This window comes from Acipenser ruthenus, chromosome 9 (assembly GCF_902713425.1).
Source record: "Acipenser ruthenus chromosome 9, fAciRut3.2 maternal haplotype, whole genome shotgun sequence".
Classification (NCBI taxonomy): Eukaryota; Metazoa; Chordata; class Actinopteri; order Acipenseriformes; family Acipenseridae; genus Acipenser; species Acipenser ruthenus.
The window spans coordinates 52524796-52665392 of record NC_081197.1 but is presented as its reverse complement, the minus strand read 5'-3'; the positions used below and the strand labels follow the sequence as shown (position 1 = coordinate 52665392).

Genomic DNA, 140597 nt, shown 5'->3' with positions numbered 1-140597 from the left:
TTACGTGACAGGGGCTGTAACGCCTTCAGTAAAGACGTATTTTGAAGCTGCACGCGCACTGCCCACCACAGCTAAGCTCCTATAGCTAAGCCACCACAGAGAAGCCTCTGACCTGCAGTTATACACCCTTGAGTATAGCAGGAAAATGTGAACGGAAAGTAAATGAGTATTCGTATGGGAGTGATCATTTTCCAATTTGTATTAATAGAGGAAATGGTATTACTGGTAATAGAAAAGAAGGTGTGCAAGGTGGAATTTTAAGACAGCAAATTGGGATTTGTATGCTTTTAAATGTGAGGAGGTCATTAATGATTCATTCGTTTCCAGTGATGTGTGGCAAATGAGTCAATCCCAATTATGAAACCTAGGAGTGTGGGACAGAATCCGGTGCCATGGTGGAGTGAGGAGTGTGAGGATGCAGTTAAAGAAATAGTAGGAATTTTGAAGATTATAAAAAAGAAGGCCATAGCACAGAGGGTGATTAAAAGGGCAACAAAAAAGTAGTTGGAGAAAATGGTGTGGTGAAATTAGTGACATACCATCCATGGGAGATAGGTGGAGGAGACTGCGGTTACAATGTGGTTTTAAAGAGATTCCAATACTAAAAGGGGATAAAGAGTGCAGATGATGAGGAGAAGGCGCAGGTGTTGGTGAGGCTTTTGCTGACAATTGGAGTGCGGAATTTAAGGAAAGGAGGATATATAAATATAATATAATAATATAATACATAAAATAAATAAATTTATATATATATATATATATATATATATATATATATATATATATAGTAATAATTCAATGCTAAGAAAGTAAGGTAGGGTAATATTTTTCTAATGCAGTATTGCATTGCACATGTTTATAAGCAGCATAAAAAGCACAACATGAACTTAAATGGCTTTTATTCATTAAATCAGTTAATCTACTACAATAATATGTATTAATCAATTGTCCAGCTCCCCCTGTCTCCCTATATCCATCTCTCTCTGTCTGCCTGTCCAGCTCCCTCTGTATCCTGTCCTTATGGGTTCATTTTTTTTTCAGCAGTGTTATGTTGTTCCGGGAGCTTTTTGGTGATAGAAAAAGGGTTCTGGGACGTTGCTTCTTGTTCCAGCTTTTATCCCATCCCCATTTATGGTGTAAGATAGCTGTTATCTAATCACATGTACGCATATGTTTTTTGTCTTTATCTTGGGTTTACCTCTGTTCTTAAGTAACTTGATAAGTGTTAACCTTATGTAATACTTGCATATAATTCTGTTTAGGTAAAGCAGTAAGGACCTCTTTGTTACTCCTCCGAGCAATTTGAAGAACACGGTATTGCACTAATAATTTCAAAGCCATTTTTGAAGACCAGGAGCCGTGGTACACCAAATTTACAACTTTGCAGTAATTTTGAAGGAACAAGAACAGTGGTACATCTTAATAACTTGGCAGTCATCTTGAAGGAACACATTTGAGTAATCTATTATTTATTTATTTATTTATTTATTTATTTATTTATGTATGTATGTATTTATTTGGCAAACACCTTTAAAAGCAATGTCTATTTTGTGTGGTCTTGTGAAAAAAAAAAAAAGAGTAAAATAAATAAACACTGTCCACCTTTCTAATATGGTGGAGCCACAATGACCAGGCAGGATAAAAGTGATTTGACATTGTTAAAAAAATAAAAATAAAAAAAAAAATGGCTGATTTGCTTTTTTTTCAGCAACATGTTGACTGTATAAATGCTGTAGGACTAAATAAATTACCAGTTTGAAAATGAAGGTTTAGTTTTCAAAAGACTGTTTCAAGCTGTTTGCAATGTGGTTATACAACCTTTTGTAGTTACATAAGCGTCACAGATACTAAACCAATGAGTCTGTGTCGATAGTATCACGTGCTTTAATACTACAGCCACTGGGAGCTTTTGAAAGGATTTGCATTTTCCAGCAACAGCAATGCACGTTTACAAAGAGATGCAACTAATGATGGACATTTCACAAAATTGAAGAGACCAATTTGTAAAAGAAAATACTTTTTTGTTTGTTTAATGGGATAATGAAGATAAGAATGTTCATTTTTTTTCTTAAAGAAAACATGAAATAGTCGCTTTCTTAATCCTGCCTGTGAAACAGAGAGGTAGAATGAATTTACAGTAGCAGGTTGGTGGAATGACGAGGTGTTGCTAGGCTGTACTCACAGGAACGCCTTGTTTTCAATACAGATTGGACAACTAAAATGAGTCTAGTTAATGATACACTGTAGAATGAGCCGCTTAACAAAATAAGTATATTAACCATCAGTTTATTAATAGGGAAAGTTCACTTCATTTATTTTTTGTAACTCAAGTTAACAACACGTGGAGATATTTGACACAACTGCTGAGGATTGTCAGACTGCAGACTGTAAACACTTCCAGATTGACGCAAGACAACACAGTGGTGGCCATTCTTTATTTCTTATATGCAAATAAAATTGTTTCTTCCAATTAATATGACAGCGAGAATAATCCGTGACTATATGCTGGACGCCACGGATTTACATAGGCCTATTGCGATGTGTGGTGATGCATGTTTTGGTAGCCAAAAGGTGATTGACATTAACAGTATTCAGTACGTTTAACACTTTCCGTATTTACTACGGGAGTTAAAAGTTATCGAGTGTGACAGTTTTTTTTACATTACGACAATGGAGACAGGAACTCAAAAGCACTCTCAAAACTACCTCTGCGACTTCACGAACCCCAGCGCCCCCGGAATCTGCCCGGAGATGCTAGAGGTAGCCCAAAAGGCATTCCGGGCCGGCGATTACTCTCTAGCAGCCGACATTTACGGCTCACAACTGGCTGATCTGCAACATCCCGATCGGGGTCTGTGTCTCCGAAAAGGAGACGCCTTGGCTCGGGCTGGCCGGATCGGAGAAGCCCTTGACTTGTACTGCACCGCCGCCAATCTTGGCAAACTGCGGCCAGAGGAACTCCAGTTGCTGGTGGAGAGCATTGCTGACAGTCTCCGGGAAAAAGAACTGAAATTGTCGAGCCTGGAGCGGAAGACAAGCTACGGAAACCAAAACAATGGGAAAAGTGGCGAAACAAGCGATTATGTTAACAAAAGTAAATGTTCTGTAGACGACGACATCGAAAAGTTTGGAGATATGGACGAAAATGAAGAATCTCTGGACCTGTTTTCGTGTCGGGTGTGTACCTGCTTACTGTCAGACCCCACAACGCTACAGTGTGGACACACATTCTGCAAACGGTGCCTGGAAAACGACGCTGTCACAGAATGCAAAAGCTGCAAATACAAACTGAATAAAAAGAACGGTCAACTTTACCCCATTGGATTTAGAGTGAATGTAATTCTTGGAAGTTTGTTGGATAAATGGTACGAGACCGAGAGCAAGGCCAGAAGATTATATTTGGAAGGCGAGTGCCTCTGTAAAAAGCAAGAATTTGGGGCTGCTTTAGAGAAGTATAATACTGCTATAGAACTGGGTAAGTCTTTTTAGTAGTGTGTGTGTGATTATATATATATATATATATATATATATATATATATATATATATATATATATATATATATATATATATAATTAGTTGAGCAGGGGAAGGATAGACTATATGTATGACCTACTTCAATATTTCAAAACGAGGAGCAAACTCACCAGCAACTTTATTACAGACTGGAGCAGAAGTTAATATCAAAAGGATGTATAAAAGCAAAACATAATTAAATACACTAGATTATTCTGTACAATTCTGTTGTTGTGTTTGAGTGATTGATTTTGGCAATTATTTTACAGAATCGAATGGGTTGGAGACTTACCAGCTCCCACGCCCTATACAGGGTTGGATTATCCAATTAGGTTTTGTTGAAGTTTTTTTTATTTATTTATTATTATTTTATTATTATTGGCTGTGTGCGGGGATACTAGTGTATACTTAAAACGTGTAATTTAACACATTGGATAATCATTTTGTATTATTATTTCAGTATTACATGCTAATTGATTTGTTTTGACATATGTTATGTGTCCTTGGTGTTATGTACATATTGCAGTGCGTTTTGAATAATGGTGGCTTTGTAACACTTCAGCGCTAATTACACAATCTCCAGATTGTATGTCAGGTACTCCCAGGGCCAGATAATCTAGATTTGCAACTTGGCAGTTGAAGCCAGTAGAGCATGAAAAAAAAGAAACATACTGTTCCTTGGCACACACGTTTTAACCCTATTTGTACTCGGAAGCCATGCAGTCTTGAGTCTGACTGGTCAACATGTACATTGTGGTGAGGTTGCATGGCTCCTGTGTTGTGTCATTAGCCCCTTTCAGACTGGCACTCCTACCCGGGTCTGGACGCAGGTTCCAGCTACCCGGGTCAGTAGAGTTAAACCACGTATCAAGGTTGTATCTGGGTTGACACGCTTTGACCCGGGTTGAGCGAGACAAAATGCATGACAGCAGTTCGTGAGCCGATGAAATAACAAACAGCCAGCCTGCGTGAAGGTTTCACTTCCGCAAGGAACATTTCTGTTTATTCTGTTTAGCCATGTTTTTGTTGATTGAGACACAGCATGAGCCAGATTGCAGCAGGAATGTAGAAACATTTGCCTTAATCAATATTTGGGCCGACGGTTCAATCCAGAGAAGCTGCTTCCAGGGCATCGATACACACATTGTCCACTTGCGTCTGTCACCCAGGCCAGCCCTGCGTTATCAAAAGCAGTGTGAAATCACATGGCCGACCCACTGGGTTATATACACTGCCCTCCAATGATTAGTCAATAATACATGACTCAGGCATTTGTCATGCCAGCATATTTGGTAAGCTTTTAAATGTACTGTTTGTATTTTTACAACAAATATGGTATCTTTCCTGTTAAATGAGATGTGCCCAAAGGCTGAATTTTGGACCCTTATGTTTTCGGTGATAATTGGCACGTGTTTTTACTTGTAAATACAACCCCTATAAGAATCATATTGAATTCAGAAGGGATTGGCTGAATTATTTGCTGTACTTCCTTCATTGATGTCAGTGGGCTTGTTTTTAATTTTGCAAAGAAATGTGCTACAGTAAGTTAGACCTGTATGTTTTTGTTGACTAATCAATTGTCTGCAGCAAGAAGTACAAAACATCTTGGTAAGGGTCCTGCTGATCCTTTTTATCTTTATATGACTGCCAGAAATCAGATTATTAATGATAATGTGATTGTCAATCAAACATTGTCAGTATAAATCAAGACTAAATAAATTGTCAATAATGTTATTGTTCCAACCCGAGACACTGTTCTGATCTACTGTAAGTACCTAATCTTCCATTTGTTCTGCCAGTTACCTGGATACTGCAGATGTAGCTTACTGTGACCTAATTACTATATTTACAGAACTCAAATAAGACTGTCTTGTTTTTCTTGTTTTCTTACTTATTTTTTCATGTCCTGGCTGTAGGTTAATTTGAACTTGGCCCCAATACCTTTTAATGTGTAATTCCCTGGCAGCAGTATGTAGCCTATTTAAAACGAATATGGTGGCATGTTACGTAAACTAACCTTTGGATAAAGGGGTTCTGTTGTTACACAGCACAGCAATTGATACGTAGATTACCTACTGATATCTTATGTAGTACTGGTATGATTTACTTCAGTATCCAAAATATTTCTCCAGGATTTAATATGTGGTTCTTTCTGTATGTCCAAAGTGTAGTCTACTGTAATGGTATGATTTTGAGCTTGGGCAGCTTACCGTAGTTTACATTAGAAAAATATTTAGATTTTACAGTTGCAGGATCCTACTGCAGGCAGGCCAATTGCCGTTAATCCCACTGTTCAATTTTCTCATGGCCTTAATTCTTTTCTTGTCCTAATCCTTTTTGCCTTTATAGTTCCACATGCTCTCATTCTTTTCAGATCACAACATTTTCTAGTTCATTAATTAATTAATGTTTAAACAACAGAACATCAGTTGAAATACCAGAACAAAGCAGATTTACAGTAAATTAGATGTCATTTAAAGAATATTTAAAGAACATAGTTTTCCAAATAACCCCAAGGTTATGTGCCTCAGCCCGAACTATTCAAAAAAAAAAGTATTGTGCATTTTTAGTTGTGCAAAATTGTCTGGAAGGTGAAAATCTGGGCTTGGTGAAATATTTCCCTCTGCGCACCTTCTCCAGTTACAGTACCTGGAGTAAGTACTCTTTGTGCTTTTACTATCAATCTTCTGTCTGTCAAGATTTGTAAATGTATTATTGAATCTGAAATTGTATATTAAGGCTTAATATGGAGACTTGCAGAACATATCCTAAATAGTAGTTAACTTAAAAAAAAACAAAAAAAAAAACGTCAGAAAGTGGAGTTGTTTTTATTAAAAATGATATTTGATCTGAAAGCAAATTTGTTCTAGTTGGCACACATCCTGTATGGATTACACAGCAAATAAGGAACTGTAGTGCATGAAAATAACAGACTCTGAGGCACTGCTGTGAAAGCAGCTGATGTATGAGCTGCAATCAGGTGTGGTAAACACATGACGCCTCAGCCCTTCGAAGATTCCAGTAGGTTCTCTGTCAGGGTTGAAGCAATTTAACAAGGTGGCTGTGTTTTAGGATTCGTCAGTTTCACTTTTTTCATGTTGTGTTGAGGAAATAGTAAGAAGTGCTTACTTATGTCGTTCCTATAAGGTTGTGGACAGACAGCTTTTTTATGATTTGCTGATGTTAGTGATCTTACATAATAAACGCTGAGTCTCAAATAGTCGCCGGTCTCCAATAGGCACCTGGGCTACGGGCAAATATTGTAAATAAACGCCAGGGCGTTTATTTAAAGTTTTACGGTAGATAGAGTTTATTTGCTGATCCAACGGTATTGGCAATTTCTGTGTAAACAACGATAGTTTACAATAATGGACTTTTCTTTTGATGAAGTACTATAACTTTATTTAAATGAATAATATAACTTTATCGGTAACTAGATAAATGGATTTGTGTAAACTGATCAGTGACTGAAATCTGATGTTCACTTATGATTTTTTTGTTTTGGAAAAATAAATTCAACACAAAATAGAAAAGCATCCCTTGGACTACACATGTTATTATATAATTGTGTGCATCGCTAGCCTGCTTTTTGTACGTTTTCTGAAAAGTGGGTTTACATGACATAAATTGTTAGTTTTTTTAAATACTTTTGTTATTCTAGGTGGTGCTTTCTGAAAACTCACTTTATATAGGAATAAAAATATTAATTCAGAAAATATCAGAATTCTTAGTCGCATCTTTTTTTCTCATTATATTGTTCAGCTACTCAAAAACAATATTTATTCAGTGATGTGTTTTCATATGTGAATCAAAGGGCTATTACTGTAAATGGACTTTGTGAAGCTGATCATTTATTATGAAATGCCTTTTTATAGTGGATTGACTTTTATGTTGGCAGATAATAGTACAGTAGTAAACTTGAAATCCCAATTCAATATTATGGGTTTTCTTTGGGCACCACATGCTCTCTACACTTGTCAGCTGAACTGTCTGGCGGCTTATTCTAGCTGTTTATGTTGCCTAATGGAGTATGTGCATAATTGTGCTATCAGTCGTAATAATTCCTGTTCTCTATGACTGTACCCAGTCAGTAAACCGCAGCCCAACCACTTTAATTTCTATGCATGCGCACCGATGAAGCGATCTCTTTTCCGTGTGGAAATCAAGATAGTCTTTCTGTACCATGCCATTGAATAAGCATTAGGAACCAAAAAAAAATCAGTCCCGATTCCCTACGTGCCACTACTGATGGTACACGAATCAGTCTCTGTCTCCGATACACATTGCGTATTTTAAATATTTGCAGGTTCAAGTCACATGTAAAGAATACATTGTCTAGGCCTTACTTTACCCCAGTGAATTAACTACAAAACAAAGGATGCAAAATAGCAGTTCAAGTTAAACGTTGTTTTGTTTATTCCCGAAATAAATAGTACATAAAGTTTACATTGCATTATTTTTTCATTCCTTGCCATTGCTCTTACTTCACAGTAAAGTGGCAATCCACATTCCCTCTAAGCTTTTTAGATACTGAGAAACTTGGCTGAGAAAGGGTCAATTACCAGTGAGAAACCTTTACCACGCATTAACCCTTTTAATATATTATTTTTGTTGCATTACACGATTTTGAAACAATATTCCAACACAAGTATCTCAACAATTTTACAATTTTCTTTACATTTTTTATTTTTATGAAGCGTATATTTAGCTTTATGAAGCCTGTCTGAGATCTTATCATTACTGCAGCCCTGTCAGTTGTTATCATAGATATAGACTGGTGCCCTGCATAGAATTGCTTTATACTCCTGTATAAAACACTGGCATCTGCACTGCCTTTAATTGAAACCATAGGGCTACTGATTTTTCCATTTTTGGGAATAGCAAATTTTGTTTTTCAAAAATGGCCAGTTTTTTCCCCCTACTTTTTATCAGTGTATTAATCATTAAACGTGGCATTTGAACATAAATATAATTAATGTTGATAGTTAAAAGATGTAAATGAATAAGTATTACCACAGTTCTTTATTTTTTATTAAAGCCAAGAGTTTTTTGATAAGACTCTTGTTGCTGTAATAGTAAGTAAAGCACCTGAAGACACTTCAAACCTGTCATAATGTTTATAGACATCACTTGGCTCATTGCTGGCATTAAAATAAGCAGGAAAACCTAAGATTTATATCACAACAGTTTAGAAAACCAAATGTCCAGCACTGTGGTGAGAATCATATTTACAGTCTTCCACAACACTGTAGTTCAGTCTACAAGTGAAGGTGTTTTATCTTATTGCTGGCATTACAATAACACAGTAAAACATTTGAAACAGTTCAGTAACAGTCCAGCAATGTCATGTCAGAGTAACCCTGTGTACAGTACTCTACACATTAAGTTTATTGCTGACATTACAATAACCAGGATAAAATGTGAAACAAGGCGTGTTTCTCTAAACAGAATCAGTGCTGTGTATCACCCTAGTGCAGTTAAAATAGCACCTCTTTTAATGTAAACGCCTAATTAATCCTCCCAATTGTTTCTTTGCTGATTCTGCCTTGTTATTTGCTAAATTTAATAAGAGGTGTGTCTCCGAACAGAATGTCTTTATGAAACCAGCGGTGTGTAGTGTAGTGACTACATCCTGTACACAGTAAAGTGATCCATTTCCTTTAAGGAATGTATAGCTAGAAAAATTTCTTTTTAGCTTGTTTTTCTTCATCGTCGGATAATATAATTTAAATCAGAAACGGCCATGGTTTAATATTGCTAATTTATAGCTTTATAAATAATTAAACAACAATTCAACACGCATTACAGTACCTTAGTTTTTCAGCATAGAATGCAGTGCTTTGCCATTGCTGCCATCTTATTTGCTTCTTTCTTCGTTTCTACGTGTTTACGACCAGCATTATGATCTTTCAATGGTCTTTTACTGAAACATCGCATTTCTTTTTCACTTGAGTGAAGTCGCATGGTGAATAAACTCAACTTCCAAAAAAAATGCACATGGTATGTTTTCAATTACTATACACGTTAAATGTGTATTTTCGACTAAACTAATATTTATTATTACATTTTTACCAGTTTCAAAACGCTTGATGATATTTCTGGAATGTTTTTTTCAAAGTATTGTGATTTTTAATTGTTTACCGGAGTATTTATATTTCTCATTACTGCAGAAAGATTGTGCTTCACTGATTAGTATTCAATTATACGACGAGTTCAAAACTGCAAAGTCCATGAGCAGCACCGAGCGAGCTCTGCACAAATGTGACCTGCATTTTAACAGAGAATCAGCTGCAAGATGCAAATATGCTTATGTTAACGCTTTGCAAGAATGCTCTCAAAATGATAGGTTTACCTCGATGTTGGAGTCTTGATTTAAGGTTGATATTTATGATAATAACTTGCAAAAGTAAATGGAGTGTGAAGGTTGTTGCTACTTATTGCGAAAAATGTGCGCATTTTAGCCTTCGAGGGAACGCTGGTGGCAATAGACACATTTTCATAAAGTAATAACGTGAAGTTTACGTGTGCCTTTTTGTAGCTGAACAAGCAAAAGACAGTATTCACCCGCAAGATGCTTTCAAAACAAGACAAATCTGGCTGGAAAACTGCCAATGTGGCAGCACTGACTGGGGGAGTAGCCTCACATGCATTACCTAGCCTAGTAAATGTTACCTCAAGCGCAATTAATAAATAAAACACGAATTTCTATCATTTTTATCATTATTTTATTGGCGTTCCTGTACTTTCAGATTTAGGACATAGGACCACTGGACATAGGTGCTTGGGATTTTTCTTACAAAGTTGGCATCTCTGGTATTGTGTAAGCATGCTTTGTTGTAATGTTTGCCAACTGACTCTGATAACCTGCCAACTATTGAGCTTTAGCATATCCCTGTGTGTTACTAAATATTAACTGTCCTATTTTACAGCTCCTTTTGATTACATCCTGATGGGAGAACGTGCCAAACTCCACACAGCTATGAACAATTACACCCAAGCTGTTCAAGATGGGGACAGCGCTTGCCGGTTAAAACCTCTATGGCCCAAGGTAAAATACCATATAGTTTTGAATATCATTGCACGACTGGGTAGGATAAGCAGTAAGTAAAGGGATCCCACCAATAGACTCTTTCCATCCTACCGGATGACCGCAAGCTACCAGCCCCTGGAGGACATAGGCCAGAGGGCCCTGTGAAATTTTCCAGTGGGATGTCGGCCTCCTCACACACTGCAACAAAATCTTCAACAAATTCCTGTCTGCTGTCGTGGTTTGTAGTGCTTGGGAGCCTCGCTGATGCTCTTCATACTTGATGTGATTCTTTAGATGGATTTTTGACATTAAATGATCTTTGCAGGCATCTTTTCGGGTCGAGTCAATTGAATGCTGACAGCATTTGCAGACCATCATACCACCTGATTCGTAGAAGTCACTGGGGAACTGACTTACCATACTCTCAACTTTTGGTGTTAGTTTTTCATTTCTAAGGTTTTTCCAGTTGTAAAAAGCCTTCTGAAAAGCTATTACTAATGAGGTAACTTCACCTTCAGTGTAGTGAGAAAAAACCCGCTCTACGCTGCGTCTTTGCGTCTCAGCAACGACCAGCATGGTAGATGCCTGCCCTGTACTGTACAAAATGCGTGCACATTTCCAAAGCTTCACAATTTCCCTTCAAATATGTAATTTCAAGCTTAATGCTCTACTTCCAAATGCATTTTTCTTTCAGTTGTTTCAGGCAGTTTTATCCATTCCAAGTTTTAGTGTGAGCTTACAGTATGTATGTTGAGGTTCTTCAAGCTGCTGATTCATTTTAACAGACAGTTCCTTCTTTTCTTGTACAGGCACACTATTTGAAGGCTATTGCACTGACCAAGGTTGGCAGAAAGGAGGAGGCATTGAAAGAGTTTCTTTTCTGTGCAGCTTTAAGGCCTGAATGGAGCTCAGTGAAACTGGAAGCACAAAAGGTAATGCCCACTGAGCACTCTGTTTCTCAATTATAGCCAGGTAGCCACAATCTCTTTTGTGTCCATTTCAAGTGGCAGAATTTGCAATGTGTACATTTTCTGTTTCAGCAGTCTATTGCTACCAGGGAAATGCATGTGTAACAGCAGTGCGAGAAGTGTGTTTGCTACAAGTGCTGTTGGAATCATGGGAAATGGTGCACTGAAAGTAGCACACATGTCGTTCTAAATGTGGTTGTAATATGTATAACTGGAAACCACCCACCCCTCCTACCATTAGTGTTATGTGTTCTGTATTTAAAGAGTAAGTTGCTACAACTGTTTAAATAAAGTACTTGCAATTTTTCTTTTTATTTACCATACTGACAACATTTTACACTTACAACTTTAAAGCCTGTTTCAAAGAACCACAGACAAGAGGAGGGGGGGCACGCCCCAAAAAGATTGAGAACCACTGCTCTAAATCACTGCAGGAAGAGCGATTTAAAATCAAAACAACAAAAAAAAAACATAACAAGTGCTCTGGCTTTTCTGTTCCATACCTTGTTATTGCTGTGTTACCTTTTTGACAATGTGGGCAATAATCCTTACACTATCACTGCACTGGAGCAGACGTTTTGAAAAGACCTTTGAAACAGTCTTTAAAGTTGTACGTTAAGTTATCAGGATGTTAACAAAGAAAAGAAAAATTACAGGTCCTTTATTTAAACAGTTGTAGCAACACGTGGGGACATGTAATGCTGTCTTTTTCGGAACCCCGCTACTTACTCTTTAATGGATAGTAATTCCCATTGTCAGTTAAGCTTCTGATGTGCTTTGCAATTTGTTTTTGTGTTAGGCTTCATTATGACTCCAGTTAGAATAACATTTTTAAATATAAAACCTATAGGGAGGATTTCCATAGAAAGCTATATATTTCCAACTATCATTTTTGGTCCAGGTTTGTGGTCTGTGAGGACGTGCAAAAAAAAGTCTAAATGTAAACAAAATTAAAAGTAAAATTAGCGTAACAAATTCACTTGAAGATCTAGTATTTTTTGTTTTATTAATAACTCAATGTTGTGGTGAATGATTGAGTATGTTTGACCAAAGAAAAAAAAAAAAGAGTGAAAACCCAGGAAAGTGTAAAACTCACCACCAGTGTGTCTGTTCAAGCACTACAGTACATGTCTTAAACAACCTGTGAATGTGTTACGATAATGAACTTTGATGGTTTTCTGAATAATTGTGTGGCCATGCACAGGAGGTTTGACAGTGTGTTTTAAATGATGGTTCCTGATGGCTCCAAACAGTGCCTGCTCAAGCGGTGTTTTGCACACGTTAACAGGGCAAGTCCATTCTGGAAATCTCTATCTTTTGTACGGGTTGAACAATAATTGCTCCCAGAGGCTGTAGGAAAAAGGTGCTGTGTGCTGGTGATAACCCCTATTGCAGAGCTCTGCTTACATGCGTTCTGCACAGTCACCCTAATTCTTCTTCCTGCTGTCTCGACCCACAGATCCTGTGTGAGACGTTTTCGTCGGTGTTTGAGAACGACAGCTTTCCAGCTCCTCTACGACCCCAGCCATCATACGCACAGCTCAAACCCTCCCTTAACTCCATCAGCTCGCCGCTTACAGATGAGAGGCTAAGTGATGGGTGTTCAAAAGTAATGTCACGTTTTGTGAACTTTATCTTTAGGAGAGAACTGATTCTACACTGTCTACTGTAATTCTAACTAATCAGAAAACATAAATAATGGAATACCTTGCTCCTTCTTTACATTTTTAATTCACTCACAATCCTTGGCCTCCCTTAAAGATATCACTTGGTCCAAACTATTCTTGGGGGGGGGGGTCTACTGCCTCATCCAGTGGGTTTGAGGCAATTGTTCTATGCTTTTTTGTCACATAATCATCAACAACAATAAATCAAACTGCTCAAATGTATGAGTTGTTGGGGTTTGTCCTGAATTATTGAAATCGTGTTGTTGTGGCTTGGAAGGGATTTTGAATAGGCACATGTCACTTGGTGGCCAAATGTATTTTATTATTTTTCTTAAATTTTAAAGAGTTACCAGTAGTTTTAATTAAAAGTGAATTTGTTTTCTGTTACTTTATGAACTGAAGTACAACTGACATTTCATCCTCCAAAACATGATAAAATTAAAATACACTATAAACAAAAACTAAAAACCTGGAACCCCTACAACTGGAATTAGTTTTAAATCATTAATGCATTTTTTACTTTTTCATTGGTTTGTTGCTTGTACAGTATAAAAAGAACAGCATTTTTTTTTTTTTTTTTTTTTTTTAGGACTCCCTATTCAAAGTATCCAAAATGGCACCTTGCGACAGTAGTGTGTTTACCACTGTTGAGTCTGTGAAGACTCCACACTCTTTGAATAAACTTGACTTACCCTTTGAGGACACAAAGACTCTGGGGTCAGTGCTGTCCAGTCTTCCAGGCTCGAGCCTCAAGAGGAGATGCCCCAGCGACTCTGGGCCATCTCAGGGCTTTGAACTCCCCTACAAAATTCTTAAACAAGGTTTGTATTTTATCATATCCCAAGAGAGTTGTTTTTTTCAGGATTCTCTCTGAATAGTACAGTGAGAAGTGCATTATATCTTGCTGTGTATGGGTATAGTTTTTATCAGTGTTGGTGTTTATTTCATTATTTCATTTGTGCTGTAGATGGTATGCCACCAGAGGGCTTAACTTGTATTGTAACGCTTGAAATGTTTTTGCTTACGATTGTAAGTCGCCCTGGATAAGGGCGTCTGCTAAGAAATAAATAATAATAATAATAATAATTCAAATAATTAGTGTAGAAAAAAGGGTTTAGGAAAATTCATGAAATGAACAGATTGCATGTGTTTTTATTTTTATTACTTCACTTTTTCTTGGTGTTTTTATTGTTGTGAAAAAAACGTTTTTCACAGCTAAAAGTTAATTGAATTGGGTTGCATAGATTCGGTTTAAATATATTTAATTTCCTGCAGATTTCTCAAATTACATACTGGAGAAGCAGTGATAATTTGAATCTGTAGAAAAATCTAATCTGTGGAAAACAAATTATGTGTCACATGTTAATTTTACAATACAATAAGCATGGAGTGGCAAACAGAGGCCACCTACAAACAAACTGGCAACACAGAGGATCAGTGTTCTTAATGCATTATTATAAATCCATGTATTCAGAGGCACGTGCAGTAATGTTGCTATTAAAAAAATGCTGGCTTTGAATTGGGAAAACTGAGGTATCAAGATTGCACAAGAGTTCAGATTAAATAATCCTGTTGCAGGACATACCTAATGTTGCATAAGGAGTGCTGTTCATAATGAAGTAAAAAATGCTTGGATGATTGCATTCCTGTATTCTTGTTTTCACAGATGGGGAGTGTTTACCTCAGAAAACTGCAGTCCATAAAGGGTCACGGGAAGTCCCCATTCATCTGGTGGACTCCTCTGATCTGGAGTGCTCTCTCTGCATGAGGTACTCTGCAGTAATACTGTTGAGCTGTGAAGACACCTGTGTGACCCACATTCAACTACAAGCTGGGATCTGAACAGTCTCAGAGCCCAAACTTTGGCTGCATAGGATTTTAATGTAAAACATGTGTTGGTTAAAGATGAAGTGCTGATTTTGAACACTCGGTCATAAATGAGTTAAAACTATAACTCCTAGTTGACACATTTGCCTTCATCAGAGTTATGTTATGTTATGACAGAGATGAAGGCATTAGCCGAAATGTTTGCTTGACTTCTTGTAGTTTGACCTCGCCATAAGAAAGTTTTCAATAACAAGTTGACATAATTACTAGTGCATAAATAGTATTTTAATCATAAACCAATTATAAATAATATATTATATATATATATATATATATATATATATATATATATATATATATATATATATATATATATTAGAAATCTTAAATTTCTATTTCTGCTTTTGGATTGAATGTAAAGAAATTATTATTTTTTTTATATATATACAGTATATAGATATATCTGCCTATGCCCTCTATGACTGGCTATCCATCTTAATCTTTGAATTCTCTCTGACAATCCACAGGTTGTTTTATGAACCAGTCACCACTCCATGCGGACACACCTTCTGTCTGAAATGTCTTGAGCGATGCCTTGACCACAACCCCAGCTGTCCACTCTGTAAAGAGGACCTTTCATTGGTGAGGAAATTAGCTTGTTTACTTCTTTTAATAAATGAACACATTAAATGAACCAAACCACACATTCTGTTTGTTATTCTGGATGAAACTTTGGTTGGAGCATGAGGAAATGTTATACAAAACTAAACAAAGGGATCAACTACAGTATATAAAGCCACATGTAGTTTGTTGGTCAGTTGGCCATGAAATTTGTAGAAGCAAAGATTTAGCAGAGTTTGAAAGCTGCCTAAGAGTGCATGTCTGAATAGTCATTCTTTCCAGACACGTGGTCCTGGACTCATCCCATAGGATAGTGGTGTGTGCGGTCATGGTGACTGGTGTCTGATGGAAAAATTTGTCTTCAGAATACTGTGGCATACGGGACACTCTTGTACTATATAGCCTTCCAAATTTGGGGCAATATAAGCCACATTCATCATTTGTTTTAGTGTCTTAAATCTCCAGAAGTGGCCACTTATGGAATTGTCGTGGTAGGCCGCTAAAACTAGTCCATGTATAAGTTGAGGAATGTAGATTTGATTGTAGCATCCCTGCGTTTCCTATTCTTTATCTATAACATTCACTTGGACCCCGTTCACACTACTGTGCTGGCCCAGGGCCACCCCAGGACCCCCGCATATTTTGGTCTGCAACCCATTCACAGCTGTAAATATTCATTTTCATAATGGATACTTCACTCAGATTGCAAATGACTAACAGGTTGTACATACAAGGAGTGACATTCACAAGACAAGCTCACGACTGACCACCTAATACTACTGCTCCCTCCTAAGGAAAGACACGGCATTAAATAATAATTAATTAATTATTCAATAATCGATTACACCTGGAATTATTTTATATAAAAATAAACTATTTCACTCATTCCATTACAATAAACATTTATATATTTTACATTACACATGTTTTTTCTCATTTACATGTATTTGTTCAAACTGCGTGAATACCGTCTTTATTTACAAACTAAATACAGCAATACACCGTCATATCAAATGCACTTTGCTTAACAGCATGCACGAGACATAATAAAATACTGCTCTATCGGCAGCAGAATAACATTAACAATAAGAATCACAATAACAGGCACTGAAATATTACAGTGAAAATACAAATTGTTACTCATTCAAATTCTAAGCAAGTTACAAGCTTACCAGTGCCATTAATCAATAAAACAAATAAACTTAAGTTTTTTTAGCTTTTATTTTTATTTATTTATTTACTTCAAATAGTACAAAACAGCACATTACCATTGATGTGAAATTCGTCCTTGCCAAACTCGTTGATCCAATCTTTAGGGGTGATTGTTACTGTTTTCGGCATCTTTGAACAGCTCTGGACACTGATTGAAGTAAACTGAAGCCCCATTCAAAACTGAACTTGAATACCGGAAGCAGTTTTATTAGACAGGCATGTTTATGTAAATTTAAAGCAAAGTTGCCTGCGTTAATGTTTATATATGGTACGTGTATTGATTTGGTTATTATCAAACAAACAAAAAAAAGCCTTGCATGTTTTTTCCCCCTCTTCAAATGTAAAACAAAAAAATCTCTGACATCATAGAAAATCTGCGTTTTTCTGTGTTACCATAGAAAATCCATGTTTTTCCCTGATATTCCACAGCAAATGGATTCCTAGGATCCCTGCTACTGAGCTACATAATCAAATTGGTAATGTGAAAAGGCGGCCCTAAGTCTGCTTTGCGTTCATATATATGTAAAGGCCGGCCCTGGTCCTGGATTGCAAAGGTGGCCTAAATCTAGGCCGACCCCGAGCTGCCTTTTCTTTTCTGGAGCGTTCACATATGAGAAAAGGCGGCCCTGAGGCGCCCTTGGGCCGCCTTAAATCGAAGCTGTGAATGGGGTCTAAGATGCAGACACATTTCCCCTCTGAAATTTTTGTAACCTTGGATCACATTTCTCCTCTCAGACCCAGCAGCGGGTATCATATGACAAAGTGCCAAACAAAACTTTCAGCAACAGAAACGAGTGAGCTAGCTGTATATAGTAAGCAAGTAGTTCTGCAGTATGGATTGGGGTCCTATTACCCAGGTTTGACCTTTGCTCCTACAGTTAACATTTGGGTAAATGATCCTTTGCACTCTGTGTTGAGTCTTTGACTTCTCTCCCTTTTTTAGTATCTGGCCACCAAAATGTACAACAAGACTTTTGTAACAGAAGAAGTGATCAATCGCTACCTATCAGAAGAGCTGGCTGAAAGGAAAACATTCTATGAGGAGGAGATGAAGGAACTGTCCAAGTAAGAGCTCCTTTTAATATCAGAGCAGGGGTCTCCAGTCCTGGTCCTGGGGGGCCATTGTCCCTCCTGGTTTTTGTTCCAACTGTACCATAAATTACTTATTAGAAGCTTAATTGGTCCAATTAAGTAATTTAGGGTACAGTTGGAACAAAAACCAGGAGGGACACCGGCCCTCTAGGACCAGGATTGGAGACCCCTGAGTTAGAGGGATCACATCGTAAGCTGAGCGGTGTATCTCCCAAATAGCTCACCAAGAAGACTAGCAAATTGTTTTTAAGTAGTAAAATATTGCCCTGCTTGTTAATAATACAGTGAGGGAAAACCATATTTAGGTATCCTATGTATGTCTACCTTTTGAGTTGTACAGTATATGTAGTGAACCATTTATTCAATAGTGATCAAAGTTGGTTGGTACTTTCACTAGCACAGGAGTATCAAAATCTGGAGATATAAGGAAGCGTCTACACACATCCGTATGTCACTTTTTTTGTTTTTACTTGCACACACTGGATGTAGGTTACGGTGGCCTACTTTTTCACCGTAGTGATGGCTCTAACTTTGTATTTAGAACCGTCGGTGGTGGGGGATGATTGGAATTGACCTAATGCTCAGAATAGAATTTAAGGGCCATATACATAAAGTATGTTTATCTCTTAGACGTGTGTAAATTTAGCTGCACTTAAGTCCTGTAGTTATTTTGAGTTGCTTATTCATAAAGCATGTTTATCTCTGCACGCGCTTTAGTCTGGTCTACAGTTTAGATGCGGTTACTTAGAACACAATAGAATTTGTCAAACAAGGGTAGGGCTTGTGAAGTATTGTTTTAAGCTTTTTTGGGTTACATTTATGCAAAAACCAGTACTCTTTCTTTCATTTTTTATTTATTTAAATAATCACATCAAATGTACTATTATAGAACAATTACTGGTATTTTGCCTTCCATTGCTATGACCTGTGAAAAACAAAACTTATTTTCAGTTGTTATATAGTTAGATATTTTATACATTGCATTTTTTTCCTTTTTGTGTTTGACCCCTGTTTTCAGTAATTGCGTACTACGTGGATATATGCCTACTTACCAAATCACATCATTTTAAACTGATGGCGCTACTATAAAGGGGTGTACAAGGCTTAACTTTTAACCTAAGGGTTATTAATGTGCAAATTGGAGTTAAGTGCATCTGGTTAATGGGCTACTTTTTCATTATGAGCCGCCTGCTTCCATTGCTGCATTGCTTCATTTCAGTTAAAATAAAATGTTTTATTAGGCTACTTGACTTTAAAAACAAATAAATAAATAAATAATAATAGTAATAATTTAAGTACTTTAAAAAAAAGCCCTTTTTGTTATCAACTCAATAAATACACAAATTGCCTTAAATTCAAATCTGCTGCAGGACAAAATCTCTGTAAAGGAATATTGAACTGTGAATTATCCACAAAGACAAAATAGTTTACTTGTATCTGCATGAACATAGCTATGCCTTGCCTATCTTCACATTGAGACGCACATGGCTAAAACAAAACGTGGCTCTTTATGAATACAACCCTAAGTGATCACCACTAGTTCGATGTCAATGACTTACCAGTGTAGCAAGTCATGGAATGATTTCTGTGCAATGTAGCACAGCCTTTGCTTGAATGTGAATTACAGATACATTCTTATGGTACTGTTCTATATTTAAAAAACTGTCCATGGTACAGCATTTAATATGGCATCCTGTTTTGCAGCTTGAATAAGGAAGTGCCCATTTTTGTATGTACCATGGCGTTTCCGACTATCTCGTGCCCTCTACATGTTTTTGAACCACGTTACCGCCTCATGATCCGAAGATGTATGGAAACTGGCACCAAGCAGTTTGGGATGTGCATAGCGGATGAGCGCAATAGGTAAGGCATCTAAACAGTACAAGCATGTGGTGTGTGTTTCAAAGAAACCACAAAGTGCAAATCAATATCATATGAAATCCTAAGTCTGACCATTTTACACAACACCAGTTGATGGAAATGTATTTCTTTTAGTGGAACTGAAATACACATCGACTGAGTTTGTAGTTTGAATAGATTCACTTTCAAATCTAGAATAAGCAAATACTGCCCCCAAAGATCATCAGGAAGCTTCGATTTTAAAATGCATCACTCTTAAAAGCCTTGAGTTTGAGGGATTTTTTAAGGGCAAAGTTTGATATTGAATCCAAAACTGTTGGCTGCATGAGGTCAGGAATTGTTATGTAGCTGAGCACACTTGCTTTGTATTTCAGGTTTGCTGACTATGGTTGTATGCTGGAAGTTCGAGATGTCAAGTTCTTTCCAGATGGCCGGTCAGTTGTGGACACTATTGGAGTGGCCCGGTTTAAAGTCCTTAGCCATAGCCAAAGAGATGGGTATAACACTGCCAACATAGAATACCTGGAAGACAAAAAGGTAAACCCTGCACCTCTACAATTGCCCTTGTAAAGAGCCAGTATCACATACATGGATGTAAGATGAATTGGACCTTGCTGTGCTGTTCCCTATCTTCCCAGAAAGCCTGTTGGTTTTAGACATGTTTTATTTTAGCATTTTTAGACACCATTAAAACGTAGAACACCTACTGCAATGGTAATTGCATGCAGTAAATCATACCAAGACCGTTCTGGTTGTGAGCTGAGGTCAGAACCAGTGTTCGGTTTTCATCTTGATCACTGTTCTTAATCAGAAGCTTAGTCATTCCCAGCTGTCATCCTGGCATTTTGCCTAGGCTTTTAACTCATTCATTCATTCATTCATTCATTCATTCATTCATTAATGTCACGTTAGGTTACTGTAGTAATAGAAAAAAAATACTTGCAAACAAATGTTTGAATTATTAAAATATCAACCAACTCTGAAATGTCACTACAAGTATATTTCTGTATATTGTGGCAGCAAGAAATGAAACGGAACAGCATTTCACTTTTTTCTTGCTTAGAATGTGTATTGTTAATGTTGTTATTAGGGCTACAGCATTGTAATAACTGTCGCTTTGACTTACTACCTGTTCATTGAATGGAGCTGGATCTTCCTTTTATAAAGACACTTTGGCTGAAGAGCAGCTCCTGAAATTAAGTCAAGGGAAATTTAAACCACTTAATTGCAAACATAATAAAACAAGATAGGGGGGCTGTGATTCCAAGCTACTGTACTGCTTAAGTGTTAACAGGGTTTCATGACACTTAGGGGTAGATGTACTAAGATGGTCCAGTCACAGCGCAAACATAACGCAATTTGCATTTTCATTACAACAATTCGCAAAGTATACATTTTGTCATATGTACTAACAGAAAATATGTTAATGAAAAGAGCTGCCATACACTAATTTAAATATTTGTTGTGTCTTTTTAGCAAGAGTTGCTAGATTCATGCGACATTGTTCAAATAAATAACAGGAGTTGAGTTGTGGTTTGCTGCAGCAGAGGGTGCTCGAAGGATAACGTCTATACATGCAACGGTGCAAGAATCAAAATAACATTGTTTTTGTTAAATGTAAACATCATCTATAAAATGCATTTTGTTCTGTATTCATTTTACCTATATTAATGCTGTTATATATATATATATATATATATATATATATATATATATATATATATATATATATATATATATATAATATATAACATCAGATTCTATAGTGGGGCCCAACCTTCACCCTCAAAAAGTTTTTCATAATCCTACAGTAGCCCCTCGCTAAACCGGACATGTTTGTTCGACATAAGGAGGTGTCAGGTTTAACAACAATACAATAAAATGTAGCACACTTTTTTTGTATTTTAGCCTACTGGTAACACAAAATAAATCCTGCTGCTGCATTATACACATTGGTGTACAATGCGAATAAAAGATTATTTTAAATTGAAACTAAATGATTTTAGTTTTTTTATTATTATTTATTTTATTTTAATTATTATTATTTATAACTTGCCCTAGTAGCCTAGACAATTACCACACAATAGATCATGGTCCATACATATGTTCAGAATGAGCTGGAGGGGTTAGTGGCACATGTGTGCAGTCTATTGCTCCCAACACGCTGGGAAAACCAGAAATGTCATAGAAATTTGTTTTCAAGGCTTGTAAGTACACCCCGACTTTAGTGAAAATGAGGTACTCAAAAATGTATTGAGCGCAACTGGCAATGCATGAGAAAAAGCGGACTGGGAAATGCAGTTGCAACTGTTTAAAACGTGCTTTCAAATGTTCTGAACAAATTGATGCAATTGTAAGGGTCGCTATTGTCTGCAGCTTTAGTACATCCCATTATAATATTTGTGAACTCTCATTTACATATTCATCTAAGGTTGAACCACAAAGAAAAACTGCTGCTGCAAAGCATTCCCTAAAAGTCGCTAACAGCATTGCGCTTGTTTAGTACATTTCACCCTAGACTTCCGACTCATTTGCGACTTTTGCGACAGGCACAACACTTCAGTACATGTACCCCATAGTGTTAGCTTTATCTTGAACTCTTTGTTTAATATAGACAGAGGGAGAGGAGTATGCTGAGCTGGTGCGACTTCACAACTCTGTGTATGATCAGGCTGTTTCATGGTTTACATCTCTGAAGGACAACATGAAGAGTCAGATTCTCAGCCACTTCGGATCAATGCCTGGAAAGGAGTCAGACCCTCAAGTAAGTGATTTTACAACATATGAGAATCCAAATGTGTCCAGTACACACCTAACTGCAGCTAGGCAAATATAGTTAGCCCTGTGCTTCAATTTGCATTAAAAATAAGCTCAAGGGTGTGTATCATAAGCTCATCAGAAATCTACATAAAGTGGTGTGGGATGAATATGTACACTACTATGGAGATTTCACTGTGCCTGTTTTCAGTTCTAGATAGACTAAGACAGAGCAATTGGGTGCACAAGGGGTACTTTATAGTTAAGTATATCGACATTGTGAAAGTAAAACCGAAAGAGATTAGTATGAAAGTAAAGAGGCCAACAGGTTTTGGTTTATGGATAAGGAAATCCAAATCAGCCAGGAACATTAGGCACCTATTTAGAACACCACAGCAGATCACGCAGATGGAGACTTAAACCCACAGCTGTGGGCAGAAACCAGTGATGGCACCCCAGACACACTCCTAGATACCAGAACAGCTGCTCTTTGTGAAATCACAGCATGTCTCTGCAAATTTAAGTGCAGTTCCACATCAAACCACTTCTGCCATTGACCAATTCAATTTCATAGGATTTGTAGAGACCTTAGAGGCACAGAGGATGTTCAGCTTTTTTTTTTAAAATAAATGTATGCAAGTTGTGAGTAAATGTTATACAGTACAATAATACATGCCATCCATGATCATCATCACTTTCCTAATTGTTGCATTGGTATGTTGTTGCTAGGCAGGCTTCTTGCTATGGGAAGTGTCTATATAGTCTCAGTGGCACCATTAACTTTTTATTGTGCACTTTCCCAAGGTGCCATGCTTCACTTCACCACCTTGTTTTCTCTATTGGGAAAACATATATGCTCTGTTGTACTTTAGGAAATTATTTTACTTTTAAACATTATAACTATAAAATTGTATCTGCATTGTGTTATATAAGCTGGTCTATTTTAACCATTTTGGGGTGCTGCATTTAATTAAATGAATGTTTTACGTTGATTTTGTATATGAACATTTCAAATATGTAGAAATCAAATTTACAGATTTAAAAATATGCCGAATTACTGGACTGTGATATACAATAGGTAGTAAGCACTGCCCATCAAATCGACCATCTAGTGAGCAGGGTGTGTGTGTGTGTGTGTGTCAGAAAAGATACACGTTTAAAGGGCTGGTTCCTCTTAAGAAAACTAAATTCACTCTTTTCTTGTTTCTCTAGGCCAGTCCCAATGGACCTGCTTGGTGCTGGTGGTTACTAGCAGTACTTCCATTAGAGAACCGAGCCCAGCTGACCATACTTGCCATGACATGCCTGAAAGAACGACTGATTGCCATAAGACGTGTGTTAATTTTTGTCACCCGCAAAAGATCTTCATGACGATGATGCACACTGAAGTTCAGATAGTTGGAATATGAACTAGTAGCTTTATTTCTTGGCATTCATAGTTCAGCTTGTGCCTGACCACCTTAACAGATCCGAGTCCATTGTCCTATTTATTTATAATTCAGAAGAAGAGGAAAAATGGTTTAATTGCGTGATCCTTTGCCTAGGATTCAGACTTGAAGCACTAGAGCACCTTAAGTAATCTTGGAGTACAGAAGTTTGTTTGTGTGTGTGTGTGTGTGCTGCTCATGGGTGTTGTGTACCTGTAAAAAAGTTAGAAGTTTAACACTGAAGAACAATACAAAGTAGAGGATGTCCACCTTTCTTTCAGAAGCTGCTGTTTTTGTCTGTCATCTCAGAAGATTTGTGTCCTTAAAAATCATTACCAATTTATTGTGAAACATCTCATACAACAGAACAATATTCATATGAAACTGCTAATTTATAGATTTTAATGGCTTGCTCTCAGTCTTCTGGATAGCACAAAGCTAGTTTCATTAACATCTATACTGAGGGGTTTTGTCTGTATTTAAAACATAGTGCCATTGTACTGTGTATAACTCTATTGCTCCAGTATGCTAATGTTCAATGACACCTTTCCGAAATAAGATACAAGCTTAATCTATATGTGTCATCGCTCTATTCTGGTGTTCTGAAGTATTGTGATTGCTGTATTTAGATTGTTTATTTTTAAAATGTGAATTCTGGAGGTGCAGTGTGTCAAGTTTCCATGTGTGGTTCTTTACACGTGAAGAACAGCACAGGTTTGTGGCTGAAAATAACGTCCACAGAAAGGGATAGGGTCAATCTCATTTACTCATGAACATGACGTAAAACACAGGAAATCTTGTTCTATGTCCTTTAAACCGATGGTTTTCAGCCATGGTGGTCTGCAATAGCTGCACAGTTTCATTATATACCTCTCGGTTAAATTATTATTTTTTTCTTTAATTAATAAGTCGTGTGATAAATTAGTTGAAATAGTATTCCCTACTAACGATATGCCACCCCACCAATAGGCATGTGAAAAACAATTTTGGCAAGAGCAGTAAAACACATTATTAAACAACCAGGCACAAGGCATTTACAAATCACAGTTTATTACATCATCTTAACACTGTGCTTTAAGGAGGCTGTGTAGTCCAGAGCTTAAAGAAAAGGGCATTGTTCAAATCCCGGCTCACTTAACCTCCTTATGCTCTGTCTTTCGGGTGAGACGTTGTTTTAAGTGACTCTGCAGCTGCTGCATAGTTCACACACCCTAGTCTCTAAGTTGCCTTGGATAAAGGCGTATGCTAAATAAATAATAAACAGTTTCACTCAAACAAGGCGTCACCTCACAACCATGGATTTCCAGGTGAGATTATCTCCTGTACCGGTTCTCTGTGCATGGAAACCACATTTTCCCAAGCTGTCTGCAGAAACAGCACGGCTAATTTGAATGTCGACCTCCTTTCCCCTTCATTTGCATGACGTCAGTTGAAAAGAGGGTCTTTGAGTAAAATAAACTGAGCCAATGGAAACCTGAAATGTATAGGGTCATTTTTCATTTGGCTGAAGCACAGTGGCTCGAGTAAAATTAGAACACTCATGGAAACTCCCCCATTGATGTGACTTTAATCAGGCTGCATGTACAACCCCCCCCCCCCCCCCCCCCCCTTAATTACAGGTCCAATTATATATTATTAAAATACTGAAATTAATATACGGTATGTTACAGGCAATCTGCCATAAGACAGTCATTTAATGAATTCGGACACTTTAACTCAGCAAAGCTTCTCAGGGTCTGTGAAATCAGCTTTTAAGTATTATTTTCCTATCAAATAATGAAACTACTGGAGATTGGTATAGCATTTTTTCAAATGCTTCTTTGTCAGTTGCCTGTAAAATGACTATGCAAACAATTTCTTTGTCTACATACCGTAGCAACAAGTTGACAAGGTTTAAATGTCTCTGAGGACCATTCAGTTATTCTATAAGAATTAAGAACAACACTGTTACTTATGCTGACTTGTATTCTTAAAAGATGAAAAGTATCAAATAAAGGGGCACTGCTCTTCCATTATTTAGAAATGTGTTAAATTACAATTCCCCTCAACTTGTTCTTACTTACTTGTTGTGTTTTTTGGGATTTAAAGGTGTAGTGTATCATATTACGTGTTTAAGCCTGTATTGAAAATATCTGCTTTATAGGTGTTATATTTTTAATATTGTCAGTATAACAAAAAAAACCCCCAAAAAATCAAATAGCCACCTTCTGTTGCTAGTAATTGGAAATGTAAACAAACTGGACTATTAGCAAGGTCTGCTTTTTAGCAAAAAAGTAAAATTGACTGTCGGTGAAATTACACTGTAGAAGTGTCTAGTAAACCCAACACCATTTGTAAGTTGTTGTACATGTGTTGGCAACAAAAATATAACAGCTTTTTGGATTTCCCAATATGATGATTTGAACCTGTAACTACAAAAAAAAGTTCACCCTTTTATTTTGTAAAACAAGTTGATCTAAGAGAAGTGTAGCATGAACTTTTTGGGTGCTATTGATGATTCCTTTTTTGTTTTATGATGTTCTGTTTGATGTAACTAACTTCACACTAACAGTATTGTTATTGTTTTGTTAGCTTCAGGGATCTATATGCAGAAACAGTGTACTATTGAGGCCTTAAAGCTTTTCTGTAAGAGTTCATAGTCTCTGAGCATCTACTTGTTGTGCTGTAGTTGTCTTTCATGGTGTCCAGAATAAGGCTGGATAGTTCTTGTTTGGGGTCATCACAAAATGCTGCATTTATCACTTCATGTATATTTGTATTATAAAGAGAAGTATATTTGACATCTGTTGTATTTAAAATAAAAAAAGAAAACAAAAAGGTGTACATTTTTAGGTACAGATAAATACTGCAGAAGAGATGTTTCAAACTTTTTTTGGTTGAAAGCCATGTCGATTACCAGAAATGAAATAAAAAGACTAAAACCTTTGTTAGCTAAAATTTTAACAAGCCAAGTAAAAAGCTGCAAAGACCAATACAAAAGATAAGGTTAGCTCTCAAAAGAGGCATATTCAACAAGACTTATAGTATGGCTAACGAGCCATCGGTTGAACATACCTGCTGTATAGGGAAAAAGTTTTGTATGAGAAATACTGTGGGCAGAATTTGGATTACAAGCTGCTAATGTTCATAGAGCCCATAGAAGTAAAAAAAACAATTATAACCTGCATTGATTTTAATTAGGGGTGAGTCCGAATATTGGAGTAATCGAGTATTCTAAATAAAATTACTACTTGAATACTTTGAGCAAGTTTCAAATGCTTGTTGATTTCTAAAACAAATGGAAAAATGTGCAAATATGGCACTGTATTTGAGAGGAGGAAGTTAAAAAGTGATCAGCCACTAGAATTGTCACCTCGCTGATAATTGATAATTGCTATTGGATAAGGGAGTACATGAGCAATGAAAATGGCATCTTAAAAAAAAGCAACGCGTGGACGTACAGTATTTTGAAAAATGTTAAACAAGACCACCGTGCAATGTATCTCTGCAGCACAAGTATTTCGTTTGAGTTCTGCTGTTACTGGCCTACTGATATCGTCTTGATTCCAGATTCAGATGTTTCTTCGCTGTTGCTGTTGATGTATTTATCTGTGCATCCCGATGCGTGGTTGCTGCAGTACGTTCTAAGGACCTGCCACCAGAGGGCGAGTATTCAGGTATTCAAAACTTTTATTCTTGGTATATTTGAATATCTTATTTGAAATTCCCACCCCTAATTTTAATATTAAGAGAAAATTAGTTCCCAACACTCTTAGGTGAAATGTAAAAAAAAAAAAAAAAGTCAATACCTGTCATACAGAGAGAGAAATAAGTTGCCAAAGTAAGGTAAAAATGTCCTCTCTTCCTTTTTCTCCCAATGTTTTTTGCAGACCGCAGGGAGTTTTATCCATGCATATGTATATTACAGGACAGGACTGTAGTATATTTCCATGTTTTGTCAACGTTGTCGACTCTGTAATTGGATACAATAAAAATGTAGAGATGTACAGAACTTGTTAGGAAATGTACTCTGAATCGACGAGGAAAGGTAACAAAATCTTCCTACATGTTTTTGGTAGTTCATGTACTATTTTTCATATAGGCAAGTCTTGAAGCTGTATACTATATATTGTCCAAAATATTTCACATGTACAAAAAGTGTCAAGTTAGACCAAGAGGGACCATTGAAAGGTGTGATATCTACAAAAGGGGCCAGGTTTGTAAAGATGTAATGTACAAATAAGACGCTATTGGGGCAAGCTTGCAGCCTTATTTTTTTATGGCAGTATGAACTAGTAGCAACATGAATAAAAAAAAAAAAAGTGGGGGCCAAGTCTTTACAGAACTGGTGCAGTAGTATTTTGGACTTAATGGTAGGCTTCAAATGACATACAGGTAAATGTGTAAGATCTTGTCAAAGCCACTAGATGGCGATCAAACATTGACAAGTGCTAGCAGCACTGTTGAGCACTGATTCAACATAATGCTAACAGGACAGAATTTTTTACATTGAAAGACATAACAATGTACATCACGAGTGCTGTTTAAAAAGAGAAATGACAGCTGTCCTATTTAATTAATTATTACCCGGTTTGCTAGTTTAAAATGTGTGTTATGTTTTGGCTGAAGAAAATTGAACTCCTGAATGAGTAGAAAAAGTCACTGGCTTTGTGTTGTGCGTTGGTGCATCATGCAGGCTCACTCAAGATTAAGAATTCACTACTGTAATAAACATAACAAGACACATTGTAATGATACACAACCAGTATACCTAAATATAAAAAAGTATTTTGGACAAAGTAACGTTTAAGTAGAACTGCAGATGTTGCAGTAATACTGTAGTTTGTGTCTGAGGTGGGGAAAATATATATTGATACAAAACAAACTTTAGAATTTATGGGCTGGATAAAATGATGTGTTCAAGTTACAGTTCAGGTTCTCAGCTCCATTATAAAATGTGTGCTGGGGCACTGACAAAGTATGGAATAGGAGGATCTGTGGAGTGAGACGATGGGAAGGGATTTTTTTTTTCCCTTAGTTGACAAACCCAAAGCAAAACCAATAAATGAAAGTGTTAATAAATAAACCAAGAAACAAAAGGAATCAAAACAATTTCAATATGCCAAGCAGGTGCTAAGACGTTTTCAACATTGTAGTGAAAGTAATACAAAAAAGTACAAAGACAGAGGACATCAAATATATCCAGAGTTTGAATGACCCTGTATGTGACCTTTGACAACAAAATCTGGTGTGACGCACCATATGAAAAACTGCTATTGAAAACACCATTGCTGGCATACAGTGTATCTTTACAATAAAGGAGCGAGTGTAGTTTTGCCGTACAGAATACCATACTTTTGAATACTTTTTGAGTACTGTCTTTTGAGTTTCCCACAAAGAACAGTTGTGTTTTCTGTTTCTCACATGTAATATAAAATGTACCTATGATGATAGATTTAATTGAGTAATGTATTTTTGTTTTACAGATTAAACCCACCCTTGCTGTGGGGAGCTCTGAATTCAATGCTTGTCAGAGCCACTATTGTGATGTTACAGCTGGTCACTGAAATATGAGAAATAAATATGCATGCGTAATACAGTACAATATTACAAAACACTTACCTTAAAATGAGCAAGTGGGCCTACGTAGGGTTTGATACACATGGGAAAAATAAGAATGAGGCAAAAGTACATTTGCAAATATACCCGTGGCAGTTCCATTATACCTTATATTTGGATGTCACTTGAAGGCGATATTCCTTTTACTTATTTATTGAGCGTTTACAGTAATATAATATATCTGACAAGAGCTGCATCCCAAGGACAATACAGATGCAAATGTTTCAACTAGAACAAAATAACATATTGTTTGTTAAAATGTTTTGTGAATATATGTTAATGTAACACAATTATTCCTAACACTTTAATAACATTAGCTGCTTTGTTTTCTATTAAAAAAAAAAAATGTGTAAGCCTAATAAAGTTAAATGAACTTTGAAACAAAGTACAGCAAATCCTTTATGAGAATCCACATTAAGAATAAGTATTTATGTTTTTTCACTTCAAATTCCCTTAACTGCTTGGGATCTGAATCACAGTAGTTTTTTTCTTTTCTTTCACTGATGGCTGAACAATATGGGATACGTGCTCTGGATAACTGTAAACCCATTCAATCTCTGTGCTTTACTAGGAAGTGGCAGCAACAGCAGGCTGGCCAGGCACGGCTGGATTCTGTCATTTGATTTCAGTGCTTTGCCAGGCACCCCCCTTTCACCCTCTTCCCCAGCCCTTGAGTGTCCTACACCACAGCAGAGACAAAGCCCCAGGTGTGGAACCAGATATTAAAAAAATGAAGGCTAGCCACTTGAACTGTGAGAATTAAAATATCCACATTTAGAAAGCTGTTGTAACAAGGCATCTTGGATTGTATCCGTGTGTGTGTCTGTGTGTGAGAGCTGCAAATGAGGCCTGCAAGCTGCACGGGCCTCCCTCCCTCCCTCCCTCCTTCCCTCCCTCTCTCCTTCCCTCCCTCTATATGTGCACTCCACAATCAAAGAGGACATGAAACATGCTACCGGCTCAAGTTTCATCTCAGCCACTCTGAAAAACCGGGTGTAAGACTACTTTTAACTGCATGTAGGTCACAGTATGGCTTCATCGCTGTCAGGGTAAGTTCAGTGCTTGCCGTTTAAAGCGTTTTAAATGTTCTGTTATGGCTTGTGAGGTCACAATACTCTAGTAACTGTAGGAATGTGTGAGGCTTTTCAGTTTCCAAGTGCAAGTGTTTTAGCCAGTCAGGATGAGAGTAGCAGTGACACTGTTATTTACTTCAGGTTTCTATAATTGGATCCATGAAGTAGTTAAGAAGAGAGACCGGAGAGGAGAGTGACAGGTAGTGTTACTGGATATGATTAGAGTGACGTGTATGGAGGAGAGTAGTGTCTCTTCAAAGCTTTATATAAAGGGAACAACTCAGGTCCTTATCTGAACTAAAATTACCTTTGGCGACTACAGCAATGAGGCTACTGTCAGATTCAATTGATGTAATGCCATGTAACCTGCCCCTTTTAAGCCCTGGCTAGTGGTAAATGTTATGTAACATTTGTGTTGCTTTAACTCCTGTGGAGAGGTTTAAAAGATCAACATCAAATCTGAATTTGTATGGTTTTGTATTGTAGTGTATTTATTTATGTATTTATTTATTGAAAATAATTAATACAGGAAGGAACATTGAGATGAAATGGCAGATAATGGCAGAAGAATAGAAAAAAAAACATTATACTTAAAATCAATGAACACAACTAAATTACTTTAAAAAAACCATTTACAAACATTTCTAAATGCAGAGACACAAATCATGCAGGTGCCAAGTTATTCCAGGTGTAGTATTAAAGCACTATGAGAGGGTATGGTGAGAACTGAATTCACAAGGTAGAAAAAATCTATGTCTTGGTCAGTAATGTGTCAATAATCAAGCAGAGAAAGACTAATTTGTTTCACTATATATACTGTTTGTTTTTAAGTCATAAGCAGTAGAGGCGATTATCTTTTTTTTTTTTTTTAGAAACTAAATTACATTACTCATATTTCAAAAATAGAAATAAACACATCTAGTGTTTATTTAAAACTGTTTATTTTTCATTTTGTAACTTGACTAGGCCTGTATTTTCCACTGTTGGCAAACTACAGACAAACTGCATAGTATGCAGCAGGCAATTTGCCCATGGTGTAAAATGTCTTGAAATCTTACTGTAGCCCAGTGTATTAACTTTATAATTGGGTACTCATTCTGTCATCTCTCCTTAAACATCATTAGGCTTCCAAGCCTAATAATGAAGGTCTTAGGTCACATGGTGTGGTGGCCATATTGGATTTTCCAAGAGAATTTTTGACAATTTAACAAAATCATCTTCTTATTCAAACGTCTTCTTCTCTGAAACCGTTATGCCGATTAAAGCCAGACTTTGCATACATAGCCTTGCCAAGGTTGTCTATCAAGTTTGTGCAAAGCAACTCTCTACATAAAAAAAACATGGCCGCCATGAGCCAATCAAATTTCAGCTATGGTGAAACTGCACATATTTACACATATGACCTTGCTAATGCAAAACTTGTTTAGAACTCCTTTGGGAGTTTAGACAGTGTCATAGTTACTATATAATACACACATGAACCCATATATACTCTATTAAAAAAATAACTTGACTGTGACCTTTGACCTGTCCTAAAGGTCAAATCAAAAACGTATAACTCCTTACAGAGTGCAGATAGGGTAATGGTTACTATGGAACACATATAGGAACCCATAAATGCTCTATTGAAAAATTGCCTTGACCATGACCTCTGACCTTTCCATAAAGGTCAAATGTAAAAGTTGCTTATAACTCCTTACACAGTGCAGATAAGGTCATGGTTACTATGGAACACATATAGGAAACTACATATGTGCTATCAAAATATGTATTTGCCTGTGACCTGTGACCTCTGACCTTTCCTTAAAGGTGAAATGAAATACTGGCTTATAACTCCTTAGACAGTGCATGTAGGGTCATGATTACTATGGAACACAGATAGGAACAAGAATGCCTTGGAAGCCGTCAAGTTGCTTACAACTTCTAGTTTATATTTGATCTTTTAGCTGGATTTGTGCATAGTACATTATGTCATGCTGAAGCCAAGGATGTTAAGAAGCTAGTAAATTCAAAAGTTTCTCTAACCTCTGTTTTCTCATTTGTTAACCAGTTTCATGTCTAAATCTCTGTGGTTTATTAAAAAAACAGACCTCCCACCCAAAAACAAACTTTAAACTTTACACATATAAGATGAGGTTAAAAGCTCTAAAAACCACAAATGCAGAGGAGCCCGGCTGTTTTACAAAGTGGTCAAGACGCTCGCGTGAGGTGTGAGGGGTCAATGGTTCTTGCATTGCTGTCATTTTTTAAAACCAGAACAACTGTACTGTATGTCTAAAGATATGATGCCATGAGATGTTTGCTTCTCTTTATGAAAACACATCTGAAGCACTTCTAATATAAATGTGTTCCCTATCAGGGAATATTTCAAATTCTAAACAGAGCCTTTTGTTTTCATTCAACACCATTCTATTCCCATTCTAAAACCCTCCAACTCGAAATGCTGCTACTGAGCTGCATTTGATGTGTGAAAATCATAGTTTTTGTTTAAAAAGTCAAATTTGAGACTTGTGTGAAAGCAGTCAGATCTGGAATTACATCAACGGCATGCAGCCAAGACATTTCCTGTTCAAAAGCAGCATATTCTTGATACACAGTTGTGCTTTGTGCTGCATGTTATTTGGTAGGCCTGAATCTGTAGTTTTGCATATGGGGCTGAAAGGTAGGGAATGCTGCGGTGGTGAATGTGGTACCAGCTTTGGAAGTCACAAATGCAGAAACACGTTTTTTTGAATAAAATGAGTAACACTCAGTTGATCTGCATTGATAGATAATTAATAAAAACAGGACAGGTTTTTTTCATGTTTTGGTAGATAGAGTAGTACCCTAACTAAAGCAGAACCATTGAATCGGCAAAGCAATGGCAGCACAAGAGATTTGAACACAATTACTGTAGGAGTATGATTCATATTCAATTAAGAACTCCCTTCACTGAAAAGTATGTATAGCAGCTGTGATACATTATTGAAAGTACTCTTAACTCCATAATGAGACTTAAGGAGTTAAGGCTATGTACAGTCTGGTCTACAGGAATGCATATTTTGCTAGCTCCCTGGTGAACTCTGTTGAAAGGAATATTAAAAGACTACTCTGAAATGCTGAATTTCTGAGCTGTGCCCACAAGGGGATGTCATCTCTGCCCTCTTCAGCTCTGGACAGGAATGTAAAATCTCTCTATACAGCATCTCATTCACAGAGAGGACAGCTGCTCATTCAGGGTGATTTTTTTTCTGGTTTTCTCAGAAGCAGACCCAGAGGTTAAAAAGGGAAAGGTTCTTGATGAAATAGTTTAGATTGAAGCAGAAAAAAGATAGAAAATGATAGAGAACACACATTATGGGATATACAGTAGCTAATATGAGCACTTATAGGCTTTGTGTTATGGTTGAGAGTTATGGATAAAATGCAGCATTTTCCTAGGGAAATACAGCACTCTTTGACAGATGGCACCCCACATGTGACTATGTAGTTAAGTGGACACTTTGTGCTGCTGTTGTGTGAGAGTAATGCACTGCAGAGAAATGACACATGGCAAGTGTTCAAACAGGATAGTAGTAGGGAGCACTGAGAGCACTAGGCTGTGTGCGATATCCCTGCACTGGGTGCATCTTCATTTTGTTTAATCATTTTGTTTGTTGAATTGTTTAATAAAAGTGTGTCTAATAAGCATTAAACTGAAATCGGGTAGGTTTGTCACTGTCATTATTAACTATCATCCTTGTCCTTGTTGCTAAGGGAATGTGTTGTAAAAGATTATACTGTAGTGTATTGGAAAAGAAAGAGACAAACTGGCTTGGAACTTATTCAGACAGGTTTAGCATTTGCTGATGCTGTAAACTACCAGATAGCAAAAGGTCACTTTCTGTACATATGATTTCCCCCTCCCTTGATAATTAAGCTGAGGGTGACATGTACCTTGAAAAATATCTTAAAGAAATGCAAAACATACACAGTGCATTTATTTGAGAGTATTAATCAAAAAAATACATGATCTAATTAATCCATATTCTGTTGAAGATTGATGATCTCCAGGTGGATTTTTTTTTTCTTCCAACAATTTTGCTCAAATTTGCAGTTTTATTGTCTTCTTCTTTTACAAAGTAAATATTTATTCACAGACAACCCACAGTTTATTATTGGGGCAGCAGTGTGGGGTAGTGGTTAGGGCTCTGGACTCTTGACCGGTAAGGACACCGCTGCTGTACCCTTGAGCAAGCTACTTTACCTAGATTGCTCCGTTAAAAAAAAACCCAACTGTATAAATGGGTAATTGTATGTAAAAATAATGTGATATCTTGTAACAATTGTAAGTCACCCTGGATAAGGGCATCAGCTAAGAAATAAATAATAATAATAATTATTGTCAATTCATTTAAAAATGTATTTTACTTGTAAATCTTCTGGTTTGAAAGTCCAAATATATACTACACAAAACAAACCAAAGGAAAATAGCCTGCACATTAAATCTAAGAAAAATACATGACAATAACTATGAAACAGAAGTTGTTGAATTTTTACAGGACTTGGTGGTGCAGTAGTCTTTTTCTTTAGCTTATCATGCCTGGGGTTTTGAATGAAACAGGATTGGTAGACACCTAGCCCGCAGTGGAAATAAGTGCTGTATTTTCATCTGACTCTGATGAAATCATATTTGTTCATTTCCATCAGCATTTAATCAAATCAGTTTCAATTGGGACTCTGTAGGTCACACACAAAGACTGTGAGTATATTATAGTGATCCTGCAGATAGGACTGCGTTATCTGTATGCTTGGGCTCACACCCAGTTGGTCCATTACCCAGTTCCAGTCACTAGGTGGCAGTAGATGCGGTTGGAGTGTATTGTAGATGAACTTGTCTGGACCTGAGCTGGGTATAGGCCCAAAAGAGTTTTATTCCACAGTGAATTTTCCTCCAGCTTGTTGTACATTTTCAATAGGGAAATCATCACATTTATGTCAGTTAGGAGCCAGTTTCAGAAAGAGCCTTAGTTTTGAGCTGATTGCACCCCAATTATAGAAAAGGTCTGTCAACTATTTCTGAAACTATGATGGGTGACGATCATTTTTAGCTTGGGTGTTGCTCTGTATTCAATCGTCAAATGTTATTTTTCAGCACCCTTGTAAGGGGAACATGTATATATTGGTAAATCAGCTGCTGAGGTCGTTTCTTCAACAGCTCATAAAATATAAACAATTTGTGATGCAGTCTTTGTCTTTGTGATGCTGTATTTTTACTGTTTATTATACTCCTTTTGGAAAATCTAACATTATCTTTCACGTTGACCTGTAACCTAATATAACTTCCATATTGGGGCCATGTGACTTTTTGTTTGTGGATAGCGAAAGACCTAACACTGAGACATTGGATTCATAGTCAGTAAATATCTTTATTTTATAATTCCCAAGCTCAAATAATATTGTGGATGTCGCTCAAGAAACATTATTTATGTCTTTGCTTATGCTTAAAATAGCAAGAAAGACAGACACACTTCAATTAACCATGAGCTGGGAAAAATATTTATACATTTTTTAAATTCATGCAACTGACCATGCAAAGGTGGAGCCATTTTAATTTCGATTAGTGCAATTTCAAATGCAGTGGTTTAGAATCTAAATGTTGCCTTAGGGTGATTTGCTGGGTGCAAAACCCCCATAATGCTGCTGTAAATCGTGTTGAGCAGCCGTAAAGTCTGATTTTACCGGTCCCTAAAAAGGCGGTGTATGTAAAGAATGGTGTTCATCTGGCGTTATGCACCCGCTATCAAATTTGCACTTTGCTGTCATTAATCCATTACAATTACATTGAAATGCATTCAAATGAAGTAGAGAGCATGGAATTGGGCAGGATCTGGATACAAAGCAGGCGCAAACATTATAATGTGATGTAAGAATTTTGCCTTGCACTTAGGCAATTGCTGACCCTCCAAAAACTTTACACCTCTTCTTACAAGGTGCAAACCATTGTACAAGCGAGTAACTAAGAGCTGTATAAAAGCACACACCTGCAGAGACCTGTCATTGGCTTCAGGATGGCTGCTGTGGTGCACTTCCTGATGCGACGACACTTGGCTCTTGTTGAGGAGAGGCAGGAACACGTTTGGAGGAGAAGGGCAAGACGAAGAAGACCCTGCATATTTAACCCCAGGGTCACTTTGTTTGGGATGCTGGAACATGCGGTGCTAAAGCGCTATCGTCTCACTCTGCAGGTCACCCTAGACCTAATACCTGAATTGAGGGATGAGCTAGACCCCAGTGTCAATCTAGGGACTGCTATCCCTGCACATGTGAGTGCTGTGTTCTCTGCACTGCTTACCCTCTGGTTCCTTTCAGACCACAGTTGGAATGTCTGGAGGAATAGCCCAATCCAGTTTCAGGCAAATTTCTGGATGTCAAGCTAAAAAGGGCAGGCCAATACTTATCATTTCCTAAGGATACTAGCATAACTGATGTTGGCTTTTCCAAAAAACTTTGTTTCATGCTGAGTGACCTCAGTCGTAAGGACTCTCAGCTCCTTCTCAGAAAACTTTTCAGTAGCACTATGTTAAGCACTACGGTACATATTAGGCATTTATTATGTACTTATTTTGTCACTAATTAGCACATAATATATCATGTATAGCCTCTTAATAAGGGTTTGTTAGGTACTTATTATGCTTATTCTCAAACATGCCTTACTAACAGGTTACTGGACATTAATAAAGGATTTGCATGCCTTATACTGAAATGAAGACTGTTCTTGGCCCTATTAGGTCCTACTAGCTGCTTGTTTATGATTAATACCTTGGTAATAAAGCAGCAAAACAAAGTAGACCATGCATGGATAACACTCTATCCCAGAGTTGGACTTCATTTCCAATAAAGGGCTTATTAGAAGCATATAGGTCATTATTAAAGACTTTTGCAACCACTATTCTGAAGTAAAGACTGCTTTTACATTACTTAAGAACTTATTAGCAGCATATCAGCAGCATAACAGTTCAAACTGTTGTGCAACCTATATACTGAAGTCCTGTTTTTTCTTTGACTCCTCAAAGTATTTTATTTGTAGTTGCAAGCAATAATTGGTATGGATTTGTCGAGGATATTACAGTTTAATAAAAAGCATAAAATTATAAGCAATAAAATAATCTGACAGACAATAAATGTTATTTATATAGAATGGTGTCTACCAGCACTGGTAAAGAGACAGCTTGTTTTATTCTCAATAGCTTCTGAGCAGAAGTTTAATACATAGTAATTGCAGCTCATTGCTGCAGTCCTGAAGTCACCTCAAAATGTCATTGTATAGCTTAAACCACTAAATTAATTGTAGAACTTCATTTTGTTGAAATGATGTCACAGTAATATTAACTGCTCAAATGCATAAAGAACCACAAGACATGCTGGCCCATATGCATAACACTTACTGTCTCTTTTAGTAATAGTGTTTAACATGACAGGATTTCATCGCGTGATTCATAAAAGCCATTTACTACAAAAATAAATAAATAAAATAAAATAAAAACCATCATTCATCACATCATTAGCATAAAGTGCCCTTGGAGACCTATTTTCTCATTAACATATTACTCGTCCGATTCAAAAGCTGTATGGTGCCGTTAATTGACCCTTACCGACATCATAATTACCATGTGCCTCAGACCAGTCAGAGAATGACGTGTCTTTCATGGTCTATTTTCCAAGCATAATTTATGTGTTTAGGAACATGTATTTAAGCCAATAGATATATATCTTGGACAAGGGTCCTCCCAGAAGAGTTAGAAGACCCTGCAGATCTGACCCGCTGGATTACTCTGATGATGTGATTCGTAGGAGAACAATTATTCACCTTTACAGAGAACTACAGCATGAACTGAAGAGTGGAACTGCTAGAAACAAGGCTGCTCCCATATTAATGACAGCTACAAACTCACTGCATGACATGATTCTGATGTGAGCGGGTTTTTGCTGTATCAAAAGCTACTATAAAGTCTAGGGTGAGTCATCTCCATAAAATTGTTAAAACCACTGTACTTTTTTTTTTGTTTTTTTTTAAACATATCCTCACAACTGTCCACCAAAGTCGCAAAATAATTATTTCCAAAAATTGTTATGTACTCTATATTTAAGCGCTAACCAAGCATGATATCACTAATGTAATATATCTCTGTGTTTTCATGCATCAAATGTTGTCTTTCTTATAGTACAGATCCTATACATGGTAAGGGTTCACATTCCATCTATACAGACACCTGTGGGTCCAGATACTCAAGCAATCATTAGGCTGTCTGAATGTTATGATACTAGTTAATTCTTACAGTATTTAACTTTCAGTGATACCACTGAGTGCAAACTACAAATAATAATAATAAATGTAATAATGGAAAGTCATAATATCTTTATTAAAATTGTGTCCAGTAAATATTTAAGATGCCAGCATACTTCTGTTTTGTTCTTGTTTTGTTTTACAATTTAAATGTGTTCATTTGTCACATTATTGGTACACCTTTACCATACACATGCTCTAGACACCTTTGTTCTAAGAGAGCTTTCTGAATTGTTTGTTTGATATCCAGTCCCAAGGTTATTTTCTGTCAGTTTTGTTCAGTCATGACATCACTGTTATTGATTAATAAATGCATTCTGTTGGTGAAACAGTTTACAATATGTGGCGATGACATCATCAGCTGTCTGGTCTCTGAAGAGACAGAGAGCAATGTAAAAGCAGCAACAGCAGTGCATTAGCACTTGTCACCACCACAATTAAAAAAAGAAATCTAAAAAGTGACCGCTTGAAACACACATTTCAGGTATTTCTATCAAGTGTAAGAACCTTAAGCAAGTTTTTAAAAAGCTATTGCCAAATATTGGCAAACTTTTATCTATATCTTTCAGAATGTCAATTGTTCCTACTTCTTATCTTGTGCCGGGGTACAAAGTGAAGGTGGGTGCATGTATATTTCATACGTTTTTCTGTATGTCATTTAGAGTTTTGAATATTGCTAGTAAACCAATCTCCCAATTGTGATGCAACTCATGAAGGACCAGGGTATATGGAGGCTGTTTGTCTGTCTGTCCGACTGTGTTTCTGTATGTTTTGTGTATATCTATAGTGCTGCTTGCCCAATTCTGATGAAACTTGCAAATAAGCTTCTTTAGCACAAGTTTTTGGGGAGTTTATCTGTTTGTCCATCTGACAATGTGTGTCACATTTATATATATATATATATATATAAGCCCTGTTATAACATGAAATGTAACATTTAAAAACAAAATGCAAATATAAAAAGAAATAACACAAAAAATCATTATAAAACAAACAGTGACATTTTTAAATTGCGAGGTTTACACAGAAAATATTTTAAATGACAACTTGCAATCATAGTTGTCAAGGCTCAGCCGTTACCCATAGACACGGTCTGAAGGGAAACGGAGACTCTGACTAGCACTTAAAATTGAGATGGAAAATGCTTAAACCGCGCATAACAATTAAACAACGCTGCAAAGAATTTGAGCATGAGGGGATGTATGCAGCTGATGTGCAGATTTTGCAGCTGTCGGCTGGAATGGGAGTCGAAAGATACCGTCGTTAAGCATCATTAGCTGTTTATAGCTTTTGGGGAAAATATGGCTTGTTTGCTTGTACAGTAGTTTGCATTAATATGCTAATTCTTTGTTTTATTTCAAGTGGTGCAAACTTTGCACTGGGGCAAATGCTGTTTTGGTTTTGAATGGATTTGAATGAATGAATCTGTTTTGCTTTGTGATTAAATACTGAGAAACCCCAAGCTTGTTGTATGCTGCATCAGTGCAATGGGATTGAAATACAAATCCTATGTTTCATTAACCACCAATTATAATTCAACCTGAAAAGGACATTCATGAGCACAGGTTAAAAGAATCAGAATGGGGGAATAAGTATTGCCAGTTGGAATGTAATGATAAGCAAGGGTGGTTTAACCAGGTGTACTTGACCATAGATCCATGTATTGCTGAATTAAGTGCCCAAACGTGTGGGGTGGGGGGGGGGTCTCAGGTAGTTCTACTGACCCAGGTCTTCCAAATGCAGGAACAGAGCAGTCCTCAGTGCCATCTCTGTCTGAAATTGCTGATTGAACAACAGCCAGAGAATTAAAATTATTGCCATGTTTCCCACTGCTTCTGTGACTGCAGGAATTACTCAGGCCTACACTATTGACGTGCCCTGGCATGTCCATGGGAATGGAAAATCCCTGGCCAGTGATGCAACCTGTTTTAAAAGCTGTACTCCATATTTTGAGGGAAAATCAGTTCCAAGAATGACAGGTGGCACTAAGTTTTCTACCACTAACAGTTCATACCCTGTAGAGAACTGTCCCAATGTCAGTATTAAAGACATCATGTTTTTGGCAGAAAATTGTTGCTTGGATGCTGTGACCATGCCTATGCCTACAGCTTGCCATTGCTGATGGCTGCTGTGCTGTATTAATATCAATCAGCGAAACAGTAGACCCCGAATAAAGAAAAAATAGTCAGATTTTGGCCTCCTATTTTTGCACTTGCCTGGGTGGACCACTTTCTTCCTCTTGCTGAAACTGGCATCATTTCAAATTGGGTCTTCTCTATTGTCGATTCCCTCCACACTGTGGCTGCAAACCGGGTAGCAAGTTGTTTGTCGTAAATTGTGCAAAAACATTTGTGGTGACTCACCCAGTAGCTGTTTCCGAGCCTCAAAAGAGCGCAGATAACTGGGTCGATCCGCTTCCAGTAAAAACACAGTATCCAGTGCTGTCCAAACATCATTGTACACGCTCTTCTGTGCAGTGGTAAGTTGAAGAAAAACAGCTAGGGCTTCTCCCTCTAGTAGTGTAGGAATGTGCATGGCCTTGGTTTCATCATCCCAGCCATTTGCAGTGCTGTATATTTCAAATCGCGTAATCCATTCTTCTGAATCCCCTGAAGCAAAAGTTTTAGGTAACGTTATGTGAGTAGTATTACTAGTTGCCATTTATCGGCTACCAGTGTAATAACTTGTTGATTTTAAATAACCAACTAACTTTATTCCACACATCAGCTTGTGTACATACAGCAACAGCCTCAGCCTCCACTAAAAAAAAGCTCTCTCAACCCCTGAACTGAACTCTGAACCGGAACAACTGCTCCCCCAAGCCGTGCATGGATATTTGTATACACGTAGTGTTTAGTGACACTACATGAGCATTAGACCATGTAAAATGTGCAGAGAAGTTTTCAGATTATCAGGAGACGCTTTCTCATTAAGTATTGAGTAAGAAAAACATTAGACTTTTCTTTTTCCATGGAAACTGCCCCATTGACATAAAAGGACAATTGTTTTTGTATCTCCCATTGATCTTGTTTAATCTGGGGCTTTGAAGTATAATGCACTCTCATTTACATATTTTTAAGGTTAACACAAGGGTAGCTAATCACTATCGGGATAACATATTTTTAATTTGAAATGAAATAGGCTTAATAAAAATCAAGAATAAGGAAAATTGCAAGTCATGGAGGGGAGAGATTTTCTTCTACTGCGCAAATATAGATTTGCTAAGTGCTGTCGACTTCTTGAGACAGACTGTGTTGACCGTGACAGTTTCAGATATGCGTGCAATTTAGATATTTTATTTAACATCATGTAATCAAAGAAACTACAAAATGATATCGCAAAAGTGTACCGGAGGCCACAATAGTAATACAGTATTTCATGCTGGATTTTGAAGTGTCACATTTTTCCATTTTTGTCAGTTAAGTATATGGAAAACCAAAAAGCGTTAAGTAATTCAATATGTTAACGTAACATTATTCAGCAGGTTTCATTCAACTTTATGAAGCAAAATCAGCTAATTCTACAGGGTGATGTGAAACTTTTGGCCACAGCTGTACATTAAAGATAGGAAATTGCATTCCTGTTTTGATTACGGTACACAAAATAGCAAAATAATGCATGATGCAGTCTTAAGGTTTGCAAACAAGAGATGACACAAGACAAGGTGATTCAGTTCCAATTATTTTATTCAGTCGACATGACTCTGACAGCTGTACACAATTCTTACAGCCAGCTTTCACACACACTCTCCCCTGAGGAGCTTGCAGGCTCCCCTTAAGTTGCCCCTAGCCCACCAACAACACGACAACATTGGATCACATTTTCAAACTCACAGTCCCATCCCATCCCATCCTGTCCCTTGTAAAATTGACAGGACATCCCTGTAAATATATGTTGTGTTCCTATTCATGTAAATGTATTCAAATAAAAAAAAATAAACATTGAAACAAATAAATGATTACTTCTCTCTTTTTTTAGAAATTAAAATGAAAGTTATTTTTTGTTTGTATAAAAGGTTAACAAATACAAAGAAATTGGTATATGATGTGCTAGTTTATGGTCACTTAATGCAATATATAATTTGACTGCTATTGAGGACAGTCTTTTAAAGGTTAGAATATGTTCTTTGTGCTGCAGCATTCAGCTTACAAGGCTGATTTTGGATGTGAAAAGCACACTTGTATAATAAAGGAGGCAGGTTTTTAAAGTATGTCATTGCTTCTATAGGTCACTTGGAACTTGATTTATCAGATGACTGATATTTAGAGCGTACTTTGTATTTTAACATTGCAACTAAGTTTGCCTATGAGTGAGGTTAAATAACGCCTACTGGGCTCTGAAAGTTACAGCACAGTCATTTGTTCCCTGCAATGATTTATACCATTGAGTCCTTTTAATCCTTATTAAAATGCTTCCAGTCAATAAAATATGTTTGTAATTAAAAGTCTTGCTGTGTTAGCTTTTTCTGTTTTGTGATGTCCTTGGACTTCCAGCCCACGACAGCTTGGTTAGTGTCATGCTAACTGATGGTATGAACTGCTCTAATTGGTTTTTGTTTAGTTTTTTTATAGCAGGAAGTTACTACAGATGGTGTATTTCAGCCCCTAAGGGCAACGTTTTCTGTCATTGCCTCATGTTAAGCAAGCTGTTGTGCTTCCATTTCAGCACTTCCAGAACATACCAGATTTGTTTAGGGCTTTGGCAAACCCTGTGTAAAACAACTCCATAAAAAGATAAGTGTCCAAGAATAAAACTCATTCTGTGTACAGTCAGACTCTTTTAATATCTCTTCAAAGTGACTGAGCAAAGGGAGTTCACCAGTAACCTTGCAAAATAATCAATTGAGGAGGGAGAATCAAATTACAGTTTCAACAATTTATTTACTGTTTTCTGTGTTCAATCATTCTGGGTAGTTCTTATTGAATCAACTCAAATATAATGTTTTTTTGTTTTTGTTTGAAGTTTTCTTTGCTTTGTCCTGTGTTGCAGTTACCAGACATACACACTTTGTAGAGAGTTTGTGTTAACCAGATTGCGCTGGAGATAGAAATAACAGAATCTATTGAACTCAAAGGACACCTTAACCTTAACACAGAAACAAAAACAAAAGAATGTATTTAAGTACCAGTATTTGATCCAAAAAAACAAATCTATCAAAATTATTGAAAACATCAAAAGGTAACTGGATGCAATTACGGTCATGGTTACGCACTCTCCAAGGAGTTATAAGCTAGTTTTACATTTGACATTAATGACAGGTTAAAGGTCAAGATCAAGGTATTTTTTTTTAATAGAGCATACATTAATTCCCATTGGCCTCCACTACTCTGTGAAGATTCATGCGTCTACAAAAAATCCAATATGGCTGCCAAACCATGTGACCTATGACCTTCGTTTTCGCTTTGACACAACTTCCCAAAGGCCACCACCACTCTATGAAGATTCACGAGTCTACAACATTGTACCTTAAATGAATACTGCAATATGTGCAAATATGAGCAAATTGACCACAGCTCAAATTTGATTGGCTCACGACAGTCATGTTTTTTTAATGTAGCAACTTGGTGTGAACAAACTTGATAGACAACCTTGCCAAGGCCATGTATGCAAAGTTTTGATTCAATCGGCATAACTCTTTCAAAGAAGAAGTCGTTTGAATATTTTTGACAAATCCAATATGGCCACCAAACGATGTGACCGATCGACTTCTCTTGAGCAACCGTAAATTTAGGCCATGAGGGGAGTATGTGCACCAAGTTTCAGATCTCAGCTGTAAACGCTTTTGTAGAAGAAGATTTTTTTAAATTGGCCAAAATTCTTCAGAAAAATCCAATATGACTGCTAAACCAAGTGACCTATGACCTTTGTTTTCGCTCTGACACAACTTCCCATAGGCCTCTACCACCGTTCCATTCTGGCTGGGAAGCCTAATAATAATAAACTTGTAAATAAAAGCAATGTGTAAATAACACAATATGGCAAGTTAAACAAATTATACACCCAGGAGTGAACTGAAATTAGCTAGCTGCTTAAAAAAAGAGTGAAAGGATGGCTATTTAAATAACCATTAAAATAGCCTATATTTAAATGGTTTAATTAGTCTTATCAGTTATTTAACAAGATGTCCCGGCTTTGAGCTTTGTCTGGTCATCCTAAGTAACAATCACACGAAAACTAGTGAACAGAAGACATCCAGAGCCTAAAAACAGGAACACAATTGTTTTTTGACTAGTCCAATCAAATGTACCTGGGATCAGGTCCCATCCTGAAAATACACTTTCAGGGTATTTTTAAGTTCACATGTGGGGATTTGGGTAGTTTTACAAAGGCGTGCCTAACTCTAATTTATTATGGAATCTAGATGCTCATGACTAGTGTTCACGTGTAAAAAGTAAATTACCGCTAACACGGTGATTCACTGATCTGCAGCTTTTCCACTACGTATTAAACACAGCACCCTGTGTAAATAAACAGATTGCATGCAGAGATGTTGATGAATAAATGACACACATGCATTTTTTCAATGTAGCTTTTGGTTCTTAGCTGGTGGGAGCTAAATTAATAATTAATCTGCACACTCTACAAATTAAAGAATTAGACCATTGAAATGTTTTAATTGTCCTGCTTTACACAGCCAATTAACAGTTAGCAGGTCAAGCTGTTAAGCTCAGTATTGAGTGGATGGATAAGAAACATCCTACAGGTTGTCAGCAGTTTCTGCAGTTAATTCCTTATCCCCCAGTGGTCAGGGACTTGAGTCCTGTAAAATACCATCTTAATGCACTCTGAATAGTAAAATTAAGAAAAAATTAAACAGTTGTTTCAACTGTTTAAATAATGTACCTGTCATTTCTTTTCATTGTTAACATCCTGACCATTTGTTACACACATACCTTTTGAAGTCTGTTTCAAAGCTCTAATCAAAATGTCCGCTCCAGTGCACTGATAGTGTAAGGATTATTGCCCACATTGTCAAACAGGGAACACAGCACTAACGATCCATGACGTGGTAAGGAACCTTGGTGTATTTCAGGGGGCTGGAGCTGGGGCTCCTCCCTGTCATCCTGCTAAATACCTGTCAGTCACCCTATAATCACCTGTCAGTCACTCTATTTAAACTGTAGCCAGCTTCCTAATTCTTGTCTTGCTATTCAGTTTGCGGTTACCATGTAGACTTGCAGACCCGATCTTAAAACAAAAAAAAGTTGTTTTCAAGCTGTTTAAAATGACAGTTCACCTGAGGCAGCTTTTGTTTTCACTTGACTCCGATGAAGATTTTATCTCTCCTTCTGGCTGTCTTCCTTCAATAAATAATCTGTTGAAAGAACTCTCAAAGAAATCCGCCCATCCTGCTTCACCTCCATCTGACAATGCTGCTAAAACTTTCCATCAAGCTTCTGCCAATCCTGCTGCTTCAACCTCCGCTCATCCAGCTGTGCCTGCAGTCATTCCTCTTCACCACGCTAGACACAACAAACTTCAGAATGATTCTCCGGCGCAACATTTTTTACAATGATTGGCCCATCGACAAATTGACTGGCTCAACCCAATCATGATCTGTTTAATAGATTCTTCAGTGGTCTCCGTGCTAATGCTTGTGGAGTTTGTGCTTCCACCGCCCATTCTACCTCTCTGTGTCCAAAAGCAGCCTCCTCTTCAGCCTCCTCATCAGCCTCAAATTATTCTTCCCCTGCTCTCGACAACACTCCTTTTTTGAGGAATCGCGTGTCTGCAGTTTCTCCTATTCTTCAGCAGCATTAATTCTCTCATTCCCTCAGATCAGTTTTTTCTTCATTACATCACCCTATCTGATGCTATCCATTCCATCAAAATATCTATACGGGGTTTCTGGTTAGCTAAAGCAGACATTTCCAATGCCTTCAAAGATGCCTATACTCCCTTCTCTCCTTCATCTTTTTGGTATCTGTTGGAAGGGGCCATTTTACTTTGCAACTAAACTAACTTTTGGATGCTGCAGCAGCCCAAAGATCTTTTGATTCCCTCTCCGAAGCCCCATTAATATTACAGCTAAAGCCTGGAAAGATATTAGAATGTGGTCCTCTCTCCTACAGCACTGGAACGGGCTTTGTCTGTTTTACAGTGACTTCACTTCTGCCCCCCACGACCTCTCACTCCATACAGATGCTTCTTCTATTGGTTTTAGTGGAATTTGTTATAATCAATGGTTCTCAGATGTCTGGCCTCCAAAAATCAAAAATCTTCCTCCCCAGCTTAAATCCACAGCCTTACTTGAGGTATTCCCTATTGTCATTGCAATCTATCTTAATCTTTTGTGATAATCAATCTACTGTTCATATTATTATTAAGGGCTGTTCCTCTTCCCCTCTAATTATGCAACTTCTTCGCTGGCTTGTCTGTATTTCAATTATCAATAATTTTATTTTGAAAGCCCAACACCTTCTAGGTATCACTCATAACGCTGGTGATGCTCTTTCTCGTTTACAGATTGCACAATTCAGACATCTGGCTCCTTCAGCTCAACCTTTCCCTCTACCCATTACTCCATTCAGCTAAATGGTTTTCAACTAAATTCATGAATTTGCAATCTTCTGTCTTCAGCTGAAGATTATATAGGGCAATGCCCTCACTCCTTCTAGCCGCTCCTCTTATTCAACCGGCTGTTCCACTTTCACTACCTTATGCAAGCAACATCACATTTCCCCTTCTCCCTTCAACCAGGATTTCATTCTACCTTTTCTCGTTCATGCAAAAGACAAGCTGCATCTCTCCCTGGGAACTATCAAATCTTAACTAGCTAGAATTCAATATAATTATCACCTATCGTGCATTTCCTGTCCTCCTCTCTCATCTATCCCTGCTGTTCGCCTCCTTCTACTCATCTTTCCTCACTCTGGTCTTCCTCCCCAATTATATTCCCTCCATTCATTCCATATAGGTGCAGCAACATCAGGAGCCAAATTTAATATCAACCAGGTCTTAATTTAAAAAATGGGGCGTTGGTTCCTCTGCAGTGGAATCTTACATTTGCTCTTCTCTGCTTGATATTATTTCATGCCCAGAGTGGGGGCCATCTCTCCGCCAGGACCACCAGAGGTTTCCTCCTACAAAAAGGTTTTTTTCCCCCTCTCTGTCAAGTGGTTAGATTAGTTTAAAAAAAAAAAGTGTAATTAATTTCCAACTAACATTTCTAACTAAGATTTCTCTCTTCTTTGCATTGCTGGCGAAGTTGCAGAGCTGGGGGTTCACAATGTTGTCTCGTCATCCGATAGGAAGGTTCCCGCTGGTCAGAGGAGACCCCCGGCCAAAACTTTTCTAACTACATTTTGTTTTCCATTCTCCTGCTTAAATCTATTCATTTGCACCCATGTCTCCCCCTTTGGAGAGCAAAGCTTGCTCCCAACTTTCGAGCTAGTCAGCTCAGCTTATCGAAGGTGGCTCTTACAGCTGGTTCAAATTGCAAAGTAAAAAACTCAGGCTTGGCCAGCCTGAAGCAGCCATACATGGAGATTCACTTTCTGAATGCTGAAGTCTCAAGGTAAAATGTATTCTAGATTTCCAACTTTCTAGTTCTTTACTAATATTACCAATAATATTTATATTTACAGTACTACACCTAGCTGTCTTAGTCTTTATTTTTTTTACACTACGCTAAAGACGAGGTTGAGCTCAAACGAGAGCATCACTGTATCCTGGTCTTAGCGATAGCTTTCAATTGAGCTCAATAGTGGTGGATCTAAATACATCCACTGAGAACACTAATGTGACTAAAGTTATGAAAATCAAACACCTAACAGTGCAGTGGATTTCTGCTTGTGAAAATATATAACATATCAGAGAGGTCATATTTAAAGGATAGTGTTTTTTTTTTTTTAGATCTGCCAATGTTTGGATCAGTAGAATAAACCCCTCAATCATAAGACACAAGTGCAAAGTAAATTCAAAATGTTGACATCACAACATGTACGTCATCCACCTAACCATATTGAATTTTGTAACTTATACTGTATTAACAGTAAAACAGCATATAATAGAGTTATTGGACGGTGAGCATATATATATATATATATATATATATATATATATATATATATATATATATATATATATATATGGTTTATATCGACACATTTATTGTGTAAAGAAATACCAGCTTTTAACATTTGTCAGTTCAGTTCTGCTCAGGTTGATATTCCCTCATACACAGACGTACATAGTCCTATAACACTATATTAACCTACGAACAAACACAGTTATATGACAGTGATGAAGGAGCTCTTTGAATTTACTGAAACCTCCACTATACATGTATCTGTGAACTTGAGAGCTGCCATCCTCAGCTTTCCAGGGCATTCTGTGTGCAGAAACACAGTAATCGATGTGAAACCATTTTCAGTAAGATCCTGCATTTGTTACCCCCCCCCCCCCCCCCATCACATGCTAATGATGCCCCCCCCCCATGAACTACACTCCACATAATGTCAAATTACAAGGCAGATTTTCTTCCTTCGGTACAGGGAGCAAAATGCATTAATGACAGGGGAAAAAGGATGCAGTGATCCGAGGCTGCAGTAAATTCCAAACCCTCAGACAGCTAAACTATACACACAAAGGTTTTATGAGGATCACGCGGCAACACATTATGAATGATGCATTACGGGAGCACTCCATTTTTTAAGCTTTTACTTCTGTAATATTTCTACATAATAGCCCTGGCAATAAATACAGAGTAGAATTGCTTTTTGAAATGACACTGTATCCTTGTTAGAGCAAGCACTGAGCTGCACGTCATCTATTGGCATTATTGGGTTATATGTACTGTTTTCAGTGCAGTGTTTTATTAGCGTGGTTGAGGGGGCATAAATTAGTCCTCCCAGAATCCACACTCTTTTTGTTCATTGGTGAATGAGGCAAATGGAACTCAAAGAGGCTTGTTAGTCATAATCTAACCATTTAAATCAACAGTATTCAGGAGGAGCTGGAGTAAAGGCATTGGCAGCATGTTTGCATTTTCAAAGAAGCAGCTTCAGGCAATCTCTTGTGCTTTTGGTTCAGAATGTGTGCAGCTCACACACACGCACACGCAGACAGACAGGGAGTGATTAACGACTGCAGTGCAGTATGTTCTGTATGTCAGGAACATGCATATTCCCTGCCATGGCCAATCTCTAGATATATGTAAAAAAAAGTATGACGTGCAGTACAGTATCCTGGGAAATTGTTGGACCTCCCCCAGTATGGTGCTTCTGACGCACAGTACTACGTCAAGTGGTGCAGACTTGTAAATTTAAAAGTTGAGTCACCACCGGTACAGCCTAGTTTAACGCCATGTCTGACACTGTGGGAAACGTAATAGGGGCACCAGAGTTAACTAGACATCTGGGGGCTTTAACACAGTGCATTATTTCTGATTAGAAACCTCTAAACTTTCATCTGCCAGTCAGGAAGCTCCATTGGAGGGCACAACCTCGTAATAGTTGACCAAGGAACTTTACGTCTAGTTTTAAAAAAGTGAAATGGAAGGAAAGCAAAACATTCTGAAACATTTATAAAGCCAATGTTTAACCGTTTCTAATCACAGCCAGTTATGACCTCGAACCATTGCTTGAGTAACATATTCAGAAGTCAGAGGCCTGTCTTTAGGGCATGTGATTCCTAGCAGGTTACCATGGGGACCAAACTTAGCTACATACTCCCCTAGGTTTTGCTAGTTAGGAGATGGGAACTGCTTGCCAGCTGCATGGTAAGAAATCGGTAAATATTCCCACTGAGCCTGCAACTTGTTTACAAACGTTCTCCACTTACTGCAATACAGGAACCCTATCAGCTCCATCACCCATGAGCGCCACTGCCCCGCAGCGTTTCTTCACATTGTCATTCATTGGTGTCTGTTCCTTGGCACCTAATATTGTCTTCCATAATTTAGCATTGAAAATGTATTTTCAGAAAGAAGATCCGAAGAAACTGTCGGCATGCAATGCAGAATTTTTATATACAGTATATAAATGTATACCGTACTGTACTCACTATCTCTGATGCAGACTAACTATAGTTCTTCCCGAGGGGCCTTACTTTCCCACTATGAGATGAGGTGTGCAGCCCATATTTGTTTCATGAATCAGTCAATGGCATAGAACTGTCCGCCTGACTTTCTCACTGCGGCACAGAATTCACTGAAAGCAATGCTTTTATGTGATTTTAGTGTTTGCAGCATCTTTGTTTTGTAGTGTATTTTGTAATTAATTTTCTGTTGTAGTTTTTTAAATGTTATTTTATTACAAATAAACACTCAACACAATATACATCAATAATACTTCATTAAATTTTGTTGTGTATAAGAAAAAATCGTTTTTGACTTATAATATTTTAAGATACTAAGAAAACAATTGTTAATTTTTCAAAATGAGCACAAACAAACATGAATTGGTACTTAAATTATGTAGGTGTTTATTTCTAATTTTGTAACTCAATAATGGTGTAGAGGCTATTTTTGAGTAAAGCTGAAATGTCAGTTGACAAATGTTTTTGTGGTGGTGTTTTCAATGTTTTAAGATGTATTATCAAACTCAATTTATAAACATTAATTGACTGGTTCCTAAACGGAATGCCACAAGATGGATATTTTCCAAATGACCCATTCTTTATAAAAGTTTACCACAGTAATGTGGATGGTAATTGTTCAGTTTTCCCATGCTGTTTTGTCTATGAGAGACACTGCTTAACAGTGCTGTGACCTGTACAGTAAACCAGAACAGAAATATGTTTTTTCAAGCCTATCAGCCCTGCAGCAAATGCACATTCAGGTTCATGAAACATGTAACAAAAGGATCCAGAATATCATATTGTAACATAACACACATTCTGACAATTCTCAAAAAAAAAAGCAAAAACTCACCTATAAGTAACCCACTACTGACAGGGAAAAACAGCCACTGAAGAATTTTAACTCTGGACATGTGAGTACATGGTATTAAGGCTAGAGACTGAAGGGGAATTAAAAACGTTCCCACTGTATGATGAAAAACATAGCCGTTTCTGAAGTGAGTGAAATAAGATGTTGCCGCCCTAGTTGTTATACCTGCAGTAAACCCTGAGTTCTGGAACGTTCCTGCGTAGAAATATGAGCTTTATAGTGTTCAATCACAGTCAGCTTACAAAGGCTGTCTCAGGTCAAGTTTTACACTCTATCAATGATTGTCGACTATGAATGCTTAGTATTCAGTTGACCTAAACAGCATATTACAGAGTAAGTCACACGTCCCCACGTGTTGCTACAACTGTTTAAATAACGTACCTGTCATTTTTCTTTTCATTGTTCACATCCTGACAACATTTTACACTTATGACTTTAAAGTCTATTTCAAAGCTGTTTTTAAAATGGTTAATAATCCTAGACTTTAAAGTTATAAGTTAGTAATGGAGACCTACTTTACCACAGTACTGACACCTGATTTATTATTATTATTATTATTATTATTATTATTATTATTATTATTATTATTATTATTATTATTATTACAGAGACTAGGGGGTGAACTGTTCATCACAATTGCTGCTGCAGAGTCACATCTGAAGGACAGAGCACAAGGAATTGACAGGCCTGCCACCAGCCCCCTAAAAACATATACAAACGTCTTGTTCAGTAATATGTTGGTATATTATAGCGTGTAACTCTGGCTCTATGACTAGTTCCCTTACTGTTGAATTCAGTAACTGTACCAGAAAAGCAGCAACAAAGTAAACAGGCCAACGAAGCTCATCTCATGACTTCAATATCTTGCTCAGTAAGAATAGATTGACTTGTTAACAAAAGACTGATGGCGGTACCATGTGTTTTCAAATGCAGGTGCTTTTTTCTTTTTTTTTGCACAATTATTTTGATAGTAGTAGTAGTCAGTCTTCCTCAAATTACAATTTACTTTTGCATTTCCTATTTTAGTCAAGCGTTTTTAGTTTAATTTTAGCTGTAAATACAACTCAGATTCACTGATGTGGAGTAGTGGTTAGGACACTGGACTCTTGACCGGAGGGTTGTGGGTTCAATCCCCAGTGGGGGACACTGCTGTTGTACCCTTGAGCAAGGTACTTTACCTAGATTGCTCCAGTAAAAACCCAACTGTATAAATGGGCAATTGTATGTAAAAAAAAAAATGTGATAACTGTATAATGTGAAATAATGTATAATGTGATATCTTGTAACAATTGTAAGTTGCCCTGGATAAGGGCGTCTGCTAAGAAATGAATAATAATAATAATAATAATAATGTTTGCATATGCCCGACAGCAGGCCGGGTCTGTGTCAATATATTTCCTTACTGTAGTCTGAGGTCTGGCTAATGTAAGAGATCTTCCATAAGCTTTCAGGAAACCCTGTAATCCATGTAGTCATGTGTCACTTCACGCCACTCCATCCTGCAATCTCCAGGGTTTCCATTGAAATCTTGCTTTTCAATGTGGAATTTGTTTTGTGATTGTGATACTTATTTACAGCGTGTTGAGTTTTTTTTTTTAAGTAACAGTGGAGATAACTGAATCAATTGACCCCTGAGAGCAGCTTATTTATCACTTCAGTTGCACTTCAGTGGCAAAAAATCAATACCCTGGTTTATCGTTCTGGTAGTTTCCATTAAACAGTGACATTCCATGGCTGGACTGCAGAGGGTTCAAACTGCATTCCATGCCTGGAGTACTGCTACATACACAGGCCAGGGCTTGTGGACTCTTTCTTTATACTGGGTTTTGTTGAGACTCCTAGTCATCCCCTAATGTCTGCTGGGGCTGTCTACTTCTTGCACCATAAATAAAATGAACGGTTTGTTAGGTGGCCGTCTCTTTAGTCATACTGTCCCTGCTCACCGGAACTCGATGCTCAGGCATGATTGGAAAGTCCCTTAGCCAATCATAAATGCTGAGGTAAAACCAAGACAAGTAAACAAATATCTCAGCTAATGCTTTCATTAGTATTATGATGAAGGTAGTAGAGAGCAAACATTTGCCAACCTACCTGACTTAGTTTTTCAAAATTGTAACTCAGAACTTCATGTTTGAGCTGTGATTTAATGTGATTGAATACCTACCTTTCACACTGCCCACACAACCCCTCTCACTCAATGATTGTGAACTCTGAGTTGATCATATAAATGAAAATGGGCTTGCTCATACAGTAAGTAGGTTAATGTTTCTGTAGCTGCCTTGCCTGCAGATTCAAAGAGTTACTCTCCTGGAATAAATTAATCAGTGTCAAAGCTGGAATGGAGTGAGTCAGTCAAACAGAGGAGCTAGGATTGAAATCCATTCCATAAAAGAGGTGCTAGCATTGAAATCCATTCCATAAAAGAGGTGCTAGCATTGAAATCCATTCAATAAAAGAGGTGCTAGCATTGAAATCCATTCAGTATTTTGACCTACACTGGAGTTTAGCCAGGACATCCCTGTTCATCTTCAAAAGATGCCATGGTTATCTGCAATTTACAAACTGTAGGTCGGGCCTCAGTTTAATGTCTCATCACAACTGAACCTCCTACACAACAATGCCCCTAAACAGCTAGGGCATTGGTTTAGCTCTAACTCAAAACCGAAAACATCACTTCCTGCAACAGTTTTCTTTAGAGGCCACCCATCCATTCTAAATTTCAACCTCGAAGCATATATGGCTGCATGATACATATATTTTTTCTCTTATAAGAATCGTAGTAGGTTCACCTGGCCAATAACAAGATAATAAATAAAATAAACATAGTCATATTATATATCTATCCATACACTGCAGTTATTGTAAGTTTATTAATCTGTTTATATACAGGTCTGTGGCAGGTGACATCAGCCCTGGAAGAAGATGGACACAGACCATATTGCAGGGTATGAAGTGCGCTGATGTGCTGATTTAATAATAAATAAAAAGATTTAACAAAACACTGAACAAAACAAAACAGCACGATGGCCAAAACAAACAGACAATAAACAAGCAAGTACCGTGCTGATCGAAATCCATCTCGAATAGCAATTGTAGTTATTTCTCTTGGTAGCTTTACTCGCACCTCGTTCTTACTCCCTGAACACCCAACACTGTGCAGCCAAAGCTGCAGGTCTTTTATATTATGGCTGAGGGATTGACTGGCTATTCATTATCTTTAACCCCTCCGCCATAGTCTGCACGAGTATAATAATTCTGCGTGACTGTCAGCTAATTATATAATCAGTAGCTGATCAGTCACGCATTCGCACAAGGTATTAAAAACAATAACAAATATAATACATAATAAAATAATAATAAAACAAATAACAAAATACAAAACATAATATGCACAGTGGCGGGGGGTACCCCATCACAGGGTCTGAGAATGTATCTCCCTTCTATAAATGTTTCAGTTTAATCTTTGTCCGAAATTATGAAAAGAGGTTCTCAAACTTTTCTGTTTAGTGGACTTGTCAAGTACAACAGTAAAAGACCACTTATCTTACATTAAATGTATTTGCTGTTTTCCAGAATTTCCTAGGGATCACCTGGGCAACTTTTGCAATGCCCCAGTGGTCCCCAAACCCTAGACAACCATTGTCCTTTGTAATTGATCCCAAATCCCTGACTATTAAATTTAAATATATTTGCCTGAGCTATATAATACATCTTACTATTTTGCTGTAATGTCTGCTCAAAAAAATATGATATATTTGGATGTGTATACTATTCTAGACAGGCAGCAATGCAAATCCCTGCTATAGCCTTTCTTTAGCTAATCAGTATACATTTAAAAATAACTGGAACATTTTTGGGCAAATCGTTTTATATTTAATAGGGATTGATTGACTGCCATTGCTGTACATGAAGTTAAAAATGAAGCTATTTGTGGTTAAGAAGAGGACTGTGACAGTTATTGATTGTCTGTCAAGTGCAGTGTGTTGTACAGGCCTGAGTCATCTCCTGGGTGCTGGACACACAAGCCTTATATCAGAGGTCAACTGTGCCAATTCAGATGGGTCCGGTTCAAAAATAAGTCTATCCAGAAATCACGCCTTTAGAACACTCACAATCGCTAATGGGCAACCCATTAAAATATATATTTTTAAACATATCTTAAAGAGTAAGTAGCGGGGTTCCGAAAAATATAACGTTACATGTCTCCACATATTGCTACAACTGTTTAAATAACATACCTGACATTTTTCTTTTCATTGTTAACATCCTGACAACTTTTTACACTTATAACTTTAAAGTCTGTTTCACAGCTCTTTTCAAGACGTCCGCTCTAGTACACTGGAGTTTGAGACCTAAATAAACAAAAAAACATAACAAGTGCTCTGACTTTTCTGTTCCGTAGCACATCATGGATCATTATTGCTGTGTTACCTGTTTCACAATGTGGGCAATAATCCTTACACTATCAGTGCACTAGAGCGGCCATTTTGAAAAGAGCTTTGAAACAGACTTTAAAGTTCTAAGTCTAAAAAGTTGTCAGGATGTTAACAATGAAAAGAAAAATTACAGGTATGTTATTTAAACATCTGTAGCAACACATGGGGACGTGTAATGCTATATTTTTCGGAACCCCACTACCTACTTTGAGTACGTTCAAATTACATTTTCATACAATATTTTTTTATTATCCCATTAAGGTTTGCCATCATCCTAAGTGGTTTGTATAGCAATTAGTCAAAGCCATAGACATATGTAACACCATCTAGATTAAGTTTCTTTGTAGTAGCTACTGTATGTTGACAATAGAAGGAATCACATGGTACTGGTTCTTGCTACTATCAAGACACCTTGACTGGTCTAGCCTGTGTTACATACGTCTATAATAATGAAAATAATTTATGAATACATTCAATAAAAACAAAATATCATAAAAAGACATGTAATTTGAATCCACTGCTCATCTGCTAAATCAAATCCAGATGAGTTGCATACAAAAGAATTTTATGAATGAAAGAAAAATTTAATTGGGTAATACTGGGGTATTCCCAATCATTATTGAAGCAGACTGCCAATTAGCGGGTGAGATTTTGCTGGACTTGATCGGATTTTGACTATAGACCCCCCCCCCCCCCCCCCCAAAAGAAAATAAAATAAATAAATACTGAAAATAGCTGCACTGAAAAAGAAAAAAATAAATAGGCACAGAGATGATAGATGGCATGTGCTGTGCATGCTCAGCCACCACTACGGTGATGGAAATGGATGATCAGCTCCAGGATAATGGGGACAGGTTATCACAAAGCTAAGCTTTAGCCTGGTGCATTCATTTTTTTACTGATGTAATCTCAAGGTTTTCTTTATATTGACTTAAAAAAAAGTAACCATTGTGAAGGTCAAAGAGAAGTGTGGTAGTTAGGAAAGTTTATTACTCAAGCATTTGGCCATTTGAAGTTGTCTGTATAGGGGTAGATTCCCTGTTTGTAAGGTGCTATTCAATCAATAGATTCCGTAACATGTCCCTGTTTGTAAGGTGCTATTCAATCAATAGATTCCATAACATGTCCCTGTTTGTAAGGTACTAGTCAATCAATGGAAGCAAGTAACAACCAACACACAAGGTGAGGACTCAAAGGTGTATCTCTGCTGTTTGTTATTAGTTATGTACAGTAACATGAACAGTAAAGACCCAAATGTATTGGTCACTATCTGGCTTCATAAAACAAAACAAAAAACCCAATTGTTTTACGCAGCAGGAATCATACATTCTGTGTGACAGTCTAACAATTAGGTTTTCATCACAAACATAACAAAATACAAACTCATTTAATCAGGTTTATTACATTAAATGCAGTTTTGTATTTTTTTTTTTAAGTAGCTTTTTTTGTCTTTAATGAAAAAAAGACTTCATCCATTTTCCTGATTGTATCGCTTTGTTTAAACTTGTAAAGCGCCTTGGCTAAAGGCGCTATAAAAATGTAACTAACTAAATAAATAACTAAATAAATAAATAAATAAATGTATTGCAGCCTGTATGAGGTAATCTGATTAGTACAGCCTAGATCTTATAATGATCGATTTGACCTGTGTACAATACCTGAACAACATCACAAATATCATTAATATTGATCAACTGAAATCTAATTTTAAATGCAGAGTGGTCACAGATGATCTTTTGCGATGTTTGATCTTTATATCAATGCTCTGTTATGGTCACCCCTTATTAACAGGCAATATTGCTTTGCAGTTTTCAGAAAAGACAGCTCATGTATACAAACACATACTGATCACAATTTCCAAACACATACAGTACAAGTAAACCTCTCAGATCGCAATCTTAGCTTTACACTTCAACACTATTTCTAGGTGATGCAAACTTTCTTTCACTAATGAAGTTGCTACGAAGACGCCCATGGATTAGGGGTCAGGGAAATGCAGGGTTGCCATTGGAGCTGACACAAGAGGCTGTACCAGCCCCAGAACACCCCAGAACTGACCATGAGTGTGATCCGCTGCGGTATACAGGTGCGTAAGTCAGTCTCAAGTTAGTACAGTGCACCGAGACCTTTTGGATGCCTGCTGGGAGGGTAGGTAAGCTCTTCTTCATTAGTGAAAGAAAACCTAAGGGCACAGAGCTTTATTCCACTCCGACTGTCATGAGAAAATGGGTGGCAGTCGTGGTTTAAGCTCTTAGAAACTTGTTTAAAAAAAACTGTTGGGTGGAGCTCAGGAGGGATTTATTTTCTTACAGGCATCCACTGTAAAAATGTACTGTAAAACCACAGTACATTTTTATTGCCAGTTTACTATGTGTTCCCATGCATCCTTGTATCTACCATGCTTTACCATGCATTTCTGTCATTTACCTTGAATATGTCTGCTTTATCATAATTTCACTATGCTTTTACTCTGATAAACTATACTTTTATTATTACTTTATTACCTTGGTATACCTGTATAAGGACTCAACATTGGATATGTTATGTTGGCTATAGCTCGATCATAAAGTTTGGAGATAAAATACTGTTTGTATACCTGTTCACTCTATATAGAAATGTTACTATGTAAATGTAAGCTACATTAATATGTACAGTTGACCCTGGCTCTAATGGTATAAGAGTGTCATTTTGTGCAACTTAGACCCCGTTCACACTACTGGGCTGGCCCAGGGCCACAGCATATTTAGGTCTGCAACCCTGCAACCCATTTGCAGCTTAAGGCACCTTTGCACATTAACATATGAAACATAAAAGCCAATGGAGGTTGAATGCTTGTTACTACTCAGATTTGTCATGACAAATGACAAATGATTAGTATGATTATTATTTATTACTATTTGTCAGATAAAAGGCATATACGGAAATAATGGAACACTATAATTACATGTTTATACTTTTATGAAATGATAGCCAGCACTCAGGGAATGGGGTCTAAGTGCCGTTCATCTTTCAACAGGGAAGTCTAGTGGGTATATTTCCTGACTCCCCTCGCATGAGATGATGTCATAAACATGACTAAGGTGAGTCATCAAAATTTGACACCAAATTAAATGACCCTCTTTCTTGACCTTTTCAGGATCCTTCACTTTAAGAAGCTTAATAAACATGTTGACCGTCCGTTGAACTTCACTGCAGTCCAAAATACCAAAACACTATGAAAATAGCAATACAACACATATTCAAAACATACACCATAAAGCCAAAGACAGTATCAGTTGTGAGAATTATTGTAATTGTTCAAGTGTATATTGCTAATATTGATGCATGAAATGCGTAACAAAAAAGGAAAATATACAGAATATTAAAATGTTTGCACAGCTACAACTGTACTGCATCCCTATATTAAAAAAGCAATAAAAAAACCTGTGTGAACTGCTGGGAACTAAACTACTGCATCCGTTTGCAAGAAATAGGCGTAGGGAGTCTGCTCAACAGAATAAAAACAGCATGCCACGAATTTCCCCTGGATTTGACTTTTGTTTAAACAACATTTGGTTCAATGCACTCAGAGTATATTGCATTTGTAAAATGCAGTTTTTGTTCAGTATAATAAGTACAATAAATATATAACTAAGTGAGTCAGTAACATGCTGAAGGTTGTTATTACAGCGTATAAAGTAAAATATAATTCATAGGGCACTCTCCTGGTCCTTTTATATCACACAGAAGAACAGTTTTGGTGGCCCTGAACCTTACGCCTTTCATCACCAGTGATATTGTAAATCAAACCAATCAGCTTCTTCTTAAATGCATTGCTTTATCGTAATGGGAACTGGGAAGGACTCACTTTATAAAATCTCCCAACATCCAGTTTTATGGTAGACTTCTTGTCATTAAGCTGGCTACTATGTTCACTTTAATATTTGTACCTTCAGCTTCTATTAAGAACTGGGGGGTGATTTATAGTGGAAGGAGTCAGAGATAGAGAGGGAAAGAGGGGACCAGTCATGCCAAAATGAGCCACATCGCTCATGTTGTTTTCTTTAACATTAATCCCATTTTCTGCTGCCAATTACCCTGGATCTCATCCAGAGAAAATGTGCTTCTTAGAGATGTGTGTTGTGTGCATGCTCCAGCATAAATCCAGGTCAAGTATCAGGCCTGATGTGCTTCCTCCTTCGTGAGATTGTATAACAATTCTTGTTGACGACAAAGAGCAAATCATTTGAACTAATTTAGGCCATGGTTAGGCTCTGCATTAGTGGACGGCGGAGAAGATGTTATTATTTGTTTATTTAGCAGACGCCTTTATCCAAGGCGACTTACAGAGACTAGGGTGTGTGAACTATGCATCAGCTGCAGAGTCACTTACAATTACGTCTCACCCGAAAGACGGAGCACAAGGAGATTAAGTGACTTGCTCAGGGTCACAGGACTCAGGAAAAAAGATGTTGAGTACTTAATGTGTACTAAAGTTTGCAATTCATTAATTTAAAGCTAACTGAAGACCTGTCAGTTGCACACTGAAAAATACTTCCACAGTACAGGATGGTATTGTCGTTGTAGTAAACAATATATTTCTGGCAGCGTTCTGAACATTTTATTTATGTAACATATCATTTTTGACACATTTACTACTGTTCATAAACATTATTGAGATGTCAGGATGCTGTTAATAGTTTAATGGTTTTAAGATGACTTAGGAACCTAATTATAAAAGGTACTGTAGATTTTCTCTGTGTTTGTGTATGTTTGTATATGAAAACTGTTTTCTATTTGACCTAAAGTATCAAATACAGTTTTCACATAGTTCTCTGGCTTGTGGGTGTCTTACTAATTAACACCCTGGAGTGCCATAATTCAATTATAAAACGATATTTATCGTTGTTACTTACTAACTCACTAATTAGGCATTTATACTAAGATAATGATTTTCATTGATGTGTCCTTACACTGTTTTTAAAAATAAAATGTCCAGATGAGTGCTGTGTGTGTGTGTGTGTGTGTGTGTGAGGTACTATATTTATTAATTTACACAAATAGTAATAATAACTATTAATGCCATGTGCATTTTTAATAGATTTTTTATTTTACTGGAGAATATTGGGTTAAGAACAGTTGCTAAAAAAGCGATTGCTCTAATGGTGCTGAAAGTGGATGGTGCTGATGTTTGTGTAGAGGGTCATTTCTAGTGTGGAATTGGGATGGATCATGGATATGGCACCATGTGTTTCTTTCTTCATGGCTTGCTTGCCAGTAGCTTCTGATGGATGTTTGTGACCCATTATGGACATCATTTACCATGTTTCAAGCCCAGTTTGAACAGCAGTAGATCGTATTGGATGGTTTGTATATCTGCTGCTTTGACATCATTGAACCAATGTAATTTATACCCATTTGCTTCAGTGAGTAGATGATGTTGTGGGAGGCAGGAGGATGTAAATAAAAAGCAGGTGGGTTTTCAGGCATTTTTCGATATATGTATTTGTGTAGGGAAAGTACAGGTTACAGTGGAATACTAAAGTCCATGTACATCATTCCCTGATTTCTTTCTTTGTTTCAGGGTGGGAGTTATGATTTTTTTTTCTCGCTGAATGGTAATTTTGCATATCTTTTTCCTGACTCGTATATTAACTGAGGATTTTTTTTTTTTTAACAGTCTCATTTTTTATGGATGTCAGTCTGTTTTTTATTTGACCAGCTATCGCCAAGGGATTGACATTGTTTACAGTGTTCACCAATCATGTGCAGCATTTTTGTGCTTTGCATGAGTTTATCAGAGAATAAAAGCACTTAAACATCACTCCTGGATTTCCCTTTGAAACCATGGAATATGCTGCTTTGGAAACTCCACAAAAGAAACACCATTCAATAGCAGGCATGAAAACAAAACAGAAAACTGTGCTGCTACATCTCGCACACGGTCAGATACAAATCCTCAAAGCTCTGCCACTGGTTATCATTCTTCCTGCTATTTTGCAAAAATGGTGGTCCAACCTTAACCTCTAGTGATTGCTTTAGCTACTATTGCTTAATTAAACTGTTTCTCAAGAGTTCTTATTTATGTTGACTTTTAAATTTAAAATGGGACATTTTGTTTTTTGGAAGGAATGTTCTAGTCCAAGACATTGTATGTATAGTTTCTGCCAGGATAGTGTCACGAGCGAGGGCAGGCGTAAAAAACCAAACCCAACCAGAAACACAGCACTGGGATTAATTTAGGGATTCCTCTGTGGACCAGGCTGGAAACTAGTGCCCGAGCTCCCCCCAGGCCCGCTGCAATAGTTTTCAATACAGAAACCTAAAATGGAAAGCAGAACAGAGGGCTAGACTTTTAATGCATGGACTTGAATAAAGTATAAAGTTGTTCTTATTCTTTTTAGATGTTTCATTTGATGTTTAATTTTTTGATGTTTAATTTTTCCATTCAGAATTATTATTATTTTCTTTTGCAAATGATTTGGAGTAAATAGTCAAATTTGTTTACAGGATTTACAGGAATCTTGCCTAAACATCTTTGGTCAGGTTACAGTAAGCCAAAAAAAACATACAGGCCTTATATTGCGATAAAGCCAGTTTTTCATTAAGTTAGAGATCTCCTGCTGAGTGGTGATTCCTGCAAGCCTGCGTTTTAGTGTGCACAAACAAGGATTGGAGCCAGGATGATGTGCTGTTGGGTAATCTTCTCAGCAGTGCAACAGTGATCTCATAACACACACACACACACACTGCAATTCCTCTTTCCTAGAGTAATTGCTCACTTCCTTATTGGCAATTTTGCAGAGCAGCAGGATAGCAGTAAACCCATTTTGGCAGGCGGAAGAATCATACCGAAGACATGAAAGACTGCCACTAGTTTTGCCCCTGATGATTTCCGAGCAATCCTCTGCGGTGTTGATGATCTAAGATGACACTGGTTTAAGCTCCTCTTGAAATAAAGGTGCAAGATAAGGGGGATCATATAACAGCTGTAAAGCAGCACACTTCTTATTAGATCCCCTGGAAACTGACATGCTTCTCCAGTCTTGACCTTTGCATATTAAACACGGAACAGATTCGAAACCATTTTTTTTTATATACTTATTATTCTACAGACGCCTACACTGAGCTAGTTATTGGTCAGCTTTTCTTTCTTTTGTTGTCTCTGCTTTTGCTATTTTAATCACTTCTTTACAGTTGATTAACCTCTAGCTCCTTTAATGTTCCAGGGGTTAGCTTCTAAATAAATCGGTCATTTTTAAAGTAGACAGTGTATATAGAGCTCTGGTTTATGGTATTATTTATGATACACTGTTAATAAATATAAATAATGATCTTTTTTAGCTGAATTGTTTTATTGCAAGCAGGTGTTCTGAACTCTTGATTATTTCATATTTATAAGTATCCTGCGAGGGGAGTTTTTATTTATTTCTACTGCACTGCAACTGCTAATGTATCATACTTCGTATTTTTTGTGCTATCAAAATTCCTCTGGCAAACAGTGCCCTTCACTTTGACCTGTGACCTCAGATGCCTGCCACATTGGGTTTTTTTGTTTTCCCGATGAAAAACACCTAATGCTTTCAGACACTGGCTTCATACTTGGTACGGTCCTTTGTTCTGTGTTTCTATAGGTCAAGTTTGATTTGATGCTTGTTATCTAAATTGTTTTTCTATTTCTGGTTATACAAAAGTGCAATAAGTTGAATCATTCCCAGACGATTATCTTCCCTAACCCTGGGCGAGTGCAAAGCCAAGATCTGCAAAAATACAAATGGGATTTCAACCATGCTTTCATGACTTAATCTTAAATTCACGGTCCTGCAAAAGGTGCAATGGTATAGTGCATTGAGAACTGTGATTAAATTAACAAATGAGCCCCAGAGTGATTGTTTATAACAGTAGAGAGCATTTTAGCAGTATGCTCTGCTGATATGAGCTCTATTCTGAACTACATAAACCTACCAGTATTCTTTTTTTTTCAAGTCAGTCTGTCCTGTGATATATTGTTGGCCTTGAGTAACTTTATACTGGTACTTGATCATGCAGTAGAAGTCAGCGAGAGACATGATTGGCAGTGATGCAAAGTGTCAAAGTCATGTGCAGTTATCATACCTTATAGGTATGTTGTTGTTACGCTTTGGTACGTGTATTGTATTGTGTTGTAATGTTAATTCTACGTTTTCTGTGTATACTCCCCCCCCAATGGCTGCTCCACTGGTTAAACAACATAGGTTCCTATAATCTGTTACATAGAAAGTGAGATATACTGTATAATTGCTCGAGTACCGCATGGGCTTAAACTTGCATATATACTGTTTTCTGTACAGATGTCTTTGTTTTTTATTTTTATATTGGCCCACGAATGACATAATGCTGACATATCAATGGCATGGACTGCAAGATGTGTCTACGATATTTATTAATTTGCATTTCCACATTATGGTATTTGAGTTGTGATCCTCTCCTCGCCTTGTGGGATCTCATTTCTAATATATCTCGCAGGATTCATTTACAGGAGAAAGGCTTCTTGTGATTGAGTACACATCATACCAGTTACCTCAAAATAACTCAATGCCACTTTAAAAGAATAATGGTTACTCAACCTTGTACCCTTCAGCTTTAAACAAGGCAGTTTGATCACGCCATGTGTGGATGGAGCTTAATAAGAGAGTGTAGCACACTACCTTTCTGACTAAACAGCAAGGCAGAATGCATTGGTAACCAGTTTACCAGCTTCAGGGCGGTATGCAATATATATATAAAGCTCACAAGTGGAGCATTACTCTTGTTGTGTTGACTGTTTTCTAAATGTGTGAACACGACGTAAAACATGTTGCACTTCCTAAGCTTCCTAAGTTTAAAACTAGTGGTATGTGAGGGATTACAGCTGATCAAACAGATACATAACTGATTTAAACAGAGAGGGTGGCACATCTTAAAGCAGAGGTGCACAATTCAACATCATTGGTGATGTTTCAGGGGTACATAGACATGACATAGGACAGGTTTGTCTCGTGGGCTACTTTGCATAAACTATGGTCTTTTGAGTGAGCTCATCAATTTGTGCATGCTTGCAAAGTGTTTCATGGCAGTCTGGTCTCAACTTGATGTATAAGCTTCCCCAGCATGTGTTGTACTATATATAGTCACCTCTTTGTGCCAAAGCTTCTTCATCATTGCTAGAGAAGTCATGTTTATATTGGCCATTCAATTACAAAATAGTTTTAAGTGAACCAACTGTAACACATTTTATGTATTCCAAGCTGTTTTTGAATGATTTGTTACTTTAAAAGTATAGAAACAGTGAGGTTACAACATAGAACAATAAAGTTATAATAAGCTTATCAAATGAGACATAGAATATACCACTTGTAGGATATTAATACAATGTCCAAAGAGCAGTGCAATTGTCAAACAATTGGACCGTAAATGTGTTCATATTAAATATTAGTCCAATACCAAGTGGTACCGCGTCCTACAGAGAAGGACACACATACACAAAAGGAATAAAACACAGTAATGTCCTAAAGCAAGAAACAACGCAAAACAATTCTACTGGACCTACCAAGTTGTTTAATGTTAGTTTTATAATACAGATTTTCTGAAAAAAATGGGGGCCAAGTTTGCACAAAATCTTCTAAATCTCCCCTTAAGGAGAGGTTCAATATCTGCATCAAAATACTAAAAGAGAATCGCAAAATCTGTTTGCACATTTTTAGCTTGAATGCATAGTGTAGTAAAAAAAAAAAAAAAAAGTCAAATAAAAAATGCACAGGGGCTAACAGACTTTAAATTGCGACCTTCTACCCCTCCCTCCCACTCTCATTCCCTAGTACCAGATGTGGTCTTTATCTCGGTGCACTGCTTACATCTTCCCAGCGGCAGCCTGTGCTCTGCATGGTAATTAGCTCATTCGTATTATCAATGATGCGCTGCTGTTTCTTCTCCTCTTCTCCTAGCTGTTTCCTGAGCTGCCAGTGCTGCTGCTGCTCTTGAGTTCTGCACACACACACTCATCCACTGCCGCTGATGCACGTTCTTACAGCTGCTGCTGCCAGTGTGTGCACAAGTGGCAGTGAGGGACCCTGACTGCAGCAACTTGTTCTTCTTCTGCTTTCCTGCTCCCTGACTGAGACATAAAGGTGATGGGCAGGGAATTCAAGGAGTGAGGAATAATCATGCCTACCGTCTTTGAAAAGGAGACCAAAGTTGCCAGCATCTTTTTGATGGTTCGTTTAAGCAGTCAGGTGAGAGTGTTTCGGCAGGTTTTAAATAAGCCAAGACCCAGCTGGTTGGCATCTTAACTGGAAAAAAAATAGCCACATTCAACAGTCTAAAGGGGTTTGGTTTCTTTGTTTGTTGAGTTCTCTAATAGTTTATTGTTTTTTTTTGGATGTAAAGGGACACATTGGGTAATATTTATATTTGTAGAGTCATTATATAACATGCTTAGTGTTTTTATGTTCTTGAATTAGTTTAATATAATTTTGTTTTTAATGCATATTTTAGCTAAAGAAATGTGGATATAAGAAACTAGGAATTGTACTATATATATATATATATATATATATATATATATATATATATATATATATATATATATTTTAAAGGGTATATTTATTTAAAAAGTGGCAGGTTTCAAGATGGTAATTGTTTTATAAACATTAAATTATACACTATATACTATATTCCAATTGGAATTAAGTGTATACTTGTCTTTGGTTGGGTAGTTAACCTGCAGTTAGCTAATGTACCTCTTAATAATTACAGGTTGTTAAGTGGTAACTCACTTGGTTCATGTTTAGTATGATATTGCTTTAGTCCTACAGTATATGTGAAATGCTAGAAATTGAAATATTATTAATTTAAACAGAAAATTCCAGACATTATTCTAAATTATCAGAGGAACTTCAAGGGTAATATATATATATATATATATATATATATATATATATATATATATATATATATATATATATATATATTGTATTTGCTGGGAAAATGTTGAAAATGCTGCTGAAACTGTTTCTTTGTTTTGAAATCTTCTGGTAGAAGTTTGTGTATGACATGCTGGAAATCAAACTTAATAACTTCAAGATACTTTACCTTTACAATGTTTTTGTTTTATTTTACTGTGTCTGTGCTGTTTTGGTGCTCATGAAAGGTGCTGGATTGTTAGTACTAGCAGCGAAGTCCTCACTGTTATCCACAGTGCAGGCATCGCTCAGCATATTGCTCAGTAAGCATGCCTTGTGTCCTGGAAGCACCACCCCTTTACGTGGTGAGATGTCTCAGTTCTTGGCCTTTTGTGGCGGTTTTGTGATGTTGACAGCTCTTAGGACGCCCACACTTAGACTCGAATCCAGTCATCCACGAGCAGGACAGAAATGTATGTCTACCGCATTTCATATTGTTGTAGAAGGGGTCAGTGGTTGAAAGGATTACTTTCATCCTCTTAATAAGAAAATAAGAACAGTTATTAACGAGAGGAGGAGATTCGTCCCATCAATGCTTGTATGGTTCCTAGCAGATTGATCCCAGTCTATTTGGTTCTAAACGGATCCCAGCAGCACCATGGCTTGCCTCCTTTCATACCCTCACCACTCGCTGTGTTCAAAATGACCCTCTCAGTCTGTCTCCGCTCAATTTCTAACTATGTCCTCTGATCCTGGTTCATGTGCTGCGCTTGAGTTAATGTCATTTACTCCTTTTAGGATTTTAAAAACTTTAGTGTCCAGTATGCCAAGAAAGGAAGAAAAAAAGTAGGCCTATGCTATGTTTAGCGATTTGAGAGAAATGAAACTTTAATACTGGTTATTTTATGCACTTCCTGATTTTTCAAAGTAAATGTAACATTGAGAAATCCCATATGAGAATGTTAATACATGTTCAAAATTAAAATGTGTTTAATTCATCTTTTTCTTATTCCAATCTGTGATGTTATCTCTGCTAAACTGCACATGAGGTCATTTGTCCAGCATCTTCTAGATTTTAGTCCCATTCTTGTCCCCTGGGGCACACCACCTTCTGCAATTGTTGAAATAGACAACAACAAACAAGGGTGCAAAGACTGAAAATGAAAAGATTCTAGCACCACGATACTTCATATAGCGCCAGCAACATTAAATTCTGGCCCCAGTAGACATGCTAATTATTCTACATATATTTTTTGTATTCCTTAGCAACCGTAGATGATGATAGATTTCTCATTGGGTCTGGACTAGTCACATGACTCACCCACACTCATCCACATACACAGGAGAGTCATGTGGGAAGTTGTGAGGGGGGCTTGAGTAGGGTGGTGTTTGTTAATTTAGCATCAGTAGGCTCCCTGTTGCTAAACTTTCAAAACAGTTTAGCATCAATTTTCAAAACTGTTTGCAGCCTTGAACAAAACAGCTCACATTTATAAAGGATGCTGAATGCGAGGTTATTAAATTATACAGCATTGTTGCTTATATTATTCAGTCGAAAATGTAATCAGAGCTTAGTAATGCTGTCTGCAAGGTCCAGGACTTCAAACCAGTTCAGTGACATGTATTCCACTCCAGCGCAATTTAGGTTGCATTGGTTCTTTGTTTATACACTGCTTAGCACACTCATGTTATTATTATTATTATTTGTTTACTTAACAGATGCCTTTATCCAAGGCGACTTACAGAGACTAGGGTGTGTGAACTATGCACCAGCTGCTAGTCACTTATAACAACATCTCACCCGAAAGACGGAGCACAAGGAGGTTAAGTGACTAGCTCAGGGTCACACAGTGAGTTGGTGAGTGAGCGGAGATTTGAACTGCGGACCTCCTGAGTACAAGCCCTTTTCTTTAACCACTGGACCACACAGCCTCCTACTAGTTATGTGTGCTTAACAGATATCTTGACCAGAAAATGATACAGTATGTGCAGATTTCTGCGCTGCATTCCACACCTCTTTAGATGGAGTGATAGGCATAAATGCACGCGTTTCCTCCAGACGTGTGAAATGAGAAGAGGCCACAAGCAGCTATCATCCTTATAATTCATTTGTGGTTCTGGTGTATCTACAGTAAGTTAAAATGTGTGGCGTATACTGTATTTCTGTGCTGAAAAACAACTTGCATACATGTCTGTCAGAAATAGTAGCAGCATTAAAAAAAGAACTGTTTCTCAGCAGGAATCAGTCTTGCTAAAAAACAAATCCAAAAAGTTGCATGATTGAGCCTTCATTGCTAGGTTGTGAAAGTGTTGTGTGGTTAGTTATTGTGTGTGTTCATAATGGGAAAAATGACATTGCATAAAGAATATTTAATGTAATTAGCCTGCTGAAGGTGGTATATGAGCAATGCTGTAGAAAGCCTGCTATCCTCATTTTTTTTAGTCAGGTGGCTGTAAAGCTATATCTGAAATCTTAGCATTGGAGCTTAGCTATCATGACACACAGGAATACATTCTCAAAGTAATTTACTCCAAATCATCATTAGCACATGTCTGAAAGAAAGGCATTTCTAAAACGAATATTAAACACTTTAGACTAATCACAAGCTCCTAATGAAATGTATGAGTTGCTTATTTCCTTCTCGCAAACATTATTGTGTGCGTTTCCACTGAAGAAATCATGTTAATGACAATTTGGAGTAAAAGGCTTTGAGAATCCGGCCCACAGAGTGAAACTTGCTGGATGAGGGAAGAGGAAATGTAGTTTCCTTGGTTTTGTTTAATTTGAAGTAATACCTGTTTATTGCTGTTACTCTTTTTTACAGCAGGGTTGGATTGAGGAATATGGAGCTCTATTGTCTACTGTGCTGCAATGATAAGGCATGACTTATTTAATTATGAAAGGTAAAAATAAATGAGGTTCTAATCACGCTTTCTGTAATTACACCTGTTCCACATGTCCTCCATGTCCCCTTTAGTCTTAAATTACATTTGTTTTCATATTACATGGCCCCTGGGTTATACTTAGGGCTTCTGTTTTTTGGTTTTTGTTAATTACATTTTTCGGTGCTTATTTGTAGCTATTTTGTCGAGTTTTATGTAAGTCGTTTTTTTTCGGGGCTTTCACTTTTTATATACTGTGTGAAATTATTGTTTTCGGTTACTTTCCAAAATGCTTGGGCCGTTTTTTCTGTCCAAAATATGTATAGTAGTGACTCGACAGTACTTAGCACACTTAAGTTGTACCTTCTTTCCTTTGCTGTCTTCCACAATGAAATCCCTATGGTCACAGGGACATTCTTCTGGGGTTTTTGTGTGTAGGCATTTTTTTACATTTCGCAACAATTTGCAATTCTGTTTTAAATCCTCTTTATCTTAACTGTAATACAGCTTTAAATCCTGCGAACAAGCCTCCATTCATAATTGTAATCTCGTTTTAAATCTTACAAGCAGAGTCACCAATAGAAATGTAGGAATATGCTGTCACTCTGTAATTGGGGTGGGTTTCAAGTATTCAGAACGAATCAATGATAGATACAAGTCAGGAAGGAGTTTATTGGCGATACACCGATTTCATTTTTTTGTATCAGGGGTGTTTTATCAGTTTTTATCGGTTAAAACCAAGAATCAGAAGCCCTAGTTATACTGTATAACCTAAATGAAGGGGCATTTTCAATACAACGTTAGTAAGAAAAACTCTGGGTCATGGAGCATGGCACACAAGAACCACAGTAAGAACCTTGAATGAAATACAAATCTCCTGTATCCCAGTCCCCACAACTGAATACTACACAACCTTCAAACAATTCTTTCAAACTTGTGGTGTCTGGCTAACTAGTTTGAGAGAACTTTTATAGATGCCTGTATTCCTAAATACTACCAACAGGACCAAGTACCAAGAAAGCAAGGGTTGGTATGCTTATAATAAAAGTGCCGAAGTATCCCCCATATGAACAGCATAATCTGACAAATCCATTCAAATGGATGTGCCTTTTTGTTCCATAGAACCAGCCACGTTGCCAAGCCAAGTGAAAGCACAATGGATGCTCATTGGGTCACTTCATCCATCAAAGCATTCTGGCGAAACCTATTTCTTCCTGGCTGAATCCAAACTGACAGAGCTCCAATTCATACAAAATTGGGCTTGGTCTGCTCTCAATGGAAACACACTGGACGAATTTCATGTAGTGAAACAAAAGACAAGCTGGTCTTTCCATTCTCCTGTTTTTTTCTATTATTACTTTTTTAATCAATGTTGTTAACAAAAATAAAAACCACATTACACATACTTGCAGTTAGCCGCTTTCCTAAAGCGTCAGACTTACCGACACCTCCACCTGCCGTATACTCTTCCCCTTGTTCATCCCATTTTAAATGCATGGTCCTTAATCTCTGTGTCTTGTTTTACAGGTCAGTGGAACCAGAGACTACTGTGTTGAGGAAATATTGCAGGTAAGAATATATTTCAGTTATTCCACACCAATGCTGGTTCTATAAGATCCCTAGGAAGCTGCAACATTAGCCAAACATGTTAAGGTTGTTTTTTGTATTTATGTAATCAACCATCTCTGTAAAATGAGAGATAGTCAATATTGTATGTACAATATTAGGGTATACTATTGAGGTGCAGGTCCTTTCCTTTTCCTTTTAGAGAATATGGGCATGGCAGGGCAGAAGCCCTGCTGCTGTTAATAGTGTGTGTGTGGGAATGTAAGGTTGACAGGCATAGTGTTAAATCTATACCTGCCAGCAATCAAAGGTGTGGCCATTCCCCAGTTAGGTAAGTGGTGCTGATTGGGAAGTGGCCACATGTATACAAGGAACCAGAAATCCTTTGTTTGTTCAGTGGAGTGAGTGAGTGAGTGAGTGAGTGTGCTATAATATTTGTACTGTTTAAACTTGGTGGTGAAGGCTAATGCCCAGCCTACAAGTGTGTTATTCTTTTGTTTGAACCTTTATTTTGGCCCTTGTGCCGTGTTTAGTTTTTTCCTGTGTTTTGTGTTATTTTGTTTAATAAAGTGCGCAACAGCGCATGAAAACTGCAGCCTTCAGTCCCCGGGTTTATTTCCTGCCGGTAGCCAGCCTGGACCGTGATGCTACCCTGTCGCAATGGACCTTTTAAAATTAGTTATAAAAGTAAAACATATTTGTTTGCAATCACAATAAAAACATATCTGCAGTGCCCGCTTGCCTTTACCTGTTATAGCTAACTACATGCTGTGCTGCAGGTAGCAGTGAACTTATCAAGCAGAATTTGTGTAGTGTGATAGAAACACAGAAAGGCTCTATAGAAAAGTCAGGGGCATGTTTTTCCTTTTATTCCTAAAACCTGTGTGTAATTTAAACTGGGACCAAACCAATTCTATTTTAGTTTCCTTCTCCTAAACTCAGCCGTTGTCAAGATTATGAGGTTTTCGGTGTATCTTTGTGGGGAACCATTGGTTCAATGGGCCATTTTACCCGTGTGGAGCTAACTGCCATTTTCACAACTGTGGGTGCTCCAAAACAACTCCTTTAATGAGCTTTTAAATAGGGCTGTTGGTCAAAATGATAACTGTACCTCTGAAAACAGTTTACAGTAGCTTACATCTTTTTTTTAGATTAGTGCTGTTACATCTGACCAAAATTAATGGTAACACTTTTGTTTAAGTATCCATTATATGTGATTATAAACAATAGCAAAAAATAATAATAATAATAATAATAATAATAATAACATGTTTATAATCACTTAGAATGGATACCTAAACTAAAGTGTTACCCAATTCATTATACGTGGTAAAATATACTTATTTGCATCTTCCTTATTTGGCAGCATTATAAAATAGTGATATTGTTTTTTTTTGTGTGTGTGTATTGTACTTCTATATGGCTTGTACCATCCATCAGGATTTTCTACACCTCTACACATACTTTGTAATGAAACACTGTAATCACAAAACTGTACCTGTGCTCAACAGCCAAGATCAGTGCTGTTTTATTAATGGCACCTTGCGTATTGGCTTCTCTGAGCACATTCTGCAACATGGTGTGCTTAATTCAGACCCTTCCAGAAGTAAAAGATACTATTGACACCATCGCTCTGTCTCTTGCAAAACATTCCGGAAGCAGGTGTTTTTTCAAAGTACTCCTGAATAACACAAGTGTCCTTGGGGAAGTTGGTCCCTTTTACTTAATTGGATTGTTAGTATATCTTGTATATAATATACAGTGTATGTGGCAGTGCTGTGGAGTTAATCCACTCCAGGAGTCACCTGTTATACATTAAGCATTACAGGTCTGTTCTCGATTGAAGTGGATTAATGCTTCACATTTCTTTTCTTCTATTCTGAGTAGTTCTAACTTCTGTTGCTGCAATTCATTTATTCATTTATTCATTTTCTCAGAATCCTTTAGAATCCTACTTTTCGTCTCCTTTTGAGTTCTTCTGTAACACCCCCTAGAAAGGGGGGGTGTACAAAATGGGATAGAATTATGACCATTGAGATTTCATTTTGATATGTATGTAGATTACAGCAGTTCAATACAATTATACAACAATTGAGAAATTCCATCTTAAAAAAACAAACAAAACATGCTGCAGTCCCTGAGACTTACCAGTTAAAAGCATGACCACGTGGTGTGCAGGGTGAGTCTAAAGCCCCTTTCACACTGGCACTCCTACCTGGGTTCTGGCTACCCGGGTTACAATCCTGCGAGGTGTGAAACCATGTACCTGGGTCATACCCAGGTTGACCCAGGTCGGCAGCAACCCACCTCAGGATGTGGGTCGACATGCTTTGACCCAGGTCAAGTGAGACAAAATGCATAACGGACATTCGTAAGCCAACAACATAATAAACAAAACCAGTAGGCACGTCACGCTACAGCAGACCCTTGTGTGACCCTGGTGAGCTCAAGAGAACAGCTCCAGGGCTGGCCATTCTCCTAAAGAGGCGAGTAGCTCTCACCCGCCCTTGAGTTTATGGGTGTAAAAGAGGAAATTAAAATTCAATATTGGATAAACTCATAGACTAATTGTAAACATCATAAAAACGTGATGTAAATGTAAAACAAACAAACCACAAAAATATTTACATCACTTTACATAGTAGTTCCACAATCATGTTTAATTCGTGTTTAGTTAAGCAGAAATATGATTTATTACTGACTCTTTAGTTTTACTATAGAATTTTTAACACAAAACTGGCATAGCTTCAGTTAACATAAACTAGTAAAAGAACAGATTGTGTTTTGTTACTTGGCAGTCTGAATTATTTATCATCATGAGTTGGGGTATTTCCTGGTCTGTCAAACGGCTTTCAGTTTTTGGAAAGCACATACTGTACTCATAATACTGAGTAATAATAGAGATCAAATTGCACTCTCTTTCCTAGTTCATTCCTGTGTTCCACTTGAATTCTTAGCCCTAGTACAGAAATCTAGACTTATGATCAATTATGTTTATTATGATAAATTTAAAAGCATTCATTTTTTAAGAGTCGACAATTATATTTTGTATTTTCACCCGTCCACAGTTTGGTTATTCCCAATCCTAGCGTTTTATTGAGCTGTAGAATCTCAGGACAGATGTACCAATTTTTTATATTATATTATGTTTTATTGTGAAGGCTGGTATTGCTTTTAGGCAAGTACCAAGCACAAGGGCAGCGGTATCACATGTCAGTGATATCACATAATGAACTAACACACACTAGTAGGCCATTTCAGCACCATCAGTATCAGTGTTCTATCATATGCAATTTGTGATCTAAATCCTTGCACTGGCATTGCTAGCAAAGCTATCGTCTACTAAATATTCTGATCAACAATTTAAGAGTCCACAAATGCTCATTATGCTTATTATTGTCTGCTCATTATCCTCTGTAGAAGTAGTAGGTTTACTGTGTACCAGAGCGTGTGAAGAAGATTGTTTGTAGCTTCTTTAGATCTGTATGATAGCAGGGGGGATCAACTTGATCTGTTTTCATGTAGCCAGCATACAGCATGTGCTCTGGCCTTTAATGTGATCAGTATTTGCATTCAAAGGCAAACAGAGAGCACAGATTTTATAATAAACTCTTCAGTCCCTTAAACAAAGTACTGTTTAATCATCTTCAGCCTGCTGGCTTTTACATTGAGCTTTTAAGAGTAGCCAGACACTGGGTTTTGAAACCATCACAGATGATCATAGTAGCAGGGTTTCAAAAAGTATTTAACGTACAGTCACATGAGTTACCACAACAGAGAAGTTCATTGTACCTTTCTATCAAAGGCAAACATATAGTAATCATTCTGGACCATTCCATTGTAATGGCTGCGGATGTCGCGTGCTTGCCTCTGGTTTTATACAAATTGTCGCTCATCGCTATGCAGTGCACATTGAGTTCTGACAGCTTTACAGAGAATGTTGCCATTGCCTGTGAGTGTCCCAGAAAGACCGCATAGCCCTCGTGGAGGCTAATTGCATGAACTATTTAATTGGTTTGCTGAGGAGCTGGCAAGGCAGCAGTTAGACTTTGTTGTTGTGTGTACAGCCCTGCATACATGATGAAACATGTTTTTTTCAAAAATTGTCAGGAAATACTGTCGGAAAACGTTTTCATTCCAGCTGCACGTTCCTAAAATGGAACATGAATCCTAGATTCTGAGGTGAAAGGAGCGTATCATAATCTTTTAAATGAGCTACGCTTAAGTTATCACAATTTTGTTTGTATGGATCCAGACATTTTTTAGGTGCTGCTGAGGCTTTTAAGACCAAGAATAACCAGAAATGCAGGGCTGGGCAATTAAAGTGCACAGATAATAAATTAAATTAAATTAAATTAACAATGAATCATTTTCGCAGTGTTAATTATTTCAATTGAATTAACTGTACCACAATTAACAGTTAAGATAACAATTAACATTTTTTGGTTTTTGGTTTTTGTCTCCACTGAGCCACCCTGTCACAGTCCCACATTCATGTTCAGTTAAATACTTTTCTTCTTTCTTTATTGCTAACTAACCATGCTAACCCCCCCCCCCCCCCCCCCCCCCCAAAAAAAGCATCAACACACACCGCCTTAGAATTCAGACTGCTCTGTTGGTAAGCAACAGTCAATTCTAAAAACAACACATAATCAATCTAAAAATGCTTCCTGAAGCACTTTAAGCAAGTTAAAGTGTATTCAAAGAAGATACAGAAAGACCTGGAAACAAAGCCTTTACAGTAATGTTATCTTTAATCTACAAAGTAATGAGCAGCTCAGCATCAACTCAGAGTCCATAATAGAATGTTACAATCCTTTGGTGCTCGGACATAGGAGCTGTAATTCGGAAAAATGACTGTAGATTGGAACTGACATAAAGCAACGTTGTGAGCAACCCAAAAGCAAGTCAGTGGTAAGGGATGCTAACCAAGTTGTTTCTAAGATTTTTTATTAGATGGGTGTTTACCTTAAACAGCAGATCACACCGATGTGCCAATGATTATACTCATAGATCAGTTCAGTGGGTGGGTTCTTGATGTGTTTTATAGGAACGGTTTGTTATAAAAATCTGTAACTATGCCTGTTTTGTTCCCCCACTGTTCTGAAGATTTACAGTATTCCATAAACAAGCCTCCAAACATTCAATACAATGTATAAAACATCCACAAATACATATAACAACAGTATGTGCAGCATAATGATCAGCACTGTAGTTTTAACTGCTGTTAGTTGGAATACAACCGATGCACTCTAAGAACACATATAGTGGGATTATAAACAGACACAAAATTCAATATTATACAAATTCCAGGGGTATAAAGTATTCCATTACTTGTTATTACTATAAAAAACAGACTGTAATAAATAAGTATTTAAAAAATAAATGTAGCGACTTGAGTCCCCCCTTGAAATATCTTGTGTCAGATTTATTTTGTAAGCCAAAGTCAAACCATATGGAGTCCTGCCTGGTCATGCACCAAGGAGAAGACAGGCTCCAGTACAGCATCTTCATCCATCCTTGTCAGCCCTGGTCATCTTTTCCCAGCCCGAATGACATTCATCTTTATCTTGTACCCTTCAGTGCCTTGCTTCCTGGTTAAAATCTTGCTGATGCCTTGCAGAAGTGCCAGTCTGTCAGGTCTGTAAAAATGCTTCACGTGAAGGTTGAGGCAAAAACTGCTTAACACAGGAACTGATGGATATTCCATGTTCGCTATATTAAATGCACACTGAAGTTGTTGTTTATGCCTCAGTAGGTATAATCAAACTCAGCACATATGTAGTTAAGTATTGTACTGTTAAGTTGGGGTCGCTTTAGATAAAATAAAATCTTATTGGAAGTTTACAATGTTAAAGTTATTGATGGTAATACAGTTTAATACTCCAAGATACAGACTACTAAAAAGCTTTCTATAGCCTATTTTTTTAAGAACCACGATTGTGTTGCAACTTGGTTTCGTCTTTCCTCTGAAACGGAAATCGTTTTTACTGTGACTCTAACAGGAAGAAAACGCATAGAGAGAGCTTGATCCGGTGTGTAAGGCTGGGAAGATACTCTGTGCGTAATTCCCTTTAATATGTTGTTGGTTGGCAAGTATTAAATGAAACCGTACAAGCCTGTGAATTTCATAAGAAATGCTGCCTTCCCATCACCTTTACAATTGAGTACCAATCAATCACAATTTACTTCTGCACTGAGTGATTTATAAGCCGCATGGAAGCAAATTTTCTTTCTTCTGGGGGTGCTGATATTTTTACTACATACCAAGGCCATAAACTAACAATATGTTGCAAAACTAACAAATATAAGTGATTTGTCACGTCCACGTGATCTTTCCTTAGCCTTAGTTTTAAAGTTACCTCTATGCAAACTGGGAAATGTATTTCTTTGTCGAGTTTAATCAGAGATTACATTTTGCCCAGGACTTCAAACCCACAATTCACTGCTGAGATGATGCATTTCCAAGGAATCAGGGAAAGTGAAATCAAAATGATTTCATAGCAAAAGGATAAAAGAAAGGTAAGACAAATAATCACAGATAAAATATGAGTCAGGTTCACATTGTAATTGACTGGTAAGAGCACTTTGTGTTGTGTAATTAACATATTTTATTTTAATATTACCTAACAACTTTAAGCATCTTAAAGAAATGTTTATGCATTTGGAATGAAATTTAGTATGGAAATTCTAAAGCACAAAATATTGAGGATATCAAATTAAGAGTATTTGGTGCTGCCACTGCGGTTATATGGGCAAACCTGTCCATCTGTCCTTTTACATGTGTAAGTATGTCACATCTGCAATTTTGCACACATTTGTACCAATGGTAGATGTACTGTAGGTGACAGTGGTCTATATTTCTTTTAGTCTTTTTAGCAACTACTTTGACATATGTACTAATACAGTTTGTTTTATTCCTCATTGTGTTTTTTGGATATGTTGGATAGGTACTGTACCAGTTCTCCCCCCTCCAAACAGTAATTCATTTTGAGTCCTGCAGGTTGCTCTAGACCGGCACTCTGTTTTTAGCTCCTAGTGTTGGTAGTAGCAGGCTGATTACAGTGAAGTATGCAGCTCAGAGTAGAAGTGCTGCCCCAGAGGATTCCAGGTTTATTAAGGTATCCTGCTGACTGCACTGACCAAGCCCTCTTGTGAGCAGCCCAGCAGACTGAAAATATGAGTCTCCTGAAGCACAGCATCTAAAGGAGGGGAACTTCACTGGGTTTTATTGGCTTTTTGGCTGTTTTGTTTTTTCCAAGAATGTTAAAACCGTTTTGAGTAGTGCTGATCAGGATTGCTGTAACAATGAAAACAAAATGTATTCCTACTATCTAAGCATGTGTGCGATGTTAACAGAATAGTCTTTATTAGAATCATAGGTTTTGTGTCTGTTATCAAAAGGGGGCTACGTTGAGACCATCAAAGTAATTTTGTTTGTGGCCAGGTTCAAACCCAGGGCTTCAGAGGTGAAAAGAAAAAAAACGACCTACCTTGGATCAATACAGTTATATAGAAGACATGTGCAGAAAGATGTATGTAATTGCAACACTGTGGATATTTGTAATCAGCCCTGGCCTTTCTACAGCAAAGAACACACAAGATATTCCCCATTGTTTAATTTGTTGTTGTAGAAAGAGCAGTGAAAAATATCAGGTCCTTTGTGCCAGAAAGTGAATAATACAATTGCTGAAAGCTGCAGGCTAAAATGTATTAAATTAGCATTTGCTGTCACGGAGCCCCGGGCAGGTGACTTTGTTTTTCACTGTATTCCATAGAGGCAGGTTATCAGGTGTTTTGCTGTGCTGCAGTTGAATGCGTTTGCCTTTCACGAGATTTCACTGGTATAAGGGAGGGTGTTCACGCCGAGCCCCCACAGGTCTTGTTAAGAACTGCATTTACAGCCAGGTTTAGAATCTCTGTAGCTTGCTCAGAATTAGAAGAAAGAATAATTGGCCCTCTTGCTGTAGGAAAGGATGGTGAATCAGTGACGTGTAACAGGGCATTCTGGTGCTGTTCCTGACCTAAGAATAGTCTTGAGTGCTCTGATAATGTAATTCCACAATGATTTGCTTTGGACCTCACAGGAATGTTTGAAAAATACCGTTGGGATACAATTATAATACCATTAACAGACAACAGCATTGCCAGAAATGCAAACACAATGAATTGGAACAAATATTGTATATTGGTTTAACAACAGTCTCACATTTCTATAGCTCCCTGCATACATTTTACAAATACTGTTTGTCGGAAAGAAAAGTCTTTGTTTTAAAACTAAGATAAAGTAGTAATGTGCGCCTGTGACAGAAATACAATGAGTCTTGGTTGTAAATCTCCCTCCCGACCTGTGAGGGCGCTAAGCAGTGAGAACAGAGTTCTTTGGACGGGCTGGTCTGACAGTTCTTTCCCTGGGTTGGGAAGTCGGCTAGTTTGGATGAAAGCGAGACTCCGTTGCAAGAACGCATTTACCCGGAAGGGAAACGACGTGGCAGCCGCAGATTGGAGAGGCGGTTGCACTCGTTTACCAAGGGGTCATGTGTTAAAGCATAAAGGGGACGGAGAATCGCAATCTTTTCCTTCGCTTGGTTTGTGTTTTAAACCTAGAAGGACTATGAAGAAGAACGTAACAGTATCGTGAGTGTTTTTTTGTTTGTTCTGTCTCTTAGTAATTGTCTTGTTTGTGAATCATAAAGGGAAAGATACGTGTATTTATTATTTGGGATTGTAACCCGTTGATTTATTCCAGTGCATTACACATTGTTGTGTATTGCCTGGAGTTATTGTTTGGTCACCAGACCGGGATTATAATCAGTAAAACCCGTTTCCAACTGGATTACAATGCTCTGTTTGTTCATTGCGCACTGCATCACTCCTGCACCTGTACAGCCACTTTGCCACAGCGCCTTATGTTCATTGAAAGTGAATTCCAAAGTGGAGGAACAAACTGGAAGACTGCTCTCCAAAAGTGGACGTACTGGTTGAAGCAAGCTGCTGACTGGTGATACACCAGCTTTAAAAGTTCTTGGACACTGTGGTGTGGTGTTTTAGCTAATACCATGTTAGTTGCTCTTTGCTGGTGGAAGTGCCAGAAATTACCAGCATTGTTTGAATTCTACATTCCTAAATAAATCTATTTGGAAATCTTGTCTTGGATTTGATCACCACCTAAGCAGCAGTTGCTATAATTTTCAGCAGGCTAGTGCTACCATTGTCTGCAAGTACAGAACCATTACATTGCCATTATAGTGTCAAGAAATTCCCATAGCACTTCATACAGGAAAGATGTGGGAATTATTAGTATAATTCTTTTGCATCCTATAAAAAGTCAGGATTTTAAATAATGTGTAAAGCAGGAGGCTGTGTGGTCCAGTGGTTAAAGAAAAGGGCTTGTAACCAGAAGGTTCCCGGTTCAAATCCCACCTCAGCCAGTGACTCATTGTGTGACCCTGAGCAACTCACTTAACCACCTTGTGCTCCGTCTTTCGGGTGAGACGTAATTGTAAGTGACTCTGCAGCTGATGCATAGTTCGCACACCCTAGTCTCTGTAAGTCACCTTGGATAAAGGTGTCTGCTAAATAAACTAATAATAATAATACACTACTTAGTGACTCTATTATTATTTATTTCTTAGAAGACACCCTTATCCAGGGTGACTTACAATTGTTACAAGATATCACATTATTTTTACATACAATTACATTATTTATAACCATTTATAACCATTGCACTTTATCAACTCAACACAACTTCAAAATGGAAAGTAGAAATCCCTGTCCCTGGTGTCACATCAATACTAGTTTGCTACACTGTAGTATCAGGACCATTGTGAGTTCTGTTGCAAATCCATTGTGTTGCCAGTGATATCCCATGTAGAATGTGGAGTACTTTTGCAGTTACAATGGTTTTACGGTTTATTGTGCCTTACCATGGTTCTGGTAGCATGTTTTATCATACAGCATTTATCTTGCTTCAACATGCTACATGCCCATTTTTTCCACTACACTTTGCAATGCTTTTACCATGGTATAATGTTTTAAGATGTATGTACTGTATGAAATGAACACTCAATGACTAAAAAGTTTGAATGCGTAACTGCATCATGTCTTTGCAGATCATTCATAGGCAACATTTTATTTTCTGTCACATTTTCAATCGCTCTATATAATTTTTCTGTTGCTTAATTCAATGGCTGTCATAATTTACAGTTAGTAATTCCAGCGAAGTAAGGCGCATGGTTCAGCAAAATAAGCGAAGGTGAGCTAATTGGCATGCAGTTAGTTTATAATGCGCATATACTGGGTCCGTGTGGAATGGAGATCTAAAAAAAAAAAAAAAGTTAATGCATTTAGCTATTAGCGTCTGGCTGACTTTTGACAGCTTGTTTATGTAATCCCGGTAGCTCACTTCCCATATATCGTCTTTGTGAGGCAGACTGGGTGACAAGGAAACTGCTTAAAAGTAAATGTTTAATGGTGCATGCAAACTCGAAATTAGTAAACATTTGAGTGACAATGATGCATGCACTTTCAGTCTCTCTGTGTCACCCGCTGTGAAAATGCACAAGCTCTACCCAGCACAGAGTCATTATCTTTATCTGGGCACACAATGTAGCCACAAAGGGCTTATCCTTAGTAGCTCATTGTAAAATCCTTCAACAAATCTTTTCCCTTTGAAAGGGGATACTGATCACATCATTCGTAGCTTAAATTGACTAAGACAGTGTGATAGCTGCACTCCCCAAAGAGCCCTGACTGAGTCAATTCATGGTGAAGCAGCTTTTAATGTGTAAATCTATGAAGCTGTGTTGTGCTGCTGTGTTTTAGACTCACATAAAGTTCTATAAATATAGCAGCGCTATAATGCCATTAAATAGCGAACCAGGGCAGCTGTCATTTTGATTTAATACAGGTTGAACCAATTTTTATTAACTTTAGACACATCCTCCCTTACCATCGAAAATACAGTGATAATGCAGTGGATCTGCACTTGGGGGAATGGTAGCACAAGAGCAGATACAATGGTACAGGCCATTGGTAAAATGGTGCAAAGGTACTAACATTTTCTTATTCAGAAATCACAATGATATGAACTAATATATACCTGGAATCCATTGCAGAACCATAGTACATCAGTGTGATAGGGCGCAAGCCCCTGTTTAAAATGTGTTATTTGTTGTTATTCCAGTTTGGCAGGGATAGGGTAATAATATACTTGCCAAATACATGTGCAGACTGTGGCTGGGACTTCATTGATTAATTAACAGTCAATTACGCCCAGCCACAGGTGTATAAAAGGAGCAGTCTCTCCACTTGTGAGTTGGACAAACCCAGGGCAAGGAGCAGAGCACATCACAGCAGCAGAGCAGAGCACAGCAGAGGACATCACAGCAGCAGAGCAGAGCACAGCAGAGCAGAGCAGAGCACATCACAGCAGCACAGCAGAGCACATCACAGCAGAGGACATCACAGCAGCAGAGCAGAGGACATCACAGCAGCACAGCAGAGCACATCACAGCAACAGAGCAAAGCAGAGCAGAGCAGAGCACATCACAGCAGCACAGCAGAGCACATCACAGCAGCACAGCAGAGCACAGCAGAGCAGAGCACATCACAGCAGCAGAGCAGAGCAGAGCACATCACAGCAGCAGAGCAGAGCACATCACAGCAGCAGAGCAAAGCAGAGCACATCACAGCAGCAGAGAAAAGCAGAGCAGAGCAGAGCACATCACAGCAGCAGAGCAAAGCAGAGCAGAGCACATCACAGCAGCAGAGCACATCATAGCAGCAGAGCACATCACAGCAGCACAGCAGAGCACATCACAGCAGCAGAGCAGAGCAGAACACATCACAGCAGCAGAGCAAAGCAGAGCACATCACAGCAGCAGAGAAAAGCAGAGCAGAGCAGAGCACATCACAGCAGCAGAGCAAAGCAGAGCAGAGCAGAGCACGTCACAGCAGCAGAGCAGAGCAGAGCACATCACAGCAGCAGAGCAGAGCAGAGCAGAGCACGTCACAGCAGCAGAGCAGAGCAGAGCACATCACAGCAGCAGAGCAGAGCACATCACAGCAGCAGAGCAAAGCAGAGCACATCACAGCAGCAGAGCAAAGCAGAGCACATCACAGCAGCAGAGAAAAGCAGAGCAGAGCAGAGCACATCACAGCAGCAGAGCAAAGCAGAGCACAGCACATCACAGCAGCAGAGCACATCACAGCAGCACAGCAGAGCACATCACAGCAGCAGAGCAGAGCAGAACACATCACAGCAGCAGAGCAGAGCAGAGCACATCACAGCAGCAGAGCAGAGCACATCATAGCAGCAGAGCAAAGCAGAGCACATCACAGCAGCAGAGCAGAGCAGAGCACATCACAGCAGCACAGCAGAGCAGAGCACATCACAGCAGCAGAGCAAAGCAGAGCACATCACAGCAGCAGAGCAGAGCACATCACAGCAGCAGAGCAGAAGAGCACAGCAGAACAGAGCACAGCACAGCAGAGCGCAGCACAGCAGCAGAGCTGTGAGATATTTAAAGACACAGTAACCATTTATTTTGATGAACATTTGTGTTTTTTTGGTAAATAAACATGCACAAGGATGCTTAAACTGCCTCTTTGCCTCTGTCTACTATTTTTAAAGCCATCAAAGGCTGCACCACGATGCTGCCCGTTTTCAATCAGTTATTATTATTATTATTATTATTATTATTATTATTATTATTATTATTATTATTATTATTATTTAGTCCTTTAGCAGGCGCTTTTATCCAAAGCGACTTACAGAGACTTGGGGGTGAACTATGCATCACAACTGCTGCTGCAGTGTCACTTAAAATAATTTCTTGTTGACTTTGCCATTTCCAAGTCCGCATGCTGCACACCCTTAGTAAATGTTACCAGCTGGGTTTCTACTGTGTGTTTATTCCAAGTTGATTTAAAAAATAGATCATCCTTGCCAGCATGTGGAGAAAGTGTTTATGATGTGGCAAATCATTTCTGTCTGTGGGGGTGAACGGGGCTTTATCTGTCACTAGTTAAAGCTACATTATGGGCCTATTAAATATCCCTGCATTGTGGATTTGATTGTGATGCACATTATCTTAACAAACCTAAAAGTGTGTCTTGTCTTGAACTTGGTGTATAATATAATAAAGCAGGCTTAAGCAGGGATAACATCTTCTTTATGAAATTGCCATTTAGGAGCTCTCCAGCGTGTTGGGAATAATCTTTTTTTTTTTTACTGCTTTTGTACCTAAATTAAATTTCTGTAAGTAACGGAAAAGAAGATGGAAAATTTGAAGGGCAGGCACACAAAAGCTGGCATAATGTGGCTGTTCATGCAAACAAACAGATATGTTTGACAATATGGTAAATGCAAATATATTTTTGTATGATTACTAGGTTAAATCTAATGATATACACAACACTTTAACCATGCTTGTTACTGTGGTATAATGCTGTCAACATTTAATGTATAAGGGAATTACATGCATTTGTATGTATCAGTTTTTTTACAAATATTTTGTTGATATGCTATAGAAAACAAAAAATACTGGATCAGCCATGTTTACCTTTTCACTGTTGTCGAACCACTACAAGAACAGCTATGGCCAAATGTGCATCACTTACAATTAAAAAAAAACAAAACATGAACATAATTTGGATCTTTTATTTAACATCAAAGAGATGATATCGCAAAAGTCTACCGGAAGCCAAAATAGTAGTACAGTATTTCATGTTAGATTTCGAAATGTCAGATATTTCAATTTTTGTTAAGTATTATTATTAATTATTTCTTAGCAGACACCCTTATCCAGGGCAACTTACAATTGTTACAAGATATCACATTATACATTATTTTATATTATACAGATATAACATTATATTTTACATACAAATACCCATTTATACAGTTGGGGTTTTACTGGAGCAATCTAGGTAAAGTAACTTGCTCAAGGGTACAGCAGCAGTGTCCCCACCTGGGATTGAACCCACGACCCTCTGGGGGCGGTAGAGTCCAGAGCCCTAACCACTACGCCACACTGCTGCCCAGTATATGGAAAACTACAAAGCAGTATGTAAGTTAATATGTTAACGTTTCATTATTCAGCAGGTTTAATTCGACTTTTTGTTAATTCTGTAGGGGGGGATGCAAACCTTTTGGCCATAGCTGAAGGTGATATTCAGATGATGGCTTTTTGAGAGGCAGAAAAGATCTGCATTGAAGCAAGTTTGGCTCAAAGTGCCAGAGCCTACAATGGTTATAGAAGGAAGGAATTTGATATTCCAAGGCTGTTGTGGTTCAGTGCAATGAATAGTATGGTTGGAATTCCTACTTCAAAAGAACATTTGTTAGGCAATAAATGCAGAGATGTTGATAACAGAGCAAAACGATGACTAAAGAGGAACGTTGTAATGGTGCCATGTTGCATAACAGGGACTTTCACTTCTCTAGCAGGTGCAGGAGCAGGGGAGATTATTTCTCTGCTGTACTGTACCTTTACGCTTGGGGGTGATTTTTGCGCTGAACTGACCTAGGTGTACACGCTTGGCTGATTTCACTCCTCTTCATTATTTGCAGGGGCTGCCAGGTTAACAGTTTATACCGAAGCCTGCAAGACATGATTCAGTTGTCTCTGATCTTTTTGCAGGAGATGACCCATTCTTGGCCTCCCCCTCTCACTGCTATCAACACCCCTGGAAATGTGGAGCCCAGCAAGTTTACATTTCATGCCAAGGTGCGTGTCCTCTCCCTCTGTATTCATACATTGCAAATACTAGGTGGCTGTCAAGTCAGTGTTGTGGGGCCCCTATGAAAATGCTGAATTTGGCTGTCTTTAATGCTATCTCGTCAATGGAAGTTTACTGTGAGACAAATTAATACCCATATTAAGAAGTTGATGGAGTAACACTTACAGTATACAGTTGGTGTCAGCTACAGGACTTCTTGTGTCCTGCCGCAGTAGGCCTGAAATCAGGTTCCCCTCATTTGTTGTCTCATCCTGCCCATACAGTAGCTTACTGGTGAATGTTTTCTTTTTCGTAACAGAATCCCAAGATAGCCATCTTAAATATAATTACCTTTTATATTTTTTAAATTTTGTATTCATATCTGTATTCAATGTACTCCATATCTGTGTAAATTGTTGGTCTGTTTTGTATTTTAGGATCAGAAGCAGCACACTGTTGGGTACAACAAACGAAGTAAGTGTTACATTTCTTTTCTATTACCACCTGAATGACTTTTTAAATGGTGGTTTTTATCGTTCAGAGTGACTTTGAACTGACTTCAAGGAAAGTTGTTCACTTGTAACTACCTTTCTCTTTCATTTTCAAAATGTATTGAAGCTTGATTCACAGTTTTTGTACAGTACTGTAGATGCAGCTGTCTGTGACCTCGCTTGCCTTTAGGTTCGAGTCACAGGTGAAATATTTCAGAAATATCTTAGACATCATAACATTGCTACACAATTGAGCATTAACGCATACACGTTTGCCTAATTGTCATCCATGGCATTGACAAAATAGTGGTGTTACAATGTCAAATTATTTCCATATATACCCTTGCGCTTAATTTAAACTTCTTCTCAAGTTCTATAGATCAGGTATCAACCTCACAGTAATGATTATTAGGAACTATTTATCGATTATGATGTTCTTTATATAGCTAAATATTGGAAGAATAAAATTATAGCCCATTGAGGTAAATCAAAGTATATTTTAAAACTCGTTAATGGTTGGTTTAGATGGGAAATGTATTAATTAGAACTACTTGTTTGTAACTTATTACTAATTAAATGCAGTTGTTTTGTATTACAGTATTTAATTTAATAAGTGTATTATTTGGTCTTAAATATTACTGGGAATGAGCAATATGTGAAACGCTGAGGACGGCTACTTGAGGTTGAAACTTGTTTGTTTCTAATTTTAACTTCCATTGTCATCTGCAATGGTATCACAGTGGGAAAAATGTCCATCATTTCTTATTGGTAATTCATTGCAGTACAATAGCACCAAATTAGCACATTATTCTGTACTGTATCAGAACCAGTGTGCTTAGTTGTTTCCATCACAAGTAATGGTGTGGACTGTTTCTTCAGGGTAATAAAATGTGACTTTTCTGTTGAGGCAGAGGGCAGTACTTAATCTCAAACTAACACCTCCAAAATGCTTCTAAACAAAAGACACAACGGTGAATCCAAGTAATACAAAGCAGGGCCCTCACAAATAAGTTACATCATTTGTAAAGTTAGTTGATTGCTTTTCTGTTTTCTGTGCTTTCTGGGGCTGAACTGGAGATTATAGTGTCAGAAAATACTAATTTGTGTCTGACAATGCTTGATGAAACAAGTGACAAATTCAGAGACACTGATTTCCAACAATCCAATTTCTTAAAGAAATGTACTATGCCTTAGTATTTGATTTAATTTCTTCTTTCTCAAAGTAACATATCATGCTAAAATGTTGTTTTTACTGCAGTGCTTAAGAAAATTCAAGGCATAACCTTGTCTGTATGGTAGGTCTTTTCCTTATGCCATGGTCAACTACCAGACAGAAATGCCTCATAATAAAGGGTCCACACAACGCCCCTGTATCCCAGACTGCAGCAGGGAGCCGTGTCTTTATTAGCAACCGCCCCAAATAACCACTACTGTGATGTGATCTTTAGTACAGCAGGTACATCACAGACCCCATCAGTGTGCCGTAACCCTGCCCTGGAGGCACTACCCCTTTACGGTGTGAGGAGTACTCCAGTGCATGGCCAGATTAACCTATATGCAAATCACGCTATAGCACAGGGCCCCCAGCTGTATCTGAGCGGCCGGGCCCACACGCACAGGAAGAGAGGCACAGAGAAGCTTGCTTTTGGTTAATTTTGTTCTTTTATGACGGCTAGGCATTCCTTCTCGATTACAGCATACCTGGTCTCTGAGACTCACACAAGCAGCTTTCTGCTAATGTACAATACCAAATGCTCCACGCCCTCTACCTCCTGGCAAAGATCCATCCCTAGTCCTACATCAGAGGCATCAGTCTGCAGGATAAAATGTATGAAACATGCTCAATTTGGAGCAGTGTGGAGTAGTGGTTAGGGCTCTGGACTCTTGACTAGAAGGTCGTGGGTTCAATCCCTGGTAGGGGACGCTGCTGTTGTACCCTTGAGCAAGGTTCTTTACCAAGATTGCTCCAGTAAAAACCCAACTGTATAAATGGGTAATTGTATGTAAAATAATGTGATATCTGTATAATGTAAAATAATGTATAATGTGATATCTTGTAACAATTGTAAGTCGCCCTGGATAAGGGCGTCTGCTAAGAAATAAATAATAATAATAATAATTTACGCATTTATTTATTTCGATTTTAGGGCCAATTTAAAAACCTGTCCTGTCTCAAGTGTGCACAGTATGCCTCTGAACATTTTTTAAATGTTCCTTGGAATTTTAGAAACAAAAGTCATGTAAAGGTGATCGTGTGTAATGCGGGAGGCTGCCCTTCTGCAGCCAGCAAGAAGGGTTGAAATCCATAGCGTTTGTTTCTTTCCCTTTTATAGCTAACCAAAAGTTTAAAACAAAAGTAAAGGACAGTCAGAAAAGTTATTCCCTTTTTTGTTAAACTACATTGTTGTGTTCTATTGAATGCAATGCTACTACTGGTCCGTAGAAAGAATTTATGAACAGGTTTGGAAAAAAAACACACCGTTGCTGCTATTGAATATATATTAGCTGCTGGACTTTCTGGTAAACTAACAAAACCACTGACCCAGTAACCCCAGTGGATGCTATATTATGCACTTGCTAATACTTTTGTACTTTACTGCCTGGGACTGAAGCATTTGTTTTATGTCTGTGATCCATATTGTGTTCTATGTTCCCACAGATGTTTGAATGTAATTAAAATTATCATTAACAACAGTGAGATTATATTATTATCACTCACATGTGATTTCTGTCGTATGGTACAAGGCAATAACGCCATAAATAGTTTAACAAGCCTCATACCTTGAGTACCCTGGTTGTTGTGGAAGAGTGATATGGCTTGGTATAGGTCCTTAATGCAGGACTAAACAATATGCCCGTAACGCCATTCAGCATAATATGCATAGGGCCTCCAAAATATGGGTTAGTGTAGGGCCCCCACGTCCTTTAATCCGGCCTTGCTCCAGTGTCCAGGCCCATCCAATCACAAGCCTCCCTGACAGACTGGCTGCAAAGCCTGGTGGATATTTCTCCTTCTCTCTCAACCTCTTAGTGCCCCTGCTTTCCCTTTCCTCTCCACCCCCTATCTTTTGTAGACACACATGGAGTTACAGGCTATTGTGCATATACTGTTTATATCACTGATTAGTTACACTTTGTTTCCATTAGCTTCAATTAAATGTCAGCCTAGAGTCTGTCTAGCTCATTACATTTTTACTCTGAGGCCTAGTGGGAATTCATTATCTGTTTATGTTGAATACATTCAGCTGTTATTGTCAGTGTACATATTTATACAGCAGGTTCGTGCAGGGAAAGCACTGATGCTACACATGTTTTGTTATGTGGTTTGTTTTGTGGCGCTGGTGATTTCATCTGATTTCTCTCCACAGAGAGGTGTGATGTTCCTGCAAAAAGCCCTCCCCAGCACAAGCTTCAGAAATCGTAAGTGGCTTTTACTACAACTTATTTTTTAGTTTTTGCAGGATTTCATGCATTGCACGTGGTCCTCATGTACTAACGGGGGCGGTAGAGAATAAATGACTGCATCATAAAAAGCATTGTGAAAACAAAAAAGGTAGACATACCGGTACATACTATAACCACTTTTATCCTGGATCACCCCAGTGGCGTAAGAACCTGTTATTTGCAAGATGATATTTCCTAACTTTTACTTTATTTTCAATTTACGCATTTTTTCAGTACCAATCAATAATAATGAGGAAGCGTCTTCGAATTGAATTAGATAACTTATCTGAACACTTTATGTAGGCTTTTTTCTTTGCTGATCATAGCTGGGCATGAGGCTTGTTAAACTGTGTATGCCTTATTGCCTTGTACCATACGACAGAAATCACATGCAAGTGATAATAAATCTCACTGTTGTTTATGGTCATTTTAATTAACATTCAAACATCTGTGGGAACATAGAACACAAAATAATGCAATATGGATCACAGACATTAAAAAAAAGCTTCAGTCCCAGGCAGTAAAGTACAAAAGCATTAGCAAGTGCATAATATAACATCCACTGAGGTTAATGGGTCAGTGGTTTTGTTAGTTTACCAGAAAGTCCAGAAGCTAATATATGCAATAGCAGCAGAATTATACAGTAGATGTCGCTTATTAACAACCTCTCGGTTCCCAGCAAAAGTTTGTCATTAACCGAAAGTTGCCAATAAGCGGAAAGCCCCTGTTTTCAAGTGTATTTATATGGAACAACGATATATAGGCCTACTGTAGTTGTACAAATATGGCACTGAAATGTATTTTAAATGTTAGTGTTAAAATAACATGAGAAACACGAAATACCCAAACATCGCACTGTTTACTTCATTCGTGTGTAAAACAAAAAAAAGGAGTAGGCTTAAATAGTACAACACGATGATGTACTACAATTGTCCTTACAATGAGTAAAGCAAACATAAAAAATATGTGCTGTACTTACAATCCATTCTAAAGAACACCATTTTAAAATAAGAAATTATCCAACATTGTCTGCTTTTTATAATGTGCCACCTCACGCTGTCCATCTCAATTTTGCGTGCAGCTTCGTAGCCAGTTTCAAAGCCTCGATTCTGCCCCAGTCCACCAGAAATACGCAGTTGCGAAGTCATTGTGTTATAAAAGCTGAATAAAGTATGTGCATAAATCATGCAAGTGCGCTCTGTAGCACTGGCAACTAGTAATAAAGTTGTCAATACCTGACGTGCAGTTGCTAATATCAGAATTCCATTAACATTAGTCTGTGGGAGGGAATTGATTCCTGGGAATGTTGTTAATAACCAAAAGTTGTCTTTATCAGAGTTGCTAATACCCGCATCTACTATATATATATATATATATATATATATATATATATATATATATATATATATATATATATATATATATATGTAAAAATACAGTAGATTCCTTCTATGGACCAGTAGTAACATTGCATTTAATACAGCACAACTATGTAGCTTAACAAACAAAGGGAATAACTTATGTTCTTTACGTCTTTTGGGGTTTTCTTTTGGAGCGAGAGAAAAAAAAAACACTTTGGACTTAAACCGTTCTTGCTGGCGGCAGACATCCACATTTGAATTTCCTTCAGCCTCCCGCATTGTGTTTGTACACGTTTACCTTTACCTGCCTTTTTTTCCCCCTAAAATTCCAGCCCACAAATAAAAAAGGGAAATTTCGAAAATGTAAAGAGCCATACTATGCATATTTGAGACAAGACAGGTTTTTAAATTGACCCTAAAACTGAAATAAATAAATACGTATATTGAGCGTATATGTTAATTGTCATAATTTATCAGGAGTTAAATTACACATCTTGAGTGCGAGCCTGCGATTGACAGACCCCAGCTGCGACCCCAGCGATACAGACAGAGGGTGTACAGGACCAGGTTTAATTTCTTAGATGTACAAGATGATGATCTAAAAACTCGAAGTATAGGGCATTTTGTCAACCTCTGTCAGGCACTGTGGGAGGACCTTGAATTGCCTCCGAAAAGGGGACGTGCCGTACCTCCTCATATGAAGGTGTTGGCAACATTGTCCTTCTATGTCTCTGGGTCATTTCAAAGGGTCACGGGTGACTTGATAAAGAGGGTTAACGATTATATCAGTATCCCACTTAATCAGGAGCAGCTACAAAATATTTAATGGGAGTTTTATGGCATTGCTGGTTTTCCCAGATAAATGGGAGCCATTAATTGCACACACGTTGCACTCAAATCACCACAGCATCATGCCTATGTGAACAGGAAGGGGTTCCATTCACTAAAAGTGCAGGTGATTTGTGATACATCCTATAACATCTGGAACGTATGTGCAAATTTTCCTAGCTCCTGTCATGACATACATTTTGACACAATCCGCTGCGTTTAATCATTTCAGAGACCCAGTACACCAGATGGCATATTAGTAGGTCAGTACTACCTAGATAATTCAATATTTGTAGTAGTTATGAATATATTTGAGCCTTTTCTATACTTGTGATTATGAATGGGATTTATTCACTTGTTTAACCATTTGTTACCTTACGGAACATTTGTTGTATTACTAAAATGATATACCATTATTTGCACCCAGTGCAATGTTACTACCAAGAAATTATCAATGCAGCTGTAGCCTATCTGAACTCTGGATACGTACATTATATGACAACTGACCTCTACTGTAGATTTTATTTGAATTATACAAATACAAACTTAAGAGTAAATAATGAAATATTGGTATAGAAAACGGCATACTATTACAATAAAGTTTCCTTACAGGTGATTGCGGATTTGCAGTGCACCCCTGGCTTTTAACACCTGTGTCTAATCCACACACAAACTAAGAACAGGCGTACAATAGGGCACACAGGTCCACTAGGAATATGACCAAGCTGACCTTTGGTTTTCTAAAAATGAGGTTTCGGTGCCTCAACAAATCAGGGGGTGTGCATCAATACGACCCCCAAATTGCGACTAGGATCTTCGTAGCATGTTGTATCCTGCACAACATAGCTGTACGTCGAAGATTGCTGGGCAACAAAGAAATGCTCGACGCACTTGAGGAAGGTGAGGAGGAAGAAGAGCCCCATCTTGAACCACTGGAGCCTCCTCAGAATATTCCACCTGTTATATATGTACAATATACACAGTATGCTCTTCCATCTTCACACATTTATATGCATATAAAATGTTCTTATAATACTGCAAATGTTCGGTGGCTCATGGTTATTTTAATTTTTCTCCACTCTTTATTCTAGAATATCCAATAGTGAAACTATCATTATTATATATCTAGTACAGATCTTGCAATTGTGACTTGGACTGGACATTAAATGGACATTTTTTTACATTTTAAATCAGAAAGGTAAATCATGTTTCTTTATGTTTCCTATCTATAGGATGTTGGAGGATGACCTGAAAATCAGCAGTGATGAGGATGACAATGTCAAGGTAAGCTGTCTTTATCTAGCCATGACTATGGGAGATTGAACATACTGACGATATTTAAAGCAATGCTGTTCATGTGTGTCCACCAGAGGAGCGGTGCAGCACAGTACTGCCGGAAGCTGCTCTAGGCCTTAAATCTTCATGACCAAGCACAAGGACATTTGTTGAGTAGAAACTTCTGAAGTGAATGCAAGGCTTGTGGCTACTCAGGCTTCCTTACGTTGTTTACAGTTAATTAGGTGGAGTACAAAGTTTCCTGTAATAACAGTTGTGTAAAAAAAAAAAAAAAAAAAAAACAGCTATTTTTTAAAATCCCTCCTAAGGATGAGGCTGTGCTATTTTTTATTCTACTGTTTATTTTTCTTCAACCATTGTTTGGGTTCAATGTTTTGGAAATCTACAAGATTTTGTATTATAATTAAGGTGTTTTTTTAACGCAAGATGGTCCTGAAAATACCAAGAAAAAATCCAACAATTTGCAAAGGAGACAAAAGACAGCAGAGCAATAAAAACAGATGTATCTTACACAAAGCTGCTGATGGTGATTTTAATAAAGCACTCCATGAGTGGCGTGCTGGACATGGAGAAGGCAAAATTATTGTACCAACAAATGTATTTAGAGTTGAGGCAGATTTCAAAGCAAGTAAAGGCATTTTACTCTGAACTTTTTACTTTTAAACCAATCAAAGTTTATTTTTTAAGCCAAAGAGGTCTGTATGACTAAAATAAAATAAAAACATGTTTAAATCTGTGTTTTTGCTACAGTTATACAGGATACTTGCGTGCAAAACCCCCATAATGCAGCCATAAAGTCTGATTTTACCGGTCGCTAAAAATGCGGTGTATGTAAACAATGTGTTCAACTGCTGTTCTGCACCCGCTATCAAATTTGCACTTTGCCATCATTAATCCATTAAAATGATATTGAAATGCATTCAAATGAAGAAAAGAGCATGAAATTGGGCGGGATCGGGATACTAAGTGGGCGCTATTCTTATAATGTGATGTAAGGATTTTGCCTTGCACTTAAGCAATTGCTGACCTTCCAGAAACTTTACACCTCTTCTTACAAGGTGCAAACCATTGTAGAAGCAAGTAATAAAAGCACACACCTGCAGAGACCTGTCATTGGCTTCAGGGTGGCTGCTGTGGTACACTTCCTGATGCGGCGACACTTGGCTCTTGTTGAGGAGAGGCAGGAACACGATCGGAGGAGAAGGGCAAGATGAAGAAGACCCTGCATATTCAACCCCAGGGTCACTTTGTTTGGGATGCCAGAGGATGCGGTGCTAAAGCGTTATCGTCTCACTCTGTAGGTCATTCTAGACCTAATGGCTGAATTGAGGGATGAGCAACACCGACCGAGAGCAAGCAGAGTGAGTTTAAACAGAAACTACAGGATCAGTGAAAGCGATTGCCCAGCCTCAGTTTTGTTGTGTTTTATGTGTTCGAGATTTGTTTTTGTTTGAATATTTATTTTGCTCTGTGAGCAATGTTTTTTGTTAAAATATTTTATTTAGTTTTGTGCTTGAAAGTAAACTGTGCGGCAGAGCCTTTTGCACCGCAGTACTTGCCTTCTGTTTCGTTCCTGCTTCTGGCCTGACGTCACCACCTCAGCCATCCCTGTCACAGACCGCTATCCCTGCACATGTGAAAGTGCTGTGTTCTCTGCACTACTTAGCATCTGGTTCCTTTCAGACCACAGTTGGAATGTTTGGATGGATAGCCCAATCCACCTTTTCCAGAGTGCTAGGCACATTTCCCGATGTCATGCTCAAAAAGAGCAGGCCAATACATAAAATGTCCTAAAGATACTAGCATAACTCCTTCTCATAAAACTTTACTTTTATTTTCCGTGTGCCAAGAGGATTTTGCTGCCCTTCCTCTGACATGTTTTTTTTGGTTTGTATTTTTGTGCTCCACAAATGTCATACAACAACTCCTAACTCTGCAAGTGCAGCCGCTAAATAGACCGATGCGCTCATTGAGACCCTCATTATCATAATTGCGGATCATTATTTGTACGTGTTGAGTAATTTTCATTGCTGTTAAGCTTACATAGTGTGCAGTGCAAAATAAATGCAATTTGAATTTTGCATCCGCAATTATTTGCACTGCGCATACTTACATCACCCCCAAAATGTAGTATTTTCCCACGTATAGTATGATTTTAAAACCTTTCAAACCATAACAATATGAGGATTGCATTACTGTGCTGTATCCTTGTATTGTGTGACAGATTAAGACTGTGGATAGCATGTTTTACATTTATTAAAACCATTGAAAACTTCTTTTCAGAGCTGCAGACATTTCAGACTTACAAACAACCACCATTTCCAAGGTGTTAGTAACTCAGAGTTTCTAATTCAGTGTTTTCTTTTATCTTTAAGATTGTAATCATGTTATTATCTGCTATCAAGAAGGTCTTTTTTCAACTTCCTTAATGCTTTAGATTTCAGTGGTGATTATTTTCCCTGCAGGGTGTGAGAGAATAGATCTTAGGTTCATGCTGTCACAGAACAGGTAGTTTTACAGAAGGGTTTAAATGAAATACCATTTAGATACCAGTTAACTACCAATAGCAACTCAATGGACTTGGAATAACTATTGCACAGCAATCCTAATACGTTAGCATACTTGTACTGATATGGTATTGGTTCATAGCATAGTAACACCATTTTGGTACTATTCTAACAACAGCTCTACAGCAGCCTTTATGTTACCATTGTCTCCGTATAAAACTATTGCATTGTCAATGTAGTGCTACTGAATTGCCATTGAAGGCCATTCTGTTTATACATAAGGTCACTATTGAAATAAGCAAGACCTATATCTGTCAAAGGTGGGTTTCAATGTTTTCTGTATGTGCCTCTTAGACATTCATATTCCACATTGCAACCAGGCAGGCGCAATTTTTGGGAGTAGATCTTTGATGTTTCCAAGGGGACTAGCCCACTCTGACTCTTTAGTCTGAGCTGTTGACAGCCAGATGGAGTGGCGTTAGGCTGTCAGCTTGCCAGTCAGCTTCTGATATCTCAAAGTCCCCTGTGCTGTATGTACAGACGTGCTCAAATTTGGTACCCCTCCACAGAAAATAAAGAATGCACAATTTTCTCTGAAATAACTTGAAACTGACAAAAGTAATTGGCATCCACCATTGTTTATTCCATATTTAATAGAAATCAGACTTTGCTTTTGATTTTTTATTCAACATAATATTGTAAATAATAAAACAAATGAAAATGGCATGGACAAAAATGATGGGACCGCTAACCTAATATTTTGTTGCACAACCTTTAGAGGCAATCACTGCAATCAAACGTTTTCTGTAGCTCTCAATGAGACTTCTGCACCTGTTAACAGGTAGTTTGGCCCACTCTTCCTGAGCAAACTGCTCCAGCTGTCTCAGGTTTGATGGGTGCCTTCTCCAGACTGCAAGTTTCAGCTTTTTCCATAGATGTTCGATAGGATTCAGATCAGGACTCATAGAAGGCCACTTCAGAATAGTCCAATGTTTTGTTCTTATCCATTCTTGGGTGCTTTTAGCTGTGTGTTTTGGGTCATTATCCTGTTGGAGGACCCATGACCTGCGACTGAGACAGAGCTTTCTGACACTGGGCAGTACGTTTCGCTCCAGAATGCCTTGATAGTCTTGAGATTTCATTTTGCCCTGCACAGATTCAAGGCACCCTGTGCCAGGCGCAGCAAAGCAGCCCCAAAACATAACCGAGCCTCCTCCATGTTTTACTGTAGGTATGGTGTTCTTTTCTTTGAAAGCTTAATTTTTTCATCTGTGAACATAGAGCTGATGTGACTTGCCAAAAAGCTCCAGTTTTGACTCATCTGTCCAAAGGGCATTCTCCCAGAAGGATTGTGGCTTGTCAATATGCATTTTAGCAAATTCCAGTCTGGCTTTTTTATGTTTTTCTTTCAAAAGTGGAGTCCTCCTGGGTCTTCTTCCATGGAGCCCACTTTCGCTCAAAAAGCGACGGATGGTGCGATCAGAAACTGACGTACCTTCACCTTGGAATTCAGCTTGTATCTCTTTGGCAGTTATCCTTGGTTCTTTTTCTACCATTCGCACTATCCTTCTGTTCAATCTGGGGTCGATTTTCCTCTTGCGGCCACGCCCAGGGAGGTTGGCTACAGTTCCATGGACCTTAAACTTCTTAATAATATTTGCAACTGTTGTCACAGGAACATCAAGCTGCTTGGAGATGGTCTTGTAGCCTTTACCTTTACCATGCTTGTCTATTATTTTCTTTCTGATCTCTTCAGACAACTCTCTCCTTTGCTTTCTCTGGTCCATGTTCAGTGTGGTGCACACAATGATACCAAACAGCACAGTGACTACTTTTCTTCATTTAAATAGGCTGAAAGATTGGAGACATGTGTGATACTAATTAAAGAAACTAATTAGTTTGAAATATCACTATAATCCAATTATTTATTATCTTTTCTAAGGGGTACCAACAAATGTGTCCAGGCCATTTTAGAATATCTTTGTAGAATAAGCAATAATTCATCTCTTTTCACAGCTTCTTTGCTTTATTCTATGACATTCCAAAGGCATGCAAGTATACATGATAAAATAGCTTTTAATTTCATCACTTTTAAGGAGGAATGAAGCATTATTTAAATGAGCTGTAAGGGTACCAACAAATTTGAGCACGTCTGTATCAGTAGTCTACGAAGCAAATCAAGTGGCTATTAAAATTAACAGTTGGATTCATTTAAGAACCAAAACTCTCAGCTCCACTGCTTGGTTTTCTCTATGACTCTTAATTGTGGTTGCCTGTGGATCTGAAAATGTATTACACACCGACTAAATCAGCATTGAGGCTGCCAACTCTGAGTAAATGAGCCCTTTGTAACACACGGCTATAATTTCATCCTGTCAGCCTTGCCTTCGCATCCTATGGGATTGATATGAGTTGACTCCCTGGTGTGTGTGCCTGCATTCCTTTAATATTCTGAAATGCACAGGACAGAGAGTCAGTCTGGGTGGTATTTTGCCGACTGCTAGATTAAATTTGTAATACAGGTTTAAAGCCCAAAAATCAGTGATAAATGAAAACTGGTGTAGGTTAAACGGATACTGTATCACCTACATTTCCATATATCCTATTACTGTATGTAAGTTCTGTATGAGTCTCATGCTTACTAACTGGTCTAGCTGATTGTGAATAAGTGAAGTGGGGAAGCATATTTGTTAGGCTATACCCATGCATGACTGTTTGCATTACCTAAATCTGCATTTTGCATTACCATAAGTCTATTTCTTTATCACTAAGTTATCATTAAGATGGGGGGATGGACAGTGTGTGTGTGGGTGACTCTTTTCTAAATGTATTACCATTCCTATAAACTGACCAATTAAACTGCCAGTGCCTGGAGCCAATTGAATCCATTTTGTCCCTACCAGCATGCATAAAACACAACTGGAGATAAAAATGCATTCAATTGGGACAGATACCTGCAGGGTTCAGTCACTTACTATGTTGTTACTACAATTTAACATAAGAAGTGCACTTTCAAATTTCTGTAATCCAATTGAAACGTCAGTTTAAAAGTGTGGTGCCATTTTCTCTGATTTCATTATTTTTGAGTAGGGTAGCTTTTCTTTTTTTATGTATTTTCTTCACCATGAAAGTCTCTGAAAGTACAGCACTATAAAGCACAATTTACTAGAACCTTTTCAGTGCCTCTGACAAGTCTTGTCTTGAACTCCTCAGTTGCTACAGATTTCCCTGTTTGAAGATCTATGTTTTTCCTATGTTAAGTACTGGTTGTAAAACGCTTTACCAAAGTTTTTAAAGAACAATGTAAAAATGCCATTTTTAAGAACACAAATGTTCAATCTTAGTGGCAGTTAAAAGGCTAGTTTCCTGTTAGAGGCTCTTGGAATTGTATTTTTCTTCCTGTTTAGATTCACCTTGTATATCATTAACTGCTTCAGTCATCTCATCCTGGTGTCTTTTTTACCTCAAAATGCCTCCCAAAATGTCTTCTCTCTAAGTTCAGCTGGTACACCAAAGTTTAACCATTAACCTGTCCCCTCCTGCAACACTCTATTCCCATTGGATTTAAGAAACATCACATTTGCTCTGCTTGTGAGTTCTTACGGATTTCATTTTTAAATCCACTTGGAGCAGGTGGGTGGGAGTGTTGCAGGTGGACAGGCTAATGGTTACATTTAAAAATGTTTGGACTATTACTGCAAAAGAATAGATTGAAAAAGACACACTATTTAAAAATGACCACTTATCAACAGCTTTTGACATTTTTACAAATGATATTGACTGAGTTTTGCAACTTTCTGATCAACCTATAAAGATAAATTCTGATAGTTTGCTATGCAACGCCTGTAACTCCTGACAGCGGAGTTGCTTTTCTGTAAAGGATTTTGGAAACAGCCTTTTAATATACACTACTGTACTGCCATGCTTTCTATGGTATACAGTATAATGACTGTATCCCCTGTTACAAGTGAGACAGACTTTGATAGAGGGCTGATAGTAGAAGATCATTTGTCAGTCTCAAAAGTGATGGCTCCACCGCTCTGGATAACAGACTGTTGCGGATTTCACCCCCAACTTACAGGATAGAATTAGAGGTGGAAATCATTGAAGTATCGTCACATTTTATTCCAGTCCAATTTCAACACAATACACTTGTCATGTTGAATTAGTGCTTTTGTAGCTGTATACCATGTTGTAGCTGTATACCCTATTGAATATGTTAAGGCAGGTGTTGTTAATCCTGTACTGTATCCGTCAGTAGTGTCACAACCTATTTTCTTATCCTAAGATGTTTGTTTTTCCATTTCTTTTTGGAATCTAAAATTCAATCTTCAAGCCAGAAAGTAGCACGACAATATTAAAATAATTTTCAATGCCATCCCAACCAGTTCTGTGCTGGTATTCTCACTAGCTCATCCGGTCCCTGCACAAACATGAATGGATGTTGATTATGCCAGTGAGCACCAGTTTGCTGTAATAAAAAGAGAATGAAAAAATGTGCAATCTCCTGGGGGTTAGGGGTGGGGTGCAGGAAGATGAAAATGATTACGGCAGGCAGCCAACATTCCTCTTTCCTTTCATGTCAACGGGGGGCAAAACTGAGATTTTTCATAAATGATAAAGGATTTGTACACAGATCAGCAAGCCTATGCCCTAAATGTATCAATAACCTATTCTGTCCAGACAGACCTGTCCCTTTGTGCTGTGCCTCCCACAGGCAGCGAAATTGAGCAATTTATCTAACTTACCATGATACTTTTTTTCTACACTTTCAATTTATGAGCCAATTCATTTGTTTCTCCTGTTTGATTTCTTTTCCATTAGTATTTTGATGTACTTTCATAGTTTTTTTTCTTCACAAGGCAAGTGCACTGTGAAAGGCAAGACTGCTACAGACTTACAAGTGTGCAGTTTGTGTTGTCAAGATATTACAGGGGCTTAGATGGGAAAATAGTTTCATTTAATAAATACTGTAGGTTCAAATTGCCAAGTTTTTTGTAAATTAAGATTATTTTATTCTTGTGACTGTCTGAAAATATTTAATGTGCATATTTACGGCTTTCTTATATTATGATAACTACAGTATGTTTTACATGTACAGTATAGACTACATATTAAAAATATTAGCTTTTGTTAACAATATAGTAATAAATGCATACCTAGTGCTTCAGTAAAATATGAATATTTGTTGTATCAACACTTATTCTGTGTTTTAAGCTTATCTTGCCAGGTTAACTCTGAGTCAACTCCACTTATTGTCACTATATTGAGCAGTCCCTTTAAGTGATACATAAATGATTTCACTGTAATTCATACCACAAATTATAGGACAAGTAGAATCTCCCTGCTGTTCAGTTTGGATAAACAAACCTCACAAAGGATCTCTGTCACAGTCCCTGTCGCATAACTCATGGCTGCCTCCATTCCAGTCATGTGTGAATGTGGTTGGAATGGGGACAACTGGGGTTTACGCTGTTTTAAAAGTTAGTGAAGCACTGAGAAAAGTGATCGACCACAGTGAATTTCTGTGTGTTACAGTATATCTGTACTGGGGGAAGCTACGCCTCCTCTTTTAAAGCCCAAAGATTTGTATATATTTTTTTCAGATCAACATTTTAAACATGCATTTATATATAATTGTAATATTATACAAAAAAAAAAACACCTATTTTGTTTTGTTTTGTCAGCAACTATATATTAAATGCTGAAACTGTCTGTCAGATACATACTGCTGTTTAAGTCATAATTTAAGGCTACCCTCAAGGTGATGTTCCTTACTCATCTGAATCACCCAATGAGTTACCTAATGAAGGAGTCACAGCAGACTCCCAGCACTCTAAAGCTGCCTCTTCCAGCGATGTGTGAAGAGTTACCTGGTTCGAAAGGCCTACGTGGATGTCAGGCAAAGCTTGACTAGAAAATGCTCACTTACATTAAGGTGGTTCACTACAACATATGATATGTTGTACATGGACATGTTTTATTATTCTGTGATTATATTTTATTTGTATTATTGTAAAAAAATTAATTATTTTCTATAGTTGTCTTTAGGAATATGCCAAAATCCATACATTTGTGAAACGTGATGATCATCACCATGAAAAACACATGGAAATACCAGTTATATAGCACGCAGTTGAAAAAAAAAAGTAACTAATTTAGGATATTTTTGGTACTAAAAACATATTTCTTGGAAGGTGTGAAAGTTTTCTTTTTTGAAGTATTTCATATATAATTTCATATATACCAATGTGAAAAATAAGTCAAAAAGAACAGGGGTCCTCCATGGTTGTAGATAGGGCTTGCATTTTTCGGGTTTGTATTTTTTGTTTAGTTCAGGGTTTTTTTTTTCAGTTTTATTATCATTTGGCAAAATCGGTTATTTTTGGATATTAAAAATAAACACCACTCAAACACAAACATTTTCAGTTTCTATATTAAATTGCATGTACGTTTCACTAATATTTATACAAAGGTTAACTTACTGTGCTGAAGTGAGAATGTTCACATTTCGGATTCCTGCAATGCATTTTGAATAGGAGAATTGTGAGAAGTAACAGATTTTGTTTTATGCCCATTACCGCCCGCATATCTATCACACTAAAGTTCATGGTTTTTTTTCAGCCCACACTATAGCTATAGCGTACTGTAGAAATTATTCTCAGCATTCAAGAAGTTATTTACATTTTTTCCTAAAATTAAACATTCATCACAATTTAAGTTTGATATTTATGTAAGTAGAAGAAGAAGAAGAAAAACTTAACTATGCATTAGTAAAGCATAACTGTACAGCATTTTTATATTTACAATAACCTTTTCAGTTCATCACTGAATAAACACCATAAAAATTGATGATTGGTCAGTAGCTATGTCTTTGCACACTGCCAACCTTATGAAAGTCGTTTTCTTTATGTAGAAAGAGAGAAGTGCAAGATTGACATTATTTAAAATATATTGCCAAAACACAGGTTTAGCGGTTTAAAAAAATAAAAAATGGATTTTCTAAATAGGTCTTGATATTGGTGTTTTTTTCGGTTATGATCGGTTAAAACCAAAAGTTGTAGAGATGGTATTAGGCGATTGGCAGTAGTGATAAATTGAGCTGTGGAGGAAGAAAGTCAAAGGAGAGGGGAAACAGAAAAGATAAAACCCAGAGGAATAAGAAATGACAAAGCTTTTAAAAATGCTTGCCGGCCACGTACAGCAATGTGCTCCAGGCTCTACAAACAGCAGACACAGCACTTGTTAATGACAGAGGGTCACTTATCCTATTAACTGTGCAATTTCAGGCAGACCATTATAACCACTAATCACATAAAATATTAGTTCAGAGCCTGCCAGGCCACCCCTTTATTTTTTAATTTTAATAATTTCCTGAGGTGTAATATGAGTTATTAACCTATGTATTACTGAAGTAACAGTATTAGATGTGTCCTCTCATATATGAGATGTGTGCTCTCCTCTCTTTAAAAGTGTAATAACCAAGTCTTAAAAACCCTTTCCACACAACAACTTGTGCCCAAGTTCCTACATATACTGCCACCTCACTATAAATTGACTTCCTGTGCAGCAGTTATTTGGATTCCAACTGACCACACATTGAACAATTTCTGAGAAACATATGTAACATGTAAAGCATCTACAAAATTTTTTTTTCTTCCCCTAGTGGTGCTTTGGATATTACCGTACTTCTAGCTTCCGGTGATGAGGGCAGATAAATCTACTTCTTCTGAAACCACGACTTACTGACTTTACAGTTTGAGATACGCAATGGTAGTTTCAGCAGCAGACTCATTGGGGGTGGGGGTTTGAGGAGGGAGGAAAAGGTGGAGAAAAGTCGCCAGAGGTTGTTAGTGGAGGACAGGATGATAGATTGATAGTAGGAGTGTTTGGCAGAGGTGAGGGCTGTCGAGAAGGAGGAGAGGAGGGAGCGGTAGTGGTCTAGATCAGAGGGTAGCTGGGATCTCTTCCATCTCCTCTCAGCAGTGCACAGCTCATTACAGGATGAGCAGGGTGTAGAGAATGGCCAGGGCTGGGGATGGGGAGGAGCGAGCAGAGCGGGAGACGATAGGACAGAAGGAGTGCAGAGTTGCAGTGAGAGAGTGAAGAAAATGTCATGGTGGCCAAGTCTGCTGAAAGCTGTGAGAATGAGTCAATAGGGGGACGAAGGAAGAGACCACAGGAAGTAATGGAAGTTGGGGAAAGGGCGCGGAGATTGCAGTGAGAATGCAATTCAAAAGTGCTGACGAGATGGAGGAGAGAGCAGAGGGTATTGAGAAGTTCCAGGATGGAGAAAGTTGGAATCCAGTTCCCCGGCCTCGTCCCGAGGAGCAATGAGACTTAGAGAGGAGATAGAGAGAGGAGAGAGCAGCTGGAGCAGCAGTGTTCTCAGGGGGGGATGCATGTTTCCTTAAGGGCCAGAAACTGGCCCTTATTCTTTTAAAAACTGTCCCACTCATCATTTCCAGTATCAGAAAGTATATCTCAAGAATAACGAAGTGCCTTTACCAATAAGCTTCGGTAAATGTCTAAAAGCAATATATTTCTTCATAATTCCGGACATTTACCAATAAGATTAGGTAAATCATAACACTAACCAGTAAATGTCCGAAAAGCAATATATTTCTTCATAATTCTGGACATTTACCACCTTACTTGGATTTACCAGATTCAAACTTTTACTGTAACAAATATACCAACAGTATTAGTAACAGAGGTAGTAGGGGGCACAATACCCTGTGAATATACAGACACATTTATATTGTATGAATATAGCCCATAGATACAGTAGCTTAACTCAATTTATTCCCCATTGAAGTGGAAAATGTGTAATCTGTCACTTCTTCTTTATTCAGGTGTCAAAGGGGTCGGTTCTTCAGGTCATTCCCGACAGGTATGTTCTTCTTTCATTCACTGTATTCATTTAAACATTGTATGACCACACAGATAACCTAATTACTCAGCTCCTTCATTTTGCCATTCAGATTAGCACAAGCCATTTAGGATTATTAAATTCAATAAGTAATTTGTCGTGTTTTTGATGTTATGGAGGAATATCTTGTTGGTAACTAAGGCTTTACAATATATTTTCTTACCTCTTATTACTTTATTTAGGCAGACATTTTGACTGTTTCAAATACAGTACCGCACTAGAGAAGTTTAAGACTTGAAACCTTTGTGTAACATGAAAGACTTTAAACAAGACGATAGAATTTGGTTTTATAGAAGGGTGTTTGTCTAACACAGAAAATCACACCAAGCTGCGCTTCCAAATGCTTATGCTCATAGACCTGCTAATAAATCGAGTGGGAGGGTTTTGGGGTCTTTTAGGAAAGGAGTTTTTTATAACTTATAGTAATATGATGTTTTAATGCAATAACTATCCAAGGGTTTCACAGACTGTTTCACATGAACATAATTATGAACTGCCTAAAGTTACCTTATTAATTTATTATTATTTCTTAGGAATAAGTAAGGTAGTCCAACATTATTGTTACTCTAGGTCTATGAAACCACCAATATATTTAATGAAATCATTATTTTACTCAATATTATTTTTAGTTATTCATATGTAGCAATACTAAAAGAAACTGGTAAAATTGGCATATGTTTCAAGTTAACACTTACAAAACCTCATTTCACTACTGTAGACTTGTAGTTTGTCAAAAAAAAAAAAAGCAGCAACAGTTAGGTGTCTCGAGCTGCAGGCAAGGGCATTTACTGGCATTTAACAAAAGTCCAGGTCAGTTATCTACAAGTAATGACAGCCATTAGTGCTGTTATAAACCGAAGAAATGTTTTTGTGTTTTATGTTATATGTTGGTCTGAATCACTTAGGCTTCTTAACATTTATGTTGTTGTTTTAAATTAAGTTTCAAGATTCTAAAGCCCTGTTTTTAGAGGGCATTAATAATGAATAAAGTGATTTTAATAATAGTTATTAATAATGAGATTTTTTTTATAGTGTATCCGTTTTAAAATGCTGTTTACTATGTACCGTCCATCACCAAGCGCCTTTGGGCAGCAACGAGGGATGTGTTCTAGATTTCTACACCTTGAACAGAGCAGACAGGTTGATGATCCTGCCCTGAAACGTCCTGCAGAACATTGCCAACAATAGGAGAATTAATGCAGACATCTAAACCGAAATATGTATTTTACAGTTACGGTACTAGCATTTAAATATAATTGAGAATTGATGCTAGAGTATTAGAATACCTAAGCCTGTTTTCCAGAGGAAGACATTGTATACAGACATTTTGTATATGTTAGCATTTTTGTGGTAAGATGTTCTGGCAATGTACAGAACTTCCTGTGTATCTCCTCACTGCAGAGTACTTACCATGGGCATGTTTTATTTTCAGTATGTTTTGCTGCCTTTTTGTAGCTGTGCAGATCAGAATCAATTACTTCCCACTCAGTGCTTTATAAACACGGCATAACCTCTGTGGCTTGAGGCTGGAGTACTTAACATGGAGTTACTGCTTCAGTATCCCTTGGGGGTAAGGTCACCCATTCCCCATAGCTATTAGATGACATTGATTTTATGACCATATATACATACTAGGCCTTTGTTCTATCATGTTTTAAAAAAATATATACTACAAGTATTATTAACTATTTCAAATAGCTGAGTGGTATTTAGATATGTAAAAGCAGCAGTGTGGAGTAGTGGTTAGGGCTCTGGACTCTTAACCGGAGGGTTGTGGGTTCAATCCCCAGTGGAGGACACTGCTGTTGTACCCTTGAGCAAGGTACTTTACCTAGATTGCTCGAGTAAAAACCCAACTGTATAAATGGGTAATTGTATGTAAAAATAATGTGATAGCTGTATAATGTGAAATAATGTATAATGTGATATCTTGTAAAATTGTAAGTCGCCCTGGATAAGGGCGTCTGCTAAGAAATAAATAATAATAATAATAAAAGTTGGGCCAATGTACCGAGGGGTTGACCAAAGGACACATTTTGCGTTAAAGCTAAGAATAAGAGGCACGATGGGTTACCAAGTAATTGTGTTGCTGCTGATTCATTGGAAATTCTTCCTGGGATCAATTACCTAAAGAGAACTGGACAAGCATTAATGGGCCGAATGGCCTTGTTCCTAACTTTTCATTATGTTATTTTGTCATTCCACTGACAGAGCCAGGCTTTTTTCAATTAGCATGTTGGTCTATGCTGATGTACCTATGCTGCAATACAATGATCCCAGAAAGAGTACATAGAAAATAATCATCTCAAATATGTTTTTTAAAAGACAGTCCTCATTATCTGCATTGCAGGGCTTCCTATAAAAGGTCTGTGCTGTTAGTATGACATCATAACATGCCCATTCAAACAAACTAAAACAGTTACCATGATCAGAAACATACTGTAAGTATACCATGACCAGGTCCCTCTTAAATATTTTTATTTCAATGGAACCTTCCTGGTTAAATAAAGGTTAAATGACTGGATCTCCTCCGTGATTCCAGAAACCAGGAAATTAAGCAGGCAAAGCATGGGGCATGCGGGAAACAGTTCCTCATGATTGAAGTGCACTTTTAGAGCTGTAAGAGGAAGCTCTGTCTGAATGTAGTCCATGCTATTGACCCTCACCTTCCCTGATTACTAAAATCACAAGCACCCTGAAAAAGAAAAAGCTGACTGAAAAACATCTTTAAACTAAAACGTTATTGGTTACGCAAAGCACAGCGTGTACATTGAGCATTGATTAATTAACAAGGTACAAATTCAATTTGACAAAGAAAGAGCTGAGTATTAAAGAAGCAAGAGGTCAAGCTGACAATGTGGGGCATGTATTGTCGTAGAAAATTGCAGTGAGTGTGTTGTTAATTATATACTTGGACTAAATCCATCAGTCTCTGAATGACAGTCAATAGTTTTCTGGCAGTCATTACTGCAGGCTGAACATTATGCATTAGCGTGTATTGTAAAACATGAAAGGTCAACAGAGACTTTCATTGTTTAAGTGCCCCAAATGGTTTTAAAAAAATATATTTTTTATATTTTAAGACTTTTTTTCCTTGATACCACTGTGGTGATAGTTGGTATTGTCCGATATGCCACTTGGATACTGTAACAGGGGGAACGCGGGTCATCACTGAATAATAATAAGTCAGACACAGAGTACTGGGTGTTGACACGCCACATAGGCACGCAGATTTATGAACACCCAGGTGCTGCCACTAGGGTACCAGCAATGGTAGCCCTAGTGTCAGATTTAGTAAAGAATGCTCAACAGAGATCAAAATAAAAGTTTGCCACACAAGGCTCGAGCTGTGGCGCAGTCGCTTCTTGAGCTACGCGCAGCCTCCCCGGGCACGCCCCCCAGCCAATCAGGACCTCCCGATCAGCAGGGCCGGGCGAGCCTACCTGCTCAATTGGTCAACGCGTCTCCTGTTACGCATCCCAGCTGCACACATCCACGTAAGAACCAGCGACAGGGTCCTCCCTGTCACAGATACCAAAACTTTTTGTTTTATATAGCGTTACACATCCCCACTGTTTAAATAATGTACCTGTCATTTTTCTTTTCATTGTTAACATCTTGACAACTTTTTACACTTATAACTTTAAAGCATGTTTCAAAGCTCAGGCTTTTACATTAGGTTGCTGCTTGTTTAACAGTGTGATGGCAGGTGCTTCTCATTTTTGCTCAAGTCCATGAATAGGGCCTGCAAATTCAATGTCTGAAATCAATATAAAACACTGGGTAATGCTTTATTTGAACATTATTTATGTATTTATTTGAGTGCATTCATAAAGGCTACATAACACTATATGCATAATCCTTCACAACCACTTTGAAAACCAACATGCATATCAGTATTCATAACAAATGTGTGTCAAATGTGCTGTCATTTGTTACCATAATGGTGCAAAAGTTGTATTATTTCGTAGATCTCATTGAGTTGCAGTGTTATGAAGCCTTTATGAAGGTTCAATTCAAAATGTTACCAAACAGGGATATGAATATCCAGAAACCTCTTCATAAATTCTGACGTGTCAATGTTGATGTACGATGTTTACTTAAGATTGCTTCTCAGGGGGTCCCCGAGCGGCTCATCTGGTTAAAGCACAGCCATGTGGTGTACAGGGTGAGTCATACAGTCAGGGGAGCGCAGGCTCGCATCGTGGTGGTGCGAAGCCATTGCTCTTCACTGGGGATTCTGAAGGGAGCGCCGCATTGGCTGTGATGCTCCCATGGGTTCGGGAGGCAAAGTCAGCAGGGACTGTTTCTCCTCATCGCGCTACAGTTGTGATTCAAAAACACGATTCAACAATTTTTGTCATCTTGCAACAAGAAGGGTTTTTGCCTAACATGTAGGGGGAGAATGTAGTCCCTTGATGGTATCAGTCTTTCTCCTATCAGTCTTTCTCCTTCTCCTTTCTTCTTCTCCTTCTGCAAGAAACCTAGGTGTTATTTTGGACCCTTCCCTCTCCTATTCTCAACACATCTCTTCGCTAACACGTACTTGTCGTTTCTTTCTTAACAACATACTAAAAACTATATAAAGTTTGTATTTCAAAGTGTGTTGTACACAGCTGGTGTTTTATATAGAAGACTGCTTCAAAATGGAGCTGCCTGCTAATTAAATGCAAACAGCACTTGATGTATCTGGGTTACAACAGAAAATAGCCTCCGGTGACCTTTCCATTCTGTAATTGATAGTGACAGTATTTCAGTGGACCTCTGCCCTTGCCTTATCACTGCTAGCAGTTTCACTATGTTACATTTCCCATGAAATACAGCTACAGACATGTGGTAAACATGAAGTTCTGTTTAGTTTTCTCTTATTTGGCACTCGCTTGCATAGTGTGTGTTTCTGATGGCATTAATAACTATTTTTATGTTTTGTGATTAGTTTCTGAGTACAGTCTTTGTTTCTGATTTATAATAAGTTAATGTCATGTGTAGGGATCCTCTTATTATAAGATGTAATTTTGCACAGCTTCAACAGGAAGAACCCAAACTGCATGAGATGATCTATTATCATATTAGCCCATACTCTGCCCTTCATTGAATATGTACCATTCTGTCCTTTCTAACATAGAACTGTCTTGTGGTGAGAAACACTGGTTGGGTGGAAGGACTGAAAAAAACGCTTCCTGAAGATAATGTTTTACCCCCTAAGAGACGGGGACATTTTAACTTATTATACGTAATGTTTAGTTAAAAGAGTAGGAGATACATATTTTGTTAACAATTTTAAAAGTTCAGAAGGCTTTTGTCACCCCTTACATGGAAAATGTTGTGGACTTAGTTAATTGTTTTCTGTGGATGAGAAGTTGCCTTTAGGAGAATAAGATGCATAGAACTTGCCATGCCTGAATGGAGGAGCATTTTGAACAGCAGTCTTCCTGCTGCTCAAGGAAGACAGCATCAGACCAACCTGATTAAAATGTGAACCTCTTGTTTTCATGAGCTTAGTCCCCTGTGTAGAGTCTGGCTCATAGATTGCTCACCTAGGTAACCAACAAAACACATTGGTAGCCACCAGTAGTGTCACTAGGGCATTTTACTTTAGGGGAATGTTAAAACCCAGCCAGCATGGGGCGCTTTGTTGCTCAGTGTTTCCTTATGCCTGTCACCTCTGGAGGTCTGAGTTCAAATTAATTGAGTTTGGTGATGTCAAAATGTGTTAACCTACATGACAAAACTTCCACCACAGTTCATCACAATTGTCAGTCTCTGCTTCCTGTGTAGTGTCAAGGACATTGACGCATCTTCCCTGGATTTTATTACAGTGACTCTGACACCCCCCAGCAAAACAGGTTAGGCTAGATTACTGTTCACAGGCATTTACTGGCTATTTGATGCTGCTGAACAGGTCTAAATATAGAATGGTTTGGTATTTATAATACTGTATAAATTAATTCAAGATAGTAGTAACACTTAAAAAAGGTGTAAAACTTCTAAGCATTCCTTAATTTCAGTTGGTTTGTTACACTTGTGCTTCAAGTTAGCAATGTGAAATTCTCTCCACAGCTTCAACACCTTATTACCTGCTTCCAAAGCATTTGTCTTAAATGCTAATGTGTAATACCTACCTGTTCAGACGGCACTTGTAGATCTCTTGATCTGCCCCCCCTACTATGCACTGGACTTGCTTGACCTCAGCTCCACGTTACTGGATCCTCAGCTAATGCACTATACTTGCACTATTGCACTACTAATATGTCATTGTAGATACAACTTGTTATAATCTTAGTTCATATTGTATTTTAGTAGTATTTTAGTAGCACATACTATAAACTATACTGCATTTAAATATTAATCTTGCATTGTAAGACTGTACTGCCCTGTAAAGGCTGGGACACACATACGTGGCGCAATGCCGTCGGCTATCATCCAGCATTTTACCGCCTGAAGTATTTGATCTTGCCCTACAAGTTTAATAAAGACACTTGGGTTGAATCCAAAGCTTTTATTTAAACAGTATGAAATTGTGAAAAATAATTGTTCTTTAATGTTTTTTTTCTATCTCCATTCCATTGAACACACAGAATGTCTTTATTCTGGTTTACCCAAGTTCTTAACGGTTTAATCCGTCCAGTCACAAGGTGCCTTCATATCTTCCAATTTATATTAATTTGCAATACGAATTAGTTTGCTATTTCAAACAAGACACTGTTCTGGTATTTTATTTATAGCACATACCAGTCATTTTATGTAACTTCGGTTGGATCCAGTTGTCAGATATTCAGTTTTATTTTACTCCTTTTAGTTGGTATCAGCCATTGTTTTGTGAAACTGGCTGTTCGTTAATTGTTAACTGTGGATATTTTTTGACAGTATTTGCATTGCTACACGCAATGTCTTAACCATCCGACCCTATCTTTCTTCACTGTTTCTCTTTTCTTTTGCTACTACGCACTCACTGTCTGTACCGGCATATCTCGGTTCTCTGAGTGCCTGGTCTCGTAACACCTTCTGGCAGGATGGATCAAGAACAGTAATACATCAATCAATTTAAATCACTTTTATACTATACACTACAATAATGGTTTTAACCTTTTCAAGGGTCAATTTATACATCGCTCCTGATAAGTATCCTTCCTGTAGCCTATTTAGTAAATGGTAAACATAAATCGCTATTCCCTCACAGTATCAAACGATACTGTTATCCCCTTTTGCCTTTTTATCATTTCTGACGGTAAACACATTTTTATCACTTCAGTGATAGTAGGTTCCTTGCTGTCAGCAGAGTATTGTAATGACCCTGGGTCAGCTTAACAACAACGGTGCATAATTGTGTTCACGGAAGTCTAGACTGTTATTTGGCCCAGAGCCAAGTAATTGCTACACAGGTGTTCAGTGACGCCAAAAGAGGGAATTTCCACCAACCAGGAGCTCAGCTTGCAGCACAAGGAATACTCCATTGCAAAAAGGTTTGGAACGTTACAAGAACAAGGACGGGAGGTGGGGTACTTTGTGCATGCTTGGGATTGGTGGGTGATATGCCGGGGGCATGGATTGAATGAAGGCATATAAGGGATTGAGGACATTGGTGTGAAGGAGAAGAAGGATTAGAGAACTAGTGAATACTCTGTTCAGCTGGACTACACTTAGTTTGGCAGAGCACATGGCCCATAGTGTGCTTAATGTACGTCTGTTTTAGAGTCTGTGTAACACTATGTTTCTCAGCTGTTCCTATACTACTTGCTTGAAAGCAGCATGCTTTACTTGCTGAGTATAGAATCCCTGCTTTCAATAAACCGCTGAATTTGTGAACCTGCAAAACCTGTGTGAGCCTGCTTCATTTCCTGACGCAGCGCTACATTGGTGTGAGTAGTGGGATTGGAGACCAGACACTGCAGGAAATGACGGCGAGGATCTGAGCGGGGATGGAGATGACACCACCACCAGGACGGCGGACGGCGAGAGAAGGGCGAGGGACACATCGAGGCTGGGTCAGGCTGAGAGGCCAAGGGGAAGCGAGGTGCGATGTCACCAGGATGGAGGCGGAGCTGCGGCGGCCGCGGAGAGCAGCCCAGGAGTCAAAATGGCTCACCTGCTGCACCAGCCCCCGGGGAAGCCAGCCAACCCCCTGGGCCGACATCGCTGGGGCCCAAAGTCACCACCCCCTACCACCAGGGTTTTGTCAGCACAGCCCGGGCCGAGCACACCACCACCAACCACCCAAGCCCAGCAGGCGCCACTCAGGGTAGATGACGGTACTCTAGCCGCAGTGACCGTCGCTTTACTTAGTAGATTATATGGGGGGGCATTACAACTTATGTTAACATATTGAATTACATACCGCTTTGTGGTTTTCCATATACAAAAAACTGACAAAAATTAAAACAATATGACATTTCGAAATCTAACATGAAATACTGTAATACTATTATGGCTTGTGGTAGACTTTTGCGATATCATTTTGTACTTTCACTGATTACATGATGTTAAATAAAAGATCTAAATTGTGTTCATATTTTTTTGTAATTATATCTCAATCCTACAATTCTAGGTGATACAAAACTTAAAGCTGTACATCATATTCAAGTACATAGCCTACTGTGTGGTACTGACAACTGCCATTCAATTTTTCTACAATATTGTAGAAGAAAGTCAGTTGCTTAGTGCATATTATTGACATGTGCACGGTCGGGGCCTAGCGGTATCACAATGCAAAAATGCCCAGCTGTGCCATGCTGTGTAAGTGTGTTCCAGCCTTAACACCTGTAAGTCGCGTCAAATAAATAAATAATAAATAACATGCTAAGCTAAAATAACCTCTTTAAAGTTCATTAGGATAGGAGACTTAATTTGATCAATGTTTCATTCATTTTTAAAGGCTGTTATATGGCTCTATCACTATAGCTTTAAATTAAAGATTTCATTTTGAAGTATTTATATTTTATATATATATATATCAACTGCACACTTTTTTTTACAATCTTTTTTAGGTTTTTTCAAAGGCTTGACCATAACATCATTATTTCTTAAATAAAGGATTGATTGTAAAATCAGCTTTTGCTGACAGCTGCAAGCACAACAGGGTAGTATTGGTGTAGGTCATGATTTAAGATACACTTGTAAATTTCAATCAAGAATAATGTGCAGCATTGTAAAGGGTGTGCATTATATTCTGAAAATTACAGAGAAATACGCTTACTTTTTCTTGGAATGAACCTATTCCACAGGCAGGGAAATGAATAAGTTGCTTTATTTTAATTACGAGCAGGTCGAGTAGGACACTGCTGATGCTCCATTTATCTGGCTAGGCAAACACTTGGAAAGCGCACACTGGAATCTGGCGGTACTCTGTTAGCACAGCTGTCAGCCCCCTGACTAATCACTTCATTTCTGAGTTTACACAGCGCACATTTCTGTGAGATAAACAGAAGGCTGTCTTCCATTTTCTTGGTGAAGATCATTTTATTCTTTCTGCTTTTGAAGCAAAGGCTGGGAGGTTAAACATACATACTGTTATTGCTATGCTGTATCGCTGTATTTATTTGGTACTCTTTTTAAAGCTTCTATGATAAAGGCCAACAACAAATATTGTAGGAGATAAATAATACAATGTGGTTTTAAAGATCTTAAAATAGCCCATGACTATTAAATTAAATTGATCTATTGATCCCCCTGCACCTATTCATGGCACTACAACCAGCTGATCGGAGCATTATCATTCTTGGTTTCTGATAATCCAGCAATGCCACACCATTGTTCTTGCTTTATTAAGGCATATGAGGCTTATTAATTCTTCATGTTGTCTGTGTGGGACATGCCTAACATGTTAGTACCGATGCCATTGGATGCACATGTATGTATATTACAAGTGTACAGCTCTCCCTTTGTGGAGAATCTCACATGGTGCTGTCACAGATTGGCTTGGTGGGTCACGTCAGACCAGAGAGGAGACAGACACAGACAGCGCTGAGGTATGAATAAATGCGCTGGTGCGCAGATTTATTGAAAAATAAAAAGTTTAAACAGAAACATAACACTTTACCAAAACAGCACAGTGGACGAAATAAATAGACAGATACAAAACAGACACAAAACAAAAACAAGTATAGTTTGCAATTGCTTTCTAATATCATCGATTCTGTTGTCTCACAATTCACATCTCTCATTCCGCCTCTGAACACACACTTCAGCCAAAGCTACACATACAAATACAAAATAACACAAAACATGAAACACACACAGGGGCGGGGAGTACCTTGTCACAGGTGCCTATCAAATTTCAGTTCTCTGTGACAAATACCTTTTCTCCACCATTGCTATGTAGTCCCCAAGTGACTTCATAAGCAACTGTTTGGAAATAAGCAAGGTAGTGATGTTTCAAGTGATGGACTGTGCAGAATATACAACCATAGCAGTCCGTTTGTCAATCGTAAAATGGAGAATGTGGCGATACATTTTATGTGTGTCAGTGCTGTGTTACCACAATGCTGCGGGGAATAAAATAGGGAATAAGCTATCGTTTTATCTTGTGCGTGTTTTTAGTATTAGTGGTAATTTGGTTATGTGACAGAAATTCTGGTAAAAAAACAACTAGGACAAAGTGCAGCACAGGCCCAGAGGCAGAGTGTGCGCTACAGGGGGGCACCAAGTTATTTGGTGGGGGGCACCAAGTTATTTGGTGGGGGGGCCACATTATGGTAAAAGGTCACGTAAGTCAAATAACTCACAATCAATACAATTAATGTAAAAAAAATACTTTTGCTTGAAACAAACAAACTCGATTTTCAGGTATTATTTTCTTGAAGTAATGGTAACTAACAAAATACCTCCATAAATCTTACCCATTTTGCACTTCCATTGGTTACATAGATAGGTCTCAAATATGCCGTTTTTAAAGAAACACATGTTATAGCAAGCATGTGTTTTTATTTTTAATCCTAGGCTTGGCACCCCACGGGGTTAAAGGAAGTTTCCCAGCTTGCTTGCCTGGCCCTCCAGGAAGTCTCTCCTTACCTTCCTTGTTCATTTCACCCCAGCAGTGTTATCTGGGTCAAAGCATGTTACTGGCTGAAAGCATGTCAGTCAATAGGAGAAGCAGCTGATTGGTTATTGACCGAAAGAAGCAAATGAAGGGGTGGGGACAATTTATTATTATTATTATTATTTATTTCTTAGCAGACGCCCTTATCCAGGGCGACTTACAACTGTTACAAGATATCACATTATACATTATATTACATTATACAGATATCACATTATTTTACATACAATTACCCATTTATACAGTTGGGTTTTTACTGGAGCAATCTAGGTAAAGTACCTTGCTCAAGGGTACAACAGCAGTGTCCCCCACTGGGGATTGAACCCACAACCCTCCGGTCAAGAATCCAGAGCCCTAACCACTACTCCACACTGCTGCCCTTCTAGGTGAAATGATCCAAGATGTTCAAGACAGTCTAGAAGCATGGCTTGCGCACAGATATTTATTTAAATGAAGTTTATAACTTAGGTTCGGGGGGATGTACAAACCCTCATTCGCTGCGTCATTCAATTATCACCTATTCATTCCCTACTGATTAATCATCACTATTATAAATACCCCGAGTACTCACTCTGCACATTGCTTTTGTTTCGTTTTCGCAAACCCACCTCCCGCCCCCTGTCACCCTCTTCCATTACTCTTATTCTCAAAGCTATAGGGGGTCTCCTGCCTCGTCCCACGGCCAGGCACGAGATCCTCAATCCAGATAGGTGAAATGCCAAAATGTGTTTTGTTTCATTCTTTGCATACTGCATCAATAAAATAATTTGTTTTTACTTAATTAATAGCGTCGTGGGGTTTGTCCTGAGCTACTGAACCTGGCATTGTACCAGATAGCATTTTTTTTTAAAAATAAATTTAGTCGTTGCCAATTATTTTTATTATTTTCTCCCAATTTAGAATGGCCAATTATTTTTTTAAGCTCAGCTCACCGCTACCACCCCTGCGCTGACTCGGGAGGGCGAAGACGAACACACACTGTCCTCCGAAGCGTGTGCTGTCAGCCGACCGCTTTTTTTTCACACTGCAGACTCACCATGTAGCCACCCAAGAGCTACAGCGTCGGAGGACAACGCAGCTCTTGGGCAGCTTACAGGCAAGCCCGCAGGCGCTCGGCCAGACTACAGGGGTCGCTGGTGCGTGGTGAGCCGAGGACACCCTGGCCGACCTAACCCTCCCTCCCCCCGGGCGACACTCGGCCAATTGTGCTCCGCCCCCTGGGAGCTCCTGTCCACGGTCGGCTGTGGAATAGCCTGGACTCGAACTCGCGACGTCCAGACTATAGAGTGCATCCTGCACTCCACGTGGAGTGCCTTTATTGGATGTGCCACTCGGGAGCCCCCTCCATATAGCATGTTTTAAAATGAAAATACATGTTTGCTAAAATATGTGCGTTTCAAAGCTGCACATTTGAGACCTATATGATGAATGCTTGTGCATGGTGGAGAAGATGTATGGTATCTTGTTAGCTACAATCACTATAAATACATCATATTCTTAACTATTAAACACTCAATAGGGTTGAATTTCAAAATACTAAAAGAAACGTAATAAATTCTATGAGAAATGTATCAACTAGAAGTCATTTTGAAGACTTTGAAAAATACTTATAGTCGACATATTTATCATTGAAGTTATTATGTTATTTTACTGTTTCTAAATTTAAATAACTTTTTGCTAGAAATAAATGATTTAAATAGTTAAGTTTAATGGTTTAATTGAGTAAAATGTATAGCGCTAGTCATGTTTATTTACTTTGTGCTAGCTTATGTTCAGCTATTAGGTATACATTAGTAAAGCAGGCATGCGAGTACACAGGAGCAGAGCATAAATGGAATCATTAATAAAAGATACACTGTACAATTAAATGGTGTTTAATTGCTATGCAGTGGCAAAAATAGTGATTCAAATGTATGTTAAAACATTCAGATCTATCAGCTCTTAGGCCAAGCAATACTTACTGTACCTATACTACTTAAATATTACCGAATGGTCCTTAGTGTACTACTTCTAATTACTGCAAATAAATCATTTAAGATATGGGTTTAGACTATTGCCTGATTCACACAAAGTAATCTGCGATCATCATGGTTTGACTCTGAACTGCCCTTCAAGGCTGGCTACAGCACTCAATCAAAGCACAAGGTAAAACTAAACTAGATAAAGTTCTGGCCCGTGTTCTTGTCTACTTCACTTTTTATAAGATTTAACTGTATAATTGTACTAATTCTTATGAAATTGCAACTTTGCATGAATTGGAGCAACCAATGATCTATTCAATAAATAAGAGCACTAAATCTCTCCAGCTATTTTTAATGGTTAATTAAAATATTATACTGCAGCAAGAAGGCAGGGTGAGAAAGATAATTGTATTCTAACACCATTTAACTTAACAGTCATATACTGAATACAACTATGGATGTTAAAACTTAAAGTAACCGCTTGAAACATTTTTGATGCTAACAGAATTCAAAAATCTAACTTGAAGCTAGTTCTTTGTAAGTATATGTGTTAACTGGTATATGTGCCCAGAGTAGGTGGTTTGCCAAAGCTAAATTTAAGAGAAGCAAAAAGGGGGAAAAAAAGGTTTCTTGTGTTGATTGACAGTGCTTCGATGCAGCAGCGGCGGCTGCGGCAGCCCAGTGACAAGAGATCAAGACATCCGAGTGAAAGTTCCAGCACCTCCAGTGACTCAGAGAGCAACTCCGAGTCAGACTCAGAGAGTGAAAGCAGCTGCAGTGATACCGATGGAGGCAAACCACTACACAGCTCTAGCCCAGAGGTAAAAAACCCATTTCTTAAAGCTTAGAGAAGAATTTGCTTACGATTGTAAGTCGCCCTGGATAAGGGCGTCTGCTAAGAAATAAATAAGAATAATAATAAAAGAAGTGTACGCTTGTCAGCAGGTTAAATGGCTGTCATTACTGTCACAAAGTTGTAAGAAAACGACTTAACACTAGAGAGTGCATGCTAAAGAGGTTATCAGTAAACAAAGTCACCGGCTGCAGCTCAAATAAAAAATAAATGTACTTTACTGTTCCCTATTGACAAAACTTGAAGTTTTTTTGAAGACTGTTTTTTAAGTTTGCTGTCATAATTTTCTTTTAATAAATCAAGAAGCCGTAAAAGTTTAATGAATACCAAATGGAATTTGGTATTTCAAGATGCTGGTTTTTGAAATGTTATTATGTACTATGTTATTGTTGCTGGTTTTTTAATTGTTATTATGTACTATGTTATTTATTTATGTTTTTTTTTTTACCTTCACTGAACTGAAACTGCTGACATGTAAAATGTAGAGCGTGTACTGTGATGCCCAATAAGAGACTTTGCTTTATAGCAAGTCACACCTCTGCTACTGATTGGCAGTTTTCAATTCACAGGGTTAACAGAGTGTGCTGGTTACTGCCAGTTGCTTTAATCACTGCTGACTGTTGGCAACATATAGCATCTCTGTCTCAGATTTCGGTGGCGCCAAAAGAATGTGCTTAATAATACACGTGTACACACAATTATGAAAATATTGTACTGCAGCATACTGATGTTTTAAATAGCTTTGGGTGTAGTATTTATATTTTGCTTTCTGAGCTATACCCGTGTTTCAAAATGTCATGGATAACCTCCTATAATGTGTTACTGTTGCAGGGAGTATGCCCATCACAGAAAACATTTAAAGGGGGTTGTGTCTTTGCAGCTAAAACTACAGAGTGTACAGAGTTTAATCTGAACAGTTAACAAAGTTTGCATTCTGTTGAAGTAGACTGCAGAAAAGGCTACACTACGTAGTCAACAAAAAAACTCTGGGTTTTGTAATATTGAACATGATTACACATACTGCAGCTTTAGACTTACACATCTCTGAGTGCAGTAGTACCGTACTGTTATTAAATCTTTGACAAGGATTCTGGCTTTAGTACAGTGCTTGCTCATTATTTTGCTTATAGAGCAACTTGGTATGAAATACCGTGGTTGTGTTGTTTAGAAACACTATATATAATTTTCGGTTTCAGTCATTACCTCCTGGTGACTTTTTAAAACCCCTGTGGTCTCAGTTAAGCTCTTTGAGAAATGTCTTATCTCTAAGCTGGTACACCAAAGTCTAACCATTAACCTGTTCCCCTGAAATTAACCTCAGAGTGTTGCACGGGAACAGGGTAATGCTTCCTTCTGTGTGCTAGATGTTTCCATGTTTCCATACTAAATTAAATACATGCAGTGGTGCAGTTTTATGTAACTTGTATTTGTTTTTATTTTAGCCAGAACAGCCATCATCTACTAAGTGGCAGCTGGATAAATGGCTTAACAAGGTTAGCCCACCCCACAAGAACACAGTCATTAACCATGACAGTGGTCTCCACGATTTAAATAATACAAAAGAATTAACTTCACAGTTCAAATCAGACAGTCTGCACAGTGGTGAAGACACTGTGCTGCACTTGGCTGGACTCAAGGAAAGAGAGAACCACAGCCCGAGCACAGCCGCGTTGAGGCCTAGGGTTGCTCACAAAGCCCCACGGCCTAAAAGTGGCACACAGAGACCGTCATCTGTCACTGAAGCCAGCCCTCAGAAGAGGCTACTTTGTAAAAAGCAGACAGAAAGAACAGAGACATCTAGTGAGTATAAACTGAATTGCTGGCTAAGAGCTGTGGAGCACAGCACAGAGAATGAGGTCCCGGAGCCTAGCTTGGAGGTACAGCCCAAGCAAAGGCCTCACACAAACAACTCTGGCAAAAGGAAAGATTTAGAGGCTGAGAAGAACAGACAGAAGGGACCGGTCAAAATTGTTCCAAAATCCAAGGAGATTGTAGAGACTGAATCGTCCTCCACTTCAACCTCCTCCTCTTCCTCTTCATCTTCCTCCTCATCTTACTCCTCAGATTCAGACTCAGATGTAGACAGAGATAACCCTCCCATTGTAGCTAAAGTCCCAGCCGACTCCACCTCTCCCGCCTGTAGCCTGAGGCAGAGAGAGTGCCGGAGCGGGGGCCTGGGCAGGGTCAGGGGCTCTGGTAGAGTGCACTCAGTATACACCAGAGCAGCTGGACAGCTCAGCAGCAGCTTGGAGGAGCAGCTCTATACTTTAGTGCCTTTCGGTCGCAACGAGCTGCTCTCGACCCTCAAGGACACTGAGGAGCTCAAGTCCCTCCTGGTGAAGATCGACCTGACCCTCCTGACCCGAGTCCCAAGAGAGGTCACTAGAGAGCTCTCTGCATCCAAGACAGAGAGCAAGAGCAAGGAGGCCAGCATGAGGCACAAGAATAACTCTGTAAACCACCCTGCAGAGACAGATCCTGCAAAAAGCAGGAGGAAACGGAAGGTTAGTATTCAGATATTTCCTTGAATATTTAGAAAAACAGTACCATAGTTTCGCAGGGACTGCCTACCACACAGAAAGTTTGTGAAACACCATTGGGATACCACTTTAATACCAGTCTATTAGCCCAAAGAAAACGCAATGGATTTTGAACAATAGTAGCAAACTGGTCCGGAACTGATATTGTTTACTAGAATTGAAATAGATAAACAGTGTGGTTTGTGCCATACTATTACCAAATCTTTGGTATGTAAAAATATAGAATGTCAACAAAAGTGAAGCACCATTCTGCCAATTAAATGATAATGATTGTTGCTGCCTGTGAGCTTACATTGCCCTTTAGTATAGAACCAACACATTGTCGTTGAAGATCATTTGGCTTAATTCTGTAAAGCCAATGGAACACTCGAACCCGAGCATGATTCAAACCATGCTTGCATGACTCACCCTACACTCCAAGTGCATTTACTAGGTGAGTCACTGGGTCCTAGGTCATAACATATGTGCTGGCATGTTTTTCAGTGTGAAAATGGAGTTGTAGGCAGCAAGAGGAATCACACAGACAAAGAGTCTTCTGCAGCCTTCACCTTTTCCCATAGCAACACACCTATGACAGCTTACACAGATATCAGCATCCATGAGTAAGTGTGGCTTTCTACTCTTTTCATGAAGCATACTATAGTATTACCAAAAACAAATCTGCTATTTATCTGACTGGCATGCGCTGTTATGACGTGTGTTTTTACACATACTGGTAACTTAAAGAGTAAATAGCAGGGTTCCGAAAAATATAGCGTGACACGTCCCCACGTGTTGCTACAACTGTTTAAATAATGCACCTGTAATTTTTCTTTTCATTGTTAACATCCTGACAGCTTTTTACACATATAAAAGTCTGTTTCAAAGCTCTTTTCAAAATGTACACTCTAGTGCACTGATAGTGTAAGGATTATTGCACACACTGTCAAACAGGTAACACAACAATAATGATCTACGATGTGGTACGGAACAGAAAACACAGAGCACTTGTTGCTATGTTTCTTTTTTTTATCGCACTTCCTGCATTGATTTAGAGGATAGATGTCAAACCCCAGTTATTTACACATTCTGGTAACAAGTGCAGATGGTAACTGATCAATGCACATTTTGTTATGGGTCTAAAACTGTAAATTCAGCTAAATTATTCAATTCCATTTCCATTTAGTACAAATAATTTTAACATAATTAGGGCACTTTAGTTTTAAGAGTCCCAGTATAAAGAACAGATATGGAGGTTCAACTGGAGGCATTTGTTTAATACAAGAGACTGAGGGGAGCACTGTGTAATTAAGCTTATACAGTCCAAATACATGGCCAGGTGGCTGTTGTGTTAGTTAGGATAATTTTGTGTTTAGTGTCATAATGATCTGTATGTAAGTTTTAACTCACCAGCAGAGAGCAGGCCTTTCTATGGGCATCATGGAGAAGCTCCTATTTACTCTTGACTGATAAACTCATTTTTCATACAATGGAATTGTCACTGGAGGACAGGTTTCAAAGCTTCACAGAAACAAAGCATATGCTGGCTCTGAAATGCACTTAATGCAGGAAATGTGTTTCACCCATTCCACAGCCAGTTTTTCAATACTAATAACTACAGCTTCCTTGGAATAGAAAGCTGTTGATGTTCTGTATTGCGAGTGAATAAATTTCATGTCAAGGGAGGATTTAGAATGCCTGCTTGCTTTATTTTAAATGTATTTAAACTTGTCTTCCAGTAACAATATTGCACTTCCACTGGCTAAGGCTAAGTCCCAGAGTTACAAACGGTTTGACAGCGTTATGAAACAGACATGAAAATGTATAATTTGGCTTACAAAAATGTTATCAGCAATGATAACACAATGGATTTGGAACACATGCTGCACAGTGGCCCTTATGGCACTACAATAGTACTACACTGATGCTGGAATGGATAACCATTTTATGTTGGTTAATACCATTGGCACAGTATGATAAACATATACAAAATTGTTCACTGTAGGTGCCATTGTGCTACATTAGTACAGAACCAATGCAGTGCTACTGTAGACATTTTGGGAAAATGTTCAATTATAAAGCACATTTCAGGGGCTAAATACACATTTGTTGGTATTTTCCTCTTTCACAAAGTCTTGGAATGCATTATAAGCAACCTTGTATTTCTGCATTGATAATATTTGTTGCAAACATGCTTCAGGAATTTAGATGTAAATGTCTCCTCGTAGATGAAACTGTGTCTTTCCTTCAGCTTTCCAGAACCATTTAGTAAAAGCGACAGGAGGCTTCTGTCCCCGCTGTCCCCAATGTCCGACGGGTCAGAACACAGATTGAGCTGCTGTGACTTCAGCTCTTTAGGCAGACTGAGCGACAGCACTGGGTTAGCTCCTGGCTCTGTCTGCAAATACCGCAAGCAGGAGATCAAATCCCCCGCGCCAGAGATCAATGTAAGTCTGCTCCATAGGTACTGCATTTGATTACCATTGATGGACAGGCAGATTTATGTACATGTATGCACAAGATCTGACCAGAGGTGTTTTACAGGGGTTTTTTCAGCCTCAAAACACCTTATTCTTATGTTTTGACATCCTTCCTAATTGTATTCAACTCCACCAGCCCCACCTATTTATATGGAAAAAGAGTAGGTGGGTTGGCATAGTTGAAAGGTCACATTGTGACATGGATTGAATGCAGTAAGGAAGACTGTCCAGTTCTGATATTTCACACAAGCTCAAAACTAGTTCAAAGCCTGTAAATGGAGATTTAGAGAAAAACTATCTCACTATTGGAACCACAGAAACTACCCAGAATGATTGCAAACGCCAACAAATAGCAAAAAAAAAAAAAAACATTCAAATGACAGACTGCAAAATGTGATTGTGGGCCCTAGTCACAAAACTTTAACTCAAGAGTTCACCAGCAGAGGTGAAACAATAGGTGTCTCCAAAGTGAATGGCTCTGATCATTGTTTGTCACAAACATGAGGACTGGTCCTGTAAACAAGTACAGTCTTGTGTGTTACGGCTTTTCTGCAGATGATTGAAGGAGAAACAGTAAGGTGTTCAAGAATGAGTTGTGAAAAGATATCTCGATTTTGTTTCCATGCATTAAGACCATTTAGGGATGGCATGTATTCCCTATTTAAGGACATCATTACAATGCAATAGTGTTGCTGTGTGTGCTTTGTTACTTTGTACTGTCTGTGTGCCGCACAAGCCATTTGTGACAGCTTTATTAACAATCTGTAAATGGATTTGGCTTGTGAATGAATCCTTATTGATCTTTGTTTTGTGTGCAGAAAATGCACCATGTGGCTTTGGAAAACATCCATCTTGGCAATAGCTATCAAACCCAGCGTGAGCCATGGATTGTGCCCCAGTGGCAGAGGGATTCCAAGAGACCTCTGCTGCATTTCGATAATGTGTGAGTGTGACAAACAACAAAAGGCTTTTAAGTTTGACATTTTTGGTCCTGCCAAAATATTGATAACCACAATATTGATATTGTGGTTATCAATAGGCCTACACACACCTGATGTTTAATTGTTTAAGTTACTGTATTATTGTATTATTATATACTGTTATTTTAACTGCTTCAGAGTTGGTGCGGCTTCAGTGAATTAAGGAAAGTAAAAGTGTTTCAATCTGCAAACATGGTAAGCCTAAATTACGTGGACAGTGCAAGAAACTAAAGCTCTGATACCAAAATCCAAGCCGAACAACTGGACAAAGCTCATCAATGTTCAGTATTTTGTCAAATTGCCTCCAGTTGGAGCACAGTGCGGTGTCTGCTACAGCACAGCGGGGGGCAGGTGTTAGCTGGACAATGACACTGTACAGTACCGGTTAGAAATTAAAGTTAGATGTAGTGCATAGTCAAATGAAACACGCCTAAAAGTATTTACCTTTGTAACCTGCTGTATGTACTGTACTTATTTCCTTACACAACTAAAATATACATAGACTCAAACCAACGTTTTCTGCGACATTCTTAAATTAAATTAAAGCACTGAAAGCACGTAGGGAAGCATGGTTAGGGTGCAGAATTACCGTGCATATGTACCATGTTAAACTTCCATATATAGAAACAAGCTTTGTGTTATTCATGCTTTCCGTTTTTGGGGACCCTTTCTTTTAGATGACGTTTTGGTTTATTTTCGCGGCGCCCAGGGTCTGTTTGCGCTACACTATTACAGAGTAATGTTTACTTTACTTCCGGGAGTTCTAAATCTTGACTTGCGCCGTTGCGAATCAATTTATAATGAGATGCAAACTCCGATCTCTCCTGTATACTGAGCACTAATTTATACTGTTTGTAAACTTGCTGTGAAATGACGATAGTTGTTTACTTTTAATGTAAAGGTGCCAAATACTTTTGTCATGAACACATATTTGAAATTGCTTAAGTGCTTTTTTTTTTTTTTTTTTTTTAATAAAATATTTTTTATGAAACATATCAAATGTAGGGTGCCAATATTTTTTTTTCTTGGTTTCATTTATCTGCCTTTATTCTTTAGAGCACATAATGCAGATTATTACATGCAGGAGGCTAAAAGGATGAAGCATAAAGCTGATGCAATGGTGAGTCTGCTAGATATGCTATATGGTAATTGGATACCAAGTCATTATCGAGATTTAGTCTAAGCATTTGTTTAATCTGTAAGCACCATTCATTATGAAGTAGGTGTAAGAAAAGTTTTTAATTGAGATGTAAATGCCTGCCTGCTTTGGTTGGTTGTTGGTGGGATACACAATTATAAAAAAAATTATATGCGAGTTAGGCCTGCACACAAAGTAAGGGAAGATTTATTTTCAGGACTTTAGTTCTTCACTATTTCGACACCAGTATGGAATAAAACTTTTATGTCTCGCAGCACGTTGTAAAAACTGTACTTTGAACAGTCGCTACAATTCTTATAGAGCAGAACGAGTACATTGAATATCAATGCAATGTTTTCTTGAACAGTGTGACAAATTTGGAAAGGCAGTGAATTACATTGATGCGGCACTGTCGTTCATTGAGTGTGGGAAGGCAATGGAAGAAGGCCCAGTTGAAGCCAAATCACCATACACCATGTACGCCGAAACTGTGGAGCTAATCAGGTAGGCGGCCATCGGTGGAAGGAGGTATTATTTTGACGGACCAAGCCAGTTCCTGTTGTCTTGTTACATGTTGCTCTACTTCTTAGGAACAGCTCAAATGAGTGAAAAACAAGTTATTCATATTTGTTACTCGCACTTGCAACATTATTACCAATCCTTATTTCTTGTGTTGAATATCTTTTGGTTCTTTAACTGTTTTTTTATACTTTCATTTGCATATATAGATGTTATAAATACAACCTTATATAGTTATATGATAGCACTGCATGTGTTGAGTTTATTTGTTCAGATTCTGAGCTGAAACACACCCTTAAAGCCCACAGGCAAGCATGATGTCTTCTGAGCTAACAACACCCTCACATATTGGTATCATATCAGTTGTGTTTGTTATTGGAAAGCAATGGGTTTAGAGCTGAGGTCTCCACTTATTTGTTAAACAGTTGTCTTAGAAAAAAAAGCTGTTTTACCTTGTCTCTTTTAAAAGTGCATTATGTTTGTGTTGATAGAAATTAGTTACAGGGTAGTTGGAGAGAAGGTAGATGTATGCATGTTTTTGTCCATATTGACTACTTTTATTACATTCACCTGTCCTTTAAAAACATAGTGGTCTTAGATTTCCTGAACTTCTGCCACACCATATAGTTCTATTGATTTGTTTATTCCTTTTTTCTCATGGTGTCTAATGACATGGCAATTAGAGATTTTGTATCCCAAAACATTTCATCCAAAAAAAACAAAACAAAAAAAACAGTTGCAATAGACGTGGAATTATGTAGAATTGAATGAGCACTTATCTCAGATATTGTTTAAATATTTGAATTCCTGGTACTGGAATTAGTAGTTTCATGTTCACATTCATTTACATGTAGTTTTACATTTGCAACCCCATTTGTCTATGTGCAGTAAAGTGTACTTTATCTAATTCTTTTCGATTATTATATTCAAGTGTTGTATGTCAGACTATGTTAAAGGCCTGCATTTGCAAAAGAAAAATATGTTTTTCAGTATACATTAACCTGTATTATAGTCTGGAAAACAAAGACATCAACATGAAAATAATAAGGGACTTGGACATTGTAGTTATGTTCATATATTTTTTTGTTATGGATCTCCTCTAGCAACAGAACCATTGGAAGATTTAAGGGCTCCATGTTCTGTGAAAGCACAGCTTGTGGTTCCATGATAGAACCACTGGAAGATTTAAGGGCTCCATGTTCTGTGAAAGCACAGCTTGTGGTTCCATGATAGAACCACTGGAAGATTTAAGGGCTCCATGTTCTGTGAAAGCACAGCTTGTGGTTCCATGATAGAACCACTGGAAGATTTAAGGGCTCCGTGTTCTGTGAAAGCACAGCTTGTGGTTCCATGATAGAACCACTGGAAGATTTAAGGGCTCCATGTTCTGTGAAAGCACAGCTTGTGGTTCCATGATAGAACCACTGGAAGATTTAAGGGCTCCATGTTCTGTGAAAGCACAGCTTGTGGTTCCATGATAGAACCACTGGAAGATTTAAGGGCTCCATGTTCTGTGAAAGCACAGCGTGTGGTTCCATGATAGAACCACTGGAAGATTTAAGGGCTCCATGTTCTGTGAAAGCACAGCTTGTGGTTCCATGATAGAACCACTGGAAGATTTAAGGGCTCCATGTTCTGTGAAAGCACAGCTTGTGGTTCCATGATAGAACCATTGGAAGATTTAAGGGCTCCATGTTCTGTGAAAGCACAGCTTGTGGTTCCATGATAGAACCACTGGAAGATTTAAGGGCTCCATGTTCTGTGAAAGCAGTTTGTGGTTCCCTGATTTGCTGAAATGCTGTTCTCTTGCTTTGACAGATACACTATGAGGCTGAAGAGCCACTCAGGTCCACATGCCAGTCAGGAAGACAAACAGCTTGCCGTGTTGTGGTGAGTAAATCAATTGTTACCCAGCAAGACTTCCAGGAGGGGAAGGAGCTTACCTTTCCCTGGAACTCCTTGCCTTCCCTATATACTAATAAATATACTGGTTTATGCTTTTCTTGTTCCCTGTGTTGTTAACACATTCCAAACGCAATCCGAGCATGTTGTTTTGGTCAGTCTTGCTTTATAAATTGCTAATGCAAACAAGATCAACCAGCGCTTGTTTTCTTTAACCCTTATATCCTAAACCTTTAAAGAACTAGATACTATAACAGTGTACATAATTTCAAAGTCTAAAAGTCAACAATATCAAAGCAACTGAAGTATATATTGATCTTTCCAATACAACTCTACGGAATTAAAAAGGACTGCTGTTACTGGGTACGTAGTCACTTCCTGTGCTATCTCTCAGGACAGGAAGTGAATGATACCAAAATACAACAGGGTATGTACATTTGTTGTACTGGAAAAGTCGGTATATCCTGTATTAGTAGGGGTAAAAGAACCAGCAGGTTTTCATCCCAATGAAAAGAAGACTGTTGATGATGTTTCTTATGGTGATACGGGAGAAACTAAGCAGTTTTAAGCCCTTGGTTATTACTCCTTTCTGCTGTTCTGCCCACGATGAAAGACCTGCCAAGGCTACTAAAGGTGCAGTAATTAATTAGTCAGGGATCATTATTATGAGTAACAGTGCTTTTGCCCAGGGCCTGTTTAGATACCAAAGGTAAGGGGATAATTGTATTCCCTGCAAAACTGAAAGGATTGCTTGAAATGGCAATAAAGAAGAGACGGTAGAGCATTTATTTCTAGAGATTTAAGGAGAATTTATATGAGATGGAAACAGGGAACTAATCATTTTTGTTTCAATAGGCCCATGTTTTCCATTGTGCTTTTATGATAAGACATGACTTATTTAATTTTTTTCTGGTGTATTAATCTTAAATAAAGGGTTATTTTCAACACCAGATAAAGGAAAGTGAAAATAAGTTCATATATACAATACATAACATATCTTGGGCTTAAAGCAGCGTTGCTCAAAGATAATTAAAAGCTGAATGTGGTGTTCCTGGTACTGTGTATACCACAGACTTGGATTGTTTGTTCATCAGACTGAGAAAACTGCCCTGTTGGGAAGTAGGCATCGGTACAAGATGAAAGGAGCGGTTATTGAAGCACAGGGCTGCACAATGGATGGTAGTGGTTTGTGTACTTGGAAGTCCCACAGGCCAGCCACTCTTTGTCTACTGACAGAGGCAGGATTCCCTAGAAGTGACAGTACTATGACCCAGAGCAGCTCTGCACCAGCACAGCATTTGAAGTACGATTTAAGTTGTTTATTATCACCCAGAGTGGTTGCACATTCCCAGTGGCAGATATATAGTGGAAGAGCCTATACCATTTATACCATTTTATTAGATGTAGTTAAATAGTTACATTGTAAACAAAGAGCTTTTTCTTAAATCACTTACAGGTATTTACACACACATATACAAAATATTATTTCACTTTACATAACACAAATATTGCACTTTTCCATAATTTCCAAAAATAATGGTAAACTGTGTAATATCAAAAATATAACTTGCTGATATGTTATTCTATGATTATTATTTGTTTATTTAACAAACACCTTTATCCAAGGCGACTTACAGAGACTAGGGTGTGTGAACTATGTATCAGCTGCAGAGTCACTTACAACTACGTCTCACCCGAAAGACGGAGCACAAGGAAGTTAAGTGACTTGCTCAGGGTCACACAATGAGTCAGTGGCTGAGGTGGGATTTGAACCAGGGACCTCTTGGTTACAAGCCTGTTTCTTTAACCACTGGACCACACAGCCTCCTATATGAGAAACATTAAGCAAAAACAAACTAAACAAAGAAAAAAAAACAGAAACAATTGAATCATAAGTTCCTACTTTGTTTTAGCTAAAGAAAAAAACAACCAAACACAATGCTGGTAAACTTAATGTAATATTGGCATTTTTTTTAATGAAACTTGTATTATGTAATTTGACTTGAGACAATGTTTTATTATTTGGATGGATCAAATTATAAATCACCATGTCAATAATACACATTTTTTTTCAGTATTATTATGCTGTTTAAATGGATTCCTGTTTAACAGAACTCTTTGTTTTTTCAGTTTCCGTTGTTTAGCTCTTCTGTACTGGAGAATGTTCAGACTGAAGAAGGACCCTGCTATAAAGTATTCCAAAGCACTCCTTGACTACTTTAAGGTAGTTAGAGGCTTTCTTTTTTAAAACATCATCCCATTATGATCCTAATGTAACCCAAAAGTGGTTGCAATATCTGCATGAAGAGTTCCCTCTCTTACATTTGGAAAATGGTAAAATATATTCACAGCCAATGCTAGCAAACATAGGGTAAACAGATCCAGTGCCATTCAGACGAACTGTACTATGATCATTATAAATGAAGGCTTCTATTACCCCCTAGTGGTGGCTGTGTGGCACTGCTAGCTAAAAAAATGTTTGGGAATCTTTTTAGAATTTACAGATTCAGGGGTAGATGTACTAAGATGTGCCAGTTGCAACGCAAACATACCGCAATTTGCATTTTCGTTGCGACAAATCGCAAAGTATACATTTTGTCATATGTACTTATAGAAAATATGTTAATGAAGAGAGTCGCAATATACTACTGTAATTAAAATATTTGTTGCGTCATCTTAGCGAGATCTCTAGCATTGTGAGTCGTACAACATTTTTTCTAATAAATAATGAAAGGCAGTTTAATCCCATCAGATTCTATAGTGGGGCCCCTACCTTCACCCCCAAATAAAAAATGTGTTTCTTTCAAAAAGCTCTTCATAATCATACAGTAGCCCCTCACTAAACTGGATGTGTTTGTCCGACATTGGATTTTTAAAAATACAATAAAATCGAACACACATACATTTGTATTTTAAATGTATAAATCATTGCGCTGAAATAACACTAATGTGTTTTGAGTAGGCTTCACATTACATTGTCAAAATATAAATCTGTACAGTGCACCTATACAGTATACAGTACAGTAGTAAAATCAATTGAATACCTGGCACACTTTCTTTACTTTAGCCTACCAGTAACACAAAATAAACAATGCTGCTGTATTGTACACATTGGTACACATTTTAGCATTTTTATTATTATTATTTTTAACTTGGCCTATTTAGTAGCCTAGACAATTAACACAAAATAGACCATGGTGCCGCATTGACAAGTTATGATACTTACAGGAGGACAGTCAATTCTCGTCAATATGAATTTCAAGGAACCAGCAACACATTTTACATTATACCACTAATTCGTATTATCATGCGTAGCTTATAAGCCAGATGTATACTGTCCATTTTTATTTAAGTTAGTCAGGGGTGCAGTGCTACAGTTCGCACAATTACAAACCACCTGCACATTAATAGAATAGGTGTGTTTTCTATTCCTATACAGATGCTCAGAATGAGCTGGAGGGGTTAGCGGCACATGTGTGCAGCCTATTGCTCCCAACACGTTGGGGAAAACAGAAATGTCATAGAAATGTGTTTTCAAGGTTTGTAAATACACCCTGCTTTTAGGGAAAAATAGGTATATGGGTGTTCACCTCAAAAATGCATTGAGCACAACTGGCAACGCACAACAAAAAGCGGCCTGGGAAATGGCAGAAACAATTGCAACTGTTTAAAACATGCTTTGAAAAGTTCTTAACAAAGTGGTGCAATTGTAGTGTCGCATTTGCCGGCAGCTTTACATCTTGTTATAATTGCGAACCCTAATTTTTGCAAATTTATGCAGGAACGTCCATAATTACATCTTCATCTAAGGCTGAACCGCAGAGAAAAACTGCTGCCGCAAAGCATTCCCTAGAAAAGTCACTAACAGCATTGCACTTGTTTAGTACATTTCACCCTAGAATTCAGACTCGTTTCTAACTATTGCGACAGCCGCAACACTTTAGTACACCTACCCCTAAATCAGGAATTTTGTTTGCATAACAAATAATCATGATTATCAAAGTTTATTTAACTCCTTCAGCAAAAAGTAACTTTACAGAAAGGTTGTCTTTACAAGGTCATGGTAACTCTTTTAACTGGTCAGCAGTTTTGAGTGGTAGTTTGAGTTTCTTAGACCTTCTTAGAACCGTGTTTAATTAACTCACTTTGTGAATAGGGCTGACAGTGCACCATGTGAATTACAGTGCATGTTTATCCTGTATCAGAGTTTTCATGTTCATACTGAAGAAGAATATACAAAAAAAATTGTTTTGTAATTCAGTAAAAATATTTTGAAAAATGTGAGATAGCTGGACTTTTTATGCTTCGTCATTTCTTTTTTCCCCCCACTTTCTCCCTCCACAGAGCTCAGCCAAAGCAGCCAATGTACCATGCCCATGGAGTGCCAGTGGAAAGTGAGTGAAATGTTGTTTGAGATGAAACTGAACCTTTTTACATTGAGCTAGTGTTAATCAGAGTAAGGAACTGAGGGATGTTGAAGGTGGTTCACTACAGATGTTACTGCACTTCTTTTGCATGCTTCATCCTACAAAGAATTGTAAAAAAAAGTGTTTTTATAAATACATGAATATCTGCATCTTCCTATAGATATTAATGGAAATTGCACATAATATAAAATCATTCCGTCTTAAAGAATCATGGGGCCCCTGTTTTGTTTTGCTTATTTCTTTATATTTAAATATTCAAAATATCATAAAAAAAGCTAAGATTTGTAAATGAAAATTCTGACCAGCTTTATTATTTATTTTTTTTACATAAAAAACCGTAGAGAACATTTTTGGTTGATAACATAACAGAATCTCAGTTAACGTGGGTTACACCATTGTTTGGGGTTTAGATTTTCATTTTTTACTATAAGATTTTGTGGGATTTCTATGTGTTTGTCATGGGAGGAACATGTATGAATTTTGTCATTTTCACAGCTGCAGCGGAATTGCTCTTGTTGTCATGTTAAAGGCATATGGCTTATTCACAGTTTCAAGGTCAGCCTGTTAGTGCTACCTTTTGTACAGTGCAAATGCTCGATAATAAAATTTCAGTGCACTTTATGGGCGACTGTGGAAAATGTGACAGTTTCAGTCACTAATACCCATTGACTTATGCCACCATTGTGGTTTGGTCCCAAAGTGACTTCAAACCACCTGTCCAATGCTATGGCTGTGTGTAAGATGGTGACTGGTTTATTCTGTGTGCCGTAGGAGCACTGGCACGCCCTCGCCGATGTCCCCCAGCCCATCGCCTGTCAGCTCTGTAGGGTCCCAGGGCAGCAGCTGCAGCAGCACCACTGTACCTATGCCTTCCTCCTTGCTCATCACCATTCCCCAGCGTATCCACCAGATGGCAGCAAATCACTTCAACATCACCAACAGTGTCCTGTACAGCTATGAGTACTGGGAGGTTTCTGACAACTTAGCCAAAGAAAACAAAGGTATGTCTAACAACATTCAGTATAGACATAACAGGACTTGAATTAAATGTATTTATCAGGTTTTTTAACAATTATTCTGCCCCCAGTTACTACCCAATTTGAAACACCCATTTCAGATGTCACATCACCATTGATCAGAATGACTGGAACCTAAGCAAAAAATGTTTCCAAGCTACTGAACCTTGGAGGTGAGGCCCAGTCTGGCTAGTCTCCACTTGTCGCCTGACCAGTAGCAATAACGGGAACTTCCCTTGATGATTTTTTTTTACATCTGGTAAGGATCCTGGCAGCGGCATTCTGAACTAGCTGCAGTCGGTTTATGGTGTGTGCCGGGAGAACGCCATAGAGAGTTGCAGTAGTCGAGTCGAGAGGAGATGAATGCATGACAGAGTATCTCCGCATCCGGGAGGGAAAGGTAGGGATGGGCTTTGGAGATGTTTCGAAGATGGTAGAAGGAAGATTTGACCACGGAGGAGATGTGGGCATCAAAGGAGAGGTTGCTGTCCAGAAGTACACCAAGGCTTCGTACTGTGGGGGAAGGCAGCAGCAGACAGTTTCCGAGGTTCAGGGTAGCTATATTGAGATTCTTAAGTTGAGTTTCAGATCCTACTAGGAGTTCAAATTTGCTAGTGTTGAGCTGAAGAAAATTGGCAGACATCCAGGCCTCGATGTCTTGAATGCAAGCTGAGCCGGACCATGGCAGAGGAGCTTCCAGGTTTGAGTTTTAAGTAGAGCTGGGTATCATCAGCGTAGGAGTGAAACATGGGGCTGTGTTGAGGTGACCCAAGGGAAGCATGTAAATGTTGAAGAGAAGGGGCCCAAAAACAGACCCTTGAGGGACACCACAAGTGACTGGGTTTGCAACATCACTGCATCCAGCATAGAAAACAGACTGCATGCGTCCAGATAGGTAAGAGGACGTCCAGGAGAAACAAGTTCCAGAGATCTTAGCATACTTCCATTAGGTCTGAGGTCAAGGAGGACAAGCACAGAGGGAGCACCAGCATCAGCATTAAGCAGGAGATCATTTACATTCCGGAGCAGAGCAGTTCCGGTACTGTGATGCGGCCGGAAGCCAGACTGCAGAGATTCAAGCAGATTGTTATCCATGAGATGTTTCATCAGCAGGCTGGCTACAGCCCTTTCGAGAGTTTTGGAGAGAAAAGTGAGATTGGAGATGGGACGGAAATTAGATAAGACAGTCGGGTCGAGGGAGAGTTTTTTGAGTACCGGTGTAACTTGGGCAAGCTTGGGGGCAGTTATGGTATCTGCAGCAGGTACTTACCAGTGTTCATTCTAGGAGAGGAGAATGAGTGAGCACGCTATGTCCAGGGGATCCAGACATTAGGTGTCAGAGTGGGAATGAGGCCTCTAGTAGCCATTGGGAGAGATTTGGAAAAGGTCCTTGCTCTGACTGCCACAGCTCAGACTGCCCTTGGACATGTGGCCCTTAGACTAACTAGCACTTAGACTGGCTGGCGCTTAGAACGGCTGGCGTTCTAAGACACTGTTTGCCAATTTATACTGTCCTGCAGGTCTAGAGCTGGTCCAGTTTACACGCTATCAAAATTCACTTCAATCTACCACAGCTCTGAACACTTTAGAAAATTAATTACTTCAACCAGCTGATGTAGGTACATCATCACACAAGCATTCAAATTTACTTACCAATCGGTATTTTGTTTTGTTCCTTCTAACTGCAAGCCGCAACAGAATCCACGTACTGAACAGGTCAGTCGCTTCAGTCAACTGATTAGCCAAAGGAAAACAGCTGAAGCAGGTTAAATAGTGATGTAAGCTGAAACAGTAATCGAGAATGATACATGACGATATTACATAGGTAAAACATTTATTAAATACTAAAAACTCAGGGGGAGTCATACAGTGCTGGTTTGCATCCTGGCTGTGCAGTCTCAGTTCTCCTGACCTGTATGGGGAATTGCTACAGTGAGGGGAAGAAATGATTGGGCACACTACAATTTAAAATGAATAAATAAATACATTCTTGTTGGATTTATCCAATACAGCCAGCAGCAGTGCTTTATTGAATTACCACTTACAGGTTTGTTTGAAAACACTAAAATGCATCATGAGTTGTTGGAGTGTGTGGAAAACTATGGGACCTGTAATTAGGGTTATTATGCTTATAAGTGGTAAGAACATGTGTTTGATAAGCATTGGTTATTTCACCTTTGGGATCAAGTCAGAAATAATGATATTATTGTATAATTGAAGTATATGAGGGGAATCGGGTAAAATCAGGTTTTACCTATTTTATCACAGTTTAAAAAAGCATTAGAAACTTACATTTAAAAATACTTCAGTTACATTATTTGGCACCATTTATGGGTAAGATCGAGTTTATGTCTAATTTAAAAAAGAAAAAATGAGGTATACGTTTGCATGTAATTGATTATGCAAAGCAGGTTATTAATCCTTCCTTCTGTGTCTTCCAGAGTTCTTTAATTACCTTAACGCATTGATGAGACCGCTGACGCTGCACAGTAGTATGACACATCTAGTTCAGTACACCAGACAAGGACTACACTGGATACGAAATAGCACTCCCATTTGTCCCAGTTGTCCCATTGACAGCCAGACTGGTTTTCAACTGAAATAAGAACTTGGTCATTCCAGACACTGTGATACAGACAATATGTTTTCCTTTCTGTATCAAAAATATATTTTCTACAAGAACACTAGTGACCGACGCTGGATTCCACAGCATATCAGGTGAAAACAAGGGTTCCACTCTTTACAGAAGTACACCTTCATTAAAGTGTTCCAGAACCCCCTGCGGTGTTTACAAGGAACACTTTTTTTCTCTTTTAGTCCACTCCTGTATGTATTTATCAATCTGAACTAGACTTCTTGGCTTTTAACTCCCCTAGTCCATAGTCCTGTTTTATGTTAAATACTTATAGAAATACTAGTCATAGCGCCAAAATGTGTAGGAATCTGTTGATGTATGTAAAGAAAAAAAAAAAAAATTGAAAATAGTATCCCTTATTTGTTAGTCAGGGGCATCAATGTATTCACTCAGAAATCCTCTTTACAAATTAAAAACATAACACAATAAAATTCTCAATAGAAGATCTTTAAAAGGCTCAGAGCCACTTCAATTTGGTTTAGCTAAAATGAGAAATGGATGTGCAGTGCCATCTAGTGGTGTCTGTTTAGTTTTGCATGATCATCATTACTGTACCCGAACGTCAATCAGAGCAGCCTTGCAGGTCAACTCCCAGTTTCTGAATATTTTTTAATTGGACAAAGTTGCAGGTTTCTATTTTGAATACATATTAAAATGTAAATACTGGCACTGAGATCATTTTAAATGTGTTACCAAGGTTATGAAAATAAACCATGTTACAGTTCAAAACAGCAGGGAGATACAGGACGGCAGTATTTAGATTGAATATACCCTGTGATCTATAACCAAACATAAAATATATTGTAATTGCAGTATTCCGTCCTATATATTAGATTATTTGTCATATAAAGACATACAGAGGATACACCATACTGTAGGGATAGAGAGGGTTGTTTACATGTGTGAAGTAACCAGAACACACTGTGAACGTTCATCAAGGATTCTGTTTATATAACAAGCACAATGTATGGAAAAGAAAGTATTTTTATTTGAAATCCAATATCTGAGAATATCTTTCCTTAGATCAAGCTCTGCATCTGCTTCAGCACATGCTGTAATTTGGAACTATGTGATTTGCCTGGTCATTCTGCCATTGTATTTTAATGAATGCAAGAATTCTAAAATGAGATCAGGTTTAAAAAAAAAAAAAATTCACACAGGAGCACCGAATATGAAACCGTTATTCAATGGTAAATATCTCAATGCTGGGGACTATTCAATTGATATAAATGGTGGATGATCTAAATAAATGCAATCCTTTGGATAACTAAGGGACCCGTCCTGCACTTTTAAGTATTTTTGCAGACAGAAATGCACTAAAGAGACCCACATACACAATTGGATATTTGATTTCCATAACCTTGGTACACAAATGTATATTACCTGATCGTCGGTATTCAGACCTGCCACTGTTGAATTCAGTTTACAGAGTATTAACATTGTAATTGCACGAAGCAGAGCTTTTAGTGTACACTATAAGAGATGGGCTTCTACGTGCGATTGGCTGTATTTGCAGTAATACCTAGGAGGTAGCAACTATAAGAAGTTAGAAATGTTGTCAAAGTCGAGGTGAGTTTCTAATTCTTTAGAAGCGCTTGCTTATTGGAACAGTTTAAGTGGGAACTCCCATTTCCAGTAGGCTAAATAATAATACAATAACTTTTACAAACAAAAGTGTAGTTTCAATTTTCAGGTATCGGGGTGGTGCTATGCGCTATGGATAAATCCCATTTAAATAATAAGTCAGTTAAATTAAAGGAGGTGAGATTTTGGTCAGAATACAACATCTGTTTTTTGCCCCACATTTATGGTAGTAATCCCTGCTTGGAGTATCACTGCAACGTTTACTATGTTAGTTCTCTGGGTGTAAAACTGTCACTTCTGTTTCATTATTTGTTGGTGTTTTTTAACCAAAAGTACATGGAAATTCAGCGCACTATCTTGGTTACAGAGAGTGTGGTTGAGACATTAAACATAATCAGTTTGTTAAGATTCCTTTTATAAGATGATATAACATTGAGAATACTACGAATGAAAGCCTATACTGGTTTGTGGTGCTGTAGGGTTGGGCATTTATGGCACAGTTGCACCCCAGGAGACCAGTTGCGCTGTTTAAAATATTTAAGAAAATATTGGTGGATATGGCATTTCTTGTCCATTTAACCTCAATTAAGAATTTGTTTCACAAAATATCTTGATATTCCTAAATATTAGGGCGATTCATAATTTGCACAACATTGTCTGAGCATCGTTAACACTGGACTCTACATGGATGATGAAATGCAAAGGGGAAATGTCTATGACAGAGACTCTGACACACTGTGTGGCCACCAGAGGGTCCTTCAATAATGTCATTTAAGTAGAATTTAAAACAATGCAAAACCCAGTATATTCATCCCCTCTTCAGAAATAGGCAAACTATTTAATAAGCCCATCCCTCGGGCTCAGTGTACACTAAATGTTATCCATTCAGTAAATACAATATTTGTAACTCCAAGAAGCCTGCCACACCACAGAATAAACTGAAAAGGCAACAGATCCAGTTCTCACCAGATGCATAACTTTAAAATATGTTCAGCAAGATTGCGAGCACTATGGCAACAGGCATCACCTTGAAAAATGGTAGTGTTGCTATCCGCATTTTTGGAAAACTGGAACTGGTACAATAAAAGTACATATCAATAATAGCAAGCTGTGTTTTTTATTTAACTAAATTAATATATATGTGGCACTTCATGTAGTGTTTTTCCTGAGAGTAAACCACATGGAGTGAATATTCAATCATGGAGAAGTAATAAAGCACCATTCAGGTGTACAGTAAATGTAAAATGATGTACATAGCATTACTTTTAAAGTTATTTATATAAAAAAGCAGTTCGTTTTTTGGATGTATTTTTGTTTCTTGTTATGTCTTCCTGTAATATAACTCTTAAAGGACATGGACTTAAATTGTGTTTCATTTTGGTAATTGGAGTGCAAAAATACCTAGGCAGAGAAAAACTGTTTGTGTATTTTAAGAGTGGATATGCCTTATCATTCTATACAATATGTTTACAGTGTAAGGCAGGCATATGTCAAACACAATACACACTGTACAAGTTCATCTTGCACATGTTACTTAGTCCAATCTACCACATGTTCTGGAAATCTTTTGTACAATGTTACAATACAGGAAGAGCCTTAAATGATTTCAAGAATAAGCAGTTTTATAATAAACATGTTCATACTGTTTTTAAAGCATTGAAATAAAACTTCTGGAGAGAGATGGGGTTGAAATACCTTGTGTTGCATTGTTGTATTTCCCATTTATTGGATTCTATGTAAGTTTTGCATGTTTTTATTCAAAGCAACACCTTGAGTATCCCTAAAAACTTAAATTATATCTTCATTAAAGTCAAAGAAAACCCATAAAGTAAATAAAATGCAAAATCTATATATTTTACCATCTTTTTGGTAATCATTTTGTGATATGAACATGTGCTTCTGGAAATTTGAAATTCCAGGAAGTACTTAAGCAATAACCCATGCCAGGGTGACATATCTTAGGCACGCCTGGGTATGTTGTAAGGCACAAGTCGATATTCTGGGGCCCTTTCCTTGCTCGGATTGGGGTGGTCACTACATCCTGGTGACCATGGATTACTTCACCAAGTGGCCAGAAGCCTATGTCATCCCTGATCAAGAGACGGAGACCATGGCAGAGGCGAGATTGGGAAGTCCAGCTGCCCTTGGTTCTGTTGGCCTGCCGCTCTGCAGTGGTGGCATTTGTCCCACAGTGGCCCCATGCAAAGCTTGATTCCAGAGCCCCTATACCCTATTCTTACCAGAGATACTACGCTACGATACCATGACTTTCAAACAGCGCAATAAAGATCCTTTGTATTGCATTTTACTACATCAATCGCAAAAAAACACACAGA

At 38.0% G+C, this 140597-nt stretch overlaps 2 protein-coding genes across 4 annotated transcripts; both read left to right on the top strand.

Annotated features, from left to right (window-relative positions):
* Positions 1–1870: 1870 nt before the first annotated feature.
* Positions 1871–28561, top strand: LOC117405491 (LON peptidase N-terminal domain and RING finger protein 2-like). The gene is made up of 12 exons (XM_034008588.3): positions 1871–3475; positions 10444–10562; positions 11354–11476; positions 12972–13121; positions 13769–14000; positions 14846–14948; positions 15534–15648; positions 17783–17904; positions 19636–19794; positions 20166–20328; positions 22406–22555; positions 23761–28561. The coding sequence occupies exons 1-12, from the start codon at positions 2671–2673 to the stop codon at positions 23917–23919; spliced, it is 2400 nt and encodes a 799-aa protein (XP_033864479.3). The 5' UTR covers positions 1871–2670; the 3' UTR covers positions 23920–28561.
* Positions 28562–66213: 37652 nt separating this feature from the next.
* On the top strand, positions 66214–137024 carry LOC117405294 (AF4/FMR2 family member 3-like). 3 transcript variants are annotated; one of them, XM_059030230.1, is made up of 21 exons: positions 66409–66508; positions 68897–69035; positions 70003–70081; positions 71588–71629; positions 86275–86361; positions 86791–86827; positions 90213–90264; positions 93710–93761; positions 105136–105173; positions 118855–119029; positions 120504–121565; positions 122085–122203; positions 123832–124027; positions 124879–125003; positions 126097–126160; positions 126546–126682; positions 128516–128587; positions 130730–130823; positions 132944–132993; positions 133798–134027; positions 136484–137024. In XM_059030230.1, the coding sequence occupies exons 5-21, from the start codon at positions 86278–86280 to the stop codon at positions 136645–136647; spliced, it is 2751 nt and encodes a 916-aa protein (XP_058886213.1). In that variant the 5' UTR covers positions 66409–66508; positions 68897–69035; positions 70003–70081; positions 71588–71629; positions 86275–86277; the 3' UTR covers positions 136648–137024. The 3 variants fall into 3 exon arrangements, with proteins under 3 accessions (XP_033864136.3, XP_033864133.3, XP_058886213.1); XM_034008245.3 differs by lacking the exon at positions 68897–69035 and having other exon boundaries at positions 66214–66508; positions 70006–70081; XM_034008242.3 differs by lacking the exons at positions 68897–69035; positions 70003–70081 and having other exon boundaries at positions 66214–66508.
* Positions 137025–140597: the final 3573 nt, after the last annotated feature.

Excerpts from the sequence above, each read along its gene's own strand:
- LOC117405294 (XM_034008242.3), top strand. The coding sequence starts at position 66,440 with ATGCCTACCGTCTTTGAAAAGGAGACCAAAGTTGCCAGCATCTTTTTG. Across the intron at positions 119,030-120,503 it reads TACACAGCTCTAGCCCAGAG|CCAGAACAGCCATCATCTAC; the intron begins GTAAAAAACCCA and ends TTTTTATTTTAG. Across the intron at positions 126,161-126,545 it reads AGCATAAAGCTGATGCAATG|TGTGACAAATTTGGAAAGGC; the intron begins GTGAGTCTGCTA and ends TTTCTTGAACAG.
- LOC117405491 (XM_034008588.3), top strand. The coding sequence starts at position 2,671 with ATGGAGACAGGAACTCAAAAGCACTCTCAAAACTACCTCTGCGACTTC. Across the intron at positions 15,649-17,782 it reads GTAAAGAGGACCTTTCATTG|TATCTGGCCACCAAAATGTA; the intron begins GTGAGGAAATTA and ends TCCCTTTTTTAG. Across the intron at positions 22,556-23,760 it reads GAAAGGAGTCAGACCCTCAA|GCCAGTCCCAATGGACCTGC; the intron begins GTAAGTGATTTT and ends TTGTTTCTCTAG.